The following is a 140,201-nucleotide window of genomic DNA, read 5'->3' on the forward strand; positions in this document are numbered from 1 at the left end:
TTTCCTCAACCAGTTTTTGCCATTTAAAAACAAAGAAGTCAACAAATTATCCTGGCTGAGCCCTTTTTGAACCTTAAGTTATGTCTTAAAGGAAATAAATCATTTTAGATCAGACTGAAAATATGCCTAATAATGATGGTGATTTAAAATGTGGGGAGCTTTTATATGAGTGGGGTATCACACAATTATTGTTGCGTTTTTGCTGTCTGCTTAAGAAAACCAAGAATCTGGAATACTGAGATCTCTTAAGACATTTCAATGCATTGCATCACATAGTGTCCAAAAATTCAATTTGCATGTGTGTGCTGCATGTCTCTGTCAATTTTCTAAAAAGTGTGCATGCGTGTATGAAGCTTTACTTTGCTCTGTAGGAAACCACACTCCAGCTCAGTGATTTTTCACTTCCAGCAGTGACAGAAAACAGCATAAGACAGTGAGGGCACAGTTTTGTGCAGAGATATTGCATGACCTTTTTAAAAGCCAGGAGAAATCATTACAGAGATACAAAGACTCAGCAAGAGTTAATCTCTTGTCCCTTTATGTCTGCCTGTGGAGACAGATGACGGTGCCTAGGAGCACTGGGGAGAAACCAGCCACTGTTCTCACAGAAATAGTTGCTCCAGTTCAGAGCGTACACCCAGATGCTGAGCTGGATATGAAAAGAAAGCACTGATTTTGTCAAAAGATTATGAACAACAACTAGATGGCTTCTTGAAATCTTACTGAATAACTTAACCCAACTAAGTACTCTCTCCAGCTCACTTCTTTCATTTCCAAGAGGGTTGATTGTCCTGTTTATGTGTTTAATTGATCCCAGTTAAAATGAAAATTCCTAAAGCCAGTGGAATGTGACCCAGCAGCAGGTGTGGCATCTGGCAAACCTTTGACTTAATGACAGAAAACAATGACACCCAGATGCTATTTCTGCTTTTGTCCTTTTCAACTTAATATAAAGCACAGAAGCAGGAGCTGCCACAGACCATAACACCGGGCATGTTGACATGTGAGCTTAAATACTCAGAAAAACGAGTGGAATCCAAAAAGACCAGAAAAATATATATAATGTGTATTGTAACGGTTTTATTACTATATAACCCTGATTCTGTTTTAAGGCAACTTTTAGCATGCGGTTATAGCAAAAGATGCCTTTTTAACACTGCGTATCTGAAAATTGATGTGCAGTGGTTTGTAAAGTTGTCTGTGTCTGCATTTCAAATGTGTGGTGAAGCTCAGATTTAGACAGCCATGTTACACCCTGTAATTCTACTCAAACCTCACTGCTCTGGAAGGAGAGTGACAGGAAGAGGAGCAGGCCGGGGCGCCAGTTTTCACTGGCACCACAAAGATATTTGTGTGTGCGTGTGCGAATATTTGTCTGTGTTGGTTTATCTAAATGTGAAAACAGACTCTAAGCAGCTTAATGGGTCAATCAAGGATGATTGATGCCGTGTTTCAGTGTGGGGGAAAGGTTTCATTTAGTGGTTGATGTTACTTTTGGACTAAACTACCTTTTTTTACTACTAGAGCGTACATTCAGAGTTTATATTTGCCTTTCACACAGCTCTAGATGTGTGTGTCCATTTGTGTTGTATAATCCTAACTACAAACCAAAGACATTTGCCCCTTCTTTCATTCTAGCAGCTGCAAAACAGCCTGACCAAGACCAATAATGCATGATTTTTATAAAGAAGGAGACACCACATTGATTATGCACTGTGTTGTAAGATGATAAGATAAGATAAGATGACCTTTATTAGTCCCACAGGTGGGAAATTTGTTTTGTTACAGCAAAAGTGCAAAGTTATGTAGCAGAAATTAGAAAACACTGGAATGCAATAAAATACAATAAAATAAAATAAAATGCCATATACAATAGAATAAAATAGAATAGAATAATATATACAATAGAATAAAATGGAAATACAAATACTATATACAACTGAGTAGGAAAATACAAAAATACAACTTCGTCAGAAGAAGAATTGCACATATAGCAGTCTTATTGCACATGTGTGGGTTTGTGTGTTTGATCAGCTGCAAAAGTCTTTATTGTGGAGTCTGACAGCAGTGGGGAGGAAAGACCTGCGAAATCTCTCCGTCCCACACCGTGGGTGCCGCAGTCTCCCACTGAAGGAGCTGCTCAGTGCCGTCACAGTCTCATGCATGGGGTGGGAGATGTTGTCCAACAGTGATGACAGCTTAGCCGCCATTCTCCTGTCACTCACCACCTCCACTGGGTCCAGAGGGCATCCTAGAACAGAGCTGGCCCTTCGGATCAGCCTGTTCAGTCTCTTCCTGTCCCCAGCAGAGATGCTGCCGCCCAGCAGACCACACCATAGAAGATGGCTGAGGCCACCACAGAGTCATAGAAGGTCTTCAGGAGTGGGCCCTCCACTCCAAATGACCTGAGTCTCCGCAGCAGGTACAGCCTGCTCTGCCCTTCCTGTAGAGGGCGTCTGAGTTATGAGTCCAGTCCAGTTTGTTGTTCAGATGAACACCAAGGTACCTGTAGCTGTCCACAGCCTCAATGTCCATACCTTGGATGTTCAGTGGTTGCAGTGGAGGATGCTTGTGCCTGCGGAAGTCTACCACCAGCTCCTTGGTTTTACTGGCATTGATCTGGAGGTAGTTCAGCTGGCACCAGTCCACAAAGTCTTGAGTCAGTCCTCTGTACTCCTTGTCGTCCCCATCAGTGATGAGGCCGACTATTGCAGAGTCATCAGAGAACTTCTGCAGGAAGCACTGGGTGGAGTTGTGGGAGAAGTCTGCAGTGTAGATGGTGAAGAGGAACGGAGCCAGAACCGTTCCCTGTGAAGCCCCGTGCACTGCAGGCGACCCTGTCCGACACACAGCCCTGAGTCCTCACATACTGTGGTCGGTCGGTGAGGTAGTCCAAAATCCAGGTAGTGAGGTGATGGTCCACTCCAGAGTTCTCCAGCTTGTCCTTCAGGACCGAGGGAAGAATAGTGTTGAAGGCACTGGAGAAATCAAAGAACATGATTCTCACAGTGCTCCCAGCGGTCTCCAGGTGAGCGAGGGAACGATGTAGGAGGTGAATGACGACATCATCCGCTCCAATGCCAGGCTGGTAGGCAAACTGAAGTGGGTCCAGTGATGAGCTCACCAGGCGCCGAAGCTGAGCCAGGACCAGCCGCTCCAGGGTCTTCATCAGGTGGGATGTCAGAGCCACCGGCCTGTAGCTGTTGAGGTCCTTGGGGCGTGAAGTCTTTGGCACTGGAACAACACAGGAGGTTTTCCAGAGCTGTGGGACTCGTCCCAGCCTCAGGCTCAGGTTGAAGAGGTGCTCGATCACCCCACACAGTTGGTCCGCGCAGGACCTGACGACCCTTGAGCTGATGCCATCTGGGCCCGCTGCCTTCTTGGCTTTAATCCTCCTCAGTTCCCTCCTAACCTGGGTGGTTGAGAGAGACAGGCTGGAGCCTTGTGTTGATTGTGTATTGGATGCTGTTGTTGGGGGTGGGAGGAGTGAGCAGGGTGAATAGAGGAGGTGTGAAGTGTCTGAGGTGTCAGAGGTGGAACAGCAACAGTGGGGTGGGTGAGTCTGCAGCCGATGTTGGAGACTGCCTCATGGCTGAATCAAACCTATTAAAGAAATGATTCAGTTCATTTGCCCACCTCACATCCCTCCCAGGCCGAGAGTTCTGATGTTTGTGGCCTGAGATGGTTCTGAGGCCTCTCCAGACTTCACCAACGTTATTTTGCTGAAGCTGGTTCTCCATCTTCTGCCTGTAGTGACTACAATACTGGCAAAAGAGCCAACCGTCATTTATATTTTGCCAGGAAAGTATTGGATTCAGCACTTAATTAAAACATATATGGAAATACATATGCAAACATAGAGTTTGTACAATTCTAACAAGCTTGAAAGTGAATATTTGATATATTTGGCACTTCTATTCTTTAAGCAGTCTTCAGGAATAGTTCTCCAGGTTTCTTGAAGGACATCCAAAGCACTTCTTTAGATGCTGGCTGCCTTTTGTTCTGTTCTCTATCAAGATGAGCCCACACTGCTTCAATAATGTCGAGGTCCGGCCTCTGAGGAGGCCAATCCATGACTAATAGTGTTTATTGTGTGTTTTTCTATCCCGGTATGCTTTTACTGCACTGGCAGTGTGTTTGGTGTCACTGTCATGCTGACAAATAAATGAGACACGTTCTAAATTGTATTGCATACTGGATCAGAGTCTGACGGTACTTTTCCATCAGTTTTGATGAGATCAAAATGCTATTTCAATTTCTATTATCTTTAGCACTTTTCATAAATTCAACTAAAGAAATGGGAACAAATTATTTTTAACAGGCTGCTAGTTACAAAGTGTCTAAAAGTTATATTTTTGATAAGTTGTCTGTTAGGTGTAGACACAACACTGGTACACACCTCGATGTGCCATTTTTAAGCTTGAATCTTTCTCAGGTCATTTAATCCTCTGAATATGGTCAGGTACAAGGAGTGGACTAAAAAATGAGTGAAAAGCAGCAAATGTCTAAAGAAAACTGTCACAGACTTTCAGGAAGCCCAGAGAACTATTGCTCAAGACACCTTTAATAAAGTACAACAAAGTCTGGCTCCTTGGAAACTAAATATAAATGACGTGTGGCACAAGACTTTTGAGCAGCACTGCATATAATAATATTTTACAAAAGCAGGTCAGTTTAAGGCAATTAAAAATACCACCATAACAAGAAGGTTATCAGATGTCATCCCACACATTGTTTTTCTAGGCGTGTTGTTTGCTTTGCAAAGAATTTCTTCCTTCACTCTGATGTTCTGGTGATTATCGATGTTGATTCCATGCTAAACAGGAAATTGCATATAACTGTGGGATATTTATAAGATCTCATTAAGCTATGCTGGAGTTCCCACATTACAGGAAAATCAAGTGTATTTCTTGGCCGTGGGAATCTAATCAGGCTTTCTTACAAATCAATCTTCGTCTTTACCAGTAGGGAATAGTTGCTACATGTGTTTCATCATCTGATATTAATTTCTTGCTTATAAACTTTATCTTAAAGTATCTATTATCAGCAGCCTGATCAGTCAGGGGATCTTCTGTCACAATCTTCTGCCTCCAAAGGAAGCATAAATCACATGTCATCAGATTTAAATCTGTCTCCGTTACTCATGCCCCCGCGGCTCGCTTTCTCTGCCTCTGTTTTCTAAAAAAGCCAGAAAAGATGCATTCTTTGTGGACACAAAGGGGTGATTCTGTGCGGCCGCCAGCCTTGAGTCATCGGTGGGGTCAGCTGCCGGGTGAAGAGCCAGGCCTGTTGTGTTCTGAGCAGCAGCGGAGAAGAACAACACAGATGAACCCAACAGAAATCAGCATTTTTTAAACGTTTTCACTCTGTTCTGGGTTCCTTTGCTTGTGGGGAAGCCTTCAAAACATCGACCAGTCGCATTCAGTTCTTTTTGCTTTAGCTAAAGTTGTTGGATCAATACAGCATTGTTGTGGTCATGATAGTGCATTTTGTTTTTCAGAGTGATGTTGAAGCACGCCCTCACTTTTTTATTCATAAAAAAAAAAGTCAAAGAGCAGAAAAATTAAGTATGTGCAGTGGACGTAGGAATTCTGCGCAGACTATTTCTGTCTGACTGAACTTCCACAATATCACACATTCCGGCATGAACGAACTGTGGGGTCCAGTGCCGTCTTCAATGGCTCCTCTGTGCCGCTGTCACCTCAGAAACAACAGGAATGCTCATTCACTGCAGCCCTCCCTCACGCCGCAGGCCAAGGCCTGAACCGAGTGTTGGGGGAATGGATTGGGCTGTCTGAAGAAGAAAGCTGATGACAGACAGTAAGGCAAAGTGAAAGAGAAAAGGGAAGAATAGAGAAAATAAAAGAGTGGGCAAGAGGGGGCACAAAAGGGGGGGCAGCAAGCCTGACAGGCAGAGGCAAGATATGACTTTTTGAGCTATAAGTACAGACGGGTGAAACTGAAAGTCAAAGAAAAATGATACAGCAGAGGATAAAAAATAGAGGGAGGAAGCTGAGCTATACTCTGTTTCCCCACCTAGCTTCCTGTAATGTATGGGTGTATGAATGCATATTTTGGTATCTCATTTACAATCCTCTGTCTGCATTAACCCACACTGTCTCTCAGCAGGACCACAGAGACCCCAAGCCCAGAAACTGAGGACGGAAAATGACGCCTTCTTCTGCCGGCCCCCTGCATTTCCTCTCTGAATTATACTGTAACTGAAGGACGCATTTCACATGACAATCCCTGAGCCAGCCCACTTTGAGTGTTAGCTGCCCTGAAAAAAAGAAAAGGGTCTATGGGTGGCTTTATAACCATATGTTTTGTTTATGTCATACATATTTAAGATGTACGTAAATTTAGTTTAAAGGGGAAACAAACACAGCTGTCATAAAGTCTTTTACTGCTCCTCTACTTCCTTATGACTGGTAATTGTCACGTATCCGCACATTGATTTTCCACACCTCCACACCTTCCACAGGCTTGTTACCTCTTTTCTTCCTGGATGGATGAGTCAGGGCTCCCACTTACTTCAAACCCTGATTCATTAGACTATATTTACTAAGAGATTTGGAAGATGAGGACAAGCCCAACCAAAAGTCTGCAGTGAAAAAAGTCTGAGAATGAAACTGTGCGTCACTGTATTTTGGGAAAAATGCTATCTCAGGTGTCCCTTGTCTTGGTGACTAACCTGCTGCGCTCCAGGGCAGGGCTTCCTGCAATAACAACAGTCTCCACTGTAGTTTTAAAAGGTAGCAGGGTTTTTTTTTTCTTTTACTCTTGTAGCACCTGGCGGATGAGTCACAGTGTTAATGACTAGTGTTTTCTTTATGACAATTGTGTGGCAACTAACAATTTAACGCAGCAGTGAGAACCGAAGGTAGACTGTCTAATTTTTCCATCTGACAGCCGTGGAAAGTGTGAAATGCTGAGCTTATACGTGACAGCTGTGTGTTTGTGTGTGTGTGGACAGGCATTAGTTGAAAGCGCCATCTAGTGCCTCCGGCCTCTGCTACACTGACATCATACACCCCGGTAAAGTCCCGATAAGGAAATCCGCCGTGATTTGGAGAGGAGTTGGACTTTTCCCTCGTTCCTCTTGCCTGACAATTGGATGTTGTGGTTGAGGGTGGAGGAACTGGAGTAGAGTGCGCAAAGGTGTGAGAGCGTGTATCGTGCGCTCCTCGGCTCTGTTTGTGGACCTGACTGGGATGTAAAGACTTGATCGCAGCGCGGTTTACTGGGACTCAGATTCACAGGAGAAAATTATGAGTGGTAAGTCAACATTTAAGATTAAAGTAGCAGATTTTTAGTCGCTGTTTAGCGTCATTTTTAGCTTGATTAGCTTGAACGGTGTTACTAGTAACGGGGTACCAGACTTTTCTAGCAATCATGAACCGAATAAACAGGTGTTAACGGGCAGCAGGCGTGTGTTCCTGTTACTGGTTTACTATCAGTGGTACGCTTTTATGTCTGATTTCTGTAAACAAGCATAACAACTGCTGAAGTAGTAATAGTAGCAGTGACAGTCTCTGGAAGTTTATTATTCTAATAATTTATTTATTTTGATTTTTTTAAGACCAGTTTCTTGCAACAAAATAATTTCAATAATTTGGTGATTTATGAACATTTCTAGTATATTTTTAGTCATTTCAAATACAAACGAGGGATGTTCCCAAAGTCCGACAGAGTGACTCCTTATTGCTTTATGTTTTAATTGGAAAACTGAAAAAGGGTCACAGCAGTTTGAACAAATATACAAACATAAATGGAAATACAGTATAAGGCAAAAACGGAGTCTGTATAATTATAACATACTTGAAAGTCAATATTTGTTATGACCACCGTTAATCTTTTAGTCAGATTTCTTGACATTTCTTTAAGTAGTCTTCAGGAATAATTCTCCAGACTATTCCAGACTCAACAGTGTGTTTTTCTGTCCATTTACACTTTTACTGTATTGGCAGTCTGTTTGGCATCATTTATTGTCTCTAAAAAATGAAATTGTTTCTAATCAAATGCTTTCCAGATAGTACTCCACTGTTCTGCATTCATAATTCTATCAGTTCAGACAAGATCACCACTGACTGACAGAGTCTCCACCGTGTTTTACTGGTAGATTTATAAACTCACTTCTGTACCTCTCTCCTGATCTTCTCCAAACATACAGACGATTAGCCAAAAATTTCTAACTTGGACACATCACTTCATAAGACCTGCTTTCATTGCAGTTCTTCTGTAATTTGGCTATCTCGGCCTTTATTCTCCTTCATTAAGAATGACTTTGTTACAGTAAACCTTATACTGAGATCATTTTTGGTTAGGCTGTTACAGTCCATGGATCAACGGAAGGGCCAGTTGCATCTTTCAGGTCCTGTGTCAGGACTTTGCTGGATTTTTTTTAACAACAGGACTTCCAGGTACTGTTCATCTGCTTTAAATGGTTTTCTAGGCCTGTCAGTTTTTCTTTTTTTATCTACTTCTGCAGGTTTTTTATGGACACACTGCACACCACACACAGCACATACTGCCGAGATATCCCAAGTTTTCTGCTAACGGCTAAGTACTACTCCTTGGCTGTCAGACTGTGTTGTCTTTTTGTCTTTGACATTTTTCATAGATTCGAAAAACAAATGGGAACAAATGATGTGTTTTTGCGGGACATGCTTCTAGTAAAAAAGTGCCTCAAGATACAACTTTAACTTGGCAAAGAGCCGATTTATTCTTTTATCTGTAGACACAACAAACACTGTTTCATCCCTCGAGCTAGCCTGAATGTTTCGAAGGTCGGTGTTAAGCAGCGTAAAAAACAAAAAATAATATTCCCCTGAAAATTGTCAGGTACAAAGATTGGACTGAAAACAAGTGGGAAAAGCAGCCAAAGACAGAAAGAAAAAGCTTCAGAAAGCTTAAAGAAATATTGACCAAGACTGCTTTATATATTTACAGGAGAGTCTGACTCCTTGAAAGCAAAATATAAAAAAATCAGGGTTGACTCAAGACTTTTGCACTTTACAGAAGGGGTGGGGGTGTATTGCATTTCCAAAACAAACAATAAATGAAATTTACTGAAAGATATGGAGATGAACCCTTTGATAAACAGGTTTCAAGCATAATCTTCTCATTGAACCAAAAAATACTTAATTTTATCTTATCAGTGTTACTGTGTACCGCTATTTTTATTTACTCTGAATATAAAACAGGTCTTTGGTTAGCAGTGCAGATGAACTACTTCCTACAGCTAATGACTAGCCAGTATTTGTTTTCCTTCAGTATAAGGAGTTGCTTCGTAATCCCATGAAAACAAAGCCTTGATAGACTGTTTATGGGTAATAACAGAGATTCCAGGTCACCCAAGCCTGCCTCAACCTGCCTGTTACCTCAGACTGCTCTGATCACCTGCACAGAGTGGTAGGCACTCACATTATCACTCAGGCATCAATGTGGGAAAAAAATCTCTCTTTTTTTCTAATGGATCAGATTGTTGGCCTTCCTGGAAATATAAACCCCACTATATTTGCCCCACCAACAAAAATGACATATGTCTGTGATCCATGCAGCTTTTACTTTATAGTTCACTGATAACTGAATCACCTCCCTTTATGTTGTCTCTTCTTTAATATGGAGGAATTCTGTGTGACGGTTTCTATTCACTTTCTCCCCTTGTCTCCTGAAGTGAATCGGGCTGAGAAAGCTTTTGTCTGCGGTCCCCTGGAGTATTTGTTGATGTGCAATATGAGTCACACCTATGTTTGCATTCCTGTCCTCTGAGCCCATGATTCAGAGTCCTCCCCGCTACTTCAACAGCAGACCCTTTGCTCTACAACAATTTAACTACTTCTGATTTGTTATATTGAAGTTCCTGTTCACTAAATTCATCAAATCAGTTTCTGTTTGTCTCTTTAGTCTTTTTTTGGAGACTCAGTTCCACAACAGACCTGTCAGACTGTTTTGTAGTGAGTAGACTCTTCTAAGTAAAGGAGCCCCATCTCATTTCCTCGCTATGCAGCAGATTAATCCAGTAATCCTACCAGGATTTATAGCCTTTCAGTGTTAGGCACAGTGAATTATGGCATGAAATTATATTAAACTTGCTCTCAAAAGGTTTTTGTTATTATTATCTGTTAAAAACAGATAGTTACTGTTCAGAAAGCGCATAAATGACACAATGTTTGACCTACTTTGATGTTTGAAGGAATACAGATAAGAGGGGTCAGACAAAAACAAATTCACAAAGGAATTCTGCTTGGGAAAATATTTAGTCTGGGAGTGGACATAGGGCATGTCTGGAAATCTGGCTCGTAAAGTTGAAGTGGGACATGAGCAAGGCCCAAGGCAACAGGCATATTTTCAGTAAACGGAAAAAAACATGAACTAAGGGACACTGTTTTATCTTTCCAGACCAGGCTCTTTCCTGAACTGATACGTTTTTTGGTCGTGCGCAGGTGTCACCGTCTGGATGGAGGAGGACGACGACATCGCTCAGGAGGAACCACAAGCTTCTCCCTCGTGGTCAGAGGAGCGCTGCGAGGAGCTGTGGGACCGCGTGGAGGGAGTACGGCACAAGCTCACGCGCATCCTCAACCCAGCCAAACTCACGCCGTACCTGCGCCAGTGCAAGGTCATCGACGAGCAGGATGAAGATGAAGTGCTCAACTCCACGCAGTACCCCCTGCGCATCAGCAAGGCTGGTGAGAGGAAGAGGAGCTCGGCTGAAAAGTCAAATCAGTGATCAGCGCCAACAGATTTATAGAGACATGAGGAAAAGATACTGTGTTACTGCTGTGTTAGTTAGCACTATGATGCTTCAGAAAGATACGAACATGCCATACCACAGGGGTTCAGAAGTACTGTAGCTTTCAACAGTGCACTCACCCAGCAAAACCATCAGCACAAATCCTCCGCAGTCAGTGCTACCCTATAGTTCCTATAGTTTTCCATCTTAATCCGCTTGTACAGACTTGTACTGCCACAGCTGAAATTGCAGTAATCCAAGCTTTAGTCACAACCAGCAATGGTCTACTACAGTTCATGGGAGTGTAAGATAACACTGGGCCTTTCTTCGTTGCTCAGAGAAACCCAGATGTTGTAATTTGGCCTGCTCATTTGGCCCGTAAAATGATTGTAACTGAGATAGAAATAAATACATTTAAAGTCTCAGTCCGAGTGACACCTTGAGGAAGTAATTCATAAATAAACTCAATTATTTGCTTAGAAACTAATGGAACAAGACGTCAATTCACAGCTTGGCTGAAATTAACTCATTTTCAGGTTTTCTTTAGAATCAAAGTGACATCTGTGCTTCTGTGTCTGCGATGCAGCATCGTTTCAATGGTGTCAGAGCACTGAAATTTAAGCAAACACGTGATGTCTCATTTGAACTGAGCTGCAGTCTGAAAAGACTTCAAGAAGTGGGTACTTTGGTAAAATTTCGAGAGGATAAACATTAGATGTGAATGTTTGTGTTCATCAGTTAGAAACAGGAAAACTAAATAAATACTCCAGTGAGAGAAAAAAGCAGGAACTCCAGGAGGAGTCATTGCTAAGTCGAGGCAGGCAGAGGAAAGGATGAGGATAAAGATGAAAGGTATGTTGTAAATTAAGAGACACTGAAGGCAAGCACCTGGTGCAACCCTGGGAGAATTTTGTTGTTTCAGTCTTTTATCATTGTCATGTTTGAAATACCAACAGCATGTAACTACAGAGATAATGACACATACATCAAAGAGGTAGCATTCTTGTGCCTAGACTCTTTAATCTGTTAGTTAAATGTGCTGCTTTACTCTAACCTGACCTTTCGTCAGTGCACTTCTCTTTCAGCATCGTCACTGTGTAAAGTCATGCAACGGAAAGTAAATTATTCCACACTGTTGCAGTGTTACTCACTTTATGTTTTCTATTCCCTATTTGTCACAAAAAGGTCGTTTGCTGGATATCCTGCGCGGTCAGGGCCAGCGAGGTCTTCAGGCCTTCATGGAGTCACTGGAGTTTTACCATCCAGAGCAGTACACACAGCTGACCGGGCAACAGCCCACACACCGATGTTCCCTCATACTAGGCAAGCAGAGGGGGGGTTTTTTGTGGATAGAAAGAAGGATGGCATAGTAGTGGGCCTTAACCCTAAATTAAAACCTTAAAGTAACTCAGCCTTAAGAAAAATCACCCAAAGCATTTACGTGACATGGAAAATGTTCCATGTGGGGATATTCTAGATTTCATGATGAACTTATACACTCAAATTACTGTGGGTGTGTTTTTTTTAATGCATTTTAGCTTAATTAACTAGAAATTTTTAAAAAAAACTGCTGTTTGTATGTTTGCATCTGAGTGTCTGTGAAGACTACTAAAGTATTTTGATGATTACATTTAAGGGTTTAAGGTTTATATTCAGGCAGTACAATGGTTAGTCTGTCACCTCACAGTCATTCAGTCCCAAGTTTTAACCCACTGATGTTCTACCCGAGCCTGCACGGGTTCTCGGCGGGTACTCTGAGTTCCTCCCACAGTCCAAAAACATGCATGTTGGGCTGAGTGATGATTCTAAACTGTGACGATGAACTTTAATGGTTGTGTATCTCTCTCTGTTAGCCCTGTGACGGACAGATGTACCCCACATCTAACCCCTATGACAGCCAGGAACCTATCCCAGCTGTCATAGGGGTTCTCACAGTGGTGCTGTGAGAACCCCTATGACAGGATAATAACATCGATGGATGAATACATTCATTTTCACATAATTCAGCTCCAGACTGCAAAAACTAGCCTAGCCCAAAGTGCGATGAGTTGTTCTTTACTGACAACCAAATCAAAGCCAAGACATTTAAACTTAAAAGGGGGCTGTATGTGAATCTTAACCGCAAACACATCTGATTTACTTTCACTGCTGACCAACAAATAACTGGAACATAAGCGCTTTCTTTGGAAGTGAGCATATGATTATTTGACAAAGCTATTATGTTGCCCAAGAGCAGGGAAAAGAATGCAAAGTGCAATGAAAGGCTTTTCCACAGTTGCACATTTGACACTAATGTTCTCTTGCGTGCCATTTACTGACGAACACAACACATAAACATGTGTTTGTCCTTTCTCCCCACACATTAAAGCCAGTTTCTCTGGCTCATTATTCAGTTTATAATCTCCATTGATTCACAATACCCTCCTTCCATGATAATGACCTCCATGTGTGACCCTCTTTCTACACAGATGAGGAAGGTCCAGAGGGTTTGACTCAGTTTCTGCTGCTGGAGGTGCGTAAACTGAGGGAGCAGCTTCGAAACAGCCGCATGTGCGAACGGCGCCTGTCTCAGCGCTGCCGGATGGCGGAGGAGGAGCGAAGCCGCGCTGAGCGCAAAGCTCAGGAATTACGCCATGACAAACTACAGCTGGAAAGGTTTGGGCTTTTCTAGTTTCCAGTTTCTTCCTTTAAAGCTTTTCTGTCAGAGAATCAAATATGTCATAGAAACCTGTAAATTCACATGGGATGAATTTACAAGGTGACATTAATAACCCACAAAGGCTGTCAGAGCTACAGGGGTCAGGGCACCATTGTTCCCTCCTACTTTCCCTCTACTTTATATCCCAGTGAGAAGAAACCTGATGTGCTGCTACAGTGTTGGCTCCAGAATGTGTTTGTGTCATTAAACAACTTTTGAATAATAAAAAAAAACACTTTTAAGAAAATTTCAAGTCACTTTCTTCAAACTGTTTTACCCTCATTTTGCAGAAATCATTTTAAACACTAATTCCATTAATTCCAGAGTTATCTAAGATTGTTGAGCCACGAAAATTCATCTTTACATTTGTAGAAAAACTTTCACAAAAAGTGAAAACGTGTGATCTGGTTGGTTTGTGATCTCAAGGCTGCGTCAAGACTGGGAGTTAGCCAGTCGAGAGCTGGGAAAGCTGAAAGATCGACACCTGGAGCAGGCTGTGAAGTACTCCAGGGCCTTGGAGGATCAAGGCAAAGCCTCGACCAGAGAGAGAGAACTGCTGAGTCAGGTCAGTTGGTTTGGGTGAAAGAAAAATATATTCTTATATTAATGTTAGTTCTCTTGCATTTTGCATCTGTTTGATTTCACTTTTAAGCTGCTGTTTTAGGTGCTCCATGTCAGCCAGAAAGAGCTTTGTTTGCTTTGATACGACTTTGATACGGCTTGCTGCCATGCGTATTACAGAAACAAGCGCTGTTCTCGGAAGATATGTGATGTCTGAAGGCATAAAAAAGGGAGCAAATAAAAGCACCTGAGGCAACGAAACTTCTTTGGATGGCACGCAGCAAAAGAGATAAATGAAGCGGCTCAAGCCGGCAGGGGCAGATGTTATCAGCCACCCCAGGATTTGTTACAACATGTTGACTGAACCACTGAGGAATGAACCAGCTGACTGTAAAAATAAGGCAATATTAATAGCAGTAGGTCAGTCTACGATCCACAGTCTATCTGTGATCATTTAAAATCCTATATTTTTATTAGTAAAGCTCAAAATCATAATTATTTAGCCCACACTGGGTTTTTTCTTCTTATTTTAAGTCCAAAATGGCAAAACCAGGAGAGGTTCACCCACCCTATAGGCCTTCCTGTCATCTTCTGAGGAGCCACAGTGGACCAGTTGACACCTTATACTTTTATCCTGATTCTCAGCCTTCTGAATTCAAGTTACTGAAAGATTTTCACAGAAACATAAACTCTGAAAGAAGCAACTTGTGGAATTCTCTTTGGTTTTTGCATTTAAATGTTCCACCTTAAAGCTTCAAGCTCATTTCCAGCTGTTTACTGAAAATCATTCTTATCTCATAGTGGGATCTTTTTGCCAGCAGCTGCTGTTTACTGTCTAAAACAAGCCATTTAAGGTTTCTCTCCTTTGAAGGCCACACTCCATTTAAGCCACTTTACATCTGTTTGCTGTCCCTCGTAAACACAGTTTGTTTAGCGGTGGGTGGGGCTTCAGTGCTCCCAGCCTGATCTGTGTGACCATATTAGGGATGCCCGCTTTGACCGACATCATGCTGACCTAGAAGCAGAAACGACTATTTTAAGAACTAAGTGGTTAGAGCGCTTCAGTGACATCATTTCCCTTTTAATTCTCAGTTAGGTCACACCGTTATCTATTTCACTTCCTGTCTATGAGTTTACCATCCTTCGTGGCTAGATGCCCCACCCTATCGTTCTTGACGCCCGTTTTTGATTAGCCAATCACCCTGCCTCATATACATACCTCCACCTTTGCACTGCTAATATCATCTTGCATTGTATTCATTTTGTCTTCTTTGTGATTTCCTTGGGTCTCACCTTTTGAACTGGTTGTGGATTACAAGTGTAACAAGTCGCCTTAATGGATAACACTTGTAGACTTAGAGATACTGCTATCAGTGGGACCTTTGTGTTATTGTTCACATATTTGCCTGAAAAACAAAAGATCCCTGGTTCAATATCAGGGCAAAAAACATTTGTAGCTACCTGCTGTGGTAACCCACTGTCAATAAAGGAGCAGCTGATATTAGCTCCTGATATTAAAAGAGTCACACACTAGCAGGTTATTGATATGCTTATATTTGCTTGTTCTTCATACATACAGGTAGAGGAGCTTAAGTCCAGGCTGGCAGCAGCAGAGAAACAGACAAGTGCTGCCCCTGATGCCTGTAAAGCTGTAAATGGTTCTACACCTGCTCTACCAGAAAACCTGCCCAAGAAAACTGAGAGTACAGGAAGTCAGATGAGGAACTCGATCCCACCCACTGGAGTCGTTGTATGTTTTTGATTGCACATTGTGTATCATCTGAAATCATGTTTTTTAAGCTGTTATCATTTTTTGTTGAATTTTTTTATCTGTGTTCATTTTGTTTTGGTTCACCTCAGGCTCTGATGGATATCCTGAAGCAGGACCGCAGGGAGGCTGCCGAGCAGAGGCAGGAGTTCTGCGATATGATCACCAAACTACAGAGCGAGCTCCAAAACACTGAAGAGCAAAGAGACAAGGTGAGAGGTTGTCTGCTATCATATTATATAATACATTATAACATTATAATGACCTTTTCCTCCATGATACTTTCTTTTCCACTGTAAACACTGCTTTTGTGGACTGTACTTGCAGTTGGAGTCTCAGTGCGAACAGCTACAGCTGAAGGTGAGGACTCTCCAGCTGGACTGGGAGACGGAGCAGAAGAGGAGTGTGTCCTATTTCAACCAAATCATGGAGCTGGAAAAGGAGAGAGACCAGGTCAGTGAGAGCACACTGTCTAACCACAAAGAGTACATCAGTCACTTTAGCTGCTCTGGCTAATTCTCACACATCGCCAACCTAGTCATTTCTGTCCTCTCGTCTCAAGGCCCTTCGCAGTCGAGACAGCCTGCAGCTGGAGTACACCGACTGTCTGCTGGATAAGAACCGTCTGCGTAAACGCATTGCTGAGCTGCAGGCCAACCTGGAGCAGCAGCAGAGAGAGCTGGAGAAAGAGAGGGAGAGGAGCCGGGAGAAAATGGAGCCAAACAGCTCCTGCCTGCACTGTGTGAGTTCAAACTCTAAGTCATGAGGGCAGCATTCACCTTCCCCTGCCTTCTACAGAAAATTTTTAATGCAAGTGATGTCCTCCATCTCTGCCCCCCAGTCCCACCTGTCTCTGTGCAGTGAGGAACAGTGCTTTGGCCCCTGCTGTTCCCCCGGCCTGGATCTGAGCCCGCAGCCTAGAAGAACCAATCTGTTACTAAGAAAGGTCAGTGCTGGGTTTAATACCAGTACTTTAGTTATTATGATGAGAATTAGAATAACAACACAATCACAACTGCCCTGTTTGATTAAATTAAGATCAGAGGGAATCGAATCAGGCGTTACTGACCTAACTGCTGTGTAATCGCCACTTAATTTTATATCATAGGAAATCCCACAGGATAAAAACTTGTTTTTTCATGCTGTTAGTGTGCTATGCAGAGAATGTATCTTTCAGACTGAAACATTTCATTGCAGCTAGACAAGACAAGGGGCCCTATTATGAGCAGGAAATGTTGCAATGCATTCTTATGCAACTCCTTGCATGTTAGTGCCTGTCCCTTACATCTCATTATCTGTGAGCTCATACTCTATTGAGTCATCTTTTCTGTGTCACAGGTGCCCTCTAGTGGCCCAGCCAATGAAAACTCAGAGGGTAAGTGAACCACATTGGCAGTTGGATGATGCTTATCTAGTGTTTCTTTGCACAGTGCTTTCACAGAGTAGGAAGGTCGGTGGGGGATTTCATCACCTCTCACAAATAAGTGTTTTAGGTTAAAGTAAACGGGGTGTTTTTCTGCTGATTCACAGATTCTGGTTCAAACTCAGAGGAGAACCTCTTGCTGTCAGTGAGTATCAAAGCCCTGCTCTTAATAAAAATAAAAAAAATAGAAGATTATAAAGATCTTCATCTTTATGTTTACCTCCTCACCTTCAGACAGAAACCAATGAAAAGGAAATAAACCGCCTTTCCACATTCCCCTTTCCTCCTTGTATGAACTCCATCAACCGTCGAGTCAACACAGAGTGAGTTCATACATTTTTCACCCTGTATTTTTCCCCGTTATTTTCATGTTGATTACCATTTTCCTCGTTTTGCTTCCACTAAGGTTTGACTTGGACTCATGGGGCAGTGATGAGAATGACAACATTTCAGGTACATTTGACTCTTTGCATTAACAACCAGCACAATCTGTTTTTTTCAATCAATGTGTTGGTGATTAATCATGTTCAATCTAATAATAAAAAAAATGTAAGTGTACATTAAAAGGCTCTCTGGTGTTTTCAGGTGAGCAGAGCGAGCCTTCTTTGTCGGATTCGTGGAGCTCCTTGCAGTCTCATTTCTTCCCCCCTGACCTGGTCAACCTGCCCACAGTCTCTGCACAGCCGCCCAGTCCCAAAGTGCCCAGGTACAAACTTACAGCTTTGATACCTGTCACTGCAACCAGTAAAAGCTCTGTTAAACTGTAATTTTTCCTCCTTAATTACAAGTAATATTAATTTTTGCAGTGCAATCTCTTAATCTTCATAGGTGAGAATGATGGTCCTAAAAGGTCCTAACATTAACATTAATAAAGCAGAGCATTAACATTTCTCAGAGGTATGTTGTGGGTATTGGGCCACAGACCATTACACAACTCAAAAATAACTTTATTTATTGTAAACAAACAGGCGAGAACAAACCAACAGAGCTAAGAAAAAAAAGGAAAAGCAGATGTTAGTCTACAGCTTCAAAAGAAAAAATCTTTTCAGCACACGAAGTAAAATTTTCAAATTTAAACAATCAAAGAAAAAAACTTCATGGTTTAAATGTTTAGATGTCTTTAAAATGTCTGGTTTGTCCTTCATTTTATTTTCTCCCGCTGGATTATTATTATTATCTTTTTGGTATTAAAAAATGGAGTTCATTAAATAATTACTGTATGATAAAAATGTAAACAGTTTTGAATGTGATTAATATTATATAAGTGCAATTTTTTGTCATAGTGTACAACATAATATAAAGAGCACAAAAGTGGCACCAAAGCAAAGTGAATGTTGTCACAGACTAATGTTATGTCATCTCATCCTTACCTGCTGCTGACGGTCTTCTGCCATCTCTCAGGAACCTACACTGCTCACCATCTCCAAGTCCCCCAACCTCTCCAAAGCACGGGAGAGCAAGTCTTGCCGATGACATCACCATCATTGGAGGAAGCCAAACAGGGATATTTGTCAGCCATGTGAGAGCAGGTTCCCCAGCTGAACAATGTGGACTGAAGGAGGGCAGTGAGCTGCTGGAGGTGGGCGTCTGCATATGCAATGAAATCATATATGAGCACTTTTAATGTGTGCATGTGGAAATACGTGTCCCACAAGGACAAGTGTGTGCTTATGCTTCTATGAAAAGGTGCGCATAAGAAAATGAAGCCGTAGAATGACATGCAGTTTTTGTCCTGTTGTTTTTAGCTGGAGCAAGTCCTGTTTGGTGGAGGAAGTGTGCTGCTGAGTCAGTGCACTGCTGAGGTGGCCCACTTTTCTCTGCAGTGGTGGACCGAGCCGTCAACACTTAAATTCCAGAGCAACCCAGAGGGTGAGTCTGTTACTTCAGAGGTTTGAAAAATTCATATGAGGTCGGTCAGTCTGCTCTTGAAATCTCCCCTCGTGGTGCAGAAAGGTGACGCTAAGGTGCCCCCTGTCATGCTTTCTCATCCTCAGGGTACTCAAACCTGTCCTCGCAGGTTTCATCGCCAACTTTTTTAGGTGCCGACTCTTTCTATGTGCGTGTTAATCTCAGCATGGAGCCTCATGGTGACCCGCCATCTTTGGGTGTTTCTTGTGATGACATTATACATGTCACAGATACAAGGTACAATGGAAAATACCAATGGCGCTGCTCCCTGGTGGACCCAAGCACAGCCAAGCATTTGCAGACAGGATCCATGCCCAACTACAACCGGTATGTCAGTCATACTTTGACATGACTTTGCTTTATTATTATTTTAAAGGCACAATTCAGTCCCAAAAGTTCCACAAGGCCAGTGTTATTTAGTTCAAGTACATATAAGAGAAGGTAGATATATTTACAAAACTGGCAAATAAATTTAGATGGATAACAAAATAACTGTAAATAACTAAGAATATATCGACTTCTCTCTCAGGGCACAACAGTTGTTACTCATAAGGTTACGAAAAATGGCAGTGGAGCAAAAGGACTCGAAGAAGAAGATGGTAAGTTGATGCATATTTAAATTACATGATCAGCATGCACAACGACTGTGGTTATAAGTGCCTCATATTACAGTTTTTGCCCGTTTTCTCATTGGAAGATGTATATTTTTCTTTGCATAGTTCTTAAAGAAAACATCAGGCCGTGTACGATTGGTCAAAGCGGTGGATCCAAACTACCGTGGGATTGGTTCCACACAGCAGGTCCTTTACACACTCAGCAAACGTAAGTTGAAGCCCTGTCGCTCCCTCAATGAAATAGCATGTTTGTGTCATAAATGACTTGTTTGTGTACGTGTACACTTTGTGTTAATGTATTTGTACTTGTTTCTGCCATGCCAGGCCATGAGGACCACTTAATCCCTTACAGTTTAGTACAGCCAGTGCAGGTTAAGACCAAGCGGCCAGTTATCTTCTCACCGTCTCTGCTGTCCCGTGGTCTGATAGAGAGGCTCCTGCAACCAGCAGAGTCTGGATTGAAGTTTAACACCTGCCAGCCAGGTATCTGCACAACACACAGACCTATCCACTCAAAGGGAACCAACAGTGCACAAATTTTGGTGCTGATTTGTTGATCATACATTAAATATTTTCAGAGCCCATTCCAGCTTCAGAGAGACAAGACAAGAGAATATTCTTGTTGGATTCTTGCAGTCCAGAGAAGGCCCTTGGCATCAGGCTGCAGTCAATACAGGATGTCATCAGCCAGGTAAGGTCAGCAGTGTTTTCTGGGGGTGTGGTTTTCAAAAAGAAGCTTTTGCTTTCCCAGACAAAAATGCAAAAATGTCACCACATTTTGCTTTACAACCATCTTACTAAATGTCTTCCTCAAGGAGAAGGAATAATGCTGTTTAAGTAACCAATAAAAGTCATTGCCGACAATCGTGGGGAGAAACTTCCACAGGACTCTGAAATCCTGTGAAAAACTAGGTCCACCCTTACTGCTTCCATAATTAAGAATTAAGAAATTAAGAGGGTAAGGAGCAGCCAGGAGCTGCTAATCAAATCCACTTGATTAATTGATCATCAGCAAGTGTGAGCACCTCTATAAAAGGAGACGTTTTGGCAGTTTGTTGCTCCTGAACATACAAGTGTGCGGGTTGAACTCTGTTAAGACAAAGCCACAGTCGTCCCAAGGTCAGATTGTGCAATGATCAGAGAAACTGCAAAAAAAAAAAATTAAAAAATCCTAGGTGCTAAATCTCACACTCACCTGGCCTCAGTTAGCATGTTAAATGTTAAAGTTCATGAGAGCATGATTTAAAAAAAGACTAAGGATGGCTTGTTGTATGGCAGCATACTTTTGAAAAAATTGTATCTGAACAAACCACATGACTTTTGGACATAATGGAAGGCACCACGTTTGTAGAAAACCAAACACAGCAAGTTTTGCAATGGCCCAGGCAAAGTCCAGACCCAACCTGATGGAAATGGTGTGTTGGGACCTTAAGCGAGCTGTAGATAAACAAATGCCATCTCTTTGTCTCAGGATAAACACTGTCTGCTTGAGCTGGGCTTGTCCAGTGTTGAAGGCTTACTGAGACTTGGGATTTACCCCATCGTCATCCATATTCGCCCCAAGAACAAAAAACACAAGAAGCTGAGGTAAGTGCACACACAGGCAGTTTTCAGTTCAGTGCTACAGTAAGTTATGGTTTCATCACAGCAGCACTACTGTACTTTATTCAAGCTTTGTATGTATTTAATCCCAATCCTCTTTGTGGAGTAAGGAGTGTTTAACTTCTCTAGAGGGATTTTTTCTTACCTTGAAATACATATATTTGAAAAAGTCATGTTTTAGATACTCAGTGATTGTTTATCCATCACTTGAAACAGAAAGTTTTTTCCACGTTGTGGGGAGGACCGTGTGATGGAGGAGCTGTGCCACGCCGAGGAGCTGCAGCTGGAGACGCTGCCCATGCTTTACTACACCCTGGAGCCCAACACCTGGAGCTGCACTGATGAGCTGCTGGCTGCTTTACGTACCACCATCCACAGCCAGCAGAGGGCGATGGTCTGGGTTGAACTGGATAGGCTGCAGTAGAAGAGAGAGAGAGAGAATGTGTGTGGTACCATGTATTCACCAGTATGTGTGCCAGTATCTACTAAGAATTTAAAAGGAGCCCACACTAGGCTTGTGTACATACATTTTAACATAATTTTTGAAATTCTCATAATTATAGGTCTCTATAATAGCCAAGCTGGACTGGCTAGAATAAATAAATAAAACTGCAAGTAATTTGAGCCGCACAAGGAAGGTACATGTAAGTACAAATGTACTTACCTCATTAAAACTGCAATCTCCCCTTCAACTTACCACACTTAAGGTTTTATTATTATACTTCTGTACTTTCAAAACTATATTCAATAACACAAGGAGCCTAGTTTTTGGTATTTAGGCCACGGGTCATTTAATTATGTTTTGAGTGAAAAGCTGAAGCTGTGAAAATACAAAGTGTGACAGATGTTGTAGGTTAAGGGAACTGAAGCTTTTTTGCATACAATGTTATCTGTACATTATATATCTAGGCCAGTGTTTGTTTGGACAGTTACATTTTATGTCAGCCTGCTTTCTTCAGCTTTTTTCATTTGAAGTGAAATAGTGAACGCTCCATTAAGGTGTCGAGTTTAGACAGAGTGGATTCATTATTGTATTTCAATCTGAATGTACTGCAAACTGAACTGAATGCAAAGCAAAGAGCCTGAAATAATAGGTTTAGCTGCTCAAATGTCTTCTAGCATGGACACGAAACAACTATACATGTCATATTTAAGTGTTAAACAATGTCACTTTATGTGAACACATTTTTAAACACAAACTGTGCATTTTTTTTTTTTTTAATCATTTTAAGTGGATTGTTTTTGACTGGTCGGGGAGTATTGCATTTCTCTGCTACAGTGTACTCTTTAACTGCTATTTGTATCCATTTTTTTAAATAAATGACTTCAATTTCACTCATGTCTAAAGTGACTTGCTTTTTCTTTAATTATTGAAATGCTGAAATATATATATATATACACAACAGTGTGAAACAAATTTAGACAAAGTAATAGAAAGTATACATTTACATCATTTTAATTTCTACTGCAATACACATATATATATATATATATATATATACGATGTCAGATACAGTGTACAACATGGTGATAGCGTGGTCAGCACTGTGGGCTCACAGCAAGAGGGTCCTGGGTTTTAATTCTGCTGGGGATCTTTCTGTGTTGAGTTTGTTGACCGTAGGTGTGAATGTGAGCAGTAATGGTTACCTAGAGCTGGTCACATGTGCTATAGAATGGATGTGATTTAAGCTCCAGGCCTCATCCTGAATTCGATGAGTGTAAGAAAATGGATTGATGGTTTGATGGATAAATGTAGTATGTCTCAGTGCTAAACATTTCAATGTACAGATCACAGGAATAAGAAAATTCAATACAAGCTCCAAAGAGTGTAATGTACAATATCCTATTACAGTATTGATTAAGTAATTATTAAATACTTACAGCTGAGCACGTTTATTATTTTATCTAAACTAATTAAATGTCAGACATGGGAAAAGGGGGTGGGGGTGGGAGGCGCTCGCTGTGTTGTGTTGTGTTTTGGTTTTTCTGCACATTTGTTTACTTATTTATGCATGACGTCATGTTCCAGAGTTATCATGTTCCAGAGTTAAAGCGCCCTCTGGTGGACGATGTAGGCGCGAGCCCTGCTCCTCCTCCCCTCTCTGATCAACAACGAGCCTGGTGATATAATATGCTGCCTAAAAACCTCCACACAGAAGCAAAATGGCCGATAGTAAACTAACCGATCACAGAGCGTCTGACAGTAATCAAGGGGTTATGCATGTTTTGTTTACAGCTTGAGAGCTACAGTCGCGCAAAAAAGGATACTCGCCTTTCTTCAGTTTTTCTACGATTAACATTTCGCCTTTCGGTGATGTCATTTCTTATTCAATTTAGCCTTGAAAGCCTCGAAGAACTAGCTCGCTAGGCTAGCTACCTTGCTAACCTGCTAGCGGTAGGTCTGCAAGAATTTTTGCACAGAAGCACTTTATGTCCTGCGTGATTCCCGAGGTGAGTACTAAAACACGGACGTTTGGCCTTCACACAACAGAAGTACCGAGTAGCAACCCGAAGTATTTATTCACTCACACGGCGAGCATTCGAGGTTTCTCGGTTTTTGGAATAGGCTCGCTTGTTAGGCGTTGAAAAGCTGGGGAAACGTCACAGGTTCGTCGTGTGTTTTGGCCCTGTCGACCCCTTGCTACGGACTAGTTTTCGGTGTATTCGCTGACATGTTAATCCTGGGTTTTGCGCCCGCCGTGGCATTACGAATTACAAGAATAAACCGTGTAAAAGGAGTGGGCAGTGTATGGAAATAATGGGCCTGACGTGCCTCATTCTCAGCAGTCAACTTCGCTCAGGTTACGATCGCGCGGAGCCACAGAGGCACCTTCCTCTGTGACAGCTCACCGCCGCGAGCCCGGGCTCTCGGGTCAAAGCGCAAGAGCTCACCTGCTCAGCTGCTTTAAAACCCGCTACCATTAGCCAGTTGCTCTCCCGGTGCCCCTTCGTGGCTGCAGGTCTGTTCCCTACCGACCTGTTATATTTACATGAGGTGCAGGTTATTTGCTCCCAGTACTGCGCAGATATCCGGCTGTGGTTCTCATCATTACCTGTAATGTCAGCGAGCGACATTAAACAGTGAAGGGTCACGGCTGTAACTTGTCGGGTTAGCATTCAGTAGCGTCTTGTGTCGTGGGGGTAATTATCAACAGCTTGGCTAACAGAATTACTTGGCCTAGTCACATTTACAGCTCTGTAGAAACTGGGATCCCTTTATGTTTCCCTCTGTGGCCGTTTTTGCTATTTTAATGTCACCTGTTTTGTTGTTAGATGCGAGCTGTGCGTTTGCATATTTCATTTGTTTACTTCTGGCATAAACGAGTGTCTCCTTCATAACAGTGGATAGGTCACTATTTCTTTTTCTTTTTTTCTTTTTTTTTGTACCCTTTGGGTCATCGCAGCCATTTTACTTCCCACTTTACTGCCTGAAAAAAAATCTCAGATTTGTTTTCCTTTTTTCCCAGAAATGCTGTAGACTATAAAGTCATATGTTTGTTTGGCTGCTGCTCTGTTTGTCCATTGGTTGAATTGCAGTCGCTTGCTGGTTAATGAATTATGCAGTGAGAAACAAGACTACCAAGGGCTGTTGTCAAGCTGTCTGCTTCTGGTTAACGTTACAGTTCTTACAACACTGACTGTGTAGGAGTACACTTGGCGGTGATCTCGTGATAGCATGTTATAAATTTCGAGCCAGAATTTATGTGTGTGAAACAATGGTATGCTCTCTTTTTAAGCAACAAGCCAAATTCATTGAGGCTTTAGTTAGATAAATAATTGAACATGTATATTTCTCTTTTCAGACAGGAGAATCAAGAAGGGGAACAGTAGTTCATGGAAGACAAGAAAAAGAAGAAAGAAGATAAAAAGAAAAGGGAAACCTCTCAGAAGGTAAGCTGTGCTCTGTCTAGTTTGCAGACAGTCTGCTTCTGTTTCACTGACTGTTTGTGCTGAACAGGAGTCGATAAAATTTACATTTTATTTGCCAGATTTTTGAGCCCTAATAACGTCATTTGAAATTTTCAGAGCTGAAATTGCTTTAACATGCTGTAACTTGACAAGCTGCCTATCCCACACAGTGGTATGACTCTTGAAAGTTTAGCCAAAATGCCCTGTTTAGATAAAAAAGATAAAAAAAATAAAAACAAAAAAAACACAAAGAAATAAACCCCCTCCCAAAAACCAAGCATGCCAAACGATTGTTTTTGTTCCTTTGTGTCATAGACATTGAATTGGTAAAGATTTGCTAGTGAAGCTATTATATCCCATTATATTTTTTGTTAAAGCTGGTTATAGAAAAATGTTGAGACGACCAGAAATGAGATTTTGGTTTTAGATTGTTACACTTGAGGCGGATGTAAAATTGCAGTTTGCTTTATTGTGCACACACGGCCAGCTGTAGAGGACTTTCTGATGGGAGTGTTGGCGCCCAGATGAGGAACTATTGTTTCTGTTTGCTACCACTCACTCCTCCACCACTTCCACTTCTATTGTAGAGGACTTAAAAAGGCTGGAAAATAACACTCTAAAACAAAAATCACAAGTTATTTATTTCAAGGGCATTTACCTCATAAATGTTTGAGAGTATTGTGGCAGAATTTCCCATATCTTCAATAAATAAACTTAAGGTACTGGATAAAAATCTGAGATTCTCAGATGGGTATTTTATATGGAATGTCCCCTGTGGATGTAGGTGGTCACATGAATGCAAACCTTTTTTTGCATTTAAAAAAAAAAAAAAAAAAAATCTAATTATCTTCTGCTTTACATCTCAATTTCTTTTCTTCTTTCTTCTTTTTTTAGGTGCCAGAACAAAAAATCAAAGGTATGAGTTTTTCATGTCACTCTTCCTTCCTCCATCACTGATTATTCCACATGTCAGTTGAATCACTTGGTTTCTTCTTCTTAAATATGCTGTAATGAACTTCAGTATGAGGTAACGACGTAGGGAATTTGTTGGATGTGGTTATGCACATGCATACATAAATGTAGACCTATAGTGAATGTTATTAAACTAATCATAAATTGAGTAACGCACCTACAGAGTGATGCTTTCTCTCATTTGTGTGTCTGCCAGTGCCAGAATCAGCCAAGCCCACCTGTTCCCAGCCACCTGTCACCCCAGGCTCAGTGTCCCCCAGCCCTGGCCCTGTTGCCCCCTCATCCCCCAGTCCTGGTGCAGCTGGGGGTTCTGCCCAAGTTCCTCCTGGTGGTGGGAACAATGCAAAGCAGCGGACTGCTGTGGCCAACGGACAGCCCTCCACCTCACCCTCTGGAAGTCAGACCACCCAGCAGCAGCGATACATGTCTCGCGAGGTTCCACCAAGATTTCGCTGCCAGCAGGACCACAAAGTGCTACTGAAGAGGGGCCAGCCACCGCTGTCCTCCATGCTGCTGGGTGGGGGTGGAGGTGGAGGTGGAGGTGGAGGTGAGGGGGGCTCTGGAGGGGCTGGAGGAGGCAGCGGCTGGGGGGCCGCCCCACCTCTTCCCTCACAGGGAGCAGATAACCCCAATGCAAACACAGCTGGAGGCACAGGTGGGCTAATGTTTCAGAACATACGATCAAGTTTAATAGGTAGTCCAGTAACACAGTAGTAGTCTTGTCCTACATTAGAACAGGAACTTTCTTTTAAGGTGAATTTTTACAGATAACGCAATGGAGAGAATCAATCAGCGGCCTTTACAATTCATTTATTAATTATAAAGTTGTTCATGACAGTAGTGATATGCGTTTGCTGTTCTAATTAGTCAGGTAGTTTTAGCAACATGTAGTAAACTGTGAAAGTTTTGAGTGTTGTTTATGATTAAATAAAGGTTTGCAATTTTTTCCGTAGATTCCAACCTGGGTTCATCTTCCCCTTCACCACCAAACTCCTCCTCATCCTCATTATGTGTCGCTGCTCCGTCGTCTTCTACTACTACTACTTCAACTTATGCAAATTCCACATGGGGGGCAGGCTCTGGCAGCCAGTCCTCTTCTCAGGGCTGCGGGAAGGTGTTTGTGGATGGGACTGACCTGGAGGACTGGCCTACCATTATAGGGGGGGCCAAAGTGAGTTCCGATGGGGCTGGAGGAGGGGTGCAGGACTGCCCCGGAAACAACAACAGTAGTGCCTCATGGAGTGAGATAAGCATCCAGCAGAAGGGAGGAGCAGGGAACATGGACAATCCTTCCCCCCCTCGTTCTTCTCCTCTATCCTCCACTTCCTCACTAAACGAATGTGTTCAGTCAAGTGGTGGTGGTGGTGGTGGCGGCAGTGGTGTATGGGTCTCTCCCACCTCATCTCAGGTGGATGCGGGGCTAGGATTAGCAGCATTTTACAATTCCAAAGTCTCCCATCTTCTTCCTAGCCCTCAGGAGAGCAGCAGCAGCAGCAGTGTCCCTGGTGCCAATTTCAACCCTGACATGAACCCCTCCGCTTGGCCCGCCCTGGTGCAGAGTGGGACATCAACTTCGGCTGGGGACAGTGCTCCACTACACTCATCCGTTACTTCATCTTCCTCATGTTCCGCCAACACCACCCTCATCACCACTCACACTTTTTCATCTGTGAATCAAACTGATCTTTATCAGCAGCACACTGAAACAGCTGCAGGAGCCAGGAGTGGAGAACAGCAGGAGCAGCACTTAGGAAACCCAGGACAGGAGCTGGGTTCAGGCGGGGCGGCACGAGAAGCAGGACCAAATCTAGAAGGTGGCAGTGAGGGGGATTGTGGGGCTGCTAGTGAAGGAGAAGGGAGCAGTAATCTTTCTGGCTCTACGTCTTCCTCCTCTGCCAGCTCTTCTTGGAGATCCATACCCCCAGTGTCCACTGACCTCAGTGCAGGGGCCTCACAGGCAGATGGGTGGGGTGGAGGAGGGAGTGGAGCTCAGGGGCAGGAAGGGAATGTTTGGGGCTCTAGTACCCCAGGTAACAAGACAGGGTGGGGCAGAGGAAATGGTGGTGGTTCAACTACCCCAGTGGTATCTCAGGGACCGTGGGAAGGAAGCAGTTCAGATGCAGAGTGGGGTGAAACTGCAGGAAGTGCAAGTTCAAGTAATTTAGCAATAGCCAGTGGAAGAGGAGAAGAGGGGAGCAGCATCAGCAGTAGTGCAGGCAGCCTTGGTGTTGTTGGCAGCAGTTTGGAGGATTCTTCCTCACCAAAGTTTGCAACTATGACAAAAGCATGGGACAATCAGAAAGGGATGGATACTGGGGACGGGGCAGTTATGGAATGGGGTGGAGGCACCGGAGGTGAAGGACCATCCTCTAGTGGAGGAGGATCCATAGCTGGAAGTGGTGGAGGAGGGAGTGGTAGCGAACAGAAACAAGAGAGTTCCTCATCTGCGCGCCAACACTCCCATCAGACCTCCAATGCTGAAGTGGCCTTACTTAGCTTGCTCAATCGGCCTGACCTGGACCCCAAGGTTCTGTCAAACACGGGCTGGGGGCAGACCCAGATTCGACAGAATGTGGCCTGGGACCTGGACACCACGTCAGGAGTCGGAAACAGAAATGAAAGAAACACTTCATCTTCCTCTGCGTTTTCATCAGCAACCATGAACACTACCACTAGTCGCAGTCCTAGGTACCCATCTAACACTGGTTCAGTAACTAATGATACATCTGGTGGCAGCCACGCAACTAGCCTGAACTCTACAGCAAGGGATGGCTGGGATGGTGGCACTACAAAGTCCACCTGTGGTCCTCATATGCCAAGTAGCACTATACGGAAGCTGGGATCACCAGAAGAAGATCTAGAGGGCAGCCAGGGGAAGGCAGCTGGAGGCTGGGGTGATCGCCCACCTGAAAGCCAGGGCAAAGCATGGGGGGCTGAAGAACAACAATGGGGGGATCAAAGAGGAGGTAACTGGAGAGACATAGGAGAACAGGGTAGTGGGTGGACAGATGGTCCAGAAGATAAAGGAACAGGGGGGTGGAAAGGAGGTGGAAGAGGGGAGACAAGTGGTTGGGGGGGAGGAGGAGACTGGAGACAGAGAGATTCTACACCTGGAGGTGGGTGGGGAGATGGGCGAAGTAGAGGTGGGAGCAACTCTGATGAGGGATCTTCCTGGGGTGCATCGGACGAAGGAGGGTCTCAGCGAGGAGGATGGGGAGATGTGGGTGGCGTCAAAGCCCACCCGGACTGGGGGAGTACAAAGCCCCACACAGCAGCAGCACAGATACCAAACAGCCAAGCGACACCAATGAAAGCCCCAAATCAGCAGCAGCACCAATCACAGGGTCAGCAACCACCAGGAGGTTCCATACAAGGAGGGTGGAACAGCCGGCCAAATGTTGGAGGTGGACCTCCACCTTCCAAGAATCAGAACCAAAGTTCAGGCTGGACCTCTGGCCCGATTCCCCAAATCTCCGGAGGTGGCAGTGGTGACACCCTGGAACCCAGCGGCTGGGAAGAGCCCTCCCCTCAGTCCATCAGCCGCAAAATGGAAATTGACGATGGCACGTCAGCCTGGGGAGACCCGAACCGCTACAACACCAAGAACGTGAACTTGTGGGACAAGAACAGTGCAATTCCAGGCCAGAGCCACAGTCAGCAGGCCCCACCACCATCCATGCAGCAACAACCACCTAGAAGACAACAGGGGATGCAGTCCAGCAGCACAACTCCTGGCAATGGCGCCGTGGGTAAGAAAAAGCTTTTATTTCACAGTGTCAGCCATGTTAACAACCTTATGGACGTTTGTTACTAAAATCCTAAACTATTAAGCTTCTTTTACATAGTACTTTCTTCTAAACCACAATGTCTAATTTTATCAAGGTGCAGGCATGTGGGGAGGAGGTGTACAAACTGTGGATAATGGTACTGCAGCTTGGGGTCAGGCTTCAGATGCAACATCAGGTTGGGGTGATCCAGATGAACCTGGTAAAGCTTCTGGCTGGGGGAATCCTTCACCCAACCCTGGTAAACCTGGTAAGCGTTTAAAAAAACCAAAACAAACAAACAGCATTTTGTTATTCATGTGTTGATGATGCCTCAGAACCACAAATCAGACGTTTAGCAACATTGCACTTCTTAGTATGACTGGGCTTCATGAATGTTAACTCCACAATCCCCAAATAGAGAAACAGCTGACTTTATCATAACCATCTGTTTTGTTTTCACTGCAGGTGCCAAGTCGATTGAAAGCTGGATTGGAAAAGGAGACTCTATTTCAGCTTCCCGTCATCCCAGCTGGGATGAGGAAGAAGATGGTGGTGGTGGAGCCTGGAACAGCACGGGCTCCCAGGGAAGCAGCTCTTCCTTCAACTCTGGAGGCTGGGGTCAGACACATGGGGGGAAAAGAGGAAACATGAAGGTGAGGAAGAAAGATTCAAGGACACACAAACAGCTATAAACTACCAATTGAAGTTCATTGTACTGCAACAAAACACTTTGATTTTTGTTTGGCACTTAAAGGGTAATGTTTGGATTTTTTTCCTTAAAGGCTGGAGGAGGGGACAGTTGGATGAACCCAGTGTCACGCCAGTTTTCAAATATGGGCATTCTGGTAAGATACGGATAAGATAATTATTTAAAAAAAATGTTTTCTAGCTCTCCTCTCACAGTCTAAAGACATGCAATTATGGAGTTCAGTTAATTGGTAATTCTAAATTGCCCATAGGTGTGAATGTGAGTATGAATGGTTGTCTGTGTGTTAGTCCTGCGACAGACTGGTGACCTGTCCAGGGTGTAACCCGCTTCTTGCCCTAAGACAGCTGGGATAGGCTCCACCCACCCCAACTCTGAATTAGATAAGCAGAAGAGAGTGGATGGATGGATTTCTAGCTTTCATGTATTTAGTGCCATTGCTGCTGTATGATTTGATATGATTTTTTTCCCTCTATCACTAATGTTGTTATGATGGTTACATTATCAGTGAGGGTGCTATCACTGTACTACTAAAGAGTCAAGTCACTTTTTTTTTTTTTTTCTCCTTTTTCTACCTCTCTCTAGGATGATCCAGGTGTCGACAAAAAAATGGAAGGAGACAAGAGAGGAATAACTGACTATAATGGAGAAATGCGGAGGGGAGGGAGAGGTGGAGGTGGTTACCGCATGCCTAGTTCCAAAGATATGGGCCCTGTTGACATGGGGCCCTATGGTGAAAAGGTGTGTTGGGAGTGTTAACTAGTCTTTAATTATTATAAGAACCTTGCCTTTTTCAAAGGTAGCTGTCATTTTGAATAATTTGAACTTTAGTACTCACAGTATCGACTGAATGTTATAAAATATTACCACAAATAAAATGAGGGTTTTAATGACCAATTTAGGAAGCTGGAAAGTTTTTAGATGTAAAGTGGCACTTCTACACTTTGGCAAGATTTATCAGTGCTATGAAGATTTAATCAATTATGGCAGGTAGAACCATGGAGCTGAAACCGAAGAGAAATGCTCCTTTCCTTTTAAAGATAGGATGATATGAACTGTGGATGCTTCATCTTCTCTTGCTGTGCTCAGGGACTGCATAGAATATTACGAAGGGCCTCCACTGGCCACACTTTGAGAGCCCTGGCTTTAGTTGTAAATTGTTTCTATTCTGCTCCAGATGGGTGGCCACGGAGTGTTTGTCAGTGGCGGTGGAGGGATGTCTCAGCCCCGAGGGATGCACCAGCCTGGCATGCATTCGATGAACCCCTCCCAGGGGTTACGTGCACAAGTGCCTCATCAGTTCCTGTCTGCTCAGGTTTGTGTCCTACTGTGATGTTATTAATTATGATGAAGCTGTTTGTACAAGGTTTTTGTTTGTTTGTTTTGGTTTGGTTTGGGTTTTTTGGTATATTGGATATCTTATACAAATGCCGAGCATTGGGTCATCGAGGTCGTCTAACCCCACACATCTGGCGATATCTCACAAGTTTTTGAGAAGAGTTTATACATAATTATTAAATATATATAATAACAATATAATAACATAGTCCATTAAACTTTATGTGCCAATTTTATGAAGGTAACTAAAATGTGTACATTAAGTAAAGAAAACAATTGATTTTCACTATGCATGACATAAACAAATTATAGCATTACAATTGGTTAGTTAATATTATTAATTATAATTTCATTTTTAACAACTAATTAAACTTTAACTTAGTTATTTTACTGACTATTCCCACCACTTATTAAAGTAATTATAATTGTCTGTGGCCAACTAATATTTAGTCATATTCTGCGATCACAGACTATAAAAACTTAGGTTTTACTGAACTAGAAGCTGTCTCTCTACAGCGTGCAGAGTCACTGCAGTATGTACTAACACATGTGATACAGGCACATAATCTGCCTCATGTAAATGTGACAGAAATTTGAAATGTTTATTAAACAGAATATCAGTTTTTGACAGGGCTTTCATACATTTCATGCGTATGGTTTTAGTTGCTCCAGCTCATCCTGCACTGCTGGAAACCTGACAGAGCTTATTGATAGTGTCCCTGTTTCTCATAACGTGCTTTGCCCATAGCGTCTTTCAGCACCCATATACTTGTGAATGCTTGTGACATGCAGGTGCCGGGTCCTATGCTGAAGCAGATGCCCTCACCTGGTGGAAGTGTGGGTGGTGTAGTTGGAGGAGTAGGAGGTGTTGGTGGTGTTGGAAGTGTCGGAGGGGTTGGTGGAGGCGTGTTCCCTCCCCAGATTTCCCCACAGCAGCTAGCAATGCTCAGCAACATTTACCCCCCCATGCAGCAGTTCCATCTGGTAAGTGCCTGAATGATACGTCATCGATTGATTGATTGCAATAAAACATTGTCAGTAGTTTTTCTTGTTAGTTTATAGTGGAAAACATTGATGTCGAAGCAGAAGATGTAGACTAAATATGTCACTTTGTAATTGATTAAAATGTTTGTGAAAACAACTGTTATGTTGGGTTTTTTCTTCTTTTTTGCCAATACACAGGCTTGTCAGTTCCTGCTACAACAACAACAACAGCAGCAGCAGCAGCAACAGCAGCAACAGTTTCTGCAGAACCAGAGGAAGTTCCCTCAGCCTCAGCCTCTCAGGCAGCAGCCAGACCCACAGCAGGTGAGCGTGCATGCCGATAAAATGCCATCAGAGCAGTAACAGCACTAGAAATAGTACTCGCTAAAATGTGGTCAGAAATGCTCAGAAGTTCTGTTAAGCTAATTAGCTGAGGTGTAGTTGAGAACCATCACTTTATTTTTAACTTTTGGTGACAGATGTGACGCTAGTGTTTGCTTCAGTCACGTCAGACTAGAATATGTGAAACTATGTAATATAAATATAGATCATTGGTGACCATTCAAATGTACTTTTTTAAAAATTTCATCTTGTCAGCTGGCGAGGATTATGGCTATTCTGCAGCAACAGAGACAGCATCAGCAGGGTGGAGTTGGAGGAGCAGCACCAGGAGGGAGTTCCAAACTGTCCCCCTCTCACCTGGGAGGAGGCCTATCCAAACAGGCCATGGTAGACCCTGTTCCACATCCTGGAATTGGGGGAACCTTATCAGACCTTCACACCAAAACACCAGGGATGTACTCTGGTGAGTGCTTGTGGTTAGGTGTAATGCAGCGCTCCCCAGATTTGCATAATATTCAGTTTTATTTTTTTATAGCACCAAATATCACAACAGTCACCTAAAGGCGCTTTATATTATAAGGTGAAGACCCTACAATAATAGACAGAAAATCCCAACAATTGCCTTGGAAAGACAAATCCATCTGCTGTGACCAGTAGTGGGTGAGGAGAGGGAGACGGGATAAAAGGCACACTGTGGAAGAGAGCCAGAGATTAATAATAACAATGGTTAAATGCAGAGTGGTGTGTAAATATTGAGTGAAGAAGAAATGCTGAAAGCTGAAGGCTCTGACTATCAAAATGTTATGTGCGCATTAAAGCTGACACTTTTTCATCTTGCCAGGGCTTACTCCTGGAAGTAACCTGTCAGGACTGGAGCTCGGGCCCATGATGGGAGGGATGAAGGATCTAGGAGGACAGCAGTCCCGCTTTAAATGGATGATGGAGGGACACTCTCCAGCTCCCTCTCCCCCCGACTCAACCATTCACAAGAACGGTAGGTAAACAGATGGTCTGTTCCTATCAGCAACTGGTCTGGTAATCATCTTTGTTCACAGTGTATCTGAATGAACCGCTGTGAACCAAAATGTTGCGAAACATATTCATGTCAGTCTGTCTGACCTCCTTTCTCTTTCATGTCCCATTTCTAAAGGCCCTTTACCCAGTGCTGTAAAGGTTAGAGGAGGGTCTCCTTACTCCCAGTATGAAATGCTGGGCAGTGATGGTTTGGGGATTCCCCCTCAGGGCTCTACAGACAGCTGGCACCGGACCCCTGGTAGTAAAATGGGGAACAAATCTGCCACATCAAGCTGGCCTCCAGGTGAGTGTTTTTGTCTGCTACTTACGAAACAGCTGTTTTTCATTTTAATAACTAAAGTAATTAATTTGCTTCTAATGCCGGGGCCACCCACTATGTGTAGTACTTTGGTTTAAGACTTGGAGCCAGCATAGTTAACAAACCCTGCAGGGACACAGTTATTAAGTTGGACTGTTTTGCACAGCATATTTGTTAATCAGGGTTTTGTTTTTTGTTTTTTTTCCTCCGTAATGACAGAATTCCAGCCCGGTGTGCCCTGGAAGGGCATACAGAACAGTGGAGACCCAGAGTCTGATCCTTATATGACCCCTGGTAGTGTCCTTGGCTCCCCAGGATCCCCAAGCCTCAACGACTCTGACCACCAGTTACTGCGAGACAACATAGGTATTTAAAGTTTTGACAAGCATAGGTGTTGGTTTTGGCTTTGGTATTAAGATTTGTGTTACAAGAGCTCTGCTTCTGTCCCAAATAAAGCCCAGAATAGATTACAGGGACTCCCTGTACTAATGATTAGTCATTTTGAGAAGCGTGAACATGAATCTGAAATTCTGCCGTCTAATCTGCTATATCACTAAAGGTGCAGTTGTTAATAGACTGCATTACAATCTAAGTTCCCCTTTAGTGGCTGCAGCTGATCCCTACGAGGATTAAGGCTAAGTGCTAAATCTTTTCACTACTTACTGTTATAGCTGTCAGCTGGTGATTATTTTATATGGCAGGCATTTTGTGTTATTTCTTACTACAGATCGGTTACTTTGGCTCTCTTTCTCAGACTTCTACCAAAAAACACAAAATCCAAAAAAACAAAAAATAAAAAAAACCAGGGACTCGGATCTGAAAATGACATTTTTACTTTGTCTGTTTCTCTTGTAGCCTACAGTTGTCTGCTATGGCAAGCTCAGGACCGGATAAAGCAATTTTAAGCATATTGCTACCTTTTCTTAATCAGTATAAGTTGCTTTTCCTTAGTGGCTGCATCCCTTGAGGTTCCCAGTTCTGCATTTGTCATATACAACAACAACAAAAAATTGCACTAGTGCTTTAAACAGTGTCTCACCCTGTATAGTATAAAAGTATTAAAGAGGAAAAACTACTAATAGTAGAAGAGATGAGAGAAAGAAATGGAGAAAATAAATGAATAGTATAAGCCACTAACAATTCTCTCACACAAAGGTGGTAATTTGAGGTGGTAGACTATGCTTTAAATATAAAATAAAAGACAATGATTTGGCAATGACAAAGTCACAGCATTCAGGGTGGTGATGGCCTTTGTGTATAAACTTTTCAGAAGTGTAGTGGTGTTTGTTTAATGTTCGATATTGTCTGCTCAAGGGCAGAAGTTCTAAATCCAAGCAGTTTTTGAAATAGTCTTAGGTCGGGTACTTGACAAATTTTCTTCAGTCTCGACAACGCAACTGAACTATGGTTGTCTTGTCTTGTTTATCACAGGATGTGTTGCATCGAGATAATATTGTAATGTTTTGTAGGGCCAAATCCTTCTCTCAACACCTCGCTGCCTTCACCTGGTGCCTGGCCCTACAGTGCCTCAGAAAGCCCCCTCAGCAATGCACACAGCACAGGTGGGTTTATGATTGGTGGATATTGTTAAACTGTGTTTGCATTTTGACTTATGCTTAGTCTTATTAGCTTCATTATATTGTTTGTCATGTGTTAGCACTGTATTTTACAAGTTAAGAGTTCTTTTGTTTTACGCCTCTTTCTTCCACTCACCTTTTCCTTCTTAGGAAAGTACTCTGATTACAAGCCCAGCTGGCCTCCAGAGCCCATTGGACAGAACAAGTTGTGGAAGACCAGTCGCAACAGCTCCCAGCTGCCACGCCCCCCTCCTGGCCTAACCAATCAGAAGCAAGCCTCACCCTCGCCATGGGGTACTGGTGGCCCTCGGTTGGCCCGGAGCTGGGGAGGGGGTGGGATTAATCAAGAGTCAAGATTTGGGCAAGGTACCTCTTTACAGGGACCTTATTTCATAGTTTACAGCTTAACTGTATATGATATAGAGGATGAGGTCAGTGTAAATAAAGAAATCTTACATTTGTCATTTATCCCTTCTTTATAGGCTCAGCTTGGAGTGATGGTGCGGCCTCCAGAGGCAGCTGTTGGTTGCTGTTAAGCAACCTGACCCCTCAGGTAAGGAGGAGGAGAAGGAAACACTGAGAAACGACTAAACAAGGCAGTTACTTCCATCTTCAGAAACTGAACTTGTGCGAAAGGGTGATGTAAAATCGTAACAGGACTGTGTTGTATGAGCAGTGTGTCTCATACTTCATGCATTTGTTTGATGATCGCCACGTCATTCATATAATTATCTGAAAAAATAATGATAGACAATTTAATAGCTTGAAGTAATTTGGATGAGCTTTTCTTGTGAAACATAAGAGAAGGAATTTAAAGGGGAGGAGGTGGGATCGGTGATGGCATTAATGAATTCCCCCCAGATCAAGCTACAGCTGGAAAACCTTAAGTCAGTCAAGCAGTCACATGGAAAATTGATTATGATGATTCAGTAATAATCAAACTCTAATATAAAAATTTTGTGTATTTTATATATTTGTATTTTTTACTACATATTCCAAAAGTAGAGTAACTGTGCCATTACTTTGTTCGCCCCTTATTCTTCTTCTGGCTTTGCAATAAAGGCATTAACAGTCAGAGAGGTGCTACTGCTGCTGGTGGTCAGACCAGGACGAGCTTTCCCTGCCATCAGTAGCAGAACTATATCATCCAGTTTAATAAAATGAATGTGATCTTTGCACGACCTTTAAAGGTGCACAGTGAAGCAGACAACAAAGAAGAGAAACAAGTGCAACAGTAAGTGGCACAACAAAGGGTCCTGTTAATTTGAGACTTGTTTTGAGAGTTGATGAAGGAATAGGTTGTAAAAAAGTGTATAGACTTGTTTGGCAAGAAAAGAAACCTGGAAGCTATACAGTACTATACCCACGCCAGTGTAGCTACTTTCAGCTCTTCCCTTATTTAAAAGCAGGTGTCTGTTTGATTTGGCAGGGGTTTTTTTGTTTGTTTGTTTGTTTTTTTTAACACTGAATGCCACTCTTGACATGATCCCAGTGGGATTTGTGTCCTCCTGGGCTCAAACCAGGGATCTTTGTCTCATTAGGCAGGTATCTAAACCACAGCAGTTTTCATATGCAACATGAAAATGTGCAAAATTGACTTTGTGTAATATAAAATAGTAATGAATAATAATGTACGCTATGATAAAAATATAGATGCGATTCAAATTATTTAAAGTGTTTTTTGTTTTTACCTCAAATGGTTCATTGAAGGCCTCAGTTTTAAAAATAGATTTTCTTAAGTTCTTCATGTGTTCACGGGTTAAACCTCTTTGACACAACAGAATTGATCATGGCCATAAATACTTAGACCATATTAACAGCTACATGTACAGATCAGTCAGGGTTTAGGCACTTTAAACTGCTTTTCTCATTCATTTGCATTCCCCTTCACTCTGTCCTATGCAAATTACACGGACCCATGAATGACCCAGGCGTAATTTGATTGCAATGTTGGATGAGCCATTTAATCAATTAGAGCTTGTATAAATGACACTTCCACGACTTCCTCTGTGAAAATCATAGAAATGAAAGTGTTTTCCAGAGTAAGACCAAGTTTGTTCTGGTTAGAAAAGTTGGTTTTTCAGTAGTTCATTTACTCAGGTCTCCCATACAGTCTTGCGCAACTTGTAGATCTTACTGTAAATGTAACTTTATTACATGTCATAAAGCCACACCTTACCACTCACATTATTTATTAACGCACAGTTTCTCATATACATAATCATTGTTGTGTAGCCTCCTTACCTGACCTTTCTCTGGCCCGATAAGTGATCAGTCAAGATAGTGGATAATTGACCTATGAACGTTACATCACACATCCACGCGTTCTGCTGAGGACATTGGTTTATGTAATATAACTCCTTGTTCCTTACTTTTACCTCTACCATTGCAACAAAGGGACTATCAGTGATCTTTTCTAATCAAAGTCTTATGTTATGTTTGGGTTCCTCAGAACTCAAGAATCTCTTCACAGTAATGGATTTTTCACTAAAATTGGTCCTTCTAAATATGACAAAACACAAACACCCTCCAGAGTCTAATCCTATACGGTATCTATACAATTATTCCTCCTTCCCTGTAGATTGATGGCTCCACGCTGAGGACCATCTGTATGCAGCATGGCCCCCTGCTGACCTTCCACCTTGGCCTGACCCAGGGCACCGCTCTGATTCGTTACAGCACCCGGCAGGAAGCAGCCAAGGCCCAGGGTGCACTGCACATGTAAGTTTACCTATACCCTCACTGCTCCACGTGAAGCAAACAGTAACCTGCACATACTGACCTGAAGAACCTTGTCTTATAACTTTCTTAAACAGGTGTGTCCTGGGCAACACCACGATCCTGGCGGAGTTTGTGAGCGAAGAAGAAGTTGCTCGCTATGTTGCACATTCCCAGGCCGGAGGGGCAGAGGGAGCCAGCTCAGGAGGGGCAGCGGCCGGTGGGGCACAGGGTTCATCCGGAACAGGCACAACTGTGGTGGCCAGCAGTGGAGGAAGTTCTCCGGGGAGCGAGCGGGCAGCTGTGGGGGCAACTTCGGGTGGAAACGGAAATGGCAGTGGAGGAGAGAGTGGAGCAGCGGTTCTAGCTGGAGTTAGGTCCTCTGGCTCTGGCTGGCAGAGTCTTGATGGTACAGGTAGTTCTTCAGAGACCTCCTCAGCCCAAGGACCCGGGCTGGGGATATTTTCCCAGTGGAGCACCAACGGGGCTGGGGAGGGAGGAGGTGTTGGGGGAGTAGAGTCTGGGAGGTCTGGGCTTTGGGGAGGCATGACTGCAGGATACCCCAGCAGCAGCCTGTGGGGGGCACCGCAGATGGAGGAAAGGCACCAAATGGACAGCCCTGCTGGATTGTTGCCCGGCGACCTGCTGGGGGGAGGAACCGATTCCATCTGAGGATTTTCCCCCTGCTTCCATTTGTACGTGTAGGTTTGGACACACTGATACAGCATACACTGGGATTCATATGTACTTACTATGGCACACGCGCGCACACACACACACACACACACACACACGCATTACATGGTATGCATATAAATGTACTACACATATACACACGTGTGCATACGTATACGTAGTATGCATATTTATGTGCACACACAAAGCAGAAATGTGAGACATGCTTACACACATTCTCGTGGCCAGACTTAAGCTATTATATAAAACAAATGCAGGGACTGTTAGATGTGTATACAGCCTTTTTTCCACAGATGAAGATTTCAACTGCTTAGACTTGAATCCTGAAAAAAAAAGAATGAAAAGTCAGTTGGTCTGAAAGACTTGACTGGATTGCAATGTGCTTAGTAAATAGGTGACTTTTCAGCAGATTTACATACACATGCACACACCAAATACAGAGAAGCCTTCAGACAGATAGGCACTGTAAACAGCATTACCTTCATCGTAAAAGAGAACTTAAAACTACTACATGATGTGAGGTTTAAAGTGCAGTTTGTATTCACATCCCCTTAAAGATGGAGATCGAATCCAAACACATGCAAACAGCTCTGATTGACAGCAGAACTGTATCTTACTGTGTATGTTAAGTTTGTTTTCTGTTTTGTTTTTGTTTGTATGGTTTTAATTTTTAAACAGTGAAAATACTGAAAAATGTCATTGTTCTGTTTTCAAAATGCTGACCTCCTACTGTTGTATCTCACGCACTCTTTTTCTCTGTTATTCTCTCTTGAACATGGTTGTTACTGTTGCAGTGATAAATGTTAAATTGCAGGCAGTTTGAGGCTATGATGCATTTCTCCATGTGTTGATACTGTGTGCACGCGTAGTGTCGTACACACTGAGCGTGAGTGAGACTGAGACCAAGTAAGTGGATTAACCACCGCAGTTGTCATGCGTGAGTGTGCGCGCGAGCGTGTGCGTGAATGTGAGGATGATGTGTGTGCATGTTAATGCCTGTCATAATGTGGGCAAGGCTGCTTACTTATACAGAAGGTCTATACAAAAATGTTTTTGAGTGCATTCAGTATACTGCTGACTGTGTGTTAAGAAATATTCGCACTAATGCTTTTCTCTCTCATTTGAAGTTGTTTTGTTTTTTTTTTGTTTTTTAAAGCAGACTTGTCTTTTTTTATTGTCCGACCTGCAATAATAAAAAAGAACATTTTAATGACACAAAGAGCTGAAGGCATACGCGTCGAGGAAAATAAAAAAACGGACATGCCAAAATCTTATCAAACTGTGTGGAGCGGGAGGGAGGGGTGGGATGGGTTGTTTACAGATGCAGAGTAAGCGTTACCGTACGTTTTTAATGTTCTGTTGTTGTGTATTCGTTTTAAATTAAGACAGGCTTTAACACTCCTGTTCAGTGTTTTCGTTTTGAGATTTTACAAATAAAAAAAAAAATTTATTTAAACAAAATGAGAACAAGATTAATAAAGATGAAAGTATTGGCTTCTAAACTTGTCCTTGTTCTTCTTTGTTATGTCATTTGTGTGTGTGTGAATTCAGGTGTCTGTCTACTGTAATCCACACTTGGCTCAGCAGGTGATCATGACTAAAGAGAAAAAGGTGTATGGACTGGACCACATGTCAGTCACCCACTCATCACTATTGACAAACCAATCCTATTTAACACTTGCGTCAGTCCCCGGTAAGCCAGTGCTTACTGAATGAAATTATTTACCCACACTGATAACCTTTATGGGTTCATCCTGTGTTAAACCCTTATGAGGTTGTCCATGTAACCTTCATTATACACCTTTAATTTTATGGATTGATATAATTTTCAAGTGCCCTTGCATATAGTCCCGATCAAAAGTTCAAGACCACTTGGAAAAATGGCAAAAGAAATTCATATTTTGCATGGTTGGATCTTAACAAGGTTCCAAGTAGAGCTTCAACATGCAACAAGAAGAAATGGGAGTGAGACAAAACATTGTTTTGAGCATGCAATTTATTGAAAACAACCCTTGAACTGAAACAGGCTGTTTTACAGCTGATCAAAAGTTTAAGACCACATGCCTTTAAAGAGCCAAATCTGTGCAAAAATGTGGCTTCATTGTCATTTTCTGTCGGGTAGTCACACTGTCATGACAATCTGACAGCAAAGGCAAAATATTTCCCTTTTTAAACGTGGTCGGGTTGTTGAACCTCATAAACAGGGTCTCTCGCAGCACACCATCGCTGCTGAGGTGGGATGCAGTAAGACAGTCATTGGAATTTCTTAAATGATCTTGAGGGTTATGGAACAAAAAACTCAAGTGGAAGACCCCCAAAAATTTCACCAGCACTGAGCTGGAGAATCCAATTGGCTGTCCGTCAAGACACAGGCTGATCTTCTACCCAAATTAAGGCCGTTACTGGTGCCGACTGCAGCCCCATAACCATCGAATGGCATCTGACACTGAAGGGCTTCAAAAACAAAAAACATCTTCAATGGCTATGTCTCCTTGAACGCCACAGAACTGACTGTTTGGACTTTCCAAGAGAGCACCAAACATGGGTCATTGAAAGGTGGAAGAAAGTTTTATTCTCTGATGAGAAAAAATGTAACCTTGATGGCCCTGATTGTTTCCAACGTTACTGGCATGACAAGTAGATCCCACTACTCAAAACGGCCTACTACGTCAAACAGCCGCTGGCTATGTCCAGATGTTGCGGAGAGCATCCCTCATGACTAAGAGCCCTCGTCTGTGTGGTAACGACTGGGTTTTTCAACAGGACAGTGCTACAGTATACAATGCCTGCAGGACGAGGGACTTCTTCCAGGAGAATAACATCATTCTTTTGGACCATTCTGCGTGATCCCCTGATCGAAATCCAATTGAGAACCTTTGCAGATCAATGGCAAGGGACGTTTACAAAAGTAGACAACAGTTCCAGACAGTAGAATAGAAAAGAATAGAATAGAAGTCCAGATGCCCAGTAGATGCCCTTCATGCGACCATCTTCACCACTTGGAGAAATATTCCCACTCACTTCATGGAAATGCTTGCATCAAGCATGCTGCAACAAATTTTTGAAGTTATCAACAATAACGGTGGAGCTACTCATTACGGAGTTCATGTTTGGAACTTTGATTTCTGTTTTAGGAGGGTTTACAGGGTTTTTTTTAGAGGTGTGGTCCTAAAGATCAGCTGTAAAACAGCCTGTTTCCCTTTAAGGGTTGTTTTCAATAAATTGCATGCTCAAAAAAATGTTTTGTCTCATCCCCAATTCTTCTTGTTGCATGTTGAAGCTCTTCTTGGAACCTTGTTAAGATCCCACCATGCAAAATATGATTCTTTTTTTTTGCCATTTTTCAAGTGGTCTTAAACTTTTGATTAGGACTGTATGTAGGATGAGTTCACTAAATATAAGTAAAAATTCTCTCTTTCCCAACTGGTCCTGGCTGACATCTCCCTGAGCCTGGTTCTGCTGGAGGTTTCTTCCTGTTAAAATTGTCGCCAAGTGCTTGCGCCAAAGTCTGACTGTTGAGTTTTCTCTGTATTATTTTAGGTCCTTTAACTTACAATACAAGGTTCCTTGATGCAACTGGTGATTTGGTGCTATATAAATAAAATTGAACTGAAAATGATTGGATTCAAGAAATGCCCTTTGGCATCAGATTTTGACACATGGAAGGTAGGAACAAGAATAATGGCAAAGTGAAAAACTGTGCAGGGACATAGTTTATCCAGGGATTAAAAAAACAACAACTTTGCATATTTGCATACTTAGTAGTAGTACTACATAATTATGTCATTATTAATGCAGGAGTATGCACACACTTGACTATTTACACTAAAAACGAATGACAGTAATAACGGTATTGGATAGTTATTCATGAATGGTAAATTTGCAGATATAGGAGTCGTTATATGTGACGTTGTCCTTTAATGGCAGTGCACTGACATTCAGGGAATGACATCATTGCGTCGTGAACACGCAAGTCGTTAAGTAACGAGAGGGGGAGACAGACTCGAGCGGAGAACGGCCGTCGTACTGCCGGAGCATCTCAGGGACCATTAACAGGGAGTGCAGTCGACGACTGAGCTAAGAGCTGGGGGTATGAGAGCCACCAGAATCCGCTTCCATCCTCCACTGCCCGGGCTCTTGTCCGACTGACAACCATCGGATCAGAACCTCCACCAACCCAGCTCTCGGACGAACCTAATATCGGGTGAGTGCTGGGTCAGGGAACCGGAGAAACCAAGGGGGAAAAGGGGCCAGATTCGGCCGAATCAGACGCTCCTATTCACGGCTTCCAGGAGAGGGGGAGGGGGCGCGTAGTAGGGATCTGCACAGGCTCGTCCAGTAACATACATGGGTGCGGTTATAATATAAAATGTGACGAAGTATAATATCAAATATTACTAGCTTTCTTTATTTTATTTTTTACAGTATTAACGGGGCTACGTGTATCACGGTTCCGTTAATGTATTTCTCCTAGCTTACGCTTAGCAGCTAACTCTTAACTAATGTTACAGCCTAGCGCTGATGTTTTTTACTAACGTTACTCGAAACGTCCCCAAATTATACAGAAACACTCAATAAACACTCAGTAAATACTCAGTAAATCTTAGCAATATTTTTAAAGAACGTAAGTGAAACTACGGCAGATTTGTTGCTCTTGTCTATTCGCTACTGGCTTGCTACTTGTCAAATTGTAAACAGGAAAGAGAAATGTAGCGTTACTGTTATTAAAAAAAAATAGCATACATTTGTGTTGCAACTTTAGGCGATATTAACACACGCATTTAGCGTGGAGTCTGTAACACGCGAGTTGTTTGTGTAGTAGTGACAGCTGTCCGTGCGCGAGAGGCATAACGTTAGCTCTGTTCTTTTCTTCGTGTGATTGTGAAATCGTTTGGCTTTGGCTCTCTGTTACGGTACTTGTTTTGTTTGTTTTAAAAGAGCGATAATCATTTCCAAGTATGGCACTTTTTTAAACATCCATTAAACGATTACATGTCCGGAAAACGCACGATAATTTAACTTCAGATTGAGGTCATTTTAGTGATATATTGTGTGTGTGTGTGTGTGTGTGTGTGTGTGTGTGTGTGTGTGTGTGTGTGTTTTTTTTTTTTTTTTTTTTTTTTCAACCACAGTGTACAACATCCTCAGGACATCCTGTCTCAACAGTCACCACTAAGACTCCCCCCAACCAGCAGATGTGTACTGTACCATCTTAACCAATCCACTCTTGTGTAGACGATTACTACCGTCATAGCACATGGTGTTTTTCCAGTGCAGTGTGACAGGCTAATTCCACTTGCTTCACTTCACACAAGGCACCTTTGAAACCTCAAATCACAGACTCTTCACGTTACTGCAATAACTGCATTTGCTGTACTAAAGTCTGTCTTAGTCTTTTAGTAGCTCATGAGAAAATATCTCAAATAATATGGGTAGAGTCTTGTATTTAGCGTCTTGTGCCACTGTTCCTATATGAAGTAATTAACCATTGGCACTTTCGTTGTACCCTTTAGGTGTAACTTTGTGTTAGTGTTCCTCCCTAAATCGGGAGCCCTGGCTGCAGCACATGAGACATGAACTCTCACTCTTTAATGACCCAGATCCATCTGCCTCTATCACATCTCCTAGCAGGCTGTCCTCATCAGGTAGAGTTCATCAGGATATGTATGGGCTTTGTGATGCAGTTGCTGCTGATGAAAAGCAGGGTTTTGTTGATCCATGATGGTGATTCCTTGGTGTTTTTTAGAGCTTGTGTCTGCGTTCCAGCAAAACTAATATGTGGAGTCATATAAAGTTGGGATTTTATAAGGGTTCTTGAGTTGGCAGATGCAACACAGGGGATTGGTGATGAAGATGCAGGGCATTCTGTGCATTGCAAATGTTCGGTTGGAAAGTTCAGGGTTGAAACTCGAAAGCGACAGCATTTTAAAAACGAGCGTCACCGTAATAGAGATGTTTGTAGTGTTGAAGAGTGGCGACAGTAGAAATGTCCATGCTGATAAAGTCTGTGCAGCGCTTTGTGGAGTTCATCACACAGAATCGTGTGAGGGCCTTGACATAGATAAAGCCAGTCAGTGCTCCATGGCTGCTCATGCCTTCACTCGCTTGGCAGTGCCAGCGCAGAACGGCAGAGAGCTTAGTCTTGCTTTTGCAATGGCTGCACAATGTGGCGTGGTGGAGCGAGCACTAAATAAGTGATGATCCTGCTCTGGCATCACGTGCAAATCAGCTCGACACGCACGCACACGAAACAAAAAAAAAAAAAGCTGTTTCATTTCCTCGTGTGTGCCAAGTCCGTTGATTCTGGTTCACTCCACTTCCAAGTGGAAACTGGCATTTGTGCATGGCCTCCTTTTTTTTTTTTTTTTTTTTTTTTCCTGTTTTTCTTTCTCCTCCCTTCCATGTTTTTGCTGATCTCACTGCAGCCGCCTCTCTCTCACCCCTAGCTGCCCTACAAATCTGATCTTGTATTTCTGGGCACCAGACAGCTGTTTGCTGATCAACTGGCCCTGCTTGGGCCACATTCTGTCTCAAAAAACATGTGAACACTTGAGTGCTGAGGGATTGGTACACATCATGTGAGCAGCTGACTGACCCTCGGGGATAACTTCCCTCTTTCTGCCCTTAGGGGAAAGTTCAGGAAATGGTCATGTTTATAGCTGAAGTGGTGAAAGAGGAGCGATGATGCTCAGTTTGTATGTTTGTTGCTTTATTTTAATATCTGTGTTTTCTCTCTGTGACAGTGACAAGTTGGAAGCATGGAGCTGAGAGTTGGGAACAAGTACCGGCTCGGGCGAAAGATAGGGAGTGGTTCTTTTGGAGACATTTACCTCGGTAAGTTGAAGCATCTACTTTCTTTTTTTCTTCTTCAGTTCTTAAACGCTTTACCCAGCTTTCTGCCCGGTGAGGTTCTTTCCACATTAGTGTGTGGAGAGCCTCTCTTTTCAAACTGTACCATTCATTTTTTTCCTCCTTTATCCGGGCACTGAACTCAGATTTTCCTTTATGCTCATTCGTCTTTGGTCCTCGTACATGCAAAGGTGCAATTGTCCTGACAGCTGTGGGTATTTCTGCACGTGTCTCTTCAGGTGCCAACATCGCCACTGGTGAGGAGGTAGCCATCAAGCTGGAATGTGTGAAGACCAAACACCCACAGCTGCACATTGAAAGCAAGTTCTACAAGATGATGCAAGGAGGAGGTAAGAATTAGAGCTTGGACATGCTTGTCAAGATTTTTCAACACATTCCTTCTTGAATTTATTGGCCAAGACAGCATAGGAGATGTAAATCCTATGAAATCTGCTAAATGTGTAAAGTGAAGATGATGATAAATGTCCAACCAGCAGTGTGTGTGCCAGGATTGGGGGCTTTGTTCTGATTTGATGTGTGTCTTCACTAGTGGGCATTCCATCTATAAAGTGGTGTGGCGCAGAGGGAGACTACAACGTGATGGTGATGGAGCTGCTCGGCCCTAGTCTGGAGGACCTCTTCAATTTTTGCTCTCGCAAATTCAGCCTAAAGACTGTCCTGCTTTTGGCTGACCAGATGGTATGCTACAAACCTCTCAACTGAAGTCAGGGATAATTTTGTGATTTGTGTGTTTTGCAATATTGGCCTTTTTGTAGACTGTGCTGGCCTAGATGTTCGATTTCATTGGTGACTCTCTCTCAAGCACAACTCATCTCACCTTTTGTTCCAGCTGAAGCTTCTCTTTATACATCCTCTTGCACATTTTGCCTTGTTTTCATATCAATGGAATGAAAAAGCCAAGATGTATTGAGGGCGCTAAGGGTATGGCTGGCTTTTTAGATGGGATGAGAACACATTTAGTCTACATAGCTTTCATTGTTGGTTGCAGGGATTTAAAAAAAGCAAAAAAACAAAAAACAAACTCCACAGGAAGTGGTGACGCTCAGTCTGTTGTGGAGATCATTTACATCATTAGGTTCAGTTAATGGATAGTAATTACATATGCTGGGCAGGAAGTCAAGAAGTGTAAAGGACAGCCGGAAGGTGACATGCAGTCTAATGCTGGTTGTTATGACACATTCAGAAACAGTCATACACAAATTGTGAAATTTTTGGATTCCAGAACTTTTTCTTCTTTTTCTTTTTTTTTTTGCATGTTTTATAGTGTTTTGATAGTATATACTCAGAAAAGAAATGGTCATGTGATAATAACTGTTTGTCTGAGTCGGGAAACTCCACAGGGGCAGTGCTGAACTCATGGGATGTAAAATATAAGATGACCTGTCATGTCCCATTGTAACCTTGGTTTTTACAAAGAGGCTTTTTGTGCTGCTAACATTGTTTCACCACTCTCCCACCTTTCCTCTGCAGATAAGTCGCATTGAGTACATCCATTCCAAGAACTTCATCCATCGAGATGTAAAGCCTGACAACTTCCTGATGGGACTCGGCAAGAAAGGCAACTTGGTGTACATCATTGACTTTGGGCTGGCCAAGAAGTACCGTGATGCCCGCACACACCAGCACATTCCTTACCGGGAGAACAAGAACCTGACGGGCACAGCGCGCTACGCCTCCATCAACACACATCTTGGAATCGGTAAGACAGACTTGGAGGAGACACATAAGCCTAATTTGCCTGCATTTTAATGAAGGCTTGTGGTGTGTTGGATATCAAACAATGGTGTTAAATTTTGCAGAGTACTGCTGTTATTGAGTTATTTAGACATAATCTGAGGCATTTATCTTACAGCTCTCTATTGTGATTGATGTTTCTTACTGATATAGTAGAGAGGGCTTCCCTTAAGCAGAAAGAACTATAGTAAGGTGCCATATGTTAGTTCAAGTTCAGAGATTTTCTGATGCACCAGATCTTTCCTTGTAAAATAATCAGTCAAATGATTTAAACTGATATAGTCTCTCTGTAATGTTGTTCTTATGCTCGCTGTGGCCCCACATTGTTTGTGGTCGTGCACCTCTTGAGTTTTGTAACCTATCATCATGTTGATTTTTACTGCTATTTTAATGATACTGAAGTACAGAAGCTCAGAGATGCATAGATACACAGAAGGAGCTGTGCAACAGTTTGAAAACTTGAAACTTTGGAGAGTGTTCATTGCAAAATTTTTCAACCAAGTCTTTGTTTGCAGTTTGACTTCTTCAAATAGAAATAACTGTGTGATCATGACCAATGGAGACGATATACCTTAAAACGGGGTTTATCCTTGTAAATATATTCATCTGCGTACACTTTTTGGTCGGACAGAGGGGAGAGAGGTTCTCACCCATGTGAGACGTGCTGCCGTGCACCACTCCAAGATCCTAACTGTGTGCCGCTGAAAGCAGATGATGTATGCGACTACCGAATGTTGATTGGTTGACAAGTGGGCTGGAATATAGTGGTGTGCGACAGTGGAGTTGATCAGGAATGGGAAAACTGCAAAAAAAAAAAGTAAAAAATCTTGAAGTATGAAAGCCACAGACAGTGTCTGCTGTCCCCACTTCAGTGTTTTTTTTGGTTTTGGTTTTTTTTTCATCGGTTTCACTTCAGCTCATTCTATGCTCTTCTCCGTGGCCGGCTAACGAACCAACAACAACATGAGCAAGAGTGGCCTACAGACTTTTTGGTTTTGTTTTGTTTTGTTTTTTTTGTTGTTTGTTTGTTTTTTGTGTACACTGCCTCCATCTGACCACGGAGCTCACAGCAGGCAGGTGGGCTGGCCCCACAGTGAAGCTGAGAGCAAATGCACTCTCTCTGCTTGACCATAAAACCAGCTTTAAGGCTGTTATAAGGTTTACATTTCATTGAACTGGTGTGACTGTGTTAATGAAGATGTGATCTCAGTAGCCTTAGACTTGTGACTCAAAGAAATCACATCAGCTCCACAGCAGATGTAGAGATTTCATCTAAACATTGCTTTAAATGTGATTCTTTAGAGCCGCTCTATGGCACTCATCTCTTTTCAAACCCTCTAGCACTTACCTGGATTTGTGGAATACCTGGAATCTTACAAAATACTGTAATCTTTTCCCTTTCACCAAATTGTAACATGATTGAGTTAAAGCACACAAAAAAATTTATGGTGTTTGAAGTTCTTCCTTGTGCTTAATATTTCTTCTGTGTAGAAATTTATTGACTCTAGCTCTGTTTTCTGTTTAGTGAAAAGTCCCTCTTATTCAGCCATTTAATTTTGGATGTGCCTCTTCTCTGCGGCATCGTTTTATCATCACTGTCTCTGATATATACAGGCTGTAAAGAAGGAAGAGTTGTCTGGGATTGTGGGGATGGGGGCGGGGGGGTTAACGTTGCTTTGTAATTTCATTCTGATGCTCTTTAAACAAATTTACAGGGCACTTTTTTTTTTGTTTTTGTTTTTTTTAATGATTGTTATGATGACTAACGATCTTTCTCCCTCTCTCATGCGTTCTGTCTACAGAGCAGTCCAGACGTGATGACCTGGAGTCTCTTGGCTACGTCCTGATGTACTTCAACCTGGGGTCACTCCCATGGCAGGGCCTCAAGGCTGCCACAAAGAGACAGAAATATGAACGAATCAGTGAGAAGAAAATGTCCACACCCATTGAAGTTCTTTGCAAAGGATACCCATGTAAGTGAGGCTCACAGGGCGCCTCAGTGTACTAGGGCAGCCACATACCTCTGAAATTATTTTAAGATGTTGTATTGTATTTTCTCAGTATGAAATTGAATGCTAACAATGATCTAATCACATAAAGTTTACAGCTACAGTGAACTTTCTGTTCTACTCTCATTATTTTTATTTACCCTCTTACAGCTGAGTTCTCCACATACCTGAACTTTTGCCGCTCACTCCGTTTTGATGACAAACCAGACTACTCCTACCTTCGACAGCTCTTCAGGAATCTGTTCCACCGACAGGGCTTCTCTTACGATTACGTCTTTGACTGGAACATGCTCAAATTTGTAAGTTTATATCTACAGTTTCTAACTTGAGCTTTGATTTGTATTTTCACCACATTATATTACGGCTACCTGTCAGTAGTTAGGAATATGGCTTATCTCATCTAAAAGGGTGCCAGTCGGACAGCTGAGGATGGGGATAGGGAGAGGAGGACGGCGGATGAGAGGGATGAGCGGATCGGAGGAGTCCCCAGGGGGTCTGCATCGCGAGGCCTCCCTCCAGGTCCAAATCCTGGAGCTCCCAACAGAGTCAGGAACGGCCCTGAGCAAGCCATTTCTAACCCTGCCTCTCGGGTCCAGCAGTCTGGTGAGTTTTCAGCTAACTGCTGCATTACAAGGAAAAAAGAAGAAACAGAATAAGACAGACACCAGAGTATTTTTCTTTTTTCTTGAATATTTTTATCTAATCTCGGCGTTTTTATTGTGTTTTAGGTAACACGTCACCACGTGCAATTTCTCGTGCAGAGCGAGAGAGGAAGGTGAGCATGCGGCTCCACCGTGGTGCTCCTGCCAACGTATCATCCTCTGACCTCACAGCCCGCCACGACCAATCGAGAATTTCTACGTCACAGGTGAGAAAAGGCCCCGGGGTTGATCAGGTAACCCACAAGGCTGGTGATGATAATCATTTGTTTTGCTTGTTTTTTACCTCTACATTTTTATTCTTGAGCCCTGCTAAAGTAGCTTTGTTTGATTCTTATACTGGGACTTTTTGCAACATCTGTGTTCATCCACAGTCTGTAATTAGCCATTTTAGTTCCGCTCCGTTAAACATTTCTTCTTTTAGGCTTGCCTTAGCTCTGGCATCATAAACCTCTAAGAGTAGATAGCTGAGTGTTTAAAGCATTCTGAAGCTTGAGCTTTTGACCCAGGCCTGATTATTTAAAATTTTAGCCATGGTTGATATAAGCATCCGAATTTTATATAAATATCCATATAAAATTAAGAAAAAGCATAATAATGCCACTTTGTACAGCATTGATTCGTCTAAACTGGAGCTGGCAAACTTTGACATTGAGAGAGCCATTTTAGTCCCTCCTACTTAACAGCAGAAGAAGAAAAACGGCATACAAGGGTGACAGAAGGTTAGACTTTGGGGGTAGGACAGGCAGATAGATGACTGATGTAACTGGGAGATGATAAATTAATACATAGTATGTAAGGCTGCAATGATTCGCCGGTATATATGTTTTTGTAACTGCAATACACTACAGGACGCTATGGTGTAGTATCGCCTATACTGTCTTTCACAGGAAGAGAAAGTAAAATGCAGACTGAGTTCATGTGCTTGAGGACATGTTTGTTCTTCAAAGATTAATTAACAAAAAAAAACAAAACAAAAAACTACATAACTTGATGAAGTTGTGAAAAACATTCAGTGCACCTCTAAGACCATGACTTGTATCTAAGCAATGCAGCAAACATCTCAGTATTGTTTGGTGTAATTAGCAAAGTTATCAGTGTTGTTGTTTGAACTGTATCTAAATGGGTTAGGACATGATTGTGTGTGTGTGTGTGTGTGTGTGTGTGTGTGTGTGTGTGTGTGTGTGTGTGTGTGTGTGTGTGTGTGTGTGTGTGTGTGTGTGTGTGTGTGTGTGTGTGTGTGTGTGTGTGTGTGTGTGTGTGTGTGTGTGTGTGTGTGTGTGTGTGTGAGAGATGTAACTGCTGACTCTTTATCTTGAATCTGTACTGTCCTCTGCAGGTCAGCGTGCCATTTGAGCACATGGGAAAATAGAATTTTCCAGCTCTGCATGCAAGTAAAACTGACAGGTGAGGTCTAGTTTTTTTTTTTTTTTTTTTTTTTTTTTTTAAATCGCTTGTTTAATTTAAATATTTGCTAATTATCTGTAAATTTCTTCTTTAATGACAATACATTTCTTGTTTCAGGGCTTCAAGGTATATTTGTTGCTACAGTTTATTTTCCTTCATTCTTACTTTGTTCTAAGAAAAGATGATTGCTAATGGACACATGGGTCTTTGGAAAAGGACAGTAACTCTTTCAGGATCCAGGAAAATACACGAAGGTATCCAGCAATTTATTTTTTTTTTCTGCTTCTTCCTTCATTCTCCATGAACCCTCTTTACTGAACCCTGGATCATCACTACCACAATACAAATGACAAAGCTGCACCTTGACAGTTGCTCACACCTGCCCTCCTCTTCCTCAAAACATTCCCTCAGCATTCTGAAAAATGTGAAGAACTGTTGGCATCAAAGGAGCAGAAGGGTATCCGGGACATGCATGTGTTTAATCAAAGGTTGATTATAAGCTGACATTTTTTTTCCCCCAAAAAATGTGTTTTTCAATTTAGACACAACAAAAACATGTTTTGATTTTCATAATAACATTGGAGTACTTTCCTGTTCTTAAAGGGGGCCTCTTATGCTCGTTTCCTGCTCCATATTTGAATTCTTGGAGCCTACTAATAGAAGTAGCTTTGCATGATTGACAGTTTATAATAATCCATGTTTGTCTTACACTGGGTCTTGCAGCCTCTTTGTTCATCTCTTCCTGGAACAGCTTCCCCCTCTAAGTCAACTTTTCTGTTTCTCCCAAACATAACTTTATTAGGATATCCCCTCTCTATGACATCGCAAAGAGCCAAGACTAGAGAGAAACTGTCTGAAATTGGGCATTTAGAGCAGTCTGAAGCCAAAACATTTAGCTCATGGATTACTTATACAGGGAAACTACATACAGACTATGGAAGAAAATAAAGCATAATAGGTCCCCTTTACTGTTTGTTTTTAATAACCTCTTAAATATAAATAAATGGAGACATGTAGGTCAGGTGATAGAAGGCAAAATGAAGAGTAACTTTGAAAAAGGAATAGTAAGTGATGTTTTTTAGCTGCTGTAATGTTTCTGGTGAAGTAGCATTTGGTGATTGCTTGTCCTTCATCCCTTTTGTGATTACTTGCTGCCCCTCAAAATGTAGCCATGGAAGTCTTCACCGCCCCTTACTTGCCTGTTTTGAATCCTTTTTTTTTTTTTTTTTTTTTTTTTTTTTTTTTAAATGTTAGTGGAAATGGTAAAGCATGACAGTAGATGACGCAAAGACAAGACTCTGAAGCCTTGAGGGAAGCTCCTCAGGAAATTTTCAGCAAACAGATTATATTCGACCAGAGACCACAGCTGCCCACTTTGGCTAACAAAAAGTGGCTGCAATTTTTATGACAGTTCTTAACATTACCTTTTTTTATTCTTTTATTATTGAAGGTAATAAGGGGTACTGGGCAGGCTCTTTCAACATTTGGGATCACATTTCAGGGTGCGGTTTGGGAGGGGGGGGGGGGCATCCAGTGATATACTATAACTATACTTTTTTTTTTTTTTTTTTTTTCGCCACACCCAAGTTTGTTTACTCCACTGTAAATATTTTTTTATTTCAATGTAAAGCCAAATGTGGTCATTTTTGTTTTAAAGTGTAAAGTAGAAAAATGGAAACTAACAACAGAAATAGGCATTTGGAGTTTGGGTATTTAAAATGCTAAATTGCGGGATGGATTACTGTTGCTGTGCCAGCTGGGTCATCCAACATTTTGTGTATGTGTGAAAGGAAGCGTGATACAGTGAATCCCTGCAAAGAATAATAAATTCACTTTGTTTTAGTTTATATGCAGTTTTTTAAAATAACTGTATTTATGTTAAACTGTCACTCATCATCCTGTAATTTATTGGACGTATCTTCTATTTTTTTTTGCCTGCCTTTGTTTCTCAGTTGTTCAAAGCCTGTCCACCTTCATCGTTATTCAATACTTGGGGCTTTCAGTATCCTGCAAAAATAAAATGCCAATAGTGTGATGTCAACTTTTGGATTATTATTTTTTTTTTTTTTTTTTTTTTTTAACCTCCAGAAACCTTGACGATGTCATTAAGAAGAAAGCTTAACTGATGCAATTTGCAGGGATTTGTAAATAGCAGTGTACTGTGTGTAATTACCTTTGTACAGGCCACCATGACCCAGTGGCATTGTAACTGTTGGGTTGGGGATGGTATGGAGAATGATGAGCCTATTTGGGGGGGATTTCACTTTATGTATTGTGTACTGATATCATGTACAGTTCTTAAACACTCTTTATTTACAGTATTTGTGTATATTTTATGAAGTAATAAAAATTAATAACGTTGCTCACAATTTCCGACTTTTCTTCATCATTTTGTTAGCGGGTGCTGGGTGTGGATATAAAGTTGCATTATGTTCAAAGACCAAGCACGGAGAATGAGAAAGGCGTGACTGCGCATGCGCTGAGCGGAGTCGCTGCTGTTGATAAAGCGAACTGCTGCTGCTGATGTGGGTGAAATAACGGTGTTAGTAGCCCATTAGCATTGGATTGGAAATGCCAAGCTAATACCAGTTATTTTCTCAGTTTACACCTCAGCGTCGTGTTTTATGTAAAGCTTTCTAAAACCGTGTTATACGTCTTTGGTTTGTCTCTACTGGGAGAAGTAACTGCTAAGTTTGTGTTAGGCTAGAAAAGGGCTTGCTAACACTGGTTAGCAGCTGAGGTCGGCGTCATTAAAGCTCAGCTGCCGACACTTCCCGCAGAAGAAGCCAGTTTCCGGAATTGAAAGAAAGATGCAGTGATTACATACGTGGCTTTCCCTCGTTTGAATGTAATTGCTTGGCTCGGTAACTTTTTGTACTCCCGAAAGGCTCGAGATTGGATTCGAGACGATGAGCTAAGTTGATGCCTGGATTCAAATCGGCGCACATCAAACAACTGCAGAGGAGGTAAGCAAAGCGGCAGCACGGAGTCAGGAGCGCCGATCAGCGGCTGTAATTTTCCACTTTTATTGTGTCTTTCCTAACACTCATAACGGAATGGCTCAAACACCTTGTCATAAATCAGCATTTGTGTGCTAACTGTTATTCCATCTGAATTTTTCACCTGTCTGATGTTGCGTGTATAGCACGGCTGTGTGCACTGATACGAAGGTTGAAAGCTGGGAAACTTGACTTCTTGTCCTTTGTGTATTTTCTTTAATCTGCTCTTAACACTGTAAAAATGGCTTGTAACCACTGCTGAAGAGTCCTGTTGTGTTCACTTCATCTGGCTGAGCACAGCCTCGGTGCCCTGGTGTGTTACAGTATGTTTCAGACAGCTTTCCTGGCCTGAAGTCTTAATTCTTGTCACAAAGACTGCCGATTTGATTGATGTCGAAGTACAATGCATGTTTTGAAATCTTTCCCCGGGTGCAGTCAGCAGGACTGATGATCTGCCTTTCTGTCTTGTCTGTGGCCCACTGGGAACCAGCGAGGTGTTATTGTAAGTGCAAGCTGCTGATCATCTCCATTGCGTATGCACAGCAGTGAGCACAGACTTTAATATGGATGATATGCAGATCATTTGTATGTGTTTATTTTAACATGGCATGTTTTAACTGATTTACATTGACTATAAATAAACTCAATTTCTAACTGTTGACTTATCGGAACATGGCAAAACCAAACAACATTATCATTTTGGACATAGAAATTCAGCTGTTAAATCAGCGTGATCCTGATCACACTGAAATATGGACCTGTCAGCTTCTTTAATTACTCGAATAATAATAATATTTACTAGTACAACTAAAATCAATAATAATAATATTAATAACAATATTCTACTTGTGTCTTTGTTGTGGTAGTAAAAACAGGCAAAGCATTTAGATTGAATTGTCTGTAGAGTTTTAAATTTATTTCAGTATTTTTTTGTTTTGTTTTGTTTTCAACTAAAACATATTCTGGAGTATGTGTGTGTGAAAGAGACACACACTGGCTCATTCCCAGTTGCTGCATTGCCACAAGCTGATTGAGGCTTTGGCAAAGTGGCATGAGTCATTCATGACAACACTGTGCAATCACCCTATATTTAGCTGGTGTTTCAGGAGGCTTTGAAAGTCATTGTGAAATTAGTTTTCACTGCAAACTATTAGATTATTGCCTTCCTGGAAATCTGTGCCAAGACATTGACGTAGGTGGAGAGATGACGGTTGCAGGGAGATGTAATTTGATGATTCGGGGCGGGGGGGTGTAGCAGCGCATCTGTCTGGATGTGTGTGATGTTGTGAGTGCCGGTTTGGCCGGTCGCCTGTCTAGTTTTCACTTGTCCTCATCAGTCCTGTGTAATTATGAGATGAATGCCACTTCTGCAGCTCATAATTATGTCATTATGAGCTGCAGAAGTGGTGTAGTCAGGCAGCTGTGTGGAGTTTGTGTGCTCCCCCTGTGCCTAAATTGGTTATAGGTGTGAATGAGAGCATGGATGTGTCTGGCCATGTGATGGGCCTGTTCAGGATGCACAGCCTGGATACCCTCCAGCCCCCAAGATTCTGAGGCTGTTCCATTAGCCTTGTGGAATAGAAACTTCAGAACACCTTTATCCATTTTCCTACTGTGCATTTGCGTGCAGTTATGTCCTTAATTTCTGCTGTTTTCAGCTTTCACCAACCACACGCAGCTACAGGCATGATCGTGTTAGTTCTGCATTTTTTGACTTAATTTTTGCAAAGGTGTTTCACTACTCTCATGAGATATGTTTGTGCGTAGTGCTATTTCTAGCTGCACTCCACTTCATTCTGCCCAGAGCAGAGCACCGGGAACAAGAAGAGGAGAAACTGGGTCACCAGATCTTACGGATCTGTCACTGTGTGATTTGGGGATTTTTCAGCCCTCTGCTCCATGTCTTGATGTGTGTGGTTTCTGCCCGTTTTCACCAGTGCCTCCTCACCCGCCTACCTTGTGCTTCCTCTTTTCACTCCTTCCATTTGATCTGGCTTCATCCGTCTGCCAGCCGTGCAGTCTCATTTACACTTTTTTGTGCACTGTCCTACTTTGCTCTGCTCTTTATCTTTTGCTGTTTTCTCGTTCCAGCTTCGGCAGATATTGGCATGAGATTTAGGTCGTTGGCCGCACGAGCCCACTGAGATGCATTTACACATTAAGAGTGTTTTATTCAGGCTTTGCAAACTGGAACATGGTGTTCTGTTGATTGATGCATGCTATTAAAAATGTTGAGGGTAAATTAAGTGTGTTACAAGAAGCATATTTGTTGATGAAGTGTCCTTTCATCATTCAGATGAGTCAGCTTTGGTGGCGAGTCAAGCGGCTGTCAGAGAGGTTGGAGAATGACTCTCCTAGCGGCCTCACCCTGGGGTCCCCAGCCACTGCAGCCCCACAAGGATCCAACACATCATGGGTGCCTAAAACCCCAGTGGTAACACCAGATGAGCCAATTTTCCTCATGACCTCCACTGCCCAAACTATATCAGGGTTTTTTGTTTGGACAGCTCTTCTGATCACATGCCACCAGGTAAGCAGAGTGGTTAAATGGTCAGCGGGTTTAAATGAAATGTTCCACTAACAGCTACCTGTGAGAGGGTAAACTGTGATCTAAGAGGTTAAATAATAATAATAATAATTACAGGGTTTTAAGAGTTCTTTCTACAGTCCAGGGGTATTTGGGAACCTGTTGACTATGTGGTGGTTTCACTAAAGGAATAACCAGGTTATGCTTTTTATTTGGTCAAAATATGTCAGTAGGCAAAACTCAAACGCACTCTTTGCTAACATGTTGTTATTGGTTTCATTCAAAGTGGTTACATCTGTTTTCCCGTCTTTGCCCATAGCACTTACCCAAAACATTGATCTCAATGTCAGTGTTTTGGGTAAGTGACTCAAAACCCAAATTTGAATCATAATCATGATTGTTGGTTTTATTTAGACTTAATTGAAGGTTGGTTGACTCTTTATGTGGATGTTCACACACCAAGCACATGTAGTGTTATGCTTCATATGAGGAAATATTCTTCTTCCAAATATTAAGGAATTTTCTGTCTGCAAATTTGTTTTGTTATTGATGTGAAGGTGATAAATAACATCCCATTCCCATGAATTGGCTACACTGTGTTTGTGAGGAAGTTAAATAAATAAGTACTTATTCTCATCTACTATCTGCTTTCTAAAAGCTCCTACACACGGTGAGATTTCAGCAACCTTACAGGTTCATTGCAAGCCAAATTGTGCCACGTGGATCTAATTTGTTGTTGTTTGGAAAACAAGTTTGATGCATCTAGGCTGTACACTGACAGTTCCTACTGAAATGTGGACTGACACAGACAGCTAAACCTACTCTGCTGTTTGATACCATGCCCAGTTGTGTTAACTGCAGGAGATGTCATACGAAAAAAGCTCCCATTGCCACAGCTCAGATACATTTACTGCTTTATGGCTTTAATTCCACTGACTTGCAGGGAGCAGTAGGACATAGAGGCACTCATACTGGGAGACAGTCATCCTAAATTCCTGACACTGAGTTTTGTCTTAGTCTAGTGTCTTTGGTCACCGAGTCACATTTAAATCTTTAAAGCACCATTTAGGAGCCAGATTTAAGATGGCTGCAAGCATTAAACATTAGAAACAGGTAATACGAATACATGTTTTTGTGTTTTCTTTTGGACTGGCAGTAGTACGATTACATAAATGCAGTGAAACAGAGATGGGCAAAACAACATGCAATAAATTTTCCTTGCAGGCTGTAAAAACTTGGAATATTCTAGTTTGTGGCAACCTTGAGCTTAAACACATGAGGGTGCCAAGTTTGATTGACTGAATTTAATTCGGCCCTCTTAAATTTATCCAGCTTGGGACAATTTACGATGGCTGTATGGCAAGACCAGGCAGTACTAAAAGCCTGTGGAGTGCTGTGTGCGAGCACTGCAGAGAACTGCAATTCATGGAATAAGAGCAGTTTACCTTGTCTGGTTTCTTTGTTTGTCAGCCCTCATGTTACACTGAAGCATTCAGGTAACATCCCTTTTATGTAAGGGGGATCTATTGTACCTCGAGGCATAGATGAATGATTTCTCTTCCATTGTTTGCCGATGCTCTTCACACACTCGGTTAAAGAATAGCCTTCTGTCGCTCTGGCAACAGGTGCTCCTGGCTTGAGTATAACACCGTATAGGAGCAGGAGATGTGTGTGCTGAAAGTAGGGTCACCTAGCAACGATTGCCTGTGAGTGCACTGTCTGGCCTGGTGTGTTGTCACCCCCCCCCACCCCCCCACCCCCAATGTTTGTTATTTTACCAGAGGTGTGTGTCTGTTTACAGGCCAGGAAAGGTGATAGGTGTGGACATTGTGTAAGTGAAAAAGAGCCACAGGGCACAGACAGAGGTGCTGGTGACAGCAGCCCACCCTGTCCTTCCTCCCGTCTGCTTCTCTGAAAAGGAGTGATAAAAGCTCAGTATCAGTTACCCCCATCAAGCACACACTCACAACACACACCCTGCAAACTCACTCTATTCCAGTATCAGACTCTGGCAAGTGTATACTGACTGCACACATGCAGGTTTCATGAGGTAGCAATTACTTTGGGCCACCCTGATTACCTAGCACATTTTGAACTGTGGTTTTGCAGTGAGAAAACTGATCCATGTTAAGCTCATGTTGTTTTTTTAGTTGTGTGTTTTTTGTTTTGTTTTTTTAAATGTGACAATTACTAACCCATTTTTTCAGTTACAATTTTTGGCTTCAATTATTATAAAAACACGAAAATCAAGATAAAACAATTATTGGGTCACATTTCATTTTGCAGTGACGCTTTTATTTGCTCAGTACCAGCACGCCCTTTTCCATGACACTGGTAGCTTTTGTCTCACTCTATGTTCAGGCCCCAAAAACACTCCCTGCCAGACTTTGCCATCTTTTAGTTTAGGTCCTATTTTTTTTTTTTTTTTTTTAATTTTATTTAAATTTTAGGAAATTTATTCATTATATAGGCAAGTTTAAATACAGTATGTTTGCGTTTTAAAAATTAGAAATATTACGTGGTACATTAGGTTGTTGGTGGAAACCTGATACCATTTTCCTTCTTTGTTCATGCAGCCCATACATAGCATGTCAACAGGGTTTTTCATTATCTCTGTTTTTATAGGTTTAGATGCTCTCATGAGCAGGTTTAAATTTATTGACCATTTTGTTAGGTACACCTTGCTAATACCTGGTTGGACCTGCTTTTGCCGTCAGAATTGCCTGAATTCTTCATGGCATTGATTTTTGGCAGAGATTTTGGTCGACATTGACATGACATCACACAATTGGTGCAGATTTGTCGGTTCCACGTCCATGATGTGAATTTTCCATTTCACCACATCCCAAAGGAGCTCTATTTGATTGAAATCTGGTGACTGTGGAGACCATTTCAGTACGGTGATCTTATCATGTTCACGAAACCACTTTGAGATGATTTGAGCTTTGCAATGTGGTTATCGTTATCCTGCTGGAAGCAGTCATCAGAAGATTGATACACTGTAGGCTGGCACCTTTATCGATGCGCAGTTGGTGGTCCAAAGTATGTCAAGAAAATAACCTCCAATACCTTAACACCACCACCACCAGCCTTAAACTTTGATACAAGGCAGGATAGGTCCATCCATGTTGTGTGGGCCTACTATCCGAATGTTGCATCAGAAGTCAAGGCTCATCAGATCAAGCATTGTTTTTCCAATCCTCTATTGTCCATTTTTGGTGAGCCTATTTTTGGCAATATGGCCAAAAATATTTATCATGATATATATTTGAAAATTTGCAATAACGATATAATTGACGATATAATTGACGCGAGACAAAATACAACTCTACAACTTTTATTAGTGAAAAAAAAACCATCAATGTATTTTCACTTAAACAAGCAGCTTTTTTTATGTGCATTAAAGCTATATAAAAATTTAAGTGCAAATGCAAATTCCTTGCTGACAGTTTAATCAAAAGGCATTTCCAGTGGAAACTGGCCGACATATCCTCAGCATAACCATGTATAATATCCACAAAACTTAAAAAGATGTTATACACACACAATACGGTAATATTGTATTGAATCACAGTACGCATTACTCCGCGAGGATCCTGACTACAGTAGCCGTAATGCTCTGACAATCCATCAAGCTGTGCGGCTTTGTAGCTTAGCAAAGTCGTACTAAAACATTTTTTAACATATTTTTGAGCGCCGTGTACCACATAAAATTGGTTCGGTAATAACAACGGCCCACTTGCATGCTCTACCAAAAAATGTGCTTTGGTGTGTATCTGACAGACGAAAGCCAAACCAGTTCCACACCACTGAAGTTGCACCATTTTTACAAACCAATTCTGGTTCATCCGTTTCATTCAACGATCCGCTTTCTTCCTTCTCATTCTCCATCGCCGCCATGCTTTTTCCGCCATGTGTGTATGGCACTGCGCATGCATGTTTTACCCATATTCTATCGCAATATTTCATTTTCTTATCATTGCCTAACATTATACCGGTATTACTGTGAACGGTATGATATGGCCCAGCCCTAGGTGAGCCTATATGAATTATAGTCTGTTTCCTTTTTTTACCTGACAGGAATGATACCTGGTGTGGTCTTCTTCTGCTCTAGCTCATCAAGGTCGACCGTATTGTGCGTTCGCAGATGCTCTTCTGCATACCTTGGCTGTAACGAGTAGTTATTTGAGTTACTGTTGTGTTCCAATCAGCTCAAAGTAATCTGATCATTCTTCTTGGTCTTCTCTGACATTAACAGGGCATTTTCACAAGATGTTTTCTCTTTTTCAGACCATTCTCTGTAAACCCTACAGATGGTTGTGTGGGAAAATCCCAATAGATCAGCAGTTTGTGAAATACTCAGCCCATCTGGCCTTAACAACCATGCTAAGTTTAAAGTCACATAAATCACATTTCTTCTTTGTTCTCATGCTCAATTCGAACTTCAGCAACTAACTAACTTCAGTAACTAATCAAGTGGGTGGTGAGTGTAGATGCACCTTTGCCAGTACTGCACAGTATTTACTTGCTCGTTTAATTTTGTCTTTAAGTTATGGAGGATTTTTCCAGCATAAGGAGCTCATTGTTAGATGATAGTGTCTTTTATAGAAGCAGTATAATCTTAGATTTCTAAATAAATGGCTTTATATGTTTAGATGAACTTATGTTTCTCTAACCTGTTTTTCTTTTTCAGATCTACATGCACCTACGTTACTACAGCTCTCCAAACGAGCAGCGGCACATAGTTAGGATCCTCTTCATAGTTCCCATCTATGCCTTTGACTCCTGGCTCAGCCTGCTTTTCTTCACCAACGAGGAGTATTACGTGTACTTCGACACAGTCCGAGACTGCTATGAAGGTGAGTGGACACAGGAACAGAGTCAAATAAAATGGTACACTGGCCTATTATGTTGCAGGCAGGAATATAAACTGCCACATGTGCCATCACAGTATGGTCAGCATTTAACACAACGATGAGAGTAACTGTGAGGGTGTAAGAATTTATGTGCTGTGCCCACTAACAGAGGGCCTTTACAGTGTGTTCATTTACAAAGGTTGCCATCTTTGTTCTCATGTCTCCATGGCCTGTTGGGATTACAGGGAGGGGGGACAGGTATCCTAGCAACTGAGTGGAAAAAGAGCAAATGCTTGAGAAGGCATCTCACTTCTGAGCAGATAAATCATGATGTATCCCACCATTATTCAAAGTGGGCCCGCTGTGCTTTTTGGTATTTTCTGTCATTTATAGTATATTGTTGGTAACTAGTAGTGGACGCTTATATTAAACATGAACAGAGTTTTAGGTTAGGATGTTGGTGTATGTACACGTATCCCCAGTGAGACAGAAGCTCAGATTTCAAACTGCTCTAAGGACTCCATGTCAGTTTTTTTTCTACCCTTGGCTCTGTATGATATCATTTTGATCTAGACACAGAAGCCCCACCCACCTACTGTTCAAACCTTAAGTTTATGTGGAGAAGCCATTCAAAAGAATGTTAGCTTCTTCTTATGTTCTTGTTTCAGAGTTAAAACATACTGTATCTGTAATTATGCAGCACTGAAAAACCCAGGACCCAATTGTCGTCCATGTGCTGCAATCACAGGCTTACTTTTAAGCTCAGCAGCTTTCAACTGTAAAGAAAGCTGAGGCAGCAGGGAGCCTGGGTCTGTGGGTTACCCTTAAATTAGCCGACGAACACCTGGGGCAGCAGGAAAACTGCGACCAGTGTGCAGCCCAGTCAGTTTTTTTAAATTGCGTGTTACTCCTCAGCAAAATAGAAAGTAAACCACTGACCACCACACAGAATATGATGCAACTGCCCTATATGCTTTGTTGAGATTTTCTAAAAATATTTAGATTTTTAAAGAGTAATGGATATTAAAGCCAGGAGCTTTGATTTGATTATAAGAACAATTGAATTTTTCGATATCAGATAATGATGAATTATACAATGGTCTACATATATAACTGTAAATTGTTTGATTTTTTTTTTTTAATTTCTGGCAAAAAAATTTCTCTCTCAGTAAGCTTTTACTGTTGCAGGGTGTTTTTTGCTGCATAGAGGAATTACTGTGCCTGGATGCACAGTCAAAGGCTCGTTCTGTGTTCACTAGTCATTCATAAGACTACTGATAAGTTTCACTTCCTGTCTAGAAATGGCAGTCTCAGCAGTTCTGAAATACAGTCAGCAAAATCTGTTACTATTAGAGTTACACCAAGTTATTAAAGCATAGTAATTCCTTGACTAGTGTGATAGATGGACTGGTTCTTATACAGGGAGTGCAGAATTATTAGGCAAGTTGTATTTTTGAGGAATAATTTTATTATTGAACAACAACCATGTTCTCAATGAACCCAAAAAACTCATTAATATCAAAGCTGAATGTTTTTGGAAGTAGTTTTTAGTTTGTTTTTAGTTTTAGCTATTTTAGGGGGATATCTGTGTGTGCAGGTGACTATTACTGTGCATAATTATTAGGCAACAACAAAAACAAATATATACCCATTTCAATTATTTATTTTACCAGTGAAACCAATATAACATCTCCACATTCACAAATATACATTTCTGACATTCAAAAAAACAAAACAAAAACAAATCAGCGACCAATATAGCCACCTTTCTTTGCAAGGACACTCAAAAGCCTGCCATCCATGGATTCTGTCAGTGTTTTGATCTGTTCACCATCAACATTGCGTGCAGCAGCAACCACAGCCTCCCAGACACTGTTCAGAGAGGTGTACTGTTTTCCCTCCTTGTAAATCTCACATTTGATGATGGACCACAGGTTCTCAATGGGGTTCAGATCAGGTGAACAAGGAGGCCATGTCATTAGTTTTCTTCTTTTATACCCTCTCTTGCCAGCCACGCTGTGGAGTACTTGGACGCGTGTGATGGAGCATTGTCCTGCATGAAAATCATGTTTTTCTTGAAGGATGCAGACTTCTTCCTGTACCACTGCTTGAAGAAGGTGTCTTCCAGAAACTGGCAGTAGGACTGGGAGTTGAGCCTGACTCCATCCTCAACCCGAAAAAGGCCCCACAAGCTCATCTTTGACGATACCAGCCCAAACCAGTACTCCACCTCCACCTTGCTGGCGTCTGAGTGGGACTGGAGCTCTCTGCCCTTACCAATCCAGCCACGGGCCCATCCATCTGGCCCATCAAGACTCACTCTCATTTCATCAGTCCATAAAACCTTAGAAAAATCAGTCTTGAGATATTTCTTGGCCCAGTCTTGACGTTTCAGCTTGTGTCTTGTTCAGTGGTGGTCGTCTTTCAGCCTTTCTTACCTTGGCCATGTCTCTGAGTATTGCACACCTTGTGCTTTTGGGCACTCAGTGATGTTGCAGCTCTGAAATATGGCCAAACTGGTGGCAAGTGGCATCTTGGCAGCTGCACGCTTGACTTTTCTCAGTTCATGGGCAGTTATTTTGCGCCTTGGTTTTCCCACGCTTCTTGCGACCCTGTTGACTATTTTGAATGAAACGCTTGATTGTTCGATGATCACGCTTCAGAAGCTTTGCAATTTTAAGACTGCTGCATCCCTCTGCAAGATATCTCACTATTTTTGACTTTTCTGAGCCTGTCAAGTCCTTCTTTTGACCCATTTTGCCAAAGGAAAGGAAGTCGCCTAATAATTATGCACACCTGATATAGGGTGTTGATGTCATTAGACCACACCCCTTCTCATTACAGAGATGCACATCACCTAATATGCTTAATTGGTAGTAGGCTTTCGAGCCTATACAGCTTGGAGTAAGACAACATGCATGAAGAGGATGATGTGGACAAAATACTCATTTCCCTAATAATTCTGCACTCCCTGTATAGCGTTAAATGAGCACTCAGAGTGCTTTACAACTTGCCTCGTTCACCCATTCACACAAGTACTTTTTTTTTTCTATTTTCCTGTGTAAGTGTTTTCTATCTAACATTCACACATAATTATACTCTGGTGGATATCACAGCAAATTGGGGTTAGTATGTTGCTCGTGCAGACTGGAGCAGCAACCACCAACCTTCCAATCAGTAGGTGAGCTGCTCTACCACAGTGTGTTGATCACATTGTATATCTGTCATTTCAGTGTATTTATTTTAGCTTGTTTGCTTAGTTTTTGGTGTTCTAAATCCTGCAAGACTATGAAGGTTGTGGTTTCTCTTCCTGTCATATCACTGATATGCAGTTCCTTAGTTGGATGACGTAGTTTGTCATTTGTGCTTTCTGATGCAGCTTAACTCCAGTTACAAAAAATATTTTTTTAAATCTAGGAATTGTTTTCCAGATGCAGACAGCCACTCTGAAAAACTGTAACCTTTTCTCTGTGTCACCCTCTCCAGCCTTTGTCATCTACAACTTCCTGAGTTTGTGTTATGAGTATCTGGGAGGAGAGAGCGCCATAATGGCTGAAATCAGAGGGAAACCCATCGAGTAAGTCTGATTCCCTTTCATAGTATAATTGTCCGTATAATTGGTTACTCGGGTTGTTTCATGTTAAGATGGCGTGTGTGTGTGTGTGTGTGTGTGTGTGTGTGTGTGTGTGTGTGTGTGTGTGTGTGTGTGTGTGTGTGTGTGTGTGTGTGTGTGTGTGTGTGTGTGTGTGTGTGTGTGTGTGTGTGTGTGTGTGTGTGTGTGTGTGTGTGTGTGTGTGTGTGTGTGTGTGTGTGTATATTTTTTAACCTGTATGTCACTTTAGGTCAAGCTGTATGTATGGGACATGCTGTCTGTGGGGCAGGACCTACTCCATTGGCTTCCTCAGGTTTTGCAAACAGGTATGAGTGTTTTAGTTTGGGCGGGGGTTTAGGTTGTACTGACTCTGTTTGAGTGTTGTGGTGTCCACTCTGACAGACAAGTATTAATACATGTTTTCTCCATTTACTAAAAATTTTACGTGTTCGTAAGCATACCCAAAATATCTACTTGCAAAGATTTTAAGCTTGAATGACTGTAGGTATCACACATCACCAAGTGTTATGTCTTTCACTACTGTGCAGGCAACTCTCCAGTTCTGCGTGGTAAAACCACTGATGGCAGTGATCACTGTCATCCTTCAGGCCTTCGGGAAATACAGAGATGGAGACTTCAAGTATGTTTCCACAGCACTGTCAACCAGAGCAGCAGCATCTTAGTGTTTAGCTTTAGTTGAAATGACTGTTATGTGTTTGATTTTGCATTTATATAATCTTTTTCTTTTTTTCTGTCTCCTCCAGTGTGGCTAGTGGCTACTTGTATATCACAATTATCTACAACATCTCTGTGAGTCTGTCCCTCTACGCTCTCTTCCTCTTCTACTTTGCCACACGTGAGCTGCTCGTCCCGTATAACCCAGTGCTCAAGTTCTTCATGGTCAAGTCAGTCATCTTTCTCTCCTTCTGGCAGGGTAAGTGTGCATGTATTAACTTTATACATCCTGGAAGTAGCTTGTTATACACAACTAGAAACCTAGCAAAGGTGACCAATGTAAACTCAGAGTTGAAGAGTTGCGTGTTGGAACAAGGAAGACCGCTCATTCTAGAAACTATAATGTAGATACTATAGAAACAGTCCCAGTGAGAGGTGATCTCTTCAGTTCCTGGCTCCCTAGCCTAGGCTGTATGTAACAGATGGATATAGCCACTGGTTCTCTTACATTTTGAAGCCTTGATTCTTGCATCATTGCTGTTGCCGCTGTGCTTTTGTGAAGCCAGAATGGACAATTTTGGATGATATGGTGGAGTGCAAATTTTTCATCTAACCTTAGCAAGCTTGGTTAGACTCCATGAAGGGTTCATACCAACACAGATACCTGCTATTTTGTGCTAAAAACAACCCACCAAAACTGGAGCACAGATTTCTTTGATGGGTTGTTTGAAGAACTAATCAGTGTGGCTCTGGCCCTAACATTGAAAGAGTTTTTACTGTTTAAAGCAACCTGTCTGTTAGCTTTACAGACCAAAAAGGTTTTTTGTGCCAGGTTCAAATACGTTTATTTCGGTGCCAGTTTTGGGCATTTTAACATCAGTCTATGAGATTTGACTCACCTTTGGAGCCAGCCTCAAGGGAACTGCAGCTTGCTCGCCACTGGCCCATTGGGGCATTGATGTTGTTTCCAGTAATGTGGCTGAAATAGAGTCTTAGAATCAATATTTTCACATTTAAAATATCAAAACAGATGAAAAATGTAACTTTTTTTAGCCTTGCGCTTACATTTCCAACACTAAAGGTTGCTGCTTAGTCTCTTGTCATGATTTCCATGCACAGATTCAAATGTTGCTGAACTCTCATGGAGTAATACATCACTGTTTTGATTTATGTTTTCATATCTTATTTTTGTATATTTCAGGGATGTTGCTGGCCATCCTGGAGAAGTGTGGCGCTATCCCCCAGATCAACTCTGCTGATTTCTCTGTGGGGGAGGGAACAGTTGCTGCTGGCTACCAAAACTTCATCATCTGCATTGAGATGTTCTTTGCTGCTATTGCTTTGCGCCATGCTTTTACTTACAAGGTCTACATGGACAAAAGGCTGGATTCATATGGTAAGCGACATGTGTATGTGTGTGCCTTGATGTCTGGTTGTAGTAGAGAGTGAAATGTTCAAAGAGCAACTAACAGAGTATTATAATATTGTAATTATGTGATTAACAGAGGGTTCTTGATGAAGTCTTTCAAAGCTAATCTGACCTCACTCTTTGTGTCCCTCCCTTTTTACTTTGATTCCTATCTTTAACAATCTGTTTATTTTGAGTTGTTCTCTTTTCATCTGCCCTCTTTTCTATTCTTTTATTTTCATCTTGACCTTCTTGTGTTTCTTATCTCTTTCTCTTCTTTTCCTCCTCCTTCACTCTGCGGCACTCAAGGCTCATTTCCTATCTATGGACAGTACGGTACGTCTGATGTTAGCTATGTTTTGTCTGTATGTGACTCAGTTGTTTATGTTAAAATGGAATTTGATGTCTTTTTTTTTCTCTTTGATTGTGGTTTAAAAAATTACATTTCCATCGCTTGTGTTATGTGTTTCAGTTCAGTGTTTCATTTGCAGCATTGTATAGAAAATACAGATATTGATGTTTCCATTAGATTTTGAAATTATGTTGTTTTGTGTTCTTTCATTTATTTTGCTGTCAGTTAATTCCGCCCTTCGTCATTTTGCCTTCCCACTTTGTTCAGTCTGTGGTCCTACCCTTGTCGTAAACCCTTGCCTTGATAATAAATATGCCAGATGGAGTGATAATATTTATCTTAATATATTTTATATTCTTTGCAACATTGCTTAGGTTTATTTGGACAATCCAGCTGGCAGTTGGGATGGAAACATAGTTTCTTTCTTTTTTCGCTCATGTATCGCTTCCATTCAGTGTCTCGTTCTTAATATTTACCACCTTCCCATCACACCTCCAGGTCGCTGTGCCCCAATGAAGAGCATTTCCAGCAGCCTGAAGGAGACGATGAATCCAGGAGACATGGTCCAGGACGCCATCCATAACTTCTCCCCAGCTTATCAGCAGTACACCCAGCAGTCCACGTTAGAGCGAAGTGGAGGGCCACCACTCTCCCGCAGCCACAGTAACATCAGCACCCGCGGGGACAACGAAAAGACTCTTTTACTCAGCTCTGATGATGAGTTCTGAGACTCAAACACACACTCAGAAGCTAACCCTTACTCCTGTAGCCCTTCTCAAGTTTTTAGCAGCCATGGAAGACGAATCCGATCTTTTTTTCCGACCTCAACGTGGAAGTTCAGGCTGTGGTTCTGGTTATTTCACATTTAGATAACAGTGAAAGATCAGATTTATGTCATGGTTGCCAGATTGCTGAAACCGAGACAGGGCAGAGTCCTTTCTAAGGAAAAAGGAAATGATTGCTACAGCACGGAAATGAGGAGCGTGAAAAGAATGTAGATATTACAAATAAAGTGAGGGAGGAGTGAGGTTGATTCTTTAACTGGCCAAGCTGTTATTTGTGTTGTTTTAGTTGTGATTTTAGGCCATCGCTGAAAGAAATGCGATTTTTGTGTTCACCCGTGGAAAATGGATTCGTACAGATAACTGTGCCTGCATTATACCATCTTAATCCTGCACTAATGACACTATGGCATTAAAAATGTTAGATATGAGCTGGAGAAAGTAAGTGCCATCTTCTTCTGAGACACATGGCCTCTTTATTCTTTACGCTTTACACTGATTCATAATCAATATTCCTCCTCACCTCTCTGCTAGCGCTCTCGCTCTTTGTAACTATATATTGCCAAATAGCACCCTGTGCTCCAAATAACAAGACACTGTCTTAAAGTTTAGGATTGTTTTTTTTTTTTTTTTTCAAGTAGCCTTTGAATTGCAGGGGTTATTTTTAATATATGACTTCAATGACAAATAAATATTTTATCTAAATGTTGTTTGAGCTCGAAGGTTTATGTTATTGTTATCCTAGAAATTTTATGAGTTTACTGTGGATGTCATCATTATGTAATGTAATGGCATTCCAGCTGTTGGCCAGACTCTCTATTGTTTGCGGAGAAGCACAGTAACAGCTGTAGGAGAGATTTTTAGCGTAGGCAGGAGGACTGACGGAAGGACAGCGCCCACACAGATTACAGATTACTGATGGAGCAACACTTTCCTGCACAGTCGGCCCAGCTGTGATGCGCCCTGGATTGTGATCTCATAATTAATGGCATTACATGCTGCACAGATCGGCGCTGCCTCTGCTGGTGTCATTTGTAATGGCATCACTACGACAGCAGCGGCAAATATGTCACGTTGTCAGTCGCTACAGATAGAGAATGCGAAGATATGTTGGTGAAAACAAGGCTTTAAATCAGATTGAAATCACATTTGTACTTGAATATATTGAGCATTTTAAAATTGGTGGTCAGTACAGGGACATGAAAAGTGACTAAACACCTTCAGGCTGGCCAGAAATCCTCTGGTTGGCATTATGTTTTCTTTTTCCAAAAGATGGCTGGAACTGTTTGAGTTATGCATTCATATTTTATCCAGTTATGTTTAATATGCGTTTACACAGTGGCTGGTATATAACTCGCATGTGGTTTGTGGTTCTAAATGTTTTAATGGCAGAGCACAGCTGTATAAAAGCTGAGATTCTGTTTATGTTGAGTGTATATCCATTTAACAGACTGGAGGTAGTGACTGCGGGTCGACACATAGTACATCACAGCCCAACCCTTTGCGAGAAAAGGAGTCAACCCAGCCAAAGTGATGTGTGTGTTTTCAGTTTATGTCCTAATGAGAAAATCATATTCGGTCAAGAGAAGGTGGGTGAAAGTGTTTGGATTCCATCTGTGACCCACATCCCATCCAGCCGCCACCCGCCTCCCACCCCAGTGACCGCATCACTTGTGTATCTTTCTACTAAACCTGCATTGCTTCAGTTAAAATCAAGGTTGAGTGTGTTTGTTCTGAGCGTTTCATACTTGAGCATTTTCTTCAAAACACTATCAGATCATAATTTTGCTAAGCTTATTGTATTTTAATCCAGAAAATACTATATCCAAATGGAAGGAACGCTGTAAATAAAGTCAAACTTAGTGCTGCAAAACCTTTATGACGACGACAATGGGACGCCATTGCTTGGTATAGTGCTCTGTTTGAATATATTTGTGTTTTGATGGTTTTATTTCATATATATACTCCTGTTTTATTTTTAATTTTTTGTTGTATGATATTTTTTGTTTGTATATTGGTAATATCACATGTTTTGATGCTATATTGATTTCTGTTGATGTTTCAAAAAGAAATAAAAGATGAATAGTAAAATAAAGACATTTCTGGCAGTTTTTGCAGGCTTGTAGACTCCATCATTGTCATTAGCAAAATAGAACCCCTGCAAACACCATTGACAGAGAGTCTATTGTTCAAGTAATGTTTTGGACAGTTTTTGTTTTTTTACTCTACTTTTGTTATTTAGTAGTTATCCCCCCTCCCTCTCTTTCTCAGACCATTCTCTGTAAACCCTAGAGACGGTTATGTGGGAAAATCGTAATATTTCACTATTTTCTGATATACTCAGATTAGCCCGACTGGAACCAACAACCATGTCATCTTCAAAGCCACTTAAATCGCCTTAAATTCTAAAGCTCGGTTTGTAGTTCAGCGGGTTATCTTGATGGCCTGTTTGCTTTAAGGAGCAGCTGACCACGTGAACCGGATCAAATGGCCGGTGAGTGTATTGCATTAAGTTTCCAAAGCTGTTTAATAAATGGCCAAGTAAGTAAACAGACGTACGCGTGCCATGAGTATGTCACTCACAGTATAGGGGCGGGGCTTATCCAGCCGCCAGCCAGTCACAGCAGCTTCCGGTTCTGTGTTAAGCTAACAACAACACAGAACCATCTCCTGCGTCTTATTACTATTGCAACCCTAACGACGCTTGTCACAAAGGAAATATGGCGGGTTGTGCTACTTAACTTTTCAGCAGGCATTTACGAAGACGACATTTTAATTTATTTTTGATTTAGTCAGTTGTCCAAGCTAATTCACGGTCTCGCCGAGTGAAGCTTCTGGAGTTTTCAAGCAAGGCCAGAAAAAGTATCTGTAAGCAAAAGCCTTACAACCTGTAGAAGATAAGGTCCATTAGGAAAACTTACTAAGAGCCCTCAAAATGAGAGGTTCTTACGGAGACAGAGACCGAGACCGTGGTCGTGACAGAGGGTAAGAGGACTGCTAAGTTAGCTTGTCAGCTAATGCTAGTTAGTTATCATAAAACCCTATTATATGTTTTTATTGTGACTAGCAGCGGTTGCTTTGACCTTACAGTTCGTTGTCATATTCCAGCAATCCCCGATTCGGATCAAGCAGAGGCGGACCACCCCCGGGTAAGAAGTTTCGGAATCCCGGGGAACGCTTACGAAAGAAGAGATGGGACCTGAATGAGCTTCCCAAATTTGAGAAAAACTTCTATAATGAAAATTCCGAAGTGCAGCGAATGAGCCAGGTATTATGTCCGTCATGTCACAGTCTGACCTTCAGCTGCACCTGTTGTGTTGTTTAGTCTGTGTTCACTTGTTGCTTTTCTTCACTTTGTTCTCAGTATGATGTTGAGGAGTATCGCAGAAAGAAAGAAATCACAGTCCGAGGCTCAGGCTGCCCAAAACCTGTCACCAGCTTCCATCATGCACAGTTTCCTCGTAAGCACATGCACTCATGGATACACCTGCAGCACTGTGGACAGTTTGCAGACATACATAACCAGAAACTTTGTCGTCCCTTATTTTTGCTTCTTCCAACTAGAATATGTAATGGATGTACTGGTGCAGCAAAACTTCAAGGAACCAACAGCCATTCAGGCTCAAGGTTTCCCTTTGGCACTCAGTGGGAGAGACATGGTGGGCATTGCTCAGACGGGCTCTGGAAAGACTTTATCGGTGAGATGTGTCTTCCTCTGCACCTGTACGCACCACACAGATGAATTTCACAGGTGAAAGATTAACCAGTCTTCCATATTTTTCTTCTTTCAGTATCTCCTGCCTGCAATTGTGCACATCAATCATCAGCCCTACTTGGAGCGTGGAGATGGACCCATTGTACGTGAAGAGAAAAGGAGAGCACTAATCACTGAGTAGTCTGCCTTGGAGTAACCTAATTGTATTAGAGACCTCAAAGCACAACATAAAACTAACAAACACTAAAGAGAGGATTGATGTGGCTTTATATATGTGCTGTGCAGTGCTTGGTGTTGGCCCCCACAAGAGAACTAGCTCAGCAGGTCCAGCAGGTGGCATATGACTATGGAAAGTCATCACGCATCAAAAGCACTTGTGTGTACGGCGGTGCTCCCAAGGGACCTCAAATACGAGACTTGGAGAGAGGTGAAGACTACTACAGCATGCAATCATACAGTTGTGTCCTTTTGGGAACCACTTTCGATTAGTCTGTAACTTATTTATTTTCAGTTTAACTGATTATATTACACACTGAAACATGCTAACTTTGTCTCGCTCAGGTGTTGAAATCTGCATCGCCACTCCGGGTCGTCTCATTGACTTCCTGGAAGCTGGAAAGACCAACCTGCGGCGCTGCACATACCTAGTTCTGGATGAGGCTGACCGCATGCTGGACATGGGTTTCGAACCACAGATACGCAAAATTGTGGATCAGATCAGGGTAAACGCTAATACTCAAAGGCTATATCTCTGTCTTTTTGTTTTTTTTCTTAGGTTTTTTGTTTTCTGCTGCTTACTCTTGTGTTTTAAGTCAAAGCTGTTTTAGTGTACAGTGTTTTACTTGGTGGGTTCTCTTGCCCAGCCGGACAGACAGACTCTGATGTGGAGCGCTACCTGGCCTAAAGAAGTTCGCCAACTGGCAGAGGACTTCCTGAAGGACTATGTCCAGATCAATGTTGGAGCTCTGGAGCTCAGCGCTAACCACAACATCCTTCAAATTGTTGATGTTTGCGTGGAGAGCGAAAAGGACCAAAAGTAAGAGTTTGGTGGTCTGGTCACATAGGAATTAATTTCTCACGTTAAGAATAACAGCATCTGCTGTGTTTGGTGTGTGCGTTTACATCCCTTTAATTATAATGCATTTGCTTCTTTTGCTTTCCTCAGGCTTATCCAGCTGATGGAAGAGATTATGGCTGAGAAGGAAAACAAGACCATCATCTTCGTTGAGACCAAGAAACGGTGTGATGACCTGACACGTAGGATGAGACGTGACGGGTGAGTATACCAACTCATCCCAGCATCTGTTTTAACTGCAGACTGTAATAAAGAATGGACACCATGATGTCACCCAGTGGTATGGTCTATGCTGAAGTTGGGCAGTTTAACACTGGAGTGTGTATGGACTGGAGATATTGGAGCTTTTTAAGCTATTCCACAGCCTTAGCTAAGCACAGTCATTTAGGAGCAATAATTGAAGACTTGTTCAAATTGGTCCACTGTAAATATTGATTTGTACTTTTGCTTGAATTGCCCATCACTGGTTTGTAGTACATCAGATGAATGGTTGTAGAGAAAATCAAAAGAGCAGACACACACAGGCACACGCTGTTAAAGTTGCTGATTTGTCTTCTAGGTGGCCAGCGATGTGTATTCATGGTGACAAGAGTCAGCCAGAGAGAGACTGGGTATTATCAGGTACAATAAACACACTCACTGACATTTCATTGTATGGCAGGTCTTTGCACTGTTGTGTTGTGCTGCCCTGAACCATGTGTTGGCTCTGCTTGCATAATTACACAAACTGAACTGAATTAAATTGAATAACTGATCCTAATCACCTTTTATTCGTCTCACGTTGCAGAGTTTCGGAGTGGCAAAGCCCCCATCCTCATTGCTACTGACGTCGCCTCACGTGGGCTTGGTATGTCATGTGTGCTCAAGTATAAAGCAAGTAATTTCCTAAGTATAGCCCCACACACATGCAGTATATTTCCCTCTTCAGTATTTAGAATGATAATGATCAGCATTTATTGATCGGGCTGTTGTCTGCATTTTTATTCACAGTAAATTTATCAAAGGCCAACCACAAACACATGCGCTGCTTCTCAGATAAAGTGTATATCTAAGAAGTATGTCGCATTTGCTTTATTAAAGAAACTCTAAGAAAGCCGAACGAAGGATTGATGTTGAATGAAGTGTGACGATGTAAGGGGAGAGGCTAGCCAAGCAGCCCCTTACAGCACAACAGTCCAACTTTGAACCTAATTCTGTGTTCATTTGTTTTCTTTTCATTTTGTTTATTTGTGTTGTTTTTGTTTCAAGTCTCTCTTCTGGCAACTAGAAGCACACAGGCTCTCGGGAGCCTGCAGCCGGACCTAGGCATGACAAATCGAAAGCTGTCTTGGGGAGAAAGACAGCCTGATTAATCTGATTCCCCAGACACGGCCGTCTCTGCTGAAAACTTAACAAAGAGCCCGCTAGTGAAGCTCTCCCCCCGCCTTCCAGGACACTGGCAGCCTGGGTGATGACGGGCGGGGAAGGAGTGGCAAGCGCAGGGTGCCGCTGGGCTTCCAAAATTTGATCGTATGCTCGAGGGCAGCTGTCGGGTGAGAGGGCGAAGAAGGGGGCGTGGAGGAGGCTGGACTCTTATTTGGCATGCCATCAACAGAGGGATGAACCCAAAGCACTTGCTGATAAGATTCACTCATATTCACAGCCGGTATTCAATCTAACGGCTGTAACGGATTAAGAAAACTTTCCCGTAAAGTCCTCGAGGAGATTCAAGTCCATTCAATAACAAACTCATAAAATTCTGCCTAAATTTGAACTTTCAGATAATCCACTTAAATAGAAAACAGTTTTGTGAAGATGAGCTGCAGTGGTGTGTCACAAGACGATACAGACAGAAACACCTGCCAGGAAATGAGGGTGGAAAGCAGCCGAGCCGGGCACGGGCGGCTATTCTGGAGACTCTCCCTCTGAACTGCCCCCTGATGCCAGCCCCCAACACCACCCCCCACCACTGGCTGTGCAGGCCAATCTCTCCCTCTGAGGACGTCATGTCTGGTCCTGGCTGGCAGGAGTCCTGGCCTGGAGGAGCCACCTCACTGTGATCAGTCTCTCTCCTTTTCACTCCCCTTCCTTTTTATTCTGTCTTTCTTAATTCGTCTGCCTCTTTCTTTCTCATCCCTCCTTCTCTTCTTCTTTTTTTTTCACTACTTTTCTCCCCCCCACCCTCCACCTCATTTTCATCTCTTTTTTATCTATTTGTTTGCCTTTAAACATTTCTGACTTGTCCGTTTTGTCCCTTTCACCTCTATCCCTGAACCCACAGCTTTCACTTTCCCCTTTGTCTTGAACTCCTTGGCCTATTGTCTTTGTATACATCACACCAGATCACCAGGTCAGACTTTCTAAATACCATCATAAGAACTAGAGCACATTCCCTGGCAGAGCCCACTCCCAAATCTCTCTTAAAGAGAACATCGTCCCTCCTTTAGTGTCTGTTTCTTGTTACGAAAATTGAAAAGCTGGGCTCTGTAATACCACTGCCCTTTGACGTGACCTAGGAGGCATTTGGAGCAAGCAGCACCAGTCAAAGCCCATTGGAAAAAAATCTACTTCTTTCACTAACCAACCTCTTAATTAGAAGTTAGTATCACCACTTCTTGGTAATCTAAGAAATGGCAAGGATATGAGATCTTTGAAGTTGACATCAAAGAATCTAGAAGGCCTCTCTACTGACCTCTTCCTCTAGATACAGTATAAGCCCAGCAGTAATGTTTCCGGGCCGATCACGGCTGGGACACATGAAGAAGCACAGTTAGGAGTAGGGTAGGACCGCAACCCAGCACAGTCCAGCTGGAGCTCTGGCCCAGACAGCTTCCAGCTTTGGGAGGGTTGTGGAGGAGTGGCGAGGTTGGAGAAGGGACTGCATTTGTCCGGTGCGCTCTCCTCCTACCCCTGCAGACCTCCCAGGACTGGTGATGGGTGGGGGGACAGAGAGGGAAATCCCTAAATCTCTGATCACAGGGTAAGTACCGTGCCTAACCCTTCCCCCTTCCCTATTTTTCCTCCTCTGCCAGTCTTTCTCATTATGCTTCCAAAACAAGACTTCCATTTCCTCTAATCAGCAGTGTTTTCTGAGCCCTTCATCAACTGTAATGAGAAACAGACCTCTTAACTTTGAGTTAATCTTTTCTGTTAGAAATTTCTGTACATTATATATTTAATTTTAGGGTCACTGTCTTTGAAAATTTGTTTCTTTTTAAATGTTTATCCAAATTCTCATACTGCAACTTTTTCCTTATTTTTGCAGCTTATATTTGACTGCATGTAACCTGTTTTCATGTGTGCACATACTTTATTTCTCTGCTACGTTATTTGTTTTTCTAATTGGCACGTTAGGTCATTTTCTAAATGTGTGCAGAGTACAAATAGCCGATGATTTGACTGGTAAGTGATGCTTTCAGAGGACGATGGGTGTCTTGCAGTTATTGTCTGTGTGACTGTTCCCATTTTAAAAGGCAAAATTAATGAACGCTGCAAATTAATGTAAAAGTCAATTAGCGTTAGTTTTGTTCTGACTTCTGTTTGCATCTTTTCCCTCCCTGTTACTGACCTCTTCTCCTCTCGCACCGCCACTGCTGCCAAAGATGTGGAGGATGTCAAGTTTGTCATCAACTATGACTACCCTAACTCATCCGAGGATTATATCCACCGCATCGGCCGTACAGCTCGCAGCACTAACAAAGGCACCGCTTACACCTTTTTCACTCCGGGGAACCTCCGGCAGGCCCGAGAGCTGATCCGGGTCCTGGAGGAAGCCCGGCAGGCAATCAATCCCAAACTGCTGCAGCTGGTTGACAGTGGACGAGGCGGAGGAGGTGAGGAACGCCTGTTGTTGGATTAGACATCATGTGTTGCTTAAACCGTTTACCTGCTGAGCTCTCTGCACCACAGAAGAGTCTGTATTGATTTACCTAAATGGGGATGAGCTTTGGTAGTATGTGAAGGATAACTTGACTGTATTTAAGGGAGCAAATGATTGATCCCATAAACAAATGCTTGGCTAAATGAACGAGCTAGCAGTTTCATTGCAACTCTTAATTCCCAGGTGGCCGTTCCCGTTTCCGCAACTCCAATTCAAACAATCCCAACATGATGTACCAGGATGAGTGTGATCGCCGGATGCGTTCTGCTAGTGGGGGTGGCAGCTCAAAGGATGGCCGTGGCAGCAGCAGTAGCTACAGCCGCAGCGGAAACAACCGGGATGGGGACCAATCCTCTTCTTACAGAGATCGCAGCAGCAGGGATGGAGGACGCAGTTACGGCTCCGGCTCCGGCTCCTACGACCAGTACCAGAATAACAGCAGCTCCAGGGGTGGCTCCAGCTCAGCAGGCAGCGCTGTGGGGCAGGCCCCACCTCCTTCATCAGGCCCTCAGCCTCTAATGGCCCAGCAGTTCAACCCTCCGCAGCCTATGATGGGTTTGATGGGGCACTCGCCATTCCAGTTTGCGCCTCCTCCAGCATCTCTGTCTGGGAGAAAATGATGTAGTATGTGCATCAGTGTTACACAGCACAACACAAACTACACCCGGGCAGATTTGTGTTGAATTTTTCATTTTATCGCTCTTCCAACATTCCAGTTAAAAGCATGTTTTAGTTGACTGAGAGATCTTCATTTCTTCAACATTAGTTTTCGACTGGCTTCAGGTTTGATCGGAAAATTTTTTTCAGCTTAAAGTTGGTTTAAAGCAATTCTGTGTTCGTTTAGCTTAGTTTGTTGCAGCTGTGTTGGATGGAAAAAAGCAAAGCTGCTGTTTTGTATTGTAAATCTCTTTGTGAGCTACTTCCAAGAGGTTGATAGTGTTATTTTCTGTTTAGGTATGGCAAAGGTAGGTGTTGAAGTTAATTTTGTTTTTTCTGTTTCGGATCATTGTTTGAAGCCAAAAAATCCTTCTGAAATATTAAAAACAGATTCTGATGTGATTTAAAAAAAAAATACGTGGGTTAAAAACCTTTACCACATTGGAGTGTTTTTCTTTGAGCTTTACCTTGATCTCGTTACGTAGGTGCAAATTGAGGCCTTACCAACTTGTGATTTCTAAGTTTGTATTTACTAACAAATCTCCTGAGGCTTACCTGTTTAGAGGATCACCAGTGTGGTCTGGTCTTTGCAGCAGTGATGAATGAGATTTCCTAGCAAACAGTAAGTCCCCTTTTTAAATTTGTTTTTCATGTTTAATAAAGTTCTTTGGTGTAGAGGACATGTGTTTGTGTCTTCTGTAAACACTTGAACACTTCTTTAGATCACCAAGAATAAACTTTATTTCCCCATTTTACCAGTGTTATGCTCTCACACATGTCAAATGTACATAACGGAACTGCTATATCTGGCATTTAACAAAGCAGTCTTACTGGAAATTAGTGCAGTGGAATGTGATCAGGATCCTGTGTGGGAGGAAGTGTTCAGCATGGCTGTCATGCATCGCAGATTGTAGAAACGAGCTGAACACGTCTGAGACGGACACCGCGCTCAGAGCACCGGAGTGCAGCTCAGTTTGCATATGCTCAAGTTTTCCATTTTTAATTTTTCCGAATAAATGCTTACACAACAACTCAAATCTCTAATCTCAAAATTGAACTCATACCGTATTAAAGATATGAACATATTAATACGTATCTGAATCTGCACGCCTCACATGACAAACATGTAACAGATGAGAAAAAGAAAACTGAACTTTAAATAATGTTAGAACTGCAAAATAGGCACATATGGCAGAAAATACACAGCTTTGATGTTAACAGTAAATTTTGTTCATTACACAAGATTCGAGGGGTCAGCTAGAAAAACAAAAGTGTTAAAGCAATCATTCTCTGTGATCACAAAGTGCACTCAGTCAATGTGAAAGAAAAGCAATCAACGTAAACAGACACCACAAGTTGATTCAGTTCAGCCTCGTTTTGCAAACTTAAGAGTCGCTTTGTGTTGACGTTGGGTTTTGCAAGCACTGTGTCCCATTTTTCACCGACCGTAGCATGCTGATGTGAAGGTAAACCGCTGATAATGGATTTCGACTGCCTGAGGTGAAAAATAAAGTACACCAAATAACCTAATATGCACACAATTGTTGTAGTTTACTTCTTTTGTAGCACTGTGTTTTTAAAAAACCCCAAAAAAAGGAGAAAAAAAACCCAACTGCAACAACTATGAGGAGGCTGTTGCAGGTTTGTTTAAATGCAACCACATACAGCAGACTAGACCTAGACACGTGACTTGTTATAGCAAAGCGTACGCACATTACACTGACTGCGCATGAGTGTAATCAGAGGAACACAATCAATACCAATCAAAGAAAGTACAACATGACTGCAAAGGAAAAAGGTTTCAGCAGGCCTCCAGCTCAGGAGTCAGTTTAGGGGGTGGGGGCGAGTCTGAGAGCAGAAAGTCTGTCAGGTTGTGGTTGTGTTTAAATGCTATAGGTTCCCCCATTTCTCCGGAGGCGGAAACTGTTCTAGACTGCCGCTCTCGCTGTGCTCCTGCTCTCCCATGGTGAAGGTTAATCTGTACTGTAGCTTCACTTTCTCCTGAGACACAAACACACGCAGAGAGAGGGTAAGTATGACAATTTGAATTAATGCTTTGGGACAAGAGGAATGACACCGGCTGCTTTTCCTTCCCATCAGATGACAGGATTCAAATGGACCCATTATGCTTTTCCTTATTTTCTGTCACATCTGTAGTTGTTGTTAAAAGTTTACATCCACAAAAGGGGAATGCTGTACAAAAAGAACAGTCCAAAGAAATAATTAAATGCCTAATCTTAGTGCAGGTAAACTTTTGACAACAATTGTAGAGTGTTACACTAGTTGAGTGTTAAATGGAGGAGGAAGGGAGTTAAAAAGCTCGTTTCATACAGAGGATTAACAAACCAAACCTGATAAGATACTTATGCATTACTTCTGAATTATAACAAGCTGCACACACAGACACATCTGTTTTGGAAATGGAGGTGATAATACACACACCAGGTCCCCTTTAGGTCTATTGTAGGAGGGTTTTTACTGAAATCAGGCAATGTCTTAAAAAATGTGACAAAATGTTGCAGTTTTCCAGCCACTCCTCCTCGAGACTAAAACTGACCTTAATCTGCCCAATCAACCAACAACCATTTAGTCTACTTTTAGGATCAAGTTCCTGGGGGAAAGTGCCAAGTATGGGAGGAAGGAAGGTGCTGAGGAGATATTTTTCTCCTGTCAACCTATAAAGTCTTTCTATGAGGTAATAGTTAATGCTACAATAAGTTAACTAAGTAACTAATTGTTATTTCCTGGAGAGACAGGGGTACTGTGTCAACAAACAGGAGATGCAGCTTCTCCCAGGACTTGTTCAAAGACAATGTAGCAAGCAGGATTGGTTGTACTGTAAGGGGCTCGGTTTAAAACGGGGTACAGCCCAGTGCAGAGTTGCTTTCGAGCTTGTGTTTAATTTTGCTTTCTCATTAAATTAGGTTTGGGCTTCATTTTCCTAGATCTGTCATTCTTTTTTCCAACCTTGGCCAAGATAATCAGCACTGAAAATATGCTGCACTTATCTATTGCTGAACAGTTTAAAGGCTCTTTTTTTCTGGCCTTCGCTCAGTCAGACATCACAAGGACATTTCTATCTATTCTGTGAAAAATCCTGGCCTACCTTGTTTGGGTTTGCTAGCAGCAAGATCTGTGTGACAGCAGCAGGAGGGAGGATGGGATTGAAAGCCGGGAGCTCCGTCCCTGATGGGGGCTGCAGCTTCACGGCCATCGTCTGCAGTCGATAAACGAAAAAACAACATTGGGTTTTTTTTGTTGTTGTTGTTTTAAACTGAGACACTAAATCAGCAGCAGTGGATCTCATTTACTCCATCTGACAGAGGGGACAAAGGCCTTGAACTATATCAGTGCTGACCTTTGGAGCAGTAGTCTGGAAGTTAATGTTGGTGACAGGCGCAGGGGCTGACGAAAGCATGGAGATAATCACCACCAGAACATCGGGTCGAGATGGAGGAGAGTCGCGAGCGAAGTGAAAGAGAACCCGCAGACTGTGGCTGTCAAACACAGTTACAGGTAACAGACTACCTGCAGAAAGACAGGACACAAAGGAAATTAGTTCATCATACACCCAAAACACTCAAAACCAAACAACTTCCTTGGTATAAAACCAATAAATGATCTCAGTTTACTTACTGGGCTTAATGGATTCTAAGGGTACAAAAACGTCAGTCAGAGAAACCTCTGCAGAAGCAGCCTCAGTGTGAGAGGGAGACACATCCAGCAGTGTGGCTCTAAGGCTGGGCTGAGAGTTGGGAACAGGTGCAGGAGGTTCAGCGGTAAAAGCTGGAATTGGATTTGGAGCGACGTTTGTCCCGGTCTTGTTCTGGAGGTCTCTCAGAGTCGGTTTAGACTGCTGCTTGTCCCTTAGAGAAGAAGAATGAGCAACTCTGCATCAACTTTTGCTCTGAGCTCTTAAATTATTTTGACCTGCTGTTTCCAGAAACGGTAGTTTAACCAACTCCTGACTCAATGTTGATGCTGTCCAAACTAGAAAACTACAAAAGTATTATGGCCATCTAGAAGCCTTTTCCTATGAATTCAGCAAAAATGTGATCGTGCTCAAATCCTGTTAGGTACCATTTGACCTGCAGGCCCTCTGGAGGTAGAGACTGCTGCAGCAGGGTTTTTCCCAGCAGGTCCAGTTCATCCAAGGCTGAGTTCCCAGGAGTGGAGCCAGATGAAAGGGGCTGAGAGTGGGGAGGCGGATCTGGACTCAAAAGGAGACTGGGCGCTGTTGCGATATCTGTATCTATGCTGTCAGAGGACTGAAAGTTAAAAAAATAAATAAATACAAAAATGAGTACAGGAAAAAAATATGAGTGCTTCACAGATGCAATAATAGATTTTCTCCACCGCTCACCTGGAACGAGTCCCATGCTGTGGAGTCCTCAGGCTGTGAGGCGGGGTTAGAGGTGTGTGTTCCTTCACTTAAACCTGTGTGAGGTGCAAAGTATTTAGGAACAAAAGTTTATTTCCCTCAGTTTCCATTCAGGACTCTGAGATTTAAGTTGTATACTACATATGTGTGCCGTCTGACGTGTTTTATTACCAAGTGACATGAGTTCGTCATCAAGGAGACTAATCCCCATGTCCTGGGAGGGAGGGTTGAGGCTGTCTGTGGGAGTGGGAAACTCTGGGAAGGAAGGCGGCGACTGTGGTGACGTGTCCAATCCTGACAGATCTAGCAGCGCCGTCCCTCCTCCTGTGAGAAATCCATCAGTACTGTTCATCCCTCACTAAAAGCTTCTTTTAGACAGCTCATTGTAACATAATAAAATCTTTTGGCTTCTTTAGTGTTCAAAGCTACACCCACCGGTTTGTTTCTGTGTGTTTAATGTGTTGTTTCCATTTACAATCTCCCCCTTCACCTGCTGCTTGTACAGGTTGATGACTTGAGTCAGGCTGTCGTTGGCCTGCAGGATCTCCGCTGAGGAAAGATGACAAAGTGCTCATTCTTCTCACTGGATTTAATCAGAATAGCCTGGCTCTGTTAGAAAGACTGCTCATAAACTGTTGAGCCAAAAAAGAAAAAATATCATGTGCTAATAGAAACCATCACTTTATTTCTTTAAAAAAGAAATACTATGAGAGAGATTTTTTTTATACCATCTATAGGTCACCCTTGTTCTTGAAAAATCAAGAACACTTCTCCATTCCTCTGAGATCCGACCTCACTCTCCAGGGTTGTGTTAAACAACCTGGTCAAAAAGTCCACTTCTCTCTTTCCTAGACATCTCTACACCTCCACAGTTATGTCATTCTGGACCAACTCTTCATGGTTGCCCTCACTTCCTCCTCCTTCTACATTCATCAGCTCCTTAAAGTACTCCTTCGATCTTCTCAACACACTCTTCACTTGTTAGTACAATTCCTCTAACCTGCTTCACACCCTTTCCAGATCGATCGCTCCGTCCAGTCAGTCGGTACAAATCTTTTTCTCATTCCACAGTGTCCAGCCTCTTATACAACTCACTACAAACATTTTCCTTTGTCCCTGCATCTACTTTCCTCACTTTTTCTTTGGTAGCCTCTTCCTTTGAAAAATTTCCCGTACTTCCTCATTCCATCACCAAGTCTCTTGAGTGACATGACAGTGGGAAAAAAAGGAGCGATCTTCTATTCAGTGGCAAATGAATAATAACTAAGCTCACCCAGAGCCTCGTCGTTGTCCTCCGTGTCACTTGCCAGTCTGAACAGTGTTGGCCTCATTTTCTCACAGCGCTGATACAGGTCCTGACCACACAGCACACACACACCACGTTAAAAAATGCTTTCAATCGAGACGCCTTCAGGTTGATTTACAGTCGCGCTAAAGCTGGATCTTTTGATTTAAAGCATCTGTCTTTTTCTCACCTGTATGAGTTCAGCATTGCTCTGATCGGTGGCAGTGCTGTCGTAGTCCTGCAGAAGCTGAGTCAGTAAAGTGACGCTCTCATTTACCTCCTGAATGGCATTCACCCGCTTTGACACCTTCTCTGCACGCCTCTGATCCTAAAACCAACGAGACACAAACTCACAAACTGCACACATATGGTGTTTTGGCCAAAAGCAAGTGCACATGTAGGAAACAGTCATGAACGGACCAAAGAGTGGTGACCTGTAACACAACAAACACAGCCAGAGGCAGTAAAGCAAGAGCGCAGCAAAGTCAGGGAGAAGTCAGTTCAGGTTCATGGATGAGAGAGTAATTCCTGTTAGACATGAAATGAGTACAAATTTACTCTGAGTCACTCTGCAAAAGACACACAAACACCCACAGGGCAATCTCCCCATTTCCTCTTTCAGTTATTGCTCCGCTGTGAGTACACCATTTTACTCCTGTTCCTAAAAATCACACATCACTGCACCGAATGAATGTGGTGAAGAAAATAGGAAGGAAAAGGAAAGAGTGTTTACCTCTTGGACCATTTCCTTAATGAGTTTGTTGGCGGCTTTGAGGTCTTCGGGGTGCGAGCTGTTCAATAGGCGAGACAACATCTGACAAAGTAGAAAGTCAGAGTTCACATGGGGAAGAACACCAGATGCTAGTTCATCACATCTACATAACTCATTCATATATTTTAGTACAAAAGTCCTTACTTTGGATTTCTCTTCATCTTCAAAAATAGCATTCTTGGGTCTGGGTGGAGGAAGGTTGAGTAGCTTGTCAGGTGGCAGCTCAGGATCTTGTTTAACAATACCTGATTAACAAGCAGAGAACATGAAGGTATTGAGGTATTTAAATGTGTCTAATCATTTTCATTAATTGATTTACCTCGTCTATTACAATGTAAGGCATTCTATCCAAGTGGGCCTATTACTTTAATTTTCAGCTCCAAATGTTCAACTCTACTAGAGCATCGTCTCGATGCATTCTCAATCATCCAGGAAAGTAAATCTCCAAAAGTCTGTTCATCTGGACGTAGCGTTTTGTGGGAGAAACGTTTTGTCACTCATCCAAGTGACTTCTTCAGTCTCAGCTGACTGCAGGTTTCCCCAATCTTATAAACGTGAAAAGGGAAAGACCATCTCTGAATCGAGGAGGGGGCCTAAGGGTACATCTTTCGCCATCTTACAATACTGTGATTGCAGCCATTCCCCAACTCTCTGTGAATGGTACTCATGGCCATTGATCAGTGGGTGTTGGTCAGTGGTTGTTGATCAATGGTCATGAGAATTCGCATAATTATGATTAAGGAACTGACCTCACAGCCCATTGTTCCTTCAGTGGGCTGGTTTCAGTCATTATGCAAATGTACTGTTTATAAGGTTTGGGGAAACCTGCAGTCAGCTGAGACTGAAGAAGTCACTTGGATGAGTGACGAAACGTTTCTCCCACAAAACGCTACGTCCAGATGAACAGATTCAACTTTTGGAGATCTACTAGAGCATCTTCATCTTAGAGTTCAGCATATTTAATCTTTAAAAATGGGTGGGATTCATCAAATGGCAGATCAACTCTTACCTTGTTTTTTCAGCATTTGATAAGCGTCTGAAATCTTGGCTTCATCTGGTAACGCCAAAGTCCAGCTATAGATCAACTCCAAAACTTTTTTTTTAACTGGCTCAGGGGAGCGTGTTCCAAGGTACTAAATTGGAGATGAAACCCAAATCATTTGCACAGAAAAGCTCAAAAACGAGAGAGAAGGAAAAAAAAAAACAAAAAACAAAAAAAAAACGCATTGAAGAGGCACAGACACAAAGAGACCCAAAGTCCTACCTTGGGAGAAACCACTTTGATGAGTTCATTGAGAAAACGGAATTTGCCCACTTCACTGTGAAACCTTTTCCCGCAGTTTTTCATACAACTCTCCAGGACCTTGAAATTGAAGGGTAGAAAAAAAAAAATCTAAAAAATGGCAAAAGCTCAAACTAAAGCATCTGAAAATAACTGAACGGATCCTGGTTCTGATCTGAACTTACAAGTAATGCCTGCATGGCCTCCCACTCTTGTGGAGACTGGATCTTGTGGGCCAGGAGCCTGGTGGCCAGCTGCGGTCTATGAACATGTCACAATTTTGTTTTAGTGGTTTTATTTAAAATAAATGATGCATAAAATTATTCAAAATTGTAAAATGACTGCTGACAAAAACTCTTTCCTAAACAAACAAACAAAAATAAAAATCTGTGCTCAATAAGATTTCTATTACCCTTGCCGTTTTCAAAAACAACTAGAAAGTGGCATAATATATGTGTTGATATAGCTACAGTTACCAATGTTGTAGAAGAAAAACTGTCCTTTTGTAGAAAAGATGAATATATCTCTGAAGACATGATCACAAGGCTCAGTAAGACTATAATTATGTAATGATGTGTAAATAATGTCTTGGCCCCGGGCCAGCTCTTACCCCTCCAACTCATTGTTGAGCTGGTCACAGAAGGCATGGATGCTACTCCAGTCTGTGTCTCTGTTTAGTGGATTTGTGGCTCTGTCTGAAATGGGATATCACATAGAAAAATGTATAAATGTTACTAACCTTTCTGCATCTTATTATTCTTGATGTTTAAATGCTTATGTTTTGGGATTTGGTTACTGCGAGTTGTTATAATGTCCTAGTATCTTCCTTCAGTTAATTACACCCATATAAAACTAATGAAATACAAGCACAGCGATACAGCCTAAATATAGCCGCCAAAATGCACCTAAAACGCTTCTCTGTGGCAGTTTAAGTAAACATTACAACCTTTATTAATCATTTTTGGACGTTTATGCTATGTTCATATATGAACTACAAGTATTTAATATACTGGCCACAGAGTGCATGATGTCTTTCACTAAACATAAGGTTGCTTTTTCGAAATATAATGTACAAAACTTGGACTAAGCATGCTAGAAGTGTATCCCAGCATGTCATCAAGCACACTACATGGGACAGGTGCTAACAGAGTGTAAGGTTAGCTAGCTTGCTGTCGACAGTCACAGTCGTGTCACAGTGTCTTCTCGAGCTTTTCCACGAAGTCACAGGTTTGCTTTAATCACAGTCTACCCTATGTGAATGCAAATTCTGGGTCCCACGATCTTGCCCCCAGCATCCCGGTTTAGCTATAGAGCCGTAAAACCAAAGCCAGCATGTCTGTGCTGTGTTGACAGCTGGAAGGCAGAGCTCCGCAGCTAGGTTAGCATCCTGGGTGTTACGGCGGGGTCCGAGTCCCCTCTAACGGGACAAGCGCAGTTACGGTGAGCTTGCAGCTCATCTACAACAACTCACGGATAGTAACTTGTCAGTGTCGGGGTCCCCGGACAACACGGGCGCAGGAGAATAAGCTCAAAACACTCACTGATACGTGACTCCAAACTCTCTGCATCGGGAGGCGCAGCCATCACTGCGAGATTTATGTGGTGCCTCGATCTCGCGAGAAGTGGACGGACACGTAGAAAACAGAGTTGAGTTACATAGAAAGCACTAGGATATTTGTAATACATCAAGTAAAGGATCTATCTCATTTGTATTACATTTATTTTATACATATATATATATAGGTATATAGTAAGTAAAATTAATAATATTTGGTATGTGGTATGCAATACATAATTCTGACTATATCAAATAATTAATATATTAAAATATTGCTCTATTTGACATCAAAACGTCCGTTAAAACACAAGAAATCAAAATTTTTATTTATGAATGAGATTACAAAGTTTATTTGCATAATAGATCAAAGTTTTCTTTTAAATATTTTTTATGATTTGAATACGAATAACCTTTCTAGTAAAGTAATTTTCATAGGACAAAGAGCTCGTGAGCAGAACATACCGGAAGTTGCGTTCCTTCAAACCAAAACATTAAAAAAAAAAACCAAATAAGCCTAACCTTTCACTCAGATGTTTGTTTATTTATTTATTTACGTTAGGTTTACCCACGTTTTTCTCTCTTACCTCCTTGATATTTTTTTACAATGCCAACTCATGTAACTGAGTATCTGTTTGTGGTCCGAGACTAAGGAAAGCTTCTCTTCATTAAAAAATTGAAAAAAAAATAGTAAAAATGGATTGAAATAAGAAAAAAGGCACGGCCAGTTTTGAATCGGTCTGTCAAGTTTGCACCCGGACAATAAACTTATAATTACAAACCTTTTCTTCCTAATTATAGAGAGGCGGCAAGAATAGCTCTGTGTCTCCCTCCAGCGGCAGCTATTAGGGATTTAATCAATTGTGGAGCACAATTGCAGCGCTAATAACGGGACTAAAATATCGGGATTAAAATATCATCCCTGTGTAACAGACTAGAGGTCTGGCAGTGTTTCTCCAACAGTTTGCTTCAGTTCAGGGGCTCGGTGCAGCTTTGCGGTGGACGAAACAGCATCGAGCTGTTGCGAGTGAGAGACTTGTGGTCGTGGTTTGAATCGCTGTAGCAATGCGCGGTCGCTTTACTTGCCTTTGTTTATATTTGACAAAAACAACACGAAAGGGGGGGAAAACATAAACTTCCTTCCTTCCTGCTCTTGCTGCTTCGCCACCACGACGTGCAAGTCTGGCCGCAGAGAAATAGTTGCAAAGGTAGATGCTTTGCTTCCTGTTTCCTCCGAAAAAAAGCCAGACCTGCACCACTTGTATCTGATCTCTCCGACTCTGACACGGTGCCATGTTCTGCTCCCTGTCCACTTGTGAAAAGTCGCACGAGAAATGGCATCACCGAGGGTTTTGCTGGAGTGGTGCCGCGTCACATGCGCCACTTATCCCGACGTGGAAATAACAAACATGTCAACCTCATTCACAGATGGACTGGCGTTCTGTGCTATCATCCACAAACACCGCCCTGACCTCATGTGAGTAATGCCATATGTTAACAGAGCTGTCATGGCTGTGCGGAGTGAAGTGTGCCGTGCTTCTGACTTTCTGATTCCTGTTTACCCCTGTCTGTTGTTGGCTTGAGTTTTAACTGTAAGGCACCGTTTAATCAGAAGCAGAGCGGCTCGTGTGAACTTTGATTAATCTGCTGTCATTTTCCTGATCTGCATATCTTTTTAACCCTTTTTTGTCCAGTCTTATTGGACTGAAATCGGTTAATTTGGTTTATTTGATCATCTGAGCTCTGATCTTTTAATGCTTTTTGCTTCTATTGTATTTAGAAAAGTGCATCATGTAGTTAATCATCAACTTTGTCGCTCCTTTACTGTTTTTTGTTTGTTTGGTTTTTTTGCTTTTTATTGAATCTCTCCAATTTCTTCACTTTACTCCAGAGACTTCAGATCCCTCTCCAAAGATAATGGTTATGAAAATAACAAGCTGGTGAGTTTCTGATTGGAAACCAGAACGAAAGCATCCCGCATCTTTGTTTCGGTTTATTCACTTTCATTCCCTGTTTTTCGCCTGTGGGCCTGCAGGCGTTTGAGATTGCAGAAACAAAGCTGGGTATCCCTGCCTTCCTGCATCCGAAGGATATGGTTTCCACCAAGGCGCCCGATCGTTTAAGCGTCATCTCCTACCTTGCTCAGTACTACTGCTTCTTCAATGGGAAGTCTTCGGGTGCGTTGAAGATAATCTGCCTGTTGTATTAGCCCTTAATTTTATGTCGTTGTTGTTTTTATAGATACTAGCATAAATCTTCAGGCTGAGGTTTACTGTCCTGCTCAAACGTATACAGTTGAATTAATATTTTGGATGCAGTGCTATCCCTCACTCTTCAGGTCAGGTGAATGAAATCAGACTGGCCCGTGCTCAAAGAAACACAGTGCATGCACGGTCATTTGCATGTCTTATCTTGACTTTACAGCAGGTCCGGCCAAATTGTGGTCATCGCACGGCACTTCCTCACACAGCCTCTCGAAGAGCAAAACTTACAATCATCCAAAGCGCATGAAGGTGAATTCTCACAGGGTATTTTGGTTCTGATTTAGTCATCTCTGTGGTTGTCACTTGAGCGACTGGTTTCTCTTCTGTTTTCAGAGCTTGACTGATAGCAAAACCAGTCGAGAGGAAAATGTTTCTGATGCGAGGCCGCAGACTGTGTGCAGTTTGTGTTTGAAGCCCGTGCACCTGATACAGAGGCATTTGATAGATGGAAACGTTTACCACCGCAGCTGTTTCAGGTAACAGGAGGTCACAATGCTGTGCAAAAGTGTTGAGCCACCTCTAGGTTTCTTTATATTTTGTTTCCAAGGAGCCAGACTTTCTTGTCACTTTTTAAAAGTGGTCTTGAGCAATAGTTTTCCAGAGTTTCTGAAAGTCTTTCGGAGTTCTTTGGTCATTGGCTGCTTTTTCACTCATTTTTAGTAAAGTCCTTGTAGCTGTTTTTCTTTTTTGTTTTTTGTTTTTTTAATTTCTTGGTTAAACTGCTCAACACTGGCCTATGAGTCATTCCAGCATAAAAAATCCACCCAAATTAACGGATAAAACAGTGTTGTGTTTGCACATCACAGGCTACTTGGTGAAGAACCAGTTTTAAATTGTATATTTAGGCACTTTGTTACTAGCATCCTGTGGCAAAAGTACATCATTATTTCCCATTTATTTATCTGAATCTACCAACAACAACAAAATGCCAAAAGATAGAAAAGTTTGCAGGCATGAAATAGTATTTTTGCACAGTTTAGAAAGAGCTATTAGTTGAAAACTAGACATATCTCGGCATGGTGTGCAGTACGTTTGAGGAAACTGGACAGGTGGGTGACATAAAAAAGACATTTAAAGACCCAATAAACTATCTACAGTATGAAAAGTATCTAAAAGCCATGGACTTCAGAAATGGGGAAAAAAATCCATCCACCTGAAACAGGATCTGAGACATGCTTTTGGACCTTCAGTTGCTCCATCTAATGCTCCGTAAAGCTTCATCACAAATGGTCTCAGTGGACGAGTGGCTGTCAAGAAGCCATTCTTAAGGAAGGATAGAAAAACAAACAATAGAACACTAACAGTCATGGATTGGCCTCCCCAGAGCCTGGAGCTCAACATTATTGAAGCAGTGTGGGATCATCTTGTCAGAGAACTGAACAAAAGGCAGAAACATCGAAAGAAGAGCTTTGAATGTCCTCGAGAAAGCCTGGAGCACTATTCCTGTTTGCACATGTTTCAATAAATCTCACTGCCTGTTTCCCACTTTCCTAGCTAAATATAAAGAAATAAGATCAGGTTCCATTCTTTTGAAAAGTACTGTAATACATTAATATCTGTTCATATTTGACACCCTTGATTTAGTAGATCTGATAGATTTCTCTCTGTATTTCAGGTGCAAAGTGTGCCACGCAACTCTTTTACCACAGTCTTACACACAGGGAAGTGACGCTGGCTCCTTGATCTGCACTTACCATGCGACAAACAGTAAAGGTACTCATGTCGACGTCAGCGGGCAAACTGGATCTCAAAGTAAACTTCAGACAGTTTGTTATTCTCTGGGTGGACAGCCGATCACCAGCGTCCCTAATTACACAAAGAAACTAGAGTCACAGGACACACCGGGTTGCAAGACAGTAGAAACAGGCGGGACAGAAAGGAAGGAGGAGAACAGAGAGGTCAAAAACAGAGAAAATCCCCGTGTAGAAGTGATAGATGGAAGGACTCGTCCTGTTCCAGCACCAAGGCGGATTTCTGCAGGCCCTGTTCCTGCAGCCAGGATCAGAAGTTCACAGACTGTAAATAGCTCCCCTGCTGCAGGTAAACGGGCACACTTATTTTCCTGTAGCTGTTCAGTCGTAATTATTACATTCTTGCTTTCTGTGTGTATTCTGGTCGTACATCTGTTTCTCTGTTAAGACATAATCATTATGTGTTTAGGTTTCCTCACTCTTTCTCTCTGCAGGTAGTTTATCCAGTCAAAGCAAATGTGCAGCCAGTCCGCCTCAAGTGTAAGTGTGACAAAAACAACCTGTTCATCACTTCCCTTTGGCATGCACTTGTCTTTTCTTATGCATTTTTTCTGATTTGTATCTAATTATTTATTAAATGCTGAAGAACCAATTGTCACATCTCTGCCAATAACAATATGAACCCAGACCTGATTTAATATTAGCCAGGGTGCTTTTCAAGGTTCTCATCTTGGAGCTCTTTAACATTTTGGGAAAAAGAGGAAGTTCCAGGAGGCTAAATCGAGCAAGCAGTGAGCGTTAGTGTGGCCAAATTAGTTAAAGGTTGCACTGACCAGAATTTGATCCTGGGTTACAAATTCCCAATGCACAAATCCATGTGAAACGTGTCAGTCTCACAAAAACATTGATGTTCAGGCTCCACACGGGTTTGAGGTCTGTTCTGACATCACAGACGCTCTTGGCTTACGATCTAAAAACAACTACAATAGAGGACCTTGAAGGGGAGATGGGCCAAATTTAAATCAGATGTTTTCTTCTTTTTGTGGCCAAAGTCAACAGACTTAACAGCACATCGTGTGTTTTGAAATATATATGCAAAGTTTCTGTGGTGGAATTCAAATAAGTAAAAGAAAATGCCCATTCATAAAATGGGACAAGAGAAAAGGTCTTAATAACTGATTTTCTTCCCTGTGTTTTTATTTTCCAATACTCTATAGCACCAGCTCAGTCAGCGCTAGATCTAAAATGAAAAGCAGCCATCCATGGATGGCCCTCGTGCATCCGGGACCCTGGACACAGCTGCCTCCAGCTCCAGCTCCACTTCCCACTTTTCGATCTAAATCTGCTTCTAACTTAGAGGGGTCGTCCAACAGACCCAAAGTTTCTGCTCCAAATCCTTTTGAAGATGAGGAGGAGGACAACTCTCAAAGAGAGGCTGCTAAACCTGAGTCTGAAGACCAAAATAAGCCTTTATTGGGAGCTACCCAATCAGAGGGCAGCACCTTGGCATCGCAGGAGGCTGAAGAAAAAACAGCTCTCCCACAGAACAGCCCGGATCTCAGAGAGGGTGGTGAAGTTGCAGAACTTGACCCAGTAAAAGAAGTGACTGGAGATACTAACACAGAGAGAACTTGTGGTGAAGGAGATGGAGATGGTGGTAAGATTGCTCTGTCAGATGTGACCGAAGCAGCAGGTCCGTGTCCCATTCCTGCTTCAAGACAGAGTCGCATTTTACCCAGAAGTCTCTCTGTGCCAGCCATTGCGTCTGATCGCTCTGACCCTCGTTCTGCACCTGTCGGTCAAACAGAGACAGATGAAGCTGCCACATCGTGGCAAAGTAAGGTACAACAAGAGATCAGAGTTAACCAATAAAGACCAAACATAACACACATCTTCATGTTCTACCAGAGGACAATCTCACATGGCGTTTCTTACAGTTTTCCATTTTATATATATTTTTTTATTTTCAGCCTTCCTGTGAAAAAGATCCTAAGGCTCAAAGACCCACATTATCCAAATCAAATACCGTTCAGGACCTCTCACCTTGTCGGGGCCCCGCACCTGGCCATGGATTCCCACTCATCAAGAGAAAGGTACAGCAGCTGGATTTAGAACAAACTCAAAGGCCTCAAACTCTAATTCTGAGTCATTTCTAGATGTGCCTTTGTGTCATGTACATGCAGACTCATCATTAACACGAGACGTTTTGAGCAAACTGAGTAGTTTACCCAGAATAACAAGGTTTAGTCACTTTGTGCATTTTTTTGTGTGTGTGTGAATTATTGCTTGACAGGTGCAGACAGATCAGTGCGCTTCCCCAGAAGAGCTGCAGGTGCAGATGAGAGAAGTGGATCAACATCTGGAGACACTGGAGGGAAAAGGAGTGGAACTGGAGAGGAACCTGAGAGGCTGCAAAAATGGTTCGTCCTAAATAAAATCATTTATTGGCACAAAATCCTCGATATTGTGAAGCCGCTTTGAGTAAATGCCAATAAATTGACGCTCCCTGCTTGTTTATTGCAGATAAACAGGAGGAACAAATGCTAATGGAGTGGTTCTCTCTTATCCACAAGCGGCATGTTCTGATGTGCCACGACACGGAGCTGGTTCATCTGTAAGCGTTTTTTCACTTGTGCGGCTTTTCTTTTTTTTCTTGTTTTCTGAGCATCGTAAACACCTGTGTAATTTCTATTTCTCAGGACAAAGCAGAAAAACCTGGAGGACAGGCAGACCGACGTGGAGTACGAACTCCGGTGTCTCTTTAATAAACCTGGTTAGTATGTAGCTCTGTGCATCGTTCGGTCACTTTTATCAACCACTGTATTTGACATTAACGGGAATTACTGATCTCCATAGTCAAGGGGAATTACCAGGGGTGCTTGTAAATAATTCAGGGATCAATAGTCTTTCATCCAAGGTTCTGTAGGCGTGTTGAAAGGTCTTTAGCAGAAATTTGACATAACTGCCATCAGATTTTTGCGTGTCAGGGGTGATTTGTGACAGCATGGCTGCAACGGTGAAAAGGAATGTTTACAAGCTGAGACCTGCTGTGACATGGTTCAGAGACATAGTTAGAGGGGCTGAGATATCTAAACATGTAGAATCTTTATGATCATGTAAGAAAAGTACAGTGAAATTGTATGGAGTCCTATTCAGTGCACAGAAGGCAATCTAACAATCTCAATCTGTGTGTGTTTGAATGTGTATGTGTGTCTGTGTGTATCATTATTATTAGACTGTTGTTCACAGCTGAAGAGTACTGGTTGCGCGGGTTAGTGAGAGGAGGGAAATTCTTCAGTGTACATTAGTTCTGGGAGATGTGCTGTTTTTCCAGTCTGTTTGTCTTGTTCCAACTGCACCACCTCCCTGAGGGTAACAGCTGGAATGTGTGATGTGCCCATCAGGATACTGTGGGCTTTACTGTGGCACCAGGACCTGTAGAGGTCCTCTAAAGCACAGCCGATGATTTTCCTGGCTGCGCTGATGACCCTCTGGAGTGTTTCCTGAGCAGCGCAGCTTGCAAACCACACTGGGAAACAGTTCCGCCTGTACACTTTGAGCTCCTTGGCTAGGGAATTGTTTTTCAGGAAACCTCTGGAAGTGAAGTCGCCACTGTGCCGTCTTGATCAGCACAGTTGTGTAGGTTTTCCAGGTTAAATCATCATCCAGATGCAGCCGCAGAAACTTCAGTCAGAGACCCTCTCCACACAGTCCCTGCTGATGTGATAGGCTAAGGGTCTGTTTCTCCAGAAGTCCATTGTTTCCTTAGTTTTTGTGGTGTTGAGGAGCTGTTTGTTTTTCCACAGAGAGGACAAAGACTGATGCTCTAAGAAGAAGACCACAGACGAGATTCATAGATGTAGTGAAGGAAGACATGCAGAGTGTTGATGAGGCAGATGAGACACTGTGGTGACTGCAGCTGGAAAGAAGAATAGTTGATGATCCTAAAAGAAGGAAAGAAGACCCAGTTAAACAAATGTGGCATAGTAACAGACTTGGTCATTTTCTTTTTGTGGAAAGTGATCCAATTTTGGCCACTGTGAGGGAGCAGAGTCTGAGATTTCACTAACCTTTGTTCCTTTGTGACCTCCCGCACTACAACACGCCCACTGCTGTGGAGGGTAACAATGCTCCAGCATTTCCTCCATTTGAAAACTCACTACTGTAAGTCTAGACTGGTGGACGTCCAAACAGTTTAGAGATGGTTTTGTGAACTTTTCAAGCCTGATGAGAAACAGAAACACCAACTCACATTTGATTGTCAAGTCTGTCACTGAAAACACTTGTTTCTAATCACATATTTGAATTACCAGTTAATCTTAGAGGGTCACATACTTTTGCCATTCTCAGACTGGTAAGTAATACTGGATCCTGGCATGCTTTTTGAGGCTAAATGGTGCAACAAGAACAAGAAACACTACAAGAAGGCTCTGAGTTGGCTCTTAAAAGGCACTGAAATGAATTAATATGTTTCTATAAGAATATTGTTGCTATCCTATCAGTGGAATCCAATGAAGATCGCTGATTTATTAAATGAAATCTTATTGTGTTGAACTTTCATTGTCATCATCTGCACACACAGACAAGAACTGGAGTCAGGAGGATCGAGATAAAGAGAAGAAGCTGATGGATGAGCTGGTCACCATCATTGAACAGAGGAACCACATCATCAGCAGCCTGGATCAGGACAGACAGAGGTACTTAAGGAAAAAAATAAATTATGCTTTTGCATTTGTAAATTTTATATGAGTACAACTTTGTTTTTCTGATTAGGGAGAGAGAAAATAACGTGCTTTGGGAAGATATAATGAATAAAGGTAAGATAACGAGTCTTCTAATAAAAGCTCTTTGGTACTGTTTTGTATCTTCTGGTTTTTTTTTTCTGTATAACGAAGGCAGAAAGAAATGGATTCGCTGGATTACAAATAATGCTCTATGTCAATGTTTGCTTACTGCTTAATGTTTGTTTTGCTGCTCTTCCATCTCTTCTCAGACTTCCAGAAAGAAGGATTAAAAGAGCTAACGAAGTCAAAAAAAGATTTCAAGCCCACAAAAGTACTTAAAATCCTGAATCACAAAGAAGAAAGCACGAAGAACTCTGTGGACAAAAAGAGTTGAAGAAGTGTCAGAAGTTCTCATTGTTCATCTGTGAACAGTATGAAATATGCACTTATTAAGTACATGCTTACTAATTGTGTGTTAAAGCCCAGCTCAGTAACATCACCAAACAAAATGTATTGTTCTCAGGCAGCACGATGTATACATTATTATTAATGTGCTTTTTCACTCTAAAAATTGTCAGTATCTTATTTTTTATGATATTGTATCACATACTTGTGTTTTTTTTTAAGTGTGAAATAAATCTTCTCATATGTTAAGTACTGTCTGTAGTGCATTTGAATTCATCAAAAAACAGACAAAAAATACTTTATATATACGCACAATGTGCCTGTTAACACAGCAGTAATGTAGGATTATGTCCATTCTCAATTTTGCAGTCTTTTTTTCTTCAATATGATTTTAAGTAAAAGGAAAATAATAAAGAGGAGAGGCTGAAAATACTTGGTGACTCAAAATATGAGTCTTAATTTGTCGTTCTAGAAGATTTTATTCTGAAAGTTTGTTTGACGTCTGAACATTAACGAAAAAACTGGGCCACAACGGGCACTGTGGAGATTCCCAGCTAACATGTTGGCTGTCAAGTCTAAACGAAGCCCAGGCTAAATGGCATTTAAGCAGCTGCATTTATGTTAACAAAGAAAATTATCTATTTCTCATAGTTTCAAAAAGAATGTTTTCCTAAGTAAAATTAGAGGTCATAAAAAGCTACAGGCTCATTGACGCCACTCAAAAATAAAGAGAAACAGAAATACCGCTCGTACGACAAATGGCGAATTTTATTTATTTATTTTAATTACAACAATCAACGTTTTTTTTGTTGTTTGTTTTTTGGGAATTAAAAACAATAAATAAATATAATTTTACTGGAGTACAAGTGGAAAGGAAAAACAAAAGTTCCTTTTCCTCTCTTTCATCCGGAATATTTTCCAGCGCACCAAACCACCGGAAGTTTAAGCTTCGTAGCGTTCATGTGGGTCCGTGTTAACAACAAAGTGTGTTGACTTTCTTCTACCGTTTGAGTAATTTTATACGTAAACTTTAGGTTAAAACATGTCCGACAACGAAGATAAGTAAGTAATGATGACACTTTAATGAAATTCATATTAAAATGCTTGTTTCTTTATTATAAGTTGGCGCGAACTAGCATTGTAGCTAACGCGGTTAGCCACACTGCTAACTGCTTTGTATAAACTCATTGACAATTTGCTGTCTTTAGAATCCATTTATTGTCTTTAAAAACAAAACTTTGTGTCAAATTTGCAGCTTCGATGATGGAGATTTTGATGATGCCGAGGAGGATGAGGGATTAGATGATCTCGAAAACGTGGAAGACGTAAGTTGATGACTCTCTTAACTGGACAGCACAGACACTGCTTTGCTTTTGTTGTTTGTCGTCAGTTTTATTTTTAGCACTACTGATTGCCTTTGTATCATTTTTATTGTTGGTTGTTTTCTGGTGAACAGGATGACCAGGAGAACGTGCAGATCCTGCCCGCGGGAGAGGGCCAACAGGCAAACCAGAAGAGGATCACAACTCCGTACATGACCAAATACGAGAGGGCCAGAGTGCTGGGGACACGAGCCCTCCAGATAGCGTGAGTGTTTCTTCATCGTCATTTACAGCTTCCACATGTAAATGAAATTTGTCCTCCCGCAACAGACAAGACCATAACCTATCATTAAGAATAAGTCTTAAAAAATAATAGAGAATATGAAAAAAAACAAGACATATTGAAAACTGAGCAGGGCAAAACAGTGCAAGCGCAACCACTGACGTATGGAGTTCACCAATCCTCCAGCCTCTGGGAAGAAGCTGCATTTGAGCCTTGTGACCTATGGCCTTGGTACTCTGCTGGGTGGGTGGGTTCCCTCATGATCCAAGGCACTACTACTGCACCTGCTGAGACAAATGTCCTTAATGGAAGGGAGAGGAGATGAGGTTGCTGCACAGCTGACATTACTTTCTGCAGTAACTTCCTGTCAGCAGCAGACCACTTCCTGTACAAGGTGGTGATAAAGAAAGTAATTGTACTCTCCACCACACACCTGCTGCCAGCACTGAGCTGTTAAGGCAGGCCTGCCTCATGGTTAGGTTTAAGGTTAATCATGCTGGAGGTGTTAACATTCCACGTCCGACTGATACAGAGGTTATGTTTCCCACACCAGTCTCCCGATCTTCCTGACAACCTGACATAGGAGTTTCCACTTTTGTGTTTATGAGAGCGAAGTGTACAACACTCTGTGTGATGCAGAGCAGTTCTTCCTGTAGGTGTACTGATAAGCATAGTGTTGTTCTTTATGTTGACAGCTGCTCAAAGCATTTCATAACTATCAGAGTGAGTTGTACGGCACCACAGTCGGTGAGAGTGAGATGTTGAAAATATTTGTCCTCACTTCTTTGGTCCTTTTGTCAAGTTTTGTCATAGAATATAGATCTATGCTGAAGAGTAATGTAAAAGAGTACTGCAGTGTAGTACACCGGTATAGTACACAGTGTTACTTTGTCTTTTGTAGGAGCAAAGGTAAGGATCATGAATAATTGAGTGAAGCTGGTGCATTTAATGTCATGTTAATATAAAGTTAATTAACACCAGAAATATCAGTTTACCTGTGATTAGAGTTCATGTTTTATAGATGATAGTTGGATTCAGGTGAGCACCTTCTGATCTTAACCTTAGGTGTGTACTACAAAGTGAGATTAATGGGTTAGCAAGGTAAGACGAGGCTAAGCGTTTTCAGTGTCACAAAGATGGCTTTCCTTTGACCTGGCCAGATCACCACAGTAAATTATGCTAAACACACAGCCTGGTCAGCAACATGTTATGGTTAAAGTTTTAGTTTAAAATCATTCAGAAGTGCCACATTTTCACTGATTTTTTTTTTTATTTCCAGTAGGCTGTAAATGTGATGTAGATTCTCTGCTAAAGTGAGATGTTTTGTAAATGCTACCCGTAGAACTTAAAAATGTCTCTGATGCTCACTTGACCCATTCTGCACTAAAGGAGAGTCAAATATCGTGTCGGACGCCACCTTTCTTATATGTGAACACACAAAGAGCCTGACTTAACAAAAACAGTTCTGTGATGACACCTACCATCTCTGACTGGGGTTTTAGGTTTTGTCAAGCCAGATAGTGCAGGGAAAACCTAGCTATGTTGAACTTCATTTGTAGTATATGCCTCTCATTTACCTTCTATAAACCTTTCCAAATTAATAAAAAAGAGAAAGGAAACTCTGCGGCACAAAGTAAAGCACGATCAAAAATGACTTGCTTCCTCTTAAAGCGCTTGCACCTGTCACTGATTAACCCAGACTTCCTTAAATACTAACCCTCAATTACCCAAAAGAAGAAGATATGGTGTTTGTAGACTGAGCTTTGAAAAAAGGCTCCAACACTGTAATGATGTGGTTTACCTGCTGACTTGTCTCCAACAGGATGTGTGCTCCAGTTATGGTGGAGCTGGAGGGAGAAACAGACCCGTTGCAGATAGCTATGAAAGAACTAAAGTAAGCCATCATTTTCTTTGATGACTTTATGTCATTTCTCTTTTTTATGTGTGAGTGACATTATTTAAAGAGCAGGTGACTGTAACAGTATCTCTGTCTTTTTGTCCTCACCGACAGGAGCAGAAAGATCCCCATCATCATCCGCAGGTACCTTCCCGATGGGAGTTACGAGGACTGGGGTTGCGACGAGCTCATCATAACTGATTAAACATCTTATGAAGCAGTCTACGCTGACAGATCAGCCTAAGCTGCTTCACAGCCACCATCCTAACCGGTTTGACAGCTACACAAACCCAGTGGAGGAGTCTCCTTCACGCCCACTCCCAGATCCAGTCGCCGTATTTCTCTGGTGACTGTATACATGAGTTGTACTGCCTAGGACTACTTAAAGACTCAAAATAGTGCAAAACAAATTAGTATGTTGTTTATAGGTCATAATCCTGTGAACTTACTTATTGTTTTCCCCTCTAATTATTTGTTTAGTGTTCATCACAACCCACCTCATTTTTTCTTCTTTCTTTTATGTGGTACACACCGATCTCGTTGTTTTAGCAGCTGCAATGCTTCTAAGAGCCACAAGGGGGAGATATATCTCAGTCAAACACTTAAGTTTTATAAAAGAATTGTGTATTATGAGGTATTTGTGTTTTTGAAAAGAGGTGATTGTAGTGAAATTGCAGTTTTATTGTTATAAATAAAGATTTTTGTATAAAGAGTTTCTGATTTATGTTACTTACACTATGAAATGTAAACAGAGGTTTACAATGAGGGTGAACTTACACTCTCTAGGTTCATAACTCATAAGGACTCAGGAATCCTAATGCAACAAGCAGTAATACAGTAATGTGTGCATTTAGACTGGAGCATTTGCAGGAGTGTGATTAGCTGCCTTTATAGTCGATAACAGTAAGAATCCTCACTTCTGACAGTGGATGTAGATGTTTACACGGAGAAGGATTGTCACTGTCATGATGCATGGTGTGTGTGGCTCCCCCCGCCCCACTCCATAAACACAAAGCAGCCAGACAGTCAGTGTATTGTTTTAGGAGAAATGGGTTGTTGCCTGGGCAGAGAGACGGCGAGTGAATGCGGGAAGACGGAGTGAGAAAGTTTGTGAGAAAGCGGATTAACGGGTTTGTTGTAGGAGACGGTGTGTGATGATACTGTAGTAAATAGGCGAGTGGATTATATGTTGCTTGTGTGTGTGTTTGTGGGAGCTCCGTGACATGTATGTAAAGACAGAACTGATTTAAAAGTAAAAACATGCAGCTGGTAACAAAACTGATGAAGAAACTCGTCTTTTTTCTTCTGTAGCCGACTTAAAGCAAAGGCGTGTCGGTCACTGTGAGCTCTGAGCATCAGCAGGCAGGAGCCAGTTGGCGCTGGCATCAGTAATTATGTGTAAAATGTGTGAAAAACTGCTTTAATCTATGAGCCTTTTGATTGGAGGAGACGGCGCCTCGGGGTGATGCTGCGCTTCTTTCATGGGCTGGAGAGGGTGGCTCATGTGATGCTCACCAGCAGCAACCACAGGGAGGCCACTATCAGGTCGCCTTGAAACTCCAGCAGAGGGAATGACTACAATCTCCCGAAACCTTCACTGGATCAGGAACTTCCACCTCCTACGTGATTTGTTTGTCATTTGTCTGATTTGTTTTTCAGTCCTTTACAACATGATTTCTCTTATTGCTTTCCTAGATATACGCTGACTGGCCACTGTATTAGGTACACTTGTTCACCTGCTCATTATCACAAATATTTAATCAGCCAGTCACATGGCAGCAACTCATTACATTCAGGCATGTAGACGTGGTGAAGATGACCTGCTGGAGTTCAAACTGAGCTTCAGAATGAGGATGAAAGGTGATGTAAGTGACTTTGAATGAGGCGTGGTTGTTGGATGTTGGCGTCAGACAGGCTGGTCTGAGTATTTCAGAAACTGTTGATCTGCTGGGATTTTCCCACACACCCATCTCTAGGGGATACAGAGGAGAATGGCCAGACTTCTGCAAGCTGATAGGAATGTGGCAAAAGCTAAAAACAAACACTTATTAACCAACTAAAGTCTGAATGCACACCAGAAGACCACACCTGTGCCACTCCTGTCAGCTTAGAAGAGGAAACTGAGGCTACAATTTGCACAGCTCACCAAAAGTGTTTCCTGATTTCTGCTGTGATATTCTGATGGGATGATCAGAATTTGTTATAATACAATAAAATAAAAAGAACATTTAAAATAGATGATGTAATGGCATGGTGGTTATTTTCTTTGCAAATTTTAGGCCCCTTTGAGCACTGCGCAAAGCCTACCTGAGTATTGTTGCTGACCATGTCCTTTCCTTTGTGGATGGAGATAAAAGGATCGACTTGTTATCATGACAGGATAACATACCATGTCAAAAAGCTCAAATCATCTCGATGGTTTCTGAGTTTCTGAGAATTCAAATGAAGCCTTTTGAGCAGTATCTCATCAGTCACCTGTCTGACACCTGCTCTGACATTCACTTGACACAAAATCCCATAACTCTGTCTATATCTTCTCCTTTTCATTATTTGAATCCCATTTCAGCTCCTGTCTGATTTTTTTTTGTACTAGGATGGGGTGAGTGTTGGGGACGCTTAGAGGGTAGTGAGGGTTGCTGGGTCTCTGCATGGAGCGCAAGAGTTCCTTTGTATCCTGCTGAAGCTGCAGGCCAGGCAGTTATGGGTACGCTCCCTCATTGCCCATGTTTCCCTCCTCCCCTTAGATCCCTTTCAATGGCCCTCTTTGTCTTTGCAAAGTATCACACAGCCGATTAAAAAGAGGGAATTAAGAGTCAGGCTTAACCCACAACACGCACACACACACACATACACACACAATATAAGAAACCTGAAATATGCATGCATAACCAACCCTGCCCCCTGAGACTGCATTACTTTAAGTTTATGTAAAGGAAGGAAGCTGCATCACAGTCTCATTCATCGCCCTCCACATGCACGTCACTATCAGCCGTGTGCAGCTTACCTCTACCAATGGCCAGATTGAGCATCAGCCAGCCAAAGTGAATTATCCAGTAGCTGAAGAGATTATGTTGGGAATGTGAGCAGCATGGGCTGAGTCATTAGATGCCCCGAAGACATGCGCTTTTGTTTTTTGTCACTGCAGTTTGTAACCAGAAGAGAAGAGTTTTTGTGGTCTTCACAACCAAAAGGAACCTTTTTCATCATTTGTAGTATTTATGACTTTTTAAGAGGCAAGCTTGTATTCAAGCAGAAATAACAGAGCTTTATTTCACGTGAGAATACAAAGTCATCAGTCATCATCATCGTGTTCAGGCTTTCACACCTGCTGTTATTCAGACGCAGTTACACAAGAAATGTAAAAAGCTCAAATGAGAAAGTGAGAGAAAGGCTGTGCACGCAAACATGAAACCAAATTATAAATAAATGTGGAATTAAAAACATTACCCATAGCTCACACACACACACACACATATATAGTAGCAATGAGAATTTAAGCTTAACTCTTATGCTGGAGGTAACTGGTTAAAGTAAAACTGACTTTGAGCTCTGACTGAGCTGTGGTGCATGCATATGGTCCACATGTGTGCAGTACTGATATATATTATGCATAAAACAAAGAAATTCAGTTTAGCTCTTTTGCAGATATAGGTTAAGATATTTAAAATGCAGATATTTGAGAAGCAGTGAAGAAGAATGCGGGATGTAGGGAAGAGAAATAACAGGTATAACATGTAAATAAAGATGGTAAGTAATCATCAAAAGGTAAGTACTGATACAAAAGCTGTTAGTAGTAAGTCATAATAAGGACAAGGCACATTTTCTATTTGACATCAGGCTGCGTTAAAACATTCAGTGCCCGGAAATTGTTTGACAGTATAGGCATTATTTACAATGTAACTTTTTTAACTATAATCAAAAGATAATTTTGTGTCACACTCAACCAAAAAAAACAAAAGACAAAGGCAGTGCTGCAGACTTTCAGTGGATAACAATGGCAAAAAGTCATTTTGAACAGTACAGTAAACACAGCACGCTGTTAAAACAACAAGTAAGTTTCTGTTAAGGATTTTGTCATGAAACACTGAGTGAAAATGGATTATCAGCAGATGAACAGAATTGCCTTTCATCGTCCTGATCAGTGCCTTTGTGCTACAAACTTAAAGGAAGTTTTTGACACGATTGCATTTTGAATTGAGTCAAAGCTAAGAAAAAAAAACACTAATTGGCCACAAAATGTAAGGTAGTTTTAAATGTTATGTTGGGAGAAACCTTAAAAAAAGTTTCTTCTTTATAAAAAGTACAGGTTTTGGTCTCAAAACTTTGGTCATGTTTGTGTGTATCGACATAAGTACATTTGCAACTTCAAGTACACCCAATAAGCTAAATATACACTTCAGTTAACAAAAGCACAGCATGGATTTATGGCATTTTTTCCCCTCCATGCCCATTTGTCGAGTGTACAAAGGCATTTTAAGTGAACACAGCATAAACAAATTGAATTCAAAAAGGGACGACTGTGGCTCTGAGAGGACAGTATGTCATGAGTATTTGTTGTGTTGACTTTCGAAAGGGATACAAGGCTAACGTTTGTTTGACAAAAGGTCAGTCAAGCCTGAGAAGTGAAAGGCCGGCAAATAGTTTGGCACTCCGTTCTCCTGGCGTTAAAACAAACATCTCGTGTAAAATGAATTTGGCTCCTTTGTCGCGCTCACAGATCGAAGTCTTGCTTTTTTCTGTGTCCCTGTCACCTCTGACCCCTCCGTTGGCCCGTGGCGTTGTGGACTGCTGTGATACACGCTGACAAGTACGTGATCTCATACCACCCATGAACACAGCCAAAAGTGCCAAAGGCTTTGCTGTGGTGCTGCTGGTGGCGTTGGGTGGGTGATTTTTATTTTGTTTTACTTATTTGCATTATCGATGTATTGCACTCTGACTCCTCCACCGAGTGCCGCAAATGATCGACCGCTCCTCAAAAGCACCACGCTCCAAGCTCATCCTCGGGCTGTGACAGCATGTTTTCATCTGGGCAGGAGCAGAACGGCGTTTCCCCCCTTCTGCCTCCCCAGACGCCTCCCCCAGTGCCTGCCCACTCCCCCCAGACCAGACCTCGTTCGACTCTGACATCACCAGCGCGACTCTTGCTGCTGCTGCTGCCTCTGCTCCTCTGGTCTGACGTTGGGGCTGAACCTGCACCGGCACGCTCTGGTCTCGTTATCTGTCATGGCCGCGACAGCGTTGTGTAGACAGGCTGTTCCCAGTGTGTGGGGCTGTGCGACTGCGATACGCTGGCTGGGTCAGTGATGGCAGTGTACAAAGGCCTCTGGGAAGGCCCCATGTAAGAAAAGGCGGAGTACAACCCCGGAGCCTGGCTCGAATGGGCATAGTATGACCCCGAGCCCTGGTGGTCGGCGTATTCTGCAAACTGAGCTCTTGAGGCCAACGAGGGGAAGGCAGAGCTGTAGTGAGGAAGGCTGAGGGGGGTGTAGGTGACGTGGGAACCTGCCGAAGCTGCTTCCACAAAGTGACCGGCAGCACCTCCGGCCTCACTCTTAATCTGGGCTTTGGAGGGATCTGAGCTCAGAGGGGAGCCGTGGTGTTGCTGTGGCGGCTGTTGCTGCTGCTGCTTGGAGAGCCAGGCTGCTGAGTGTCCACTGGCCGCTGCCAGAGCTGAGGAGATCCCATAGGCGTACGGAGAGGCCGGAGAAGCTGTTGTGGTTCCTGCGGCCCCCGCACTCGGCCCAACCCCTGGGTGCCCGTTAGGGGGAAGGTACTGATCAAACTCATTGACATCAAACGGCTCCATATTAGCCATCACCTCATGACTCATCTCACCAATGTCCACGTTACCAAAGTCGATATGAGGTTTCCCAGACCCCGGAGCACCTGAGTTTCCTTCTGCTCCCATTGTAGCACGAGAAGCCCCGTTCCCGGCTCCCTCCCTCTTACCATCTCCTGCCTTTGCAGACTGAGGCTCGGTCTTGGGAGTAGTGGGAGGTGTTGGAGGACTGTGGCTCTGACCTGTGGAAAAAGACAAAGCAGTTACAGCTCGTTTGCCCCGGAGATTCACAGACAATTACCTAAGCGTGTGTCATCGTGTTCAGTGGACTCAGGCTTAACAGTGGAGTAGCGGGCGGGAGCCGGCAGCCCACCTGCAGCATAAGGGTGATGCCCATCTGCCAGAGGGGACCCGGCTCCCCCACTGTAGGCCACTTCCAGGTGGTTGCCTTTGTAGTGGTACTGGCTGTAGATGACCTCACCCTCCAAATGGCCTTCAGCCTCGCTTCCTGACCCAGAACCAATCTTCCCATTCTTGCGGCGTCGCGGCTGATACTTGTAGTCAGGGTAGTCCTTTTTGTGCTGCTTCCTCAGCCTCTCTGCCTCCTCAATGAAGGGCCGCTTGTCACTCTCATTAAGCAGCCTCAGGGGGTGAAAAATGGTAAATTTGATTGTTTAAGTTACGAAGAACCATAGTCACTTTTTTTCTGTTGAATACAGTACATATTCTACAGGATGGTGCTAAAAAGACCATAGAATAAAAAAGAAAAAACCTTTATGACTGGCAATGATTTACAAATGATTAAAGCCTTAAATTTATTTGAAATGTGTAGAAAGACAGTATGATAAATGCTGAAAGGGTAAAATATTTAGATTTTGAAGAATGCGCTCATTTTGAACGAGAAGCCAGCAACAGAAATAATTTACTGGTTTGCTTTGTCACCTTATCTTTGATTTAAGCACTTCACACTCCCGTGAAGCTGGATGACCAAGAACCTCAGAGAACACCTCATCTCTGAATTAGAAATTGAGGAGACTGATTGTTCCAGTTTTGGAACCTAAATGTTTTCCAATTCTTGCTTGGTGTGGGATTTCAGATGCTGAAGAGTTTCAGGGCTTCTTTATCCTTTTTTTGTATTCCTTCCATTTCATAATGAGATAAATCTGGATTTCTGGGTCAGGTGAGGACAGAGCTACGCTGGGGTAAAGTGGTGGTATTGCCTTGCTGAAATAAGAAAGCTGTTTGCTGAGATTTTTAAAAAAAATAGTCTGTATGGCAGAGTATGCTCTACTCGCAGTCATGATTTTCAAAAAGAATTTGGCATTTTCATTTCGGAACAGTTTTATGTTTCACTATGAACTTATTTAAGGTTGATTAAGAGTTAAAGGAATAAATTTGATCCCAGAGTAGGAAGAAGTGATTCCAAATGCCTCTCTTTACTCCTCTGGAATGCTGTTTAACACCCAATAATGTTACAAGTTAGCTGTAAGTTGTTTCACAACATTCTTCCTATTTCAGTGTGATAAAAATAATTAACAGTACTTTTTTGTTTGGTTTATTTTGGGGGTTTTTGACACATTTTCCTTTGTTAGCAGCGATAGCTTCATTTGCTACATCTCCACAGCTGCATCTAATGTCACGCCTGCCAGCGGCTTCTGACTGCCAAACTGTAATGAAATAACACAGGCCAAAGTTGCATCCTGTCTGCAAACATGGGACTGAGCTCCTACTATTACCACCACTGACAGGAGTGGCATGAGAAAACCCTGACCCTCCTCAGCCTCCCTGTTCATCGTGTTTGTGGGTCAATTAACTATGACTGAATGAGCCCAAGGTCAAGTCTTTATCAAATTAATATGATCCCTGCAAGGTAATGCATTTAACCTTTTCTGTCCTTCTTGGTAAGAAATAATGAGCAATCTGAAGAAGTCAGCAACCAAGAGGGAAAGACTCTCCAGTGCCTGCCTGACAGAAGGTTGAAATGAAAGTAGTGCAGGTTTTCTGTAAGCAAATGAAGCAATGAAAGACGTGGAATTTTAGGAAACTGTAAGTTTATTAACTATAAAAAAAGCTAGCTCATTCTTCTTATTATTATTATTCTTTTTAACTTTGAATGTACTTTAAATGAACTTTGCCAGGGGGGAACTCCTTCCAGCTACATTTCCAGGAATTAAAACAGTGAATTGAATTAGCCAGGATTCAGAAACATGTGACCAGGGCACACTCACTGCACCAAAAAACAAGAGCTGCTCAACTGGTGAACCCTGGCCTAAAGCGGGAAAGAAGACTGAGCTGCCTCCTAATAGTCCAAAAATACTTTTTTTTTCAGGAAACAAATCACAGATGATATCACATGTAAAACAGAGCGAGGCATTTTTTTCAAACACGTCATAACTGTGTTGGTTTTCATGACAAAATAACAAAATAGTGGTTGTGTTAGGCTAAACTAATAGCATTCGACTTTAAGAACATTAAGTGGAGGGTGTGCACTAAATCAAACGAGTCAAAGTGGTGAATATACAGTGGTCTCACTGTGAGCCTGCAGAAGCTTACTGAAGCTGAAATAGAAACGTTAAACACATTTTGATGTGTTTGAGCTGATGTGTTTCAGTTTATTGAGATGATGCCTCTGTAAGTATAACTGTAACCTGCGTATGTATGCGTGCATGTGCGTGTGTGTTCGTTTTTCATAAAAAGTCTTCAGTGTCTGATTCAATTATTCCTGAAGTACTTAAGCTGTGACCCTTGAGCGGTGGTGTTCATGTGATTGTTTATTCAGGACATTTTAATCTGGTAAAGCTTAAACGTCTCTTTCTTGTTTGGTGGAACGAGAATTCCCCTAAATTTATTATTATTCAATTTACTGTGTGTGGGATCCAGACGTTTTCGGGATTTTAAAGTGGGCCTTAAGACGAACTATAAGCAACCGGCCTGCTCACCTCCAGAGCTTCCCCAGGGTCTTGCTGAGCTCCGCGTTGTGCAGGTGCGGGTGTTGGTCGGCCAGTTTCCTCCGCGCCGCCTGCGCCCACACCATGAAGGCGTTCATTGGCCTCTTCACGTGCTGTTTGTTCTTGCTTCCGCTGCTCACGCGAACTGGCATGGGCACGAGGGTCCAGTCGTAGCACTTGAGCACCTGGCTCACAGCGTCGCGGATTCCCGCGGGGAAGCGGTCATCCTCGTCGTCGGATTTGACGGAGGAGCAACCCGCTGATGCGTCGTCCAGCCCGGCCAGCTGCGGCTGATGCTGCTGTCCGTGGAGAGGCGAGTCCCCAGCACCAGCGGCCCCGGAGGAATGACCCGGTGACAGGGAGCGGCTGTCGTCAGACATCCCTGGGCTGAGCTCAACCTCTGAAAAGCTCTGCTCCTCTCTGGACATCGTCCTTCACACAAGCCTCCAGGCGCGCAGAGGATGTAAAAAGCTGTTCTTAAATGCTCAGCTCTCCCTGTCTGGTTCTTGTTTCTGTGTAGCTCTGCAGTTTACGCACGGAGGGTCGGCTGTCTCTCTGGCCTCATCTAAGTTATAATATAAACTGCCAGTCTGTCTCTACTCTCAGCCTCCGTTGCAAAACTCTGTGAGGATTCCACATTAAAGTTCTTTCCATCCGTGTTGTTGGTATCATAGGCGGCTCGATGCGCACCTTGGACCCCAGTTTACCTGCTATTGCGCAACTCTCTCCGCCAAACTCACCCGCTCTCACTTCCCTTCTGACTACACCTTCCTCTCTCCTCCGTTTATCCCGCGATCGAGATCCAACAGCGAGGACCTGAAACAGCAGAGGGATGAGGAGCATCAGCTTAATAAATCAGAGGTAGAGCGACAGCAGATTTGGGCACGATTGGGCACGATTTAGCAAAACTTTGTGTTTTTTTTCGAATCCCGCATTAAGATGCTTAAAGGCCTGGATCTGCAGCAGTAACCCCACACAAATATTTCTCAACACGATATCACGATATGTGTAACCATGCCTATATGTGTATATTTGTGGCCCTCTATACCGCACATTCCCCCTGCAGGTCCGGGCCTCGGCTCCCAAAACAAGCTACTGTTTAAGGTTTTGCAGTTATTGCAAGCTCCCCGGAGAAAAAGTGTTTGAATGATAGGAGACCACAGCAGCACAGAAGTCGGATTTATACCGCGTGGTTCTTGAATAAACACATCATGGCGCTGGAAACATAAACCCCCTTGTGTGTGTGTATGTGTGTGTCTGTATGGGCACTCCTGTAAATTAGACAGCTTGATAAACAGGGGCAGGTCTAAAAGTTGTCCTCGTTTTGTCGATTAAATCAACGGCCTGTCTGGAAGTTTGCGTCCTAAACTTCATGGAAAAGAGCAACACGCAGTCTGATCATTTGTTTTCTATTTAGAAAATTGCTCTGGTCGTTTTTTTTTTTTTTTTTAAAAAGGTTAGCCACTCAACGCCCCGCTTCCCTCATATTTCTTTTTTAATACGTTTACAGTTTTTCGTAATCATGCAGCACACTAAGCATGTCCGAATCAATGTTCTGCATTTCCTGGCGGTTCGTTTGCTGTGCGCAATTATAATTAATTAACCAAATCTATCATTTAACAAACGGCACAGGAGTTCAAATGACATTTGTGAGCGCTGTGACTCTAAATACATGTTTCCAACACCAGCTTTTAATTAGCCTAACATCTAATTGGATGTTAGGAATTGTATTCGTTTCCAGCAGAGCGGCTGGTGCAGCTTCCCCATCTGTCCGAGGCGCATTTTGATGCTCGCTTGCCACCTGGTCTGCAAGGACACTTCGCGAGCTGTCATCGCGTCTCTAAAGGTCTGTGTGCGTAAACTGTTGGGGAAAGCCTTTACGCGCGCGTCTCTTGTGTTTGTAGTACATGCTGCTTGTTTCATTCTTACGAAACAACGAAAAGGCACCGATGGAGCGTCACCTGACCGAGCGGGGATCATTTCCTTTCGCCACAGAGCAATTGGTTAAGTATGTTTTCTCTTTAGCCGATCAAACCAAGATCAAATCAGGGGAAAAGCCAATAAAAAATATCTGCTGAGTCCATCTACCGATGTGCAGCAGAGCAACAGATATCTCTGAATTTATTTGATAACAGCTTAACTGCGTTCGACCCACCCTTTAGATAACGCGTTTTATTACATTACTGAGGATATTTACTGCGGGCTACCCACTGAACTAATTCTCACCACCCGACTTGCCAGAAATCTGGCTTTCATTTGGTTTTGAAAAATGTGTCTGTTGTTCATAATTTAAAGATTAAAAAGGTTTAAATCTAAACGACAATGTCTGCCAGATACCGAAATATAACTCAATTAAACAAGAGAGAAAATGGGACTTTTTAATACGTGTGTAAAAGTTTAGTGTCATAAATGGCTTTTAGTTCTGTCAGTCTCCTTTGTTGCGCTTGTTGTGCACTTTTCTTTAATTAATGATGAAGTCCTGATGAAAATAAAGGGGGAAAAACACTTGAAGACCAAATAAATTATGATGATCGGCACATGAAACTTTAACCACAACACAAATCGGCTGGAAAACTTCGCAGCACTTGTTGAACAGAGGAGAGGTGATATTACGATATTACTGTAGCTCTACCACATCGTTAACTTTTGGCAGCAGCACTATTCTCACATGGTTTAACAGAATCATTGGGGTGGCCAAAACAACAAACAAAAACAAACAAAACAAAACAAAAAGACCCACAAATAAATAAACAATGATCCATGTTTATGAAAGGTAAGAGTGCATTATAAGTCTGAGTTTCGGACTGACGAGAAGAAATAATCAAACCGCAGAGTGAGAGCAGCCATGAGAAGTAGAGAGGAAAGAGTTGGAAATGCTAAGCGCCTTACTTCAGTAATGAGGAAAAGGAGGTCGTCGGTTTAGCACGAGAATCCGTGAGTTCCCGTCCGAGTTTCCAAAGTGACGCTCGCTCCCCAGCCCCCTCGCTCGCGCCGCCCGAGTATGAATGCTTGCTCTGTGTGTCTGTACCAGGGCTTAAAGAGCTCCTTGTACGCGCCTGAGAGAAAAAAATGAAAAAGATGCGGAGGAGAGATCTTAAAGGAGCAGCGCACATATACGGGCGCAGACTCTGAGCTCTCTGATTGGCCGAGGACTCTCTCTCTCTAGCTCCTTAACATCCTCTCCCTCTATCTGTCTATCTAGACACATTGCACCATTTATATTTTTTTATTACGTTAAACAGAGTAATTTGGTACATGAGCACCCATGTCTAATTATTTTACTTTGGGAGATGCATAGTTTCATCACACCAATAATGATAAGATGATAATGAATATTCTTTGTAATGAAATTCAGTTATTTTTATCGCAGGTGAAATTGGGCTATCTGTGTTTGGGTATTAATTTGGCAGGGAAACCAGCTGTATTATTATTATTATTATTATTATTATTATTATTATTATTATTATTCTAAAAATAATCTTTAATTTACTGTCTGAAACATCTACATTTCACATTGAAACCGTAAAAAGCCTCAATCCTGTACATTGCTTTTTTCGGGGGGAGGGGGGAAAGAGAGTGAGAGAAAATTTCCTCTTGTATATAACATAGTGGCTATGGGGAAGGGGTTTTTCATTTCAGAACATGCTCACAGACAGCACTGACAGATCCGATTATTTATTAAGAGAAGAAATGGGCGTCAGTCTTGACCTTGTGAGCAGAAAGAGACCGGTATTTAAACGCGCTCTGCGATGCAGGCCTCAAATAAGTTTGGAAATGGCTGGTTTTACGCACTAGTTGCGCACTTGGTTTAGACAGAAATAAATATAGCAATTTTCTCTGACTTTTACTTCAACGCCTGGTGTTAGGTACCTTACGTTTACAAACACAAATTAACCCACAACACATGTCTTGGGAAACGGATATAAAATGGGCACCTTTTGGCCCATAAAACGATCCAAACCGCTTAACGTGTTTAATTTTAGCCATCAAAAATAGATTGAGTCACAGGTGTGAGCTCCAGTCTCAGAGCCCATGCAGTTTGTGCTGCATCTCGTGTGGATTTCATAATTGCATCAGCGCCTCTAACTGAGAGACAGAGCGCGCGTTTCAAACCAAACAGTGCTGGTACGCAGAAAGGAGAGACGGCGAGGGGACGTAGCTGGCCGCACGGATACAAACACCAGCGCTGTTCCTCGCAACAATGACCCCTTGTATCCCCGCCATGCGACACACCGGCCCCCAGTCCAAAAATCACCACTTTTTTTTTCATTATCCATGAATGTTGACTGTGATAAGGGAATCCTAACCACGAGTGCATCTCTGTGTTGCCTCTTTCATTCCCCCAGTTCCCCTCCTTTCTTTGCCCCCTTTGTTTTCTTCTTCTTCTTCTTCTTCTTCTTCTTCTTCTTTTTTTTTTTTTTTTTTTATCTCAGGTGAATTGTAATCATGTGATCAAAACGAGCACCCTCTTCCCCCTTAAATTAAAAAAAGAAAAAAGAAAAAAAGAACTGTGGGACAAAAAGCAGTTCTGTGTCTATAAAAAAAAGAAAAGAAAATTGGGGAAAACGCTTGTGTCTCCCCCATCTACCGCCACTCTTTGTCCGAGTCTCACTCTGTGGCATATAAGGGAAAAATGCTCCAGGAGCGCCGTGGACACAACCCGGGGAGCTGTGCTGGGACTTCCCGGCTCCTGGAGGTGTAAACCGAGGACCTGCGGAGAGAGACACTCCGGGGATTCCCCCCCTCCTGTGCAGCTGAGGATTTGCGGCCTGGCCTCGGGTTGACGTGAGTGCTTTGGCTTGTGTTTGTGAAATTATGCTAATGGGGGAGAAGAGCCCCAAAATGTAGCCCCTTTCTCTACAAGAGCTAAATACTTCTGTGTGAGACTATAAACGTCAATTTATGTAACACAAGTATTTCTGAAAGAGAGATGTTTGTGAAAATGCGCTGGTTTCTGAAATTTGCGTCATTTTTTAATGTTTGAACCACAATTTAGATTCTGAAGCAGTAAACAAGAAAAGGCAGGGTAATAATTTTGCTATACACATTTTTTAAGAACTAGTTTGTGTTGGCGTCTTTCTGGGAAAAGATGAGACTAGCTTTTATTTTCTCGTACGAAAATGTTGCGCTTCCAGCCCTTCGGATAGCCTGGTGATGGATGGCTTGACATTATGCGCACATCGTTTAGACAGAAATTAAATTAAGCAAAGAAATAGATTAAGTATTCAGAAAAACAAGACATTCATTGTGTGATACACATATGCTTCGAGTCTTTCTAAACAGACTGCTTCCTACATGTGTTTACTGTCCAAGGCTTCGTCTTGGAGCCGGTTAATATTTTCTTATGAAAATGTCAAAGGTTAAATAATTAAAATAACATTTTAAAATAATTATTAATTACACAATAATAATAATAATAATAATAATTTTTATTATTATTATTTTAATACTTTATTTGAATTATTTAAATTGTTTTTGTAAGTAATATATTTTATTAAAGTAGTTAAAAAGTAAGTCATATTAGATTTAAAAACTTTATTAGAGCAATTTTTGCTGAATAACATCCTGAAATCTATTAAAACTATTTTAAAAGCTTTTTAGTGAACTGAAACGATCCCCTATATAATGTCGAGATTCTTAGACCGAAAACGCCACAGTGGAAACTGTTGTTTCTGGAATGTACATTTCATGATGGCTCATCTTTTATTCTGATTCTTAGGAATGTCGTTTTACTGCATTAAAGCAGTTTCTTTTTCTTTCCTGCACTGAAGCAGACAGTGGGCGATTAATATTTCCCAACATAGACTCAGATATGAATGTACACCCAAACAGGCCCAAATGATACAAAGTCCTTTTGTCATGGGAAGATGTTTCTCGAAGTCAGACGTTGAAAAACATCATGAAAACAGCTCTTAGGATGACAGCTAAAGGTCGGCAGTTAGTGGGTTGGCAGTGTCAAAGGAGAAGTCTCGGTGCAGTCCTGTGACCATGGCAGTGTGTGCGTGTGTGTGTGTGTGTGTGTGTGTGTGTGTGTGTGTGTGTGTGTGTGTGTGTGTGTGTGTGTGTGTGTGTGTTGGTGGGGGCTCACCCCCATCAGAGCCGCAGGGTCATGCTAGAATCCTCTCACAGCCGAAGACTCAACTTGGCTTTGTACAGCGGTGTTAAACATACTTTAGAGGACAAAGCAAATAATAAGTGGAGAAAATACATTTAATTTAGATTTTTTAAAATAGTAGAAACTAAATTATTAAGCATTGTTATCACACAGAGATATTTCATATCATGCTGTGTCTCGTCTTTAGTGTCAGGTTATATCTCTATAAACTATCACTACGCAGAAATAGCACAAAAGTATAAAGGTTTTAAAACATATATGAAGACACATTCGAACCTTCAGAATCGTCTATATTTCTGCAGTTTTTCATTTCGCAATCAATGAGGTCAAAATTTAAAATAATAATAAAGAGACTAATGCTGCCAGTAAAATTCATCATGTGTTTTTTAAATTATTAAATTCGAAATGAAAATGCATTTTGGGGTAACATTAAAGCTCCCGTTCGAAAACATATCAGGAGAGCAAATACACAATTATACACATTATTATCATATGAACATGACACAATAATCATAGTTCAGTCATAAATATCACGGTTGTGATGATAACCCCACTGAATGAATATGACATAAAACATCCTAAAAGTCATTAAATGTTGATACAAATGAAACTGAAATTTAAATAAACCCAGATTTACTTACATTTAGAGGCTCATAGGGATATCAAATGTTACATCATTTTCTTTAATAAATAAGTTCACCATATCTATTTTGGGGATTTGTGTGAACTGAACTGACTTTGCACTGGTTAATTTGCACCAGTTAATAAAGGCTTTATTAACTGTATTAAGGTAGTCAACTAAATCACAAAGATTACATATTTAACATATTTAAATACATATTTAAACATCTTTTTTCATGCATGTTACTTGGTGCACTTTTCCTTTATCTTAAACTATATTACTGTTTCTTTTGTTTTCCAAAAGGCTCATTTAAACAAAAAAAAACAATGCAAAAATGTGATTCTTTAGACTTATGTAACATGTCCTGAGGTCTCTGAAAGATGTTACATGCCACTGTTGGAGAAGAGCAACAGACTTAGTAAGTCTCCAGGTCTCCGTGATGCTCAGAACATAACCTAACCCTAATCACGTTTTCTCTTTTTTTCGTGCACCTGTGCAGCAAACAGCAGGTGTTTCAGTATCCCCCTGTTGAAGTAGGTCAGTGAACCTTGCAGAAGGATCCGGTGCAAAGTTAATAGTGCAGTTATTAAGTCATTACAAATGTAATCAACTCATTTTTTTATATATTTTTTTTGACAAATTCACTCAAGTCTGAGTAATAGAGAGTATAATACCAAGATACTGATGGATTCCTCTTTAATTTTCCTAAAGAGGTCGGGGTCAGGCAGACAGTGGCGCAGCTGGAATCGGTAAGGATTCAGAGGCTTCCCCAAGAACTTTGTGGGAGTTTATCCTGATTCATTATTATTATTATTCATTCTGCACATTAGATCATTTCTCCAAATTAAAACTAGCCTGCAGCAATCCCACATCAAAGCCAAACGCTGTAAATAACGGAGCTTTTACAATTTATGTTTATTTTATAGGAGTGATACATATCAGTTACATCCAATTTATACTATCAGGGGATCTTCAAATAGATAATAAAAATAATTGAATCTATCATTCTTCCTCATGTTTTCCTTTCATCCATCATTCTTTAATTCCCGCAGCTGTGTTTCGTTTAAATCCGTCTCCCTTTGGCCACCAGTGAATCCAATCTTTGTGCCTATACCACCAAAGCTCCTGTTCTCTTTACCAGTTTGTAAGGCTGGGTGGGTTGGGGGGATTTTTACTGCAGCTGGGGAGTGGGGTGGGATGCTGTGTGAGTGTGTTATATGTGGGTACAATGTGTTTACATGAAAGTCTATGTGCTTAAAGTTTGTGTGTGTTTGTGTGTGTTGTTACTTAAATGAATGGGCCATTGTGTGTTCTGCTTCATCTCTCCACGGCTCACCAAAAGGAAAGACTCTAGTTACTTCAATTGTGTGAGGGGGAACATCTAAAGGAAATTGATATATGGGAGTTGAGGTGGGGGGTGTGGGTCGAAATGCAGTGCTGGTGTTGGAGTGGGTGGGAGTAATGGGGTAAGGGCCCCAGGTGAGATGGAGAGAGGGACCGTTTAGTTATCTGTGGCTGTTCTTTGTTGGTATTCTTTAATCCTCATTCCACTTGTTTGTGAACCAGGACATATTTTAGATTTTCACTTGCAAAAGGCAAGTGGGATCGATGCAGTGGGAGACCACTACACTGGTCCAAATTCCAATATCTTAACATTTTTTAGGCACAGTCGTGATCCAGCCAATCACTCCTTAAAGCAAGTTCAAACAACAAATGTAATTCAGCTGTCACATGACTCTCAGAGGGGAAATGTTGTGTTAACTGAGGCACAGAAAGTAGCACTCTTCTTATCTAACAGAGTCAGGCTAATGGCAAGAAGCTGCTGTGCAGTAAACTGCACCAACTGCAAAAGTGAGGGGAAAATGTTTCATAAAATTACTGCACATGCTGACAAGTGCATGAAAAACTGGGTGCACCCCAGTAGATCTTGGAAACACCTTTAGCAGCAATAACAGGAAGTGAAACTTTTCTGTATGATTTTGTCAGTTTTGGCCCAGTCTTCTGTACAGGTTGGCAGGTCATTTGTCTACAGCTCTCTAAGGTACAACTGCAGCTTTTTAATTGGGTTGAGGCCTGGACTTTGACTGGGTCATTGCAACACCTTGACTCTTTCCTTTTTCAGCCATTCTGTTGTAGATTTGCTGCTGTGCTTAGGATCATTGTCCTGTTATGCCATCGGACAGATGGCTGCACATTTGACTCTAGAGTACTTTGTTATACAGAAGAGTTTGTGGTTGACTCTGATTGCAAGGTGCTCAGGTCATGTGGTTGCAAAAAAGCCCAAATCATCATGCCTCCACAGTATGACAGTATAAGAGGTGTTTGTGCTGAAATGCTGTTGTCACCAAACATGGTGACAAACATCTTTATTGATGCTTTAAGATAGATTTGTTTTGCAGTTGATTGAGCAGGCATCCATTCTCTCCAGATACCAAAAACAGAGACTGGACAATACTCACAGAGACATGGTAAACATGTCAAGGAAAGAAAAGGGAGATCAGAGAGAATGCTACAGGCGTCACTAAAACAGCAACGTTAAAAACATAATAATTTAACAGATTAACTGTGAAAAAGAATTTGTCCTCTTCCTGATTTCTTTTTTTTTTTTTTTTGCATATTTGTCTCACTTACATATTAGACAAAGATAACCCATGAAAATACAAAATGCTGTTTTTGAATGATGATTTCAGTTATTAAGGGAAGAAAAAAAAAGCTATCCAAGTCTATCTTATCCTCTGTGCAAAAGTAACTGCCTTTTAAACCTAATAACAGGTTGTGCCGCCCTTGGCAGCAAGTACTGCAATGAAATGTTTGTGATAACTGCCAATGACTCTTTCACATCACTGTGGAGGAATTTTGGCCCAATCTTCTTTGCTGAATTTTTGTAATTCAGCCACATTGGCGTGTTTACCAGCATAAACAGTCTATTTAAGATCATGCCAAAACTTGTAAACGTGTTTCCTTTAAACCATTCAGGGCTGGGCTGGCTGGTGTCTGGATCATTGCCCTGCAGCATAACCAGCTGTGCTTGAACTTTACAGCGGAAACTAATGGATGGACATTCTCAATCTGGTACAAAGCAGAATCAGCTACAGCAAGTCATCCAGGTCCTGAAGCAGTAAACAGCCCCAGACCATTACACCACCATCACCGTGTTTGACTGTTAGTATGACATTGTTTTAGAAATATTGTTAGTTTTACGCCAGATGTAATGGGACTCAAACTTTCCAAAAAAAATCAGCTTTTGCCTCATCTGTCCACAGAATATTTTCCCAGAAGTCTTGGGAATCATCAACATGTTTTTTGGCAAATGTGAGATGAGCCTTTGTGTTCTTGTTGGTCATCAGTTTTCATCTGAAGCAGTAAACAAGATTCATTTCATTTCATTTTAGATCTTACTGCAGCGTTTGACACTGTTGACCACAATATTCTTATCTCTCGTTTGGAACACCTGGTTGGCATCAAAGGTGCAGCACTAGATTGGCTTCGCTCATATTTGAGTTGCAGAACGTTTAGTGTTAAAGTTGAAAATTTTGAGTCCACTTCAGCCCACCTTTCTTGTGGGGTGCCCCAGGGCTCAATCCTTGGCCCTCTTCTTTTTTCATTATACCTGCTCCCTTTGGGGTCTATTTATAGAAAACATGAAATATCCTTTCACTGTTACGCAGACGACTGCCAAATCTATTTGCCTTTAGCACCAAATGGCCCGGGTTCCATCCAAATCCTTTTAAACTGCCTTGAAGATGTCAAAGCTTGGATGGCTCTGAACTTTTTGAGCTTCAATGAGAGTAAAACGGAGGTGATTGTATTTAGACCTAATAATATTTCATGCAACCCGCTCGTAAACTGTGGTTGGCTAGGGTCTTATATCAAGAAGCATGTGACAAACTTGGGAGTCATTATGGACTCAGATTTTAAATTGAACAAACATATTAATTCGGTGTTGCAAAAAAGCTTTTTCCAGCTGAGACAAATAGCAAAACTGAAGCCAGTTTTGTCAAGACGTGACATGGAGAAGGTAATACATGCCTTTATTTCAACACGGCTTGACTATTGCAATGCACTTTATGTTGGAGTCAGCCAAGGGTCTCTTGCTCGTCTTCAGCTTGTTCAAAATGCTGCTGCCCGCCTCTTAACTGGTACCCACAGGCATGAACATGTAACACCCATCCTGTCTGCTCTTCACTGGCTTCCTGTTCATCAACGAATTAATTTCAAAGTCCTAACACTGGTTTACAAATGCCTTAATGGTCTTGCTCCCCCATACCTTTCTGAGTTACTTCAGCCTTATATTCCCTCACGGACCCTCAGATCAGCTGACCAGCTGCTGTTGATTGTCCCAAAATCAAGGCTCAAATGCAGAGGAGAGCGAGCCTTTTCAGTTATGGCTCCAAAACTTTGGAATACGCTGCCTTTAAATATTAGACAGGCATCTTCTTTTCCTGTTTTTAAAACGCTTTTGAAAACACACCTTTTTTCGATAGCGTTCAGACTGGCGTGAGTTGATATTTGTATATATGTTGTGTTGACATTGATAGTTTGTGTTTTATTATGTTTTATGTGTCAGTGGTTTTATCTTGTCTTACACTGTGTTTCTGTACAGCACTTTGGGCAAACCTTTTGTTTTTAAATGTGCTATATAAATAAATTGGATTTGGATTTGGATTTGGATCTTGGAAATTTCCCATGGATTCCATTTTTGTCCCGTCTCTTTCTTATTGTTGAATCATGAACTCTGGGAAGGAAGGCCTGCAGTTCTTTAGATGCTGTTCTGGGTTATTTTATGACCTCCTGGATGAGTTGTTGGTGCGTTCTTGGACACTTATCACCACAATTCACTCAAATCCCAAAGCCTAAAAATGGCTTTGTAACCCTATCCAAACTGATAGATGTGATGTGGAAGATGTGGCCTGGGTGTAACTGGTTAACCTGAGTTCAGCTTTCTAAAAAAAACAGTTTTAGTCAGGTCAGGTCACGATTTAACAAGAGGATGCAATTAATAAAATTAAATAATGCAAATTTAAACTCTACATTTTACTAAGATTATCGTTATCTAACATTAAAATGTGATGGATGATCTAAAAAAATTTAAATTGAAAAAACATGCAAAAGCCTAAGAAATCAGTAAAGGGCAAATGGTGTTTATTACATGAAGGCACCAGAACTTAAACCCCATCTCACTCTTAATGAACTGGAAACAGGTCAGCAATGTGATTGGTTTAAAAAAAGAAAAAAAGCCTCCCAGTCAGGCTGAGTCTTTTGAAAAGATGAGGAGGAGATCACTGCTCTGAAACACTTCGGGGCAAATAGTTCAACAATTTAAAAATAAGATGAAATCGCAGAAACTAGTCTATGGTACATAATATTAAAAGACTCAAAGAAATCACTGTAAGAAAAGCGGAAAACTGGTTATTGCCGTGGTAGATTAATTAAACCATCTGTTTATTGACATTAGTTTACCCCTTATGCAGCTTCATTTTGTTTTTACTAAACTGTTAGCTCAGAAGCCTTTTCCTCTTGCACTTACAGTATGCAGCACATAGTGATTCACCAAACAGATGCCTGTATTTTAAATGAAAATATCTTTTTACTGTGTACACATTGATTGGAAATAAATGCATTCTGTGGCTGCAGTTTGCTGCATCACATGATCCTTTTGTATCCACCAAGAGAAGCCCATAAATCCATGGCCTGCTGAGCCCGGCTGCAGCTGTGACTGCAAAAAGAGACACAGTACAAAAAGAGGGATGATGCAGAAGGAGTAAGAGAAAGATTAACCTCAATGGTGCCTTGTATCATTTGCATCTGTCTCTTCTGTGAGAAAACTCAGACATATTATTATGATTTTTTCCAATTATCTACCAGTTTCTGCATATACCAGACACTGTAATATGTATCTACCTATATATACATATATGTGTGTGTGTGTTAAATTGTTGAAGGCCATGTCACACATCCCTACATATACACATGGTAATATTTGGAAACTCCCAAACAACCCATCTCTGTAGGACGAGGGGACACACTTGAAAAATGATAATTGGGCGGAATGAGAGGCGAGGGATGTGGAGATTGAGTCATTTGCAGGAAAATGTAGAAAATGATGTTCAAGAATTCAGCGGGGAACAAGGGTCCCCTTTGTTCGGATGTCTCTGCTGCATTTCTGGCTGGTTGCTGTTTGGGACATCATCGCACAGCAATGACTTTTCTTCCTGAAATGTTCATTTTTTAATGATTCTCTCAGACTGTTTTACCCTTGGTCACCAAACAAAAGTCTTAATAAATAACTTATTTGGCTTGACATTTTAGTGGCTGAGGACAACAACATGCTTTTCAGATACGTGCAAACACAAGTGATGGAAAGTAATAGAGTGTTTTTACTCAGTAACTGCAGTGAGTTTGATACTGTAGACTTTACAGTTAATCATTCTGTATAGTTCAGCTCACCATGCAAAAGGTACTTAATGTACCTTTTGCATGTAATCAGACATATATGTAAATACAGCACATGAGGCAAAAACAAAAAGAGTTTGTATAATTCTAACAAACCTTTAGGCTGATATCTGACATGACCACCTTTATTCCTCAACACACTCTGATCTCTCTGAGGCAGCTTTCTTTAAGCCGTTTTCAGGAATAGTTTTCCAGGTTTCCTTCTCTTTGGTTGTTGGATGTTTTTCATCCATTTTCTGTCACTGCATCAATAATGTTGAGGTCTGGGCTCTAGGGAGACCAATCCATGACTGGTTTCTTTTATTTGTATTGTACTGACAGTGTGTTTGTCATCATTGTCATGCTGAAAAATGAAGCTGTTGCCAATCAGACAGTTTTTAGATGGCTGCACGGTGGATCAAAGTCTGATGATATTTTTCTGTGTTCATAATTCAATCAATTTTGACAAGATCCCTGACACCACTGGCTGAAATGCAGCCCCAAAGCATGATAGTGCCTTTGCCGTGTTTTACAGATGGCATTTTACAGCAGTTGAAGATATTCTACTTACCTTAGTTGACTGTACACATACTAAATAAATGTAAACTGGGAGATTACCTGGTAGTATATAAAATTAGAACTAGCACTGACAAACTACAGCCTCCAAAATGATCATAACATTGGATTAACTCCAGTGCAACTCTAATGAAAGGTGGTGTTATTGCAGGACTGGTGTAGCCTGTGTTAGTTATTTTGTACAGAACCCATTCATAGTGTTTTCTAAAAGTGAACACATTCAGAGATTCGCTCATTGATGTCAGGGTTTGATAACGTCCCATTCACCAAACACTGCTCAACATACTCTAGGATATGTTTTGACATTTTATGACAGGTTCACATTTATAGGATCTTTTTTAAGTCATACAGCTTTAGAGGCTGTTCTGTAGGGCGTATACAATGAAGACGTCGTCACATGTTTATTGTTCAGTGTTCAAACTATCATATTAGTTGCCTCTTCTTTTCTGATCAGCTGCATTCAAAAGCACTCCAGTAAACATGGTAACATTATTTGTGTGATCGTAATGTAATGTTCATGCATCTTAACCAAATCAGTCAGTGAAAGCTCACTGGAAGTGCTTTGAACCATCACTGTGTAGTCCAGCGCTGGGAGAGGGCTGACCTGGGTTTTACTTCTTTTGTGTTTACAGGACATGAGTTGTTTTGATGATAGACAGAAAACCAGAGAAGAGGAAGAGGGCCGATGCTTCTTAAGAAGAGATATGGAAAAGAAGAAGGATTAAAAAAAAAAAGTCATTTTCCAATCATGAGTTTTTCTCGGAACATTGAATTAAGCAGCGTGAAAGGGTGGGGGCCTCGAGGGTCTGGGGGTGGCTGCTGCAAAGTTGCCTGAATGAAAGAGTCCGTTGTTTGATGCTGGGAGAGGGAGATGAAAGGGGAGAGGGAGATGGCGAGGTTGTCGAGCATCAGTCCCCTCTCCTATCGGCTTCTCACCCTGCAGCCCTCCCTCACTCTGCCCATGTGAGCTAGAGTTCAAACACAGGGCCCACAGCTGCTCATATATATATATATATATATATATATATATATATATATATATATACACACACACACACACACACACACACACACACACACTGAAATACACATACTTGTCCACATGCATGTAAAAATATGCCTAACTTCAACATTTAGGTAGATGTGCAAATTACAACCCTTAGTTTGCTGTGTAAATGTAAATAAAAATAGAATGAAATTATCTTACAGATCATTTAAATCTGCTCAATATGTTTAAAAAAAACATAGCTAGAAAAATATTGTAATTGCCAAAAAATAAAGAGAGAGAAACCAAGGCTGGACACATCTGGGTCAACTGAAAAAAAGATGTCTCTGATCGTACATCACTTCATTTGAAACAGACATGATCCTTTAGTGGAAATAACTGTAGAGGCTTAGGAACTCCATTCTTTGTTTAATCCACAAATGCAGATTAAAAATGATCCATGCAAAGAAAAAATCGGATCCATAAATGCTGGTGTTCTGACAAACCATCCTACTTTGGCAAAACGTCCTACCTTAAGTAGTTTATGCACATTTCTGCTGTCACAGAGTAATTCCAGCACAAATTTAAGTAGGTATGACGGTTTGCCACTTAACTTTGCCCATCAGAGTATGCTTGTAGCTCATATTCATAAAGCCAGGACGGTTTGCCACTTCATTTTACCCGTCAGAGTATGTTTCTAGCCCAGATTAACAAAGGTAGGATGATTTGCCACTTCATTTTACCAGTTATAGTACACTTGTAGGTGACATTCACAAAGGTAGGATGGTTTGGCACTTAATTTCGTGTTGTGTGCATGCGTAGAAACAACAGGTTGGTTTGTCAGGTAGGATGAATTCCCAGAACACCAGCACCTTTTCTTGGCTGTAGCTGGTTTGTGATGGACTTAGCATTTCTTCATCGCTCACCTCTTTTCACTTTTGTGTTTTTACACCTCAATTTTATGAATGGTCTTTTATCCCATCTCTGTCCCTACAACTCACTCACAACTCCGTCACAGAGGATGGCAGCCTCTCCCTGAGCCTGGTTCTGCCAGAGATTTCTTCCTGTTAAAAGGGAGTTTTTTCTTCCCACTGTTGCCAAGTGATTGCTCAGAGGGCGTCGTCTGTAGGGTCTGTATCTTACAATATAAGGTACCTTGAGGTGCATCCTATTGCAAATTGGTGACATACAAATAAAACTGAATTGAACCCTGTCCTCACCAAACATATTTATTCATTGATTGTTTTTTTTTTCACAGTTTGCTAAAGTGAAGAGGGAGCTTACAAGCACACAAGCATTTGTGGCGTGCATTAGTGCATTAAGTCTGCATAAGTTTTGAAGGCACCTTTAATGCTGAAAAAATGTATGCAAGAAAAAACCCAATCCCAAACCTTATCCTGTGTGTATTACAGCAGCATGGCTGCAAACTAAGGGCCGAGCTGCTAAAATGGCTTGTCTGTCGTCACCCACTGAAAAATATTTGTTGCATTATGAAGTGAAAAATACAACAAAGCTTTCCCTGATCTGCTGATGAGCCGAAAATTGGACATTAAGCAACAATGCGTAAAATGATTCACTTTCAAAACTGTAGCAGATGACCGCCTCAGTCCCCAAATGCCAACAGAGCGCTGTTAAAAGAGGAGATGATGCATCATGGGTAATCAAACCACTGCCTCAGCTTATTTTTAAATGCGTTGCTGGCATCAAATTCAAAATGTGCATATAAGAAAATAAACATCAAATTTGTCAGGTTTAAAATTTGAATGCTATTTTTGAAGAATCAGGAATAAAACGCACAAAATAGAATACACCATACAGCAGATATGAAGGATATTATTGAACTAGTTATCATTTATTTTATTGTGCAAGCTTGATTTGTTAACATTTTTTAAGCAAATGTTTTGTAGCTACAGTGTTACAAAAGTTGGTGAACTCAAATTGCAAATTCATTTTTGCAAATTAATTGTTTTTTAAATTTTCTTTTTCTTTATTTTCTTTAATGGCCACAGTCTTTCCTGCAAAGGTCACTCAAAAACTAAGATCAGTGCATGGTTTTAGTTCGTTTGGTTTGAAGGGTACACATGAAAAACTGGAACTATTGTGGAGAGCTGCACCAATAAGCTTATAAAGAGATAAAAAAAAAATAATGCTGAGCAGAACTGAGTCCACTCCTCCACAGAGGTGGCCCCACAGGAAAAATTAATTGACCTCTCCTTTAGATGAAGCTCCCTGTTTTTACGATGTTTCTGCAAATATCGCAGCACAGCAGTTAGCCTCAGTACTTGTCTCCTGGCTTGAGTAATGGACATTATTGAAGTTCAGCATCTGTAACTTCATTACTCACAGTATAAAGCATTCAGATGACAAACAACATCAAAGTAATGGTTCGAGTTATCAGGTCCAACAAAGCTGCCCTTGTTGTGTAAACAGTGAGTGACATTTCTTATTGATTCTGTCGCACTTTTTCAATTTCTTCCGAATCATCTGACATAATGCTGTTTAACTGACACCAGCTCACTGTACACTGAAGACACACTCAACCCTGTGAACGCCACAGATATGAGGGATCTGTTGTGGAAATGGATTGTAGACAGTCATTTAAATGTAGCATTAAACAAAGTAAAGAGAACATTAAAATGCCCTGTTTCAACCAGCGAAAACTATTAATTTTGCATCCTAAAGTGAAGTTAGTAGTAGTGAGTATCACTTTCTGAATTTGCCTCCCATGAGGAGTAAAAGAACCAACACAACAACAACACCAACAAAAAATAAGATAAAAAGATATTAAACTGAATTTAGTCCATTTCTTGCACTGATCCAGCACAGGGTTGCAGGAGCCTATCGTCCAGGAATTTATAGCAACATTTAGAATCAGGTCCAAAAGTTTTTGGATAGGGATGTTTTTGGGTGTTTTTTTGGTACTTCTGCCTCTGCATGCCTCCACGGTGGATTTTAAATCAAATATCAATGTCTGATTGAAGTGTAGACCTTTAACCTCAATAGGTCAAGCATTTTTATACACAGTCGCCCATTTTGAGTCCTCCAAGACTCAAAAGTAATTGGTCAAACTGACATAAATATTTGTGTTTAATAGGCCTGGAACGCATGCATATCATGAAATGCTGTGTTACCGAAGCCACCTTCAGTTGGTGCTTGTTTGTGGCTCTCCCACCCTTCAGTTTTGTCTTTAATAACAGAACAGCATGCTCTAGTGGCATTTAGTGGCTGAGATCAGGTGACTGACTCGACCAATGAAGAATATCCAATTTCTTTGCCTTGAGAAAAGCTTGGGGTGCTTTTGCAGCACACTTTGGGTCATTGTCCATTTGCACTGCGAAGAGCTGCCTGATCAGTTTTGCAGCATTTGAATCTGAGCAGAGAGTACAGCCCTGTACACTTCACAGTTCATCTTGATGCTTCCGTCAGCGGCCACATCATCAATAAATCAATGGAGACCCTGTTCCATTGGCAGCCATGCATGCGCATGCCATAACTATCTCTGCTATGTTTGACAGATGATCAGATGACAGGTGACGCTATAGATCAGGGGTGGGCAACTCCAGGCCTCAAGGGCCGGTGTCCTGCAGGTTTTAGATGTGTCCTCGATCCAACACAGCTGATTTAAATGGTTAAATTATCTCCTCAGCATGTCTTGAAGTTCTCCAGAGGCCTGATAATGAACTAATCATCTGATTCAGTTGTGTTGACACAGGGTGATATCTAAAACCTGCAGCACAGCGGCCCTTGAGGCCTGGAGTTCCCCACCCCTGCTATAGATCATGAACTGTTGGTCTCAATTAAACGTTTCATTTCCTTTCATTCTGGTGCGATTCAAACCCTTTATATTTCTATTCATTGAGGCGTTTCTTGATTGTAGACTTTGACAGTGTTACTCCTACCTCCCTAAGAGTGTTCTTGACATGGTTAGATGCTGTGAAGTTGTTTTTCTTAACCATCATCCTGCACTTCAGTTGTCTTCTATAGTCTTTCAGGCCTTTTGGTGTTGCTGAGCTGGTCAGAATGGTAAGAATGAGCTAAATTGTTGTGTTGGCCACTCCTTAAGTTGTTGCTATCTCTCTGATAGGTCTAGTTTGGTTTTTCGATCTAATGGTGACCTCCTTCATTTACATCGACATTTCTTTGGACCTCATGTTTAAAAATTTCAGTGACCCTAATGAAAGATCATAACTTGGAATCCAGAACTTTAAGCAGCGTAATTTGTCACTGAATAAAATGAGCGCCTGACCTGGTCATGAAACTGTTTGTCAATCAATTGTTCAGTTATGTTTGAGTCTCTGAAAATGTGGGAACATGTATAAAAATGACTGTCATTCCTAAACAGTTTAGGCGATACTTTTGTTAAACGTTTGCTAATAATTTATGATCCTGATATAAACAATTAGAGCTTCATTTACAAAATAAACATAATCTTGTCTTGAGTGTGACTTACAGGTAGCGATTGAGACTGGAAAGTGTTTACTAAAGTCATAAATCAAGTAAGAAGTAGGGACATCTTCTCATAGACTTCTATAGAATCAGACAGCTTTATGTAGCCACAGGTGTCGCCCACTTCTGGACATTAGAAAGAATGCAGATTCCACATTTTCGGACCATGAAGCTACGTCCATCATACATAATATTATTAAAATGCAAGCCTTACTGAAATGCTGAAATGACAAAATCCAATGGTTACGATTTTGATTGGATTTTCATGTGTTTAAAAGAAAAACTTTATCTTGAAAATGTGTTTGTCATCCTCATTCTTGGAATTCTTAGGCCAAAATAATTTGGGAATCTGCAGTCATACACCCATAATGCATAAAAAGAAATACAGAGGAGGCGCAGGCTAAACTTTTCAGAAGGAGTCGTCAAAGAAGGGCATGTCTGAAGATGAAATTTTCCGTGGCTAAATGTGAGGATAATGTCCTATACAGACTTTAAGAGAGGCTTAATGTTTGAATGATCGAGTGAAAGCGAAACGAATCCAAGCATGGCATAATCAGAAACAGCTGATAAGTAAAAAAATAAATAAATAAAAAGGCCAAACAAGACACTGAGGGGAAAAAAGAAGAGGATTAGGAATAAAGAGAGAAAATGAAGAAGACGGACACAACAGGAAAGGAGCTTCAACCGGGGTCAGGCAGTGACTCTGAGATCAGTGGGGCTTGGTGCCTTGGGGAAAGATAGAAAACGGAGACAGAGAGGAGCTGGAAGAGTGTAAATCCCAGGAGAGAGATGGAAGAGACCAGAACATGATGGATACTCGCTGGCACACAGAGAAACACACATTTCCCATAATTAGCATGCTAAACGGCAGTTAAATGTCCCACACAAAGGCTTACTGTTGGGCCTCATTTGCTCACTCTGGAGACAATGCACAATGGGAGTCAGTGGGAGCCCCCAAATCACCCTAATAGCCGACGTGGCCCAGCACGGCTTCTCCTATTTTACCATTCCAACGATTGCGCTCATTCACTCACTCACTGACTCGCTAATGAAAAGCCGATAGCCTCGAGGCCCGAGGTTACTGAGCAGCTTGGCCCTTCATCCTCCTGTCCCTCTTTTCATCCCCCCGACAGAAATGCCTCTCCACTTCTCCTGAGGCTCAGAGGTCGCCTGTTTTTGCTGTCAGGATTCTTGTGCATGGGAAATGCTTTAGACTGACAGACAGAGACGGCATATAATTAAGAAGTCGGCGAGATCTGGACGGTGAGAAGACAGGAAACCTGAGAGAAATTATTTAATCAGAAACCCACAAAATGCATTTTGGATATTAGTATATTAATATCAGCTGTAAGATCTCACAATTCTTAATCTTGTAAGCAGCCCATCAGTATGACTCCTTTTATTACGCACCCATATTTGCAGAAATAACTTATGCACTCATCAAATGTGTAACGTTAGGAGGTCTGCTCTGTATTTAGATCTGAAAGACACTACACCCTGCTGAATTGCAAATCAGTGGATCAGTTTTACACCATTAAGACTCCAAAACGTATATATTTATCTCTCTATGTGATTCTAAATTGGCCATAGTCAGTGTGTAGGCTGTAGTCCACCTCTCTCCCGTTGCCACCTGGGATAGGGCTCCAGGATCTTTGACCGTGACTTAAAATCAACTTCCATTGATTCATCGACCAAATGACATCAACATACCATTGTTTGTTTGTGTCATGTTGGATTTTCTGCATTTTTATATTATCAAAAGCAGTAATTTTGCATAGTTGGATAAGATTCATAGAGAGTTCGCATCTAGACACGCTTGACTAGAAGTGTAAAAGATCGCTGGTACTGCTCTCCATGTAGTTATTAGCAGCCAGTCAGTTTTTAAGCCCTTCCCTCTTTGCACACAATCTTTTCCATCAACCTTGAGTTAGAATGTCACCGATGCAAAAGGTCCAGTCAAGACAAATTTCTAGTACTTGTCCAGCAGAGGGCGCTGGCTTCCACTGCACAAGAAGTTCCAGTACCTGTGTTCATTTTGCAAACTTTCGTGGCTAAATTATCATGAAGTCATCAGATCTGGAAAGTTTGGAAGTCTCTGAGACTAGAATGTTTTAAAAAGTGTTATGTCTCCATCCTACAATGTTATTTTGAATTGATCCGATTCCAAAATAGTTTTAAAACAATTTCAAAGCCTTTTAAATAGATTTGAGAAAACACAGCATATTTATGTTTCATATAAATATGACTGAATGACTGAATCTTAAGTGACTGAATTTCTGCAGTTTAATCTTCATTTTGACAGCAGACATATGCCTTGCTTCCCAAATCAATCCTTATCCCCTCTTTCCTACATACAGGAATAGGTTGTTATTCCTGCACTATTATTATGTTATTTCTGCCACACAAATGAAATATGACAGATTAAAATGAATAAACAGTAAATACTTTTTTATATAAATTAAAATACTATCTAAAAAAAACTACTTTAAGCGTCATCAGTTGAGGTTGTTTCGCTGCTTCCTCTCATCCGTCTGTTACTTTTTTGTTCATCACAATTCATGATGACATAGTGTCCCAGGACATTGAACAGAGAACTTCAAATATAACCTTAGATCATCTCTTTTAGTCACTAAATACTGCAGATATGTTGAATTGTCAGAGTTCAGGATTGCACAAGTGTATCGATAATAGCTGAAGTCCACTTAGTGAAAGCCCTGCTTTTGTGCATTTCTGACACAGCTTTTTGGGATACTTAAGAGAACCCAGCTGTCACTAACTCCACCCGTGCTTTGCTTACAGAAAGAAAATGTGTGCTTTATATGTATAAATGATCCATTTTGGATAAAAAGTTGCCCTTAGGGGGCTTCAGTTGTCAATCTGTTCCTTTGATTCAAACAGATATGCATTTAAAGATAATGATCAGTCTGGTTTGACGTGTTTGCTTTCATTCCGAGTTTCTGCTGATATTCCTTTGATTCTCTTCTGTCTGTTCAAACCATCCATCTCAGAGGCAAACACAACAGACATGTGACTCCTTTTGAACATTTATCAGTCAGTAGGATTGTGCTTTGTAGCACTGAAAGCTAATCATGTGATATGTACCATGGCCTGTTGTGATTAGTGTCATTTGAAAATATAGCTGCTTTTTGGGGGGGTCAGATATCTATAATGCAGCAGGAAATGCTGCCGTAAGTTTAAAGCGTGTACCTCTTAAATCAGCCAAACATAACTTGTGTCTTCTCAGCAGTGAAACCTTTAATGAGGTTCATAAAAGTTTTCTTGTTAATAAAAACCAATCCTATAAAAAGAACCTCACATTTCCAGGACATAAGTTTAAAAAAAGACCAAAACCCATCAAAATCCGAGTCACATTTTCTCTCTGTTTATCAAGTGATATGTTATAATGATGATGCCTTCAGCTTTCTGGCACCATTGTGGTGTCCCTTGTGAGATGCCACACCCAGGGCAATGCCCTCTAGTGCAAAAAGGCAGGCATTTGAAAAAACTGATCGCCTGCCATCACATCACACTATCTGAGGCCAAAATTCTTGTTTTTCCAGTGATATTTTTTTTTAATAGTTTTGTCTTTAAGAAAAACAAAATTATAAATTTATGTTGCAGTTCCTGAGCCAAGTTAAAAGCAGCAATACACTTCTCATGTGATGGAAATGGCTGCAGAGGCATCTAGTGGCTGCAGAGAGGAATGGCAAGCAGTGCAGAGGAGTTCAGTGCATACACTAGAAAGGAGTGTGTGTGTGTGTGTGTGTGTGTGTGTGTGTGTGTGTGTGTGTGTGTGTGTGTGTGTGTGTGTGTGTGTGTGTGTGTGTGTGTGTGTGTGAGCAGAGAACAGCATTACAGAGATAATTACAGAAATATTTATTTGCAACATCAAAAATTGTACAAGAAAGAATAAAGTGCTTTGTACTTCAGGGTTGTTGTTTTTTTTAATCTTTTCAGCTTATTTCAGTCTGACAGTAGTTTGCTCAGTGCGTGTTTATCCCCAAGGAAGGAATGGAAAATCATTTGATTTCTACAAAGCAGGAAGACTTTATAGCAAAGGATACAAAACACTTACTTGTTAAGTTAACACCCATTCCTGTCAAGGATTACACAATCCAGAACTGACATTACATAAAGACTTTTACACACTGCCAGTCAAAACCTTTTGAAAAATGTGTTTTCACTTTTTTTATTTAAAAAAAGCTTAAGAATTTTAGAGTAACTTAAAATTGTATTTTTTTGCCTATGTTCATGTCAAAACAATCTGTACACAAGTATAGAAATTTAACAACATTTTAATCCGAATCTGATGACATTTAAATATGGAGAACCAAAACTGACAATGTATGTGTCTCAATAAATAAATATGAAGTAAAATTTCAGAAAATACACGAACAACCACAAAAAAAAAAGTCTTGATCAGAACTTGACCTGTTTATTGCAGCTCGGTGGCTCACCTGCTTTTCGTCAGATCGATAACTAAATAAATATGCCATCAACTGTGCCAAATCAGGCACATTTGCATTTACATATGTTAATTTAAGTCATTATTCAAGCATTTATATTTTTGGCTGTTTTGGTCCTCCGTATTTTAAGGTGCCATTGTCAAATCAAACTCACACAATTGTAAAATTTGAATTTAAACATGTTAAATATGCATTTCATATGAATGTTTAAGAAAAGTAGTACAGATAGTGATTTCAGTCTTATTTACAAGATGTACTCGGGCAACCAAAAACATTTACACCGAAACTTGCACTGTATCGTCAAAAAGAATCTTACAAATACGAATTAACATGACGATAAACGTGAAACTGATATGCACATCAAAGTGTAAGTTATTTAAAAGTCAGTTATGTTTGTATTTTTTATTTTGTCATCCTGCAGTGATGAATGCATTAAACCATAGTAAGTATTTTACTTTGGCTGGCTGTGTATGTTCGTCAGTTGAGTTGCTTTACACATGCTTTGTATAATCCTAATTATCTGGATTGAGAATTTTGACAATAAAACATTGTGAAAACTAAAACTATTTACTGTTTGTTGCTCAGATGCACATCGTTTCTACATCCAGTCTCTCTCCCACACATTCACATTAATACAAAACAAACACGCCTGCTAGCAGTCAGCAAAAAATAATTAAATTCATAAAGTTTCAATAAACAAAACAAAACAATAAGATAAAATAAAAACCATCAGACTGAATATTGTAGTATCATTAGGTACAGTCTGATTACTGCATGTAAAAGCCACAGGGTAAATATATTATAAATATTTGTTCAGGCCTCAGTCTGAAACTAATTGATGGGAAATATTTGACAATACAATCAGTAAAGTAAATAATGTTTATTTACAGGTATTTTAGTATTTTCCATGATAAACGTTTATCATCTATCATATCATTTGGCTCTCTCAGCGTGCTTTCCCAGTAAATATTGGAAACTTACTTCTCATGTCATCTATCATACAATCATCATGTCGACTTTGTCTGAAACAATTCATAAGACATCAGTAATAATCCCCTCCACCCACATCCAAATACTTATTGCACTTCCTGAGACTGCACAAACAGCCTCCGTCCCTTTGTTTCCTGTTGTGCTTCCTACTATCATAGACACAAGTACTGTACACGGGCCACTGTTATCCAACTCCACACCTTTCTTTGGCGAACAGTAACAGAGCAAATGTGTTTTTAAGCCAATTCTCAGTATTGATTCTGTAATCACAGGCTGCAACCTCCACAAGAAACAAACCAAGAAACAAATCCTCAGAAGGGAGCGATCAAGAAATCTGCACAGTAAAAAAAAAATCTGTAAAATACAGTGAAATGTTCTGGTTTAAAATGAAAGAATTTTCCATATTAACTTTTTAAGGAGTTTTTCCCTTTATTTTTTAATCACACAATGAATTTACCAGTTACCAAATACGCAAACCTCCATTAAAAATGTAATGGCAGAAAATTACCAGGACATTTTCCCATTTTTTTACACAATTTTTTAGAGTGTACTCTGCTTTTTATTCATTATGCTAACTGGATAAAGTTATTTTAGTCTGTATACACTAATAAAAATTAAGCATTTTAACAAATCATCTTTAAGCTAAAAACTATGTTTTAAACATTAGATGTTAAATCCAGTGACATCCCTCTAAGTTTACCTTAAGGAAACTTTATCACGTTCTTCAGAAAACATCTTCTGTTACACTTAGTGATTGCACTTAGAATTTTTTTTTTTGTTACTGCACAAAATCAAAAAGTTTATCAATAATGTATGCTAAATAACTTATTATAGGGCAGTTTTAGGAAATATATTTGAATGAATGTTTCTATAGAAGCTTCTCTCCTCTAAATTTCAACATTTGCAGCACAGGAATATTTTCCATTTCAATTTACATTTGTAAGTCAAAAAATTCTGACTTCTTTCAGCAGTAGAAACAAGCTTCAATACAAATGGAAATATAAAAGACAATGTGGGAAACTATTGTCAGCATGATGACCACGGAAATCCACGAACCGGCTTATCGAGCATAAAACTTGAAGAACTTCAGTTCTCTTCAATAAAAAGAGAATTCAAATCAGAGTTGCTATTTCTTTCATAAAATATATTGTTTATGTTCACATAGAAATTAAATTCAGATAAAGAACATTTTAATTATGCAAAATATACATTTCTTAGTCCAAGTTTGTGGGCTTTTCTGCCACTGTGCTTTCCTTTGTCAAATCATAATAAAAGAGCCAAAATCCTGCCAGGAGCCAAAATAACCAGCCAGACCTTTTCTGTACAAAGAACCTTTGACAAAAGAAATTCCATCACAAAACTATTTAGGAAACATTTCTTACTTTTGAACCACTGAATGTGAATATAAAATAACACTGGAAAGGCAAAAGGGGTATGGGACATGCAGAAAACAGGTCCAGAAACAGGAGGAGCATGGAAGACCATACCCTCCCTCTTCTCACTGAATCTCTTGCTCGCTCTTATAGGTCACTGGATCAAGAGGAATTGCAGTCTGTAAGATATCAAACTCCATCTGGTTATTGTCCATGTCAAGAACACACATGACATTGTGACTGCCTGAAGTCACAGTCGAGTTGTCGTGGAACATATTTTGGAAGTCAACAGAAACTGAAGTCCTTCTTTCCTCTGCCCTCTCCTTCCCTACAATCTGAGAAGAGTCAAATATATCATCCTCTTCCTCCCCACAGCTCAATGCCACCTCGTTCTCATAGCAGAAGGCGCTAAGCGACATAGGGATCAAGTCTTTTGTGGCTCTGCATGCAGACGCAGGAGAAGCAGCGGAAGAAGCCCTGCTCGCAGCTTCATCCAGCTCTTTGGCGCTGAGATGGGGCGTTGACGGCACCTCGTATGTCTTGTGAAAGCGTGCGTAGTCTACCTTGTAGCGGTCGCGGTCCTCGTAGATCACAGGCTCAAACCTGTGACCCCAGAAGATCTCTCTGGAAAGGTAGGAGCTACGGAACTGGGTGGTCATGGCTGTGGCCTCCACCATTCCCTCCAGGATCACAACGACCTCAAAGTCATCTGCCTCCAGATCAGCTCGGCTCAAAGTATACAAGGGGCTATCTTTGTCTATCTCGTGGACTATAACCAGTGGAGATACTAGAAACAGCCTGTCTGTGCCCTCATCATAGCCCACATTGAGGTCCATCTGCTCTAAAGGGATGAATTCGCCCTCAGCTGTGACATACGAACGTATGAGCTGGGCACGGACGTGAGCCTCCACAATGTGGCTCTTCCGCAGGTTCCCCACCCTCCACATGAGGCACAGCTTGCCATCACGCAGTGCAATGACAGCGTTTTTGGAGAACATGAGGGTCTGGTTCCTCTTCTTTGGCCGAGCCATCTTGGCCATAATGGTGCCAATCATGAAAGAGTCAATGATGCAGCCTACTATGGACTGTATCACCACTGTTATCACAGCAACAGGGCACTCCTCGGTAACACAGCGCCATCCGTAACCAATAGTAGTTTGGGTCTCCATGGAGAACAGGAGCGCCCCAATAAACCCCTGAACATGAAGTATGCAGGGCATCCTTTGTGCTTGCTCTCCAGTTGTATGTCCAGATGTGGCTCCGTGCAGACCTCCAGCTGCCAGTCCATCACCCTTCAGTGTAGGGTGCTCTTCAAAGTCCCCATGTGCCAGGGCAACAGTGTAAAAGATTAAACCAAAAAACAGCCAGGAGACAAGAAAGCTGGTGCAGAATACAGCCAACAGGTACCTCCAGCGGATGTCCACACAGGTGGTGAAGATGTCAGCTAGATAGCGCTGCCCCTTTTCTTCCATGTTGGTGAACACAACGTTACATTGTCCATTTTTCTTCACAAATCGGCTCCGTACTTGGTTGGAGCCCCTTGTCAAAACCTTTCCGTTGTAGTTGTTCATCACTCCTTGCTCCGTCGTGCTGGGCACGATAGCGGAGGTTCCTGACCTCCTCCTGTCTTCTCCTTCTGAGGTGCAGGCCAAGTGCAGTCTGAATCTGGGTGAACTGTGGCCGTTATGGAGTCCTAAGCTAGAGATCTTCTGCCTTTCTTCTTCTGGTAAAGTATCAGACACAATGCTGTACCTGTCAGGAAAGAAAGGGACTTGGATTAAAAATTGTATTATTTTTTTTCTTTTATTCTTAGTTGACTGTGCAAAACTCTTTTCTTTATCTGTTGCTTCCAATTAGCTTTCTTCTATTTTTTGAAGGGGTGTTGAGAAATAGTTCTCTGGGTTTCTGAAGCTCTTTTCAAAGTTTGTCCTTAGACATTGGCTGCTTTTGTACTCATTCTCAGTCCAATCAAATTAGACAGTCAGCATCAAGTAATATTTATGACTCCAGTCATAAAACATAAACTATATACTGAACTCAGAGTTACAAATGATCTACTTAAATTGACCAAACTCCTCTTCACCTGAGTGTATCTCCTTTACATAGAGGATTACCTGCTAGGAAGGTGAGTTCAATATAGCTGCGTGAGAAGGATCGCTGTCATCACAGATTATAGGATTATATGTGACTCACTGTCAGTCAGACAAATCATTTTGGGATGGACATGCCTGTACTGTGGTGGCACTTCATCATATGTAAATGAGTGTTCACACTCTCTATTAATCATTCATTGACCCACTGACACTTGAGAGCTCTGTTTGAGAGATGCTAAGTTTATGGCGACAATGACAAATCAATGTTATCTGTGTTGTTTTTCTTGGGTGGGGATGTAAACGGTTGTGGTGCTGGGGGTAAACATCATGCTGATTCGCAAGACACAAAACTGTAAGACAAAATGAAATCCATAAGAACCGCCTTGGTACATTTAAGTCACAACAAGCAGTTAAAGAAGAAAGAAATTAGGTGTTGTGTGTTCAAAAAAAAATAATGTGTCAGACTACTGATTTACACACAGAATGGGAAAAAATGAACATAGTACATGGTACAACAAGGCAACCTCCTTCTTCACTGTGCGAGACCTGCTGCAGCTACCTGAAGGCGAGAGCTCTTCGTGTGCAGCTGGTCAGGACAGTGTAGGACGGCCTTGGCCTTTTCTAAGGATCTGCTTACTGTAAATATCCCTGAGCTGGTCCTGACTCACCCTGCCAACCCAAATTAACAAGCCCATTCTCACCAGATGGTTGGAGACTTCTAAACCAACCAACGTTCAAATTAAAAAAGGAGAAAATTGTGTCAGTGAACGCAACGGTCTTTGATCCTCTACAAATTAGTCAGGAAATAATGAGACTTCAAAGATAGATGCTCAAACAGAGCTGTGAACTGATACAGTGATAATGAGATGCTACAATTCCAGCAACACCAAGTAAAATGAGTTTAAACATGAATGGTCCACATCAGTAAATTCACATCAGGCTGATATTACTGGGCTCACCTGTTCGCTCTACTTGTTCCCATGGCACCAGTGATCACAGGTAGAGGGCCACAGTGGGAGGCCAAACTGTGTCCTACTCCCAAACATCTGGTCTCTTCACAGCAGGTGGTGTTCAGGCCACTGAAGAGACCCCTAGAAGAAGCATAAAATTCAACAGAAACTGTCATGTGATGGTTGTTGTCTTGCTTTTTTAAACCAACCTCATCACATTTAATATTTTGCATAATAGCAATGCACGAGTGGAAAATCTGAGGAATAGTAGTCTATGCATTGTTTGGTTTTGTGAGTTAAAATGTGGTTCACATGAGGATGCATAAGTGTAACAGACAAAGCAAAAAGAAGTCATCTGAAGTTTTAAAGTCTTCTCACTGACAGAGACATCAATCACAGCCTGGCATCGCACACTGAAGAAAGTATATTTTGTTTAATGTAAGGAGAGTTTTCTTTCTTTTTAATTACAGAAAATTGACTGAAACTGAAAACCTGTGCCTTTTTTCCCCCAAGACATCCCAGGCTTGTTGTCATTTGCTTTGTTATCAAATGCTAATGCTGACAAAATGCACCTCTACTTGTTTAAAATAAAAAAAAAATTGATTTTTTTTTCTTTTTTGTGAAAGTTGTAGCCCACTTGCAATCAAACGAAGGCGTCTATGGCCTATGAACTAAAATGAGTTTGACACATACTTTGGCAAGCTAGCAAAATTACATGTTACAAACCTGATTGCAGCCAGTGTGTTATATTATTACTGCGCCCGGACCAAGAGATCAAGGATAGTAGCATGAACTTACCTCCCACCCCTCCAAGACTCACATACTTTACCATGATACAGTTTATTTACATTTTGTGATCACCATCGTGCTTTTAATTTCTAGGAAGCTTTTCACACCTAATAAAATCCAGTTTGAGGAGTCATTTCAAAATTTTTGAACAATGTGTTTACTATTAAACTCTTTCTTTGTATCTATTTAGCACATCTGCAATGTCACAGAGCTGTTTGTGACACTATTCATATCTTATGCATCTTTAATTGAAAATAAAAGTTTATGCAGTTATTTGTTTAAGACATATGGGGCCCGATCTAAAGGTGCAAGACTGTCTATATCTGTCTATAGTGTAGCTTATATTGATAATATAACACTATATCAGGCATCAAAATCAAATGCATGCGTTGAGCTGCTTATTTTTTATGGGAAAAACTGTTGTGGATTTCTAGTTCAAAATATTGTAAAGTAAGAGAATAAATGAGCAAAATGACACTGACTTTTCTTGAATTTTCAGGTGTCACATGAAACTGTATTTTTGTTTGTCTGTAAGACGGGGTCGGAGGCTTTAATCATTTCTCCTAATCAACCACAGAGTTCACAGGAAACCACATACACATGGAGAAATATCTGTAAGTGCTGATTGAAGGGATTCGATTTTTAATAAGTAGCATGTGTCTGCCTCCACTCAGGCTAACTTCCAGCTAACAGCATGATTTTGCAGACCTCCTAGCTTGTGTCTGTTTCAGTGAGCCAGCAGTGTGTAAGCTCTAAGGTTTCCCTTTGAGTGCAAAAGGTTTCTAAGCTGTAATGAACAGGAGGGCTGACAGAGGCAGAGTGCAGGTACCAAAGTGTTGAAGCAGAGATGAGACACACACAATACAAACCAGTTAATGGTCACCACCTAAAACTGGGGACTTTTTTCTGAAGTCAGTTTCCATAGGAACACATCTCCTCTGGC

The 140,201-nt window shown here is 41.6% G+C and overlaps 10 protein-coding genes across 16 annotated transcripts; 7 read left to right on the forward strand and 3 right to left on the reverse strand.

Annotated features, from left to right (window-relative positions):
• Positions 1-6,711: 6,711 nt before the first annotated feature.
• zmp:0000000896 (caspase recruitment domain-containing protein 11) lies at positions 6,712-22,642 on the forward strand. Its single transcript, XM_039611391.1, has 25 exons — positions 6,712-6,755; positions 6,977-7,278; positions 10,449-10,694; positions 11,924-12,061; positions 13,207-13,393; positions 13,863-14,001; positions 15,577-15,747; positions 15,858-15,977; positions 16,093-16,218; positions 16,328-16,507; positions 16,607-16,711; positions 17,104-17,140; positions 17,296-17,333; positions 17,423-17,511; positions 17,595-17,641; positions 17,774-17,894; positions 18,590-18,767; positions 18,934-19,057; positions 19,183-19,423; positions 19,626-19,695; positions 19,816-19,918; positions 20,035-20,193; positions 20,289-20,401; positions 21,182-21,297; positions 21,529-22,642. The coding sequence occupies exons 2-25, from the start codon at positions 7,272-7,274 to the stop codon at positions 21,734-21,736; spliced, it is 3,063 nt and encodes a 1,020-aa protein (XP_039467325.1). The 5' UTR covers positions 6,712-6,755; positions 6,977-7,271; the 3' UTR covers positions 21,737-22,642.
• Positions 22,643-23,446: 804 nt separating this feature from the next.
• On the forward strand, positions 23,447-41,156 carry LOC116311575 (trinucleotide repeat-containing gene 6B protein-like). Of its 4 annotated transcripts, none has more exons than XM_031728725.2 (21): positions 23,447-23,763; positions 25,116-25,203; positions 26,116-26,137; positions 26,390-26,848; positions 27,147-29,942; positions 30,076-30,228; positions 30,426-30,613; positions 30,743-30,805; positions 31,252-31,407; positions 31,844-31,981; positions 32,797-32,988; positions 33,187-33,312; positions 33,586-33,793; positions 34,172-34,324; positions 34,481-34,648; positions 34,883-35,029; positions 36,133-36,225; positions 36,391-36,606; positions 36,723-36,793; positions 38,822-38,961; positions 39,057-41,156. In XM_031728725.2, the coding sequence occupies exons 2-21, from the start codon at positions 25,147-25,149 to the stop codon at positions 39,628-39,630; spliced, it is 6,120 nt and encodes a 2,039-aa protein (XP_031584585.2). In that variant the 5' UTR covers positions 23,447-23,763; positions 25,116-25,146; the 3' UTR covers positions 39,631-41,156. The 4 variants fall into 4 exon arrangements, with proteins under 4 accessions (XP_031584585.2, XP_039466847.1, XP_039466849.1 ...); XM_039610913.1 differs by lacking the exon at positions 23,447-23,763 and adding an exon at positions 23,839-23,919; XM_039610915.1 differs by lacking the exon at positions 23,447-23,763 and adding an exon at positions 24,358-24,453.
• A 2,481-nt stretch (positions 41,157-43,637) lies between these two features.
• LOC116311564 (casein kinase I) lies at positions 43,638-54,702 on the forward strand. Its single transcript, XM_031728711.2, has 11 exons — positions 43,638-43,858; positions 46,398-46,488; positions 46,743-46,853; positions 47,054-47,202; positions 47,995-48,223; positions 50,061-50,231; positions 50,418-50,566; positions 50,675-50,870; positions 50,996-51,135; positions 52,266-52,333; positions 52,451-54,702. Exons 2-10 carry the CDS (start codon positions 46,413-46,415, stop codon positions 52,296-52,298), a joined length of 1,254 nt encoding a protein of 417 aa, XP_031584571.1. The 5' UTR covers positions 43,638-43,858; positions 46,398-46,412; the 3' UTR covers positions 52,299-52,333; positions 52,451-54,702.
• Positions 54,703-54,780: 78 nt separating this feature from the next.
• LOC116311574 (transmembrane protein 184B-like) lies at positions 54,781-71,616 on the forward strand. The gene is made up of 10 exons (XM_039611373.1): positions 54,781-54,858; positions 55,221-55,299; positions 57,629-57,862; positions 62,553-62,718; positions 66,202-66,292; positions 66,558-66,633; positions 66,856-66,947; positions 67,072-67,241; positions 68,184-68,378; positions 69,241-71,616. The coding sequence occupies exons 3-10, from the start codon at positions 57,629-57,631 to the stop codon at positions 69,468-69,470; spliced, it is 1,254 nt and encodes a 417-aa protein (XP_039467307.1). The 5' UTR covers positions 54,781-54,858; positions 55,221-55,299; the 3' UTR covers positions 69,471-71,616.
• A 536-nt stretch (positions 71,617-72,152) lies between these two features.
• LOC116311563 (probable ATP-dependent RNA helicase DDX17) lies at positions 72,153-79,505 on the forward strand. The gene is made up of 13 exons (XM_031728710.2): positions 72,153-72,509; positions 72,633-72,792; positions 72,889-72,985; positions 73,089-73,222; positions 73,316-73,381; positions 73,525-73,666; positions 73,801-73,961; positions 74,103-74,275; positions 74,405-74,515; positions 74,874-74,935; positions 75,102-75,161; positions 77,896-78,126; positions 78,357-79,505. The coding sequence occupies exons 1-13, from the start codon at positions 72,460-72,462 to the stop codon at positions 78,791-78,793; spliced, it is 1,884 nt and encodes a 627-aa protein (XP_031584570.2). The 5' UTR covers positions 72,153-72,459; the 3' UTR covers positions 78,794-79,505.
• A 42-nt stretch (positions 79,506-79,547) lies between these two features.
• LOC116311562 (ADP-ribosylation factor-binding protein GGA1) lies at positions 79,548-88,191 on the reverse strand. Of its 2 annotated transcripts, none has more exons than XM_039610918.1 (17): positions 88,092-88,191; positions 87,161-87,245; positions 86,736-86,811; positions 86,533-86,631; positions 86,278-86,401; positions 85,413-85,513; positions 85,230-85,310; positions 84,687-84,824; positions 84,485-84,566; positions 83,647-83,760; positions 83,383-83,535; positions 83,194-83,267; positions 82,911-83,098; positions 82,467-82,696; positions 82,189-82,358; positions 81,937-82,047; positions 79,548-80,831 (listed from the first exon to the last, which is right to left on the reverse strand). In XM_039610918.1, the coding sequence occupies exons 1-17, from the start codon at positions 88,132-88,134 to the stop codon at positions 80,721-80,723; spliced, it is 1,980 nt and encodes a 659-aa protein (XP_039466852.1). In that variant the 5' UTR covers positions 88,135-88,191; the 3' UTR covers positions 79,548-80,720. The 2 variants fall into 2 exon arrangements, with proteins under 2 accessions (XP_039466852.1, XP_039466853.1); XM_039610919.1 differs by having other exon boundaries at positions 88,022-88,162.
• A 108-nt stretch (positions 88,192-88,299) lies between these two features.
• On the forward strand, positions 88,300-97,438 carry LOC116311573 (MICAL-like protein 1). Of its 2 annotated transcripts, none has more exons than XM_039610917.1 (15): positions 88,300-89,582; positions 89,997-90,045; positions 90,141-90,282; positions 90,533-90,618; positions 90,703-90,845; positions 91,985-92,409; positions 92,555-92,600; positions 93,278-93,902; positions 94,031-94,153; positions 94,354-94,480; positions 94,584-94,674; positions 94,760-94,833; positions 96,643-96,757; positions 96,834-96,877; positions 97,054-97,438. In XM_039610917.1, exons 1-15 carry the CDS (start codon positions 89,440-89,442, stop codon positions 97,176-97,178), a joined length of 2,358 nt encoding a protein of 785 aa, XP_039466851.1. In that variant the 5' UTR covers positions 88,300-89,439; the 3' UTR covers positions 97,179-97,438. The 2 variants fall into 2 exon arrangements, with proteins under 2 accessions (XP_039466851.1, XP_031584583.2); XM_031728723.2 differs by having other exon boundaries at positions 88,317-89,582; positions 90,530-90,618.
• A 652-nt stretch (positions 97,439-98,090) lies between these two features.
• polr2f (RNA polymerase II, I and III subunit F) lies at positions 98,091-101,404 on the forward strand. Its single transcript, XM_031728686.2, has 5 exons — positions 98,091-98,251; positions 98,445-98,514; positions 98,646-98,776; positions 100,617-100,688; positions 100,806-101,404. Exons 1-5 carry the CDS (start codon positions 98,232-98,234, stop codon positions 100,894-100,896), a joined length of 384 nt encoding a protein of 127 aa, XP_031584546.1. The 5' UTR covers positions 98,091-98,231; the 3' UTR covers positions 100,897-101,404.
• Positions 101,405-104,916: 3,512 nt separating this feature from the next.
• On the reverse strand, positions 104,917-112,464 carry sox10 (SRY-box transcription factor 10). Of its 2 annotated transcripts, none has more exons than XM_039611648.1 (4): positions 112,311-112,464; positions 109,413-110,237; positions 106,955-107,115; positions 104,917-106,715 (listed from the first exon to the last, which is right to left on the reverse strand). In XM_039611648.1, exons 2-4 carry the CDS (start codon positions 109,847-109,849, stop codon positions 105,916-105,918), a joined length of 1,398 nt encoding a protein of 465 aa, XP_039467582.1. In that variant the 5' UTR covers positions 109,850-110,237; positions 112,311-112,464; the 3' UTR covers positions 104,917-105,915. The 2 variants fall into 2 exon arrangements, with proteins under 2 accessions (XP_039467582.1, XP_031584545.2); XM_031728685.2 differs by having other exon boundaries at positions 106,847-107,115.
• A 23,087-nt stretch (positions 112,465-135,551) lies between these two features.
• On the reverse strand, positions 135,552-138,501 carry LOC116311572 (ATP-sensitive inward rectifier potassium channel 12). Its single transcript, XM_031728722.2, has 3 exons — positions 138,479-138,501; positions 137,102-137,178; positions 135,552-136,999 (listed from the first exon to the last, which is right to left on the reverse strand). The coding sequence occupies exons 1-3, from the start codon at positions 138,499-138,501 to the stop codon at positions 135,552-135,554; spliced, it is 1,548 nt and encodes a 515-aa protein (XP_031584582.1).
• Between the last annotated feature and the right edge of the window lie 1,700 nt (positions 138,502-140,201).

This window comes from Oreochromis aureus, linkage group 4 (genome assembly GCF_013358895.1).
Source record: "Oreochromis aureus strain Israel breed Guangdong linkage group 4, ZZ_aureus, whole genome shotgun sequence".
NCBI classification, from domain to species: Eukaryota; Metazoa; Chordata; class Actinopteri; order Cichliformes; family Cichlidae; genus Oreochromis; species Oreochromis aureus.

Coding starts and splice junctions, on each gene's coding strand:
- sox10 (XM_031728685.2), bottom strand. CDS start 109,849: ATGTCCAGAGAGGAGCAGAGCTTTTCAGAGGTTGAGCTCAGCCCAGGG. Junction 107,116..109,412: donor ACCCTGGGGAAGCTCTGGAG/GTGAGCAGGCCG, acceptor TCACCCCCTGAG/GCTGCTTAATGAGAGTGACA. Junction 106,716..106,846: donor GCATCACCCTTATGCTGCAG/GTGGGCTGCCGG, acceptor CTTTTTCCACAG/GTCAGAGCCACAGTCCTCCA.
- LOC116311562 (XM_039610918.1), bottom strand. CDS start 88,134: ATGGCTGCGCCTCCCGATGCAGAGAGTTTGGAGTCACGTATCA. Junction 84,567..84,686: donor GCAATGCTGAACTCATACAG/GTGAGAAAAAGA, acceptor CTGTGTGGTCAG/GACCTGTATCAGCGCTGTGA. Junction 83,761..84,484: donor GGACAACGACGAGGCTCTGG/GTGAGCTTAGTT, acceptor ATCTTTCCTCAG/CGGAGATCCTGCAGGCCAAC.
- LOC116311573 (XM_031728723.2), top strand. CDS start 89,440: ATGGCATCACCGAGGGTTTTGCTGGAGTGGTGCCGCGTCACATGCGCC. Junction 89,583..89,996: donor AAACACCGCCCTGACCTCAT/GTGAGTAATGCC, acceptor ACTTTACTCCAG/AGACTTCAGATCCCTCTCCA. Junction 96,758..96,833: donor CTGGATCAGGACAGACAGAG/GTACTTAAGGAA, acceptor TTTTCTGATTAG/GGAGAGAGAAAATAACGTGC.
- LOC116311563 (XM_031728710.2), top strand. CDS start 72,460: ATGAGAGGTTCTTACGGAGACAGAGACCGAGACCGTGGTCGTGACAGA. Junction 72,510..72,632: donor GACCGTGGTCGTGACAGAGG/GTAAGAGGACTG, acceptor GTCATATTCCAG/CAATCCCCGATTCGGATCAA. Junction 74,936..75,101: donor GAGAGACTGGGTATTATCAG/GTACAATAAACA, acceptor CTCACGTTGCAG/AGTTTCGGAGTGGCAAAGCC.
- zmp:0000000896 (XM_039611391.1), top strand. Junction 13,394..13,862: donor GACAAACTACAGCTGGAAAG/GTTTGGGCTTTT, acceptor TGTGATCTCAAG/GCTGCGTCAAGACTGGGAGT. Junction 15,748..15,857: donor TCCCACCCACTGGAGTCGTT/GTATGTTTTTGA, acceptor GGTTCACCTCAG/GCTCTGATGGATATCCTGAA.
- LOC116311564 (XM_031728711.2), top strand. CDS start 46,413: ATGGAGCTGAGAGTTGGGAACAAGTACCGGCTCGGGCGAAAGATAGGG. Junction 46,854..47,053: donor CAAGATGATGCAAGGAGGAG/GTAAGAATTAGA, acceptor TGTCTTCACTAG/TGGGCATTCCATCTATAAAG. Junction 50,232..50,417: donor TCTTTGCAAAGGATACCCAT/GTAAGTGAGGCT, acceptor ACCCTCTTACAG/CTGAGTTCTCCACATACCTG.
- LOC116311572 (XM_031728722.2), bottom strand. CDS start 138,501: ATGGGAACAAGTAGAGCGAACAG. Junction 137,179..138,478: donor GGAACAAGTAGAGCGAACAG/GTGAGCCCAGTA, acceptor CTTTCCTGACAG/GTACAGCATTGTGTCTGATA. Junction 137,000..137,101: donor AGGACTCCATAACGGCCACA/GTTCACCCAGAT, acceptor CGGAGCAAGGAG/TGATGAACAACTACAACGGA.
- LOC116311575 (XM_031728725.2), top strand. CDS start 25,147: ATGGAAGACAAGAAAAAGAAGAAAGAAGATAAAAAGAAAAGGGAAACC. Junction 25,204..26,115: donor AAAGGGAAACCTCTCAGAAG/GTAAGCTGTGCT, acceptor TTCTTTTTTTAG/GTGCCAGAACAAAAAATCAA. Junction 36,607..36,722: donor AGAGTCAAGATTTGGGCAAG/GTACCTCTTTAC, acceptor CCTTCTTTATAG/GCTCAGCTTGGAGTGATGGT.
- LOC116311574 (XM_039611373.1), top strand. CDS start 57,629: ATGAGTCAGCTTTGGTGGCGAGTCAAGCGGCTGTCAGAGAGGTTGGAG. Junction 66,634..66,855: donor TCCTCAGGTTTTGCAAACAG/GTATGAGTGTTT, acceptor ACTACTGTGCAG/GCAACTCTCCAGTTCTGCGT. Junction 68,379..69,240: donor CAAAAGGCTGGATTCATATG/GTAAGCGACATG, acceptor TCACACCTCCAG/GTCGCTGTGCCCCAATGAAG.
- polr2f (XM_031728686.2), top strand. CDS start 98,232: ATGTCCGACAACGAAGATAA. Junction 98,252..98,444: donor ATGTCCGACAACGAAGATAA/GTAAGTAATGAT, acceptor TCAAATTTGCAG/CTTCGATGATGGAGATTTTG. Junction 98,515..98,645: donor ATCTCGAAAACGTGGAAGAC/GTAAGTTGATGA, acceptor TCTGGTGAACAG/GATGACCAGGAGAACGTGCA.